The 144,179-nt window shown below is 42.1% G+C and overlaps 2 protein-coding genes across 4 annotated transcripts; one reads left to right on the top strand and one right to left on the bottom strand.

The window, feature by feature from the left end:
• Positions 1-48,082: 48,082 nt before the first annotated feature.
• On the bottom strand, positions 48,083-52,139 carry OXSM (3-oxoacyl-ACP synthase, mitochondrial). The gene is made up of 3 exons (XM_036851567.1): positions 52,082-52,139; positions 50,450-51,564; positions 48,083-48,520 (listed from the first exon to the last, which is right to left on the bottom strand). Exons 2-3 carry the CDS (start codon positions 51,427-51,429, stop codon positions 48,118-48,120), a joined length of 1,383 nt encoding a protein of 460 aa, XP_036707462.1. The 5' UTR covers positions 51,430-51,564; positions 52,082-52,139; the 3' UTR covers positions 48,083-48,117.
• An 8,966-nt stretch (positions 52,140-61,105) lies between these two features.
• On the top strand, positions 61,106-118,311 carry NGLY1 (N-glycanase 1). 3 transcript variants are annotated; one of them, XM_036850573.1, is made up of 12 exons: positions 61,107-61,288; positions 67,914-68,028; positions 72,579-72,824; positions 87,793-87,958; positions 98,210-98,432; positions 100,674-100,795; positions 101,900-102,045; positions 103,689-103,799; positions 105,050-105,214; positions 110,096-110,281; positions 117,021-117,198; positions 117,604-118,311. In XM_036850573.1, exons 1-12 carry the CDS (start codon positions 61,158-61,160, stop codon positions 117,777-117,779), a joined length of 1,965 nt encoding a protein of 654 aa, XP_036706468.1. In that variant the 5' UTR covers positions 61,107-61,157; the 3' UTR covers positions 117,780-118,311. The 3 variants fall into 3 exon arrangements, with proteins under 3 accessions (XP_036706470.1, XP_036706469.1, XP_036706468.1); XM_036850575.1 differs by lacking the exon at positions 117,021-117,198 and having other exon boundaries at positions 61,106-61,288; XM_036850574.1 differs by lacking the exon at positions 110,096-110,281 and having other exon boundaries at positions 61,106-61,288.
• The last annotated feature ends 25,868 nt before the right edge of the window (positions 118,312-144,179 follow it).

Here is a 144,179-nt window from a genome sequence, read left to right on the forward strand (position 1 = left end):
CAGTTTGCTTGCCCTCAGTGTGCATCAGGCACAGGGACTTGTGTTCAGCAACATAAGGGGAAGGTAATAAACTCAGACAAAGTAAATCCAAAGTATCTAAATCCATTGATTCTAAGAAATCAAAGGAACATAATCTTGGATGCACTGAACAGAGTTTCCACTAGATAAAGACCCGAGATGTTCCTATGACCTAAAAAATTATGGGAACTATTATTTATTGAATAATTTCTAAGTCTCAAGTATTATTTACTCATTTACTAATGCAACAGAAATAGAGAGAGAGAGGAGGAGGGGGAAATGTGAGAGGGAAGGAGGGGAGGAAGAGAAGCAACGGAAAGAGAAGGAAGGTAGGAAAGGAAGAAGGAAAAACACACTTGATCCATCACGAGTACCTCAGGAGGCAAATGTTATCAACATCAGGGAGCATTAAAACAGCTTAATGAAAAAACAGGGGGTAATAAATTTTTTTAATACTACATAAAAGGGACTTCCCTGGTGGTCCAGTAGTTAAAACTCAGTGCTCCCAATGCAGGGGGCCCAGGTTCGATCCCTGGTCAGGGAACTAGATCCTGCATGCTGCAACTAAGAGTCCGCATGCTGCAATGAAGATCCTGCACGTGGCAACAAAGATCCCCTGTGCCACAACTAAGATAAGAAAGAGAAAAGAAAGAAAGAAAGAAGGAAGGAAGGAAAGAAAGAAAGAATTTTTTAAAAAGTACTACTTAAAAGAATGAAGATGAAAAAATAACCCATTTGGAACCAGAGTATGATACCAAAAAAAGGTAAACAAGTTTCTCTACCCACCTACATTTGTACCCAAAAAATGCTGCCCTATTTACTGGCTAGGGCCTAAAATTTTCAACAAGAAAATTTTGGTCTCAGGTAAAATGAAAATCTTCAAACCCCAAAACAAAGAAGAAATTGTTGAAGAAAAAAATTGATACATAATATTACAGAAAAATTAAAAGTGACTTGTAGGTAAATAATACCAAAAATAAGGTTAAACTGGAAATCGTACTTGTAAAATATATGACAATTACTAATTTTTTTTTTTTTTTGGCCACACTGTGCAGCATGTGGGATCTTAGTTCCCCAACCAGGGATCAAACCCGTGCCCCCTGCATTGGAAGCATGGAGTCTTAACCACTGGACCACAAGGTAAGTCCCAACAGCTACTATTCTTAGTACCTCATACAATAAGAAGAGTAAAAGCCTCAACAGGAAAAGGGCACAACCAAAATGCCTCTGGACAGAGAATGGATAAAGAAGATGTGGTACATATATATGAAACATAGCAGGACCCTATGGTTCTTCCCCTCTATGTCCTCAGCCTTTCTTTTGTCTGTGGAAAAACTTTAGCCAAGGAATAACTTTAATCAAAGAAGTGAGAAAATGCAGAAACAAAGGAAAACAGTCAGAGGAGACCAAATAATAATAGTTTAGTCATTAAGCAAAGTCAAGGACCTTTAGTTCCTCCTCAAGGGCTAGAGATAATATTCTGAGCCCTCTCCTGTGAGCTGTCTTGTAGATACTAAAACCTCCATCAGGTAGAAGAAGTTAACTACATGATGACCAGACTGTAGCCATGACATAAGCTGTCACAATTCCGAGAGCTGGCCTCAAGGAAATGGGAACAAACTGACCATGGAACTGAAGACTAACTGTACTTAAAACAATCAAGATGACACTGATCACACCACCGATGACCAATTTCAAGGTGACTGTCAGAGCTGCCTGTGCTGTTTCTGCATGTAGCCCCCTCCCTCCGTCTATAAAAGCTCTTGCCCCCTGACTGTCAGTGGGGGGAGTTGGCCTTTGGACAGGAGTCAGCCCTCCTCCCCAGTTGCTGGCCTGCAGAATGAAGCAAACTTTCCTTTCCACCAACCTTGGCTCTTCATTGGCTTTTGAGTGGTGAGCTGCTGGACCTCACTTTTGGTAACATATACAATGGAATACTACTCAGCCATCAAAAAGAATGAAATAATGCCATTTGCAGCAACATGGATGGACCTAGAGATTATCATACTAAGTGAAGTAAGTCAGACAGAGAAAGACAAATACCATATGATAGCACTTATATGTGGAATCTAAAATATGATACAAATGAACTTATTTACAAAACAGAAAGAGACTCACAGACATAGAAAACAAACTTATGGTTACAAAGGGGAAAAGTTGGGGGAGGGATAAATTAGGAGGTTGAGATTTTATATATAGTAGATACAAACTACTATATATAAAACAGATAAACAACAAAGTCCTACTGTTTAGCATGGGGAACTATATTCAGTATCTTATAATAAACCATAATGAAAAAAAGAAAAAGGGCAAATGAGAGCAGAAGTGCATTGGACAAATAAACTTATGAAAAAATGTCAGTCTTTACTAGTAGCCCTGCTATTTGTCTATCCAATTGCAGCTTTTCTCTTTCTCTCTTTTTAATGGCAATATCCAGGGTTGTGTATGTTATTGTGAAGTGTGCTTTCTTAAATATTGCAAATGAGTGTTTAGAATGTTACACATTTTCTATAACACAATTAGTCAATCGTATCAAAAATTCAAACATCTGACTACCTTTGACCCAACACTTGCACTTCTAGGAATGTATTCTAAGACAAAAACTAGACCTCAAAGATTAAATGGCAATATGTTTATACAAAAGTATCTATAAAAACTGAAAATGACTAAATTTCCAATGATAGCAACTGCTTAAAGAATGTTGATGCATCCACAGGTTAAAATTCTTTGCAACCACTAAAATGTGTGCTAGAACAGAATAGTAATGTTCTGAATAATTAAGTGAAAAAGGCAAATTATGAGGTTGTCTATACTTATCTATACAATATTAGATACAGAAATATTACATATATAACATATATTATCTATAAATTATAGATATATAGATAATTTTTAAATATTCATCAGATATACACCAAAATATTAACAGTGGCTCTTTCTGGGTAGTAGGGTTACAGGAGATTTTTACTTTGTATATGTATGTTGTTCTCTATTTTTCACAGTTTCCATAATAAAGTTGCATTATTTTTATAGTCAGAAAACAATCATTTTTCAATCAAAGTGGAAATTCTTCAAAGAGGGAGGCACCAGTTCTGTCCATCTCATCTGTGTGAAGGATGGATTCAAACAGTTTTCAATCCTGTCCGAGGAGGTCACAAAAGTGGCAGCACATCTTGGATGGCTGCAAGTAAACTCTGTCTTCTCTACAAATTTGCAGAGGCTTTAAATATTCCTTCACAAAGCAAAACACAACAGTACATTTCTAATAAGAGTAATTTGCTTTTGATGATGACTTCCTACCAAAATAATCAAGACGTTATTCAGAATCTTCAAAAGCAGTAATACAGACAATAACAACAGCATAAAACATACAATAAAAAGCATAAAACACAAAATCAAAACAAGGTCATCTCATTAAGAACAGAGGATTCCTCTTACAAATGTCTAGGCTCTGGTGGTCCAGTGGTTAAGACTCCATGCTTCCACTGCAGGGGGCAGGGGTTGATCCCTGGTCGGGGAACTAAGATTCCATAAGCCACGTGGCACGGCCAAGAAAAAAAAATGTCTAGGCTCTCATTGGAAGGAACTTTCTTTAATAATAGTTTTGATTTGGGAATGCTGACACCAAAATGACCTTATTTTCCTCCCTTCCTGGTGCCTCCATGGTCATGTTTGGGCCCCTCTGACAGTGCTCAAGGTCTGTCTGCTAAGAAGAGTGTGATTGGTGGGTGAGGAAATGTCCTATCTTCACTGTTCAAAAGCAAAACAAAACAGACTATATGCTTATAACGTTTTAACGTATTTTTTTATTTTCTATAAACATAGCATAAATTGAGTTTAAGCAAGGCTGGCCCCTCACTCTCTACTTCTCTCTCCTTCCCAAATATTTCTCTCACTTCATGCCAAAATGGCCAAAGTACACCACTATCAAGTCATCCCGAGTCCTGAAAGCATTTGCCTTACCAAGGATCTTTCATTATTTACAAGCAAATACCCCCTAAACCAAATTCAGCTAGCCCTTGATTCGGTGCGGTCACCTGAGGGTAAGAAACTGACCAGAAAGAATGAACCAAGTAGGGGATTGTGTACAAGGACATACATGCAGGAAGGAATATGGGAAGCAAAAGGCAAAGTGAAAGGATCATAAATGCAAGCACTGCTAGTTATCCGTACATAGATGACAGATAAAATCATTAAATCCCAGGGGAAAAAAATGATGTACTTTTTAAACCAAGGCAGTGTCCACTTTCTTCCATCCTTCAAGGAATAGAAAGCAAACCTCTCAGTCCCGAAATGAGCTACTTCCTCTTCTCACCACAAGATAGCGCTCTCTTTGGGATCCCTAAACTCAGTTTCCAAACTCAGAGCTGAAACAGTGGGGACCTTGCATTAGAAATCCCATCTATAAACCATGCTCTTCCAGTTCAATTCAGCTTTAAATAGAACTTGCAGCTAATGAAACATTAGACTTCTGTCCATTGAGAATCCTTCATTACTGATGCTGCACGTATCTGGGCAAAGTCACCTCTGAATGTCAGCATCCATTTGCAGCAATATGGATGCACCTGGAGATTATCATACCAAGTGATGTACATCAGAGAAAGACAAATACCATGTGATATCACTTACATGTGGAATCTAAAATACGACACAAAGGAACCTATCTATGAAACAGAACCAGAATCATGGACATAGAGAACAGACTGGTGGTTGTCAAGGCGGAGGGAGTTGGGGGAGGGATGGAGTGGGAGTTTGGGGTTAGCAGATGCAAACTAGTATATATAGAATGGATACACAACAAGGTCCTACAGAGAACTATATTCAACATCCTGTGATAAACCATAATGGAAAAGAATATTTTTAAACAAGAATGTATATATAGGTGTAAATGAATCACTTTGCTGTACGCAGAAATTAACACAACATTGTAAATCAACTCTACTTGAATTTTAAGAGCTATTGATAAATTTCAGCATCAACAGCCATCACTTTCTTTCCTCAAGCCAAGCTTTCTGCTGTCGGTATCCCTTTCCCCCTTTCTTCTTGTTTCTTGGATCTTGTTTTCTTTTTACGTTATGACGAGAAAAGTGAGATGTCGTGCTGTAGCAGATATGGAACTAGGGCACCAGAGCCATTCTTCAAGAAAGGGCTGGATGCCAGCTGTGGAGAATGCACTCCCCCGGTCAGGTGCAGCTGGCAGCCCCTCCACAGTCTTGGCTACAGAGAGCACCCCACTCAAGTCCATGCCTTCCCACAGCCCTGCATCAGGTGACTGTGGGGGGTGCGGGAAGGGGTGGGATATGGAGACCGAGCCATTTCAACCCAGTGTAAGACAACAGGCAAGGCTTGTTCTACAGCCTCGCTGACCTCCACTGCCTGGCAGCTCTTTCCTCTGGTTAACTCTGTTTCCTACCCCTTGCCTTAAACATGTACTGATCCCGATTAAGTGTCTTGTTGCGTAAACGACATCTCTGTGTCTACTGCCAGAGAACGCAACCGGCAGCAATGCAAAAATAAATTGCTCAGATCATCTGACAATGGCTGGCCATTAAATCATTTGGAATACTTAGCTTTTGCTTCTGTACCCATCTGTACTTCAGATGCTTTCACTGAATTGCCATGTACTCACTTATTCAATAAATATCTGAATGGCTTCCACGAGCTGGGCACTGTGCTTGGCAGAGGATACGTGAAAAAACGTCTGGGGGCTTCCCTGGTGGCGCAGTGGTTGAGAATCCGCCTGCTAATGCAGGGGACACGGGTTCGAGCCCTGGTCTGGGAATATCCCACATGCCGCGGAGCGACTAAGCCCATGAGCCACATCTACTGAGCCTGCGCGTCTGGAGCCTGTGCTCCGCAACAAGAGAGGCCGCGATAGTGAGAGGCCCGCGCACCGCGATGAAGAGTGGCCCCCGCTTGCCGCAACTAGAGAAAGCCCTCGCGCAGAAACGAAGACCCAACACAGCCAAAAATTAATTAATTAATTAATTTAAAAAAATTTTTAAATGTCTGGAATGTAGACCCAGTACTGGAGGTGAAACAGCCCTCTTGGCAACCATGAAAATGAAAGCGACAGTCAAAGGGGGGCAGAAGAGAGAGCCAGAAATAGCCTCGAAGGAGCAGCAACTACTGCCTGGGATTGCCTATCACTGGCCTTCTCGCTGTGTGAGAAAAGTAACCTCTGCTTGGGTTTTCTATTATCCCCTCAGTTGGCACTTGCTGGTGCCTGATGAAAATACCACGTCTCGGCCATTGTTTGCTAATTTATTGATTGACTAAACCAGCAAATGAATGGTAGGTTTTTTTTCTCTATTTTTTTATTGAAGTATAGTTGATTTACAATGTTGTGCTAATTTCTGCTGTATAGCAAAGTGGTTCAGTCATACACATATATAGTCTTTTTTTATACTTTTCCTTTATGGTTTATCACAGGATAATGAATACATACAGTTCCCTGTGCTATACAGTAGGACCTTGTTTATCCGTTCTATATATAATAGTTTGCATCTGCTAATCCTAAACTCCCAATCCATCCCTTTTTCTCCCCCCTCCCACTTGGCAACCACAAGTCTGTTCTCTATGTCTGTGAGTCTTGTTTCTGTTTCACAGATAGGTTCATGAGTGCCATATTTTAGATTCCACATGTAAGTGACATCATGTGGTATTTGTCTTTCTCTTTCTGTCTTACTTCACTTAGTATGAGCATCTCTAGTTGCATCCATGTGGCTGCAAATGGCATTATTTCATTTTTGTACGGCTGAGTAATATTCCATTGTATATATGTACCACATCTTCTTTATCTGAATGGTAGTTCTTCCTATTATTCTACCCCACATTCCCTGGCCAGACCCAGAGAGCTAACCAGCAGTAAGGAGTAAAGCCATAAGAGGAGCCTGGCCCCTGCCTGCCCACCCCTTGACTCAAATCTGCTCACCTTATTCTTCCCTTTTTCATTTCAAAAGCATACTCATGTCATTCCTTTCTTGGTATTACAACATGAAAATGAACAACAAACAAAGCATTTCTCCAGTAAGATCATTTTTGACACTTTTTCATTCTATATCTTATATCCGAAGGAGAGGAAAACTTGACACATAGGATGTGGGGCTGTATAAACATATAGCATATTTTTTAAATGCTTCGGTTTCAGAGGATCTGAGACAATGGCATGTCTATCATTATCCCTCCACCATCAGTAAGCTTCAAATTACGATCTGTTCTCAAAGGTAGAGAAAAATTTTAAGTATTTTTTATGAAATTTCAGAAGTTGCCTGTTCAGTAATTTGCTATTTCATGGAGTCATATACACAGAATGTGTCTTGAGATTCTGTTTAACTGAAGGGAGGTTTTCAATCAACCTATTTGATTGGGATATAAGAAGACCAACAAGAAAAGCCTGACCACCAAGCAAATGGAATGTCTTAGAGGTCCACAAACACGTTCCACCAAAATCACAAACCACTGATGGTAGGACACTCAATTCAGCTTATTTCCTATCAATTTCCTTCTTCCCAAAAATATATCCTCTTAGTTCATATATATATGTGTGTGTGTGTGTGTGTGTGTGTGTGTTCGACAGATAGTCATTGAACATCAATTATGTACAAGCATCTTGCCAGGTACTAGAAAGAAATACAGTTAAGTCCCCTACATGAGAACCTTCAAGTTGCGAGCTTTCAAAGATGCGAACGTGGGTTCGCATGTCCAACCACGTAAGTTAGTTCACTGTCTGGCGTACATTGTCATGTGAGTGCATACCCTACAAGTGTTTGTGCTTTTGTGTGCTTTACTGTACAGCACTGTATAGAGTTCAGTAGTACAGTATCTTATTTCAAGCCCAGAATGTCCGGAAGCAAGCGCAAAAGCAGTGGTGATGTAGCTGGTACAGTACTACCCAGACATCACCGGATCCTTTTTTCAAGAGGGTAGATAGAATTGAATCCAGCAAGGAACCAGAACCTGTGCCATCAGCGTCAGGCGTGGGTGAGATTGCAGCTTGCCCTCCCTCTCCTGCTGCTGATGATCCTTCAGTTCTGCCATGTCCCACCTCCTCTCCCTCCTCCAGTCGGTAACTCTTCCTGCTGTTCCCTCGGTGCCAGCCCCTGTGTGCCAGCTGTTGTACTGCACTACTGTACTTTTCAAGGTACTGTACTGTAAGATTAAAAATGTTTTCTTTATTTTTTGTGTTTGTTTTTTATGTATTATTTGTGTGAAAAGTATTATAAACCTATTACAGTACAGTACTATTAATATATAGCCGATTGTGTTATTTGGGTACCTAGGCTAACTTTGTTGGACTTACAAATTGGACTTACAAACGCACTCTTGGAACAGAACTCGTTCATGTGTAGGGGACTTACTCTAAGGCATGGTCTTGGAGCTCGAAAAAAGGATTCACAGACAGACAGACATAGACACATAATAAAGCATATTAATAAACTCTCAAGTGTCTAAAAGAGGTAAACATGGCTGCATGGGGAAATCACAGAAGAAGGAAACCTGACCTAGCGTGGAAGAACAGCTCAAGAAATATTTCTCAGAGAAAATGGCCTCTGAATCATCTCACACAATGAGCAGAAGTTGTCTCTACTGTAAAGATATTCAAATCCAACTGAAACCACTAGGTGGCGTCTCAGAGGGCTCTGAGGAGCTCCAGTTCTTTATGTCTTAGCACAGAAAGAATTCGGTGAGAGGCAAAGTGATAGATAAGAAGTGATTTATTAGGATAGGACGCTTGTGAGGCTCACAAGCATGTGGGCAAGAGGGTGCTGCCCCGAGACCTTAGTGGGCTACACTTTTATAATCAAAGGAAAAGTGGGGACGGGGAGGAGACCACCTGCTTCCTCATTCTTTTTTTTTTTTTGTAATTTATCTATTATTTATTTTTGGCTGCGTTGGGTCTTCGTTGCTGCGTGCGGGCTTTCTCTAGTTGCGGCGAGCGGTGGCTACTCTTTGTCGTGGTGCGTGGGCTTCTCATTGCGGTGGCTTCTCTTGTTGTGGAGCACGGGCTCTAGGCGCGCAGGCTTCAGTAGTTGTGGCACGTGGGCTTCAGTAGTTGTGGCTCGCGGGCTCTAGAGCGCAGGCTCAGTAGTTGTGGTGCACAGGCTTAGTTGCTCTGCGGCATGTGGGATCTTCCCGGACCAGGGCTCGAACCCATGTCCCTTGCATTGGCAGGCGGATTCTTAACCACTGAGCCACCAAGGAAGTCCCTGCTTCCTCATTCTTGAGTAGATGTCAGGCTTCCATCATGAGCTCCTCTTCCACATCAGGTGGAAGTTTTTTTGTCCCTACACGATCAAGCTGGGACTGTCATGGCACAATGGAAATGAGCAAAATGCAGTAACACATGCTAAAAATGGTAAATCATCTCAGGTTTCAGTATAAAGTCACCTTTTCCTTATATTTGTGTTTTTAGTGTGTGCAGAGGAGCATGTCCTAGGAATCATTAAATTACTGAGCTCACTGGGCAAGATGTGGGTCTCATGACACCATTGTTTTATTGTTTGGGGGCATGTCTTGTGCTTCTGTTGCATGGTTTTGCTGCTAAGCAAGCCTGTTGGTTTTGTGGTTAAGCAAACCTGCTTTCTTGAGAGATCATTAACTTACAGGGTCTCCCATACTTTTTCCTTTACTTACGATCCCCTAGCGGGATTAACTATTTAATCACCTACTTTGTCCCTTTACTCTGTTCCTATCACAACTTCTTCTCTGCACACCCACTTCTACCAGCCCAGGCCATCATTCATGTACCTGGATCATGGCAATAGCCTCCCAACAGTCTCCCTGCTGCAAACGCCTGCTCTGATAGCAACCAGAGTGAGCCTCTTAAAAGGTAAATCAAAAGATTTCACCCGGGACTTCCCTGGTGGCACAGTGTTTAAGAATTCGCCTGCCAATGCAGGGGACACGGGTTTAATCTCTGGTCCAGGAAGATCGCACTTGCCACGGAGCAACTAAGCCCGTGCGCCACAACTACTGAGCCTGCGCTCTAGAGCCCGTGAGCCACAACTACTGAGCCCTCGCACCACAACTACTGAAGCCCACGCACCTAGAGCCCGTGCTGTGCAACAAGACAAGCCACCGCAACAAGAAGCCTGCGCACCGCAACGAAGAGTAGCCCCCGTTCACCGCAACTAGAGAAAGCCCATGTGCAGCAACGAAGACCCAACACAGACAATAATTAATTAATTAATTAATTAATTTTTAAAAATGGATAAATACAAAGAGATGTCACCCCTCTCATGGCTGTCCTACATTTTTAAAATAAGAGTCTTCATTACGTCTGTAAGAACCCATATGATCTGGTATCTGGGTCCTGCTGGATTTCATTTCTTCTTCTACTCTTCCCCTGGCTGACTGCTCTGCGTCTAGACTTGCACCCTTGACATTCCTCAAACACAACAAGAAATCTACCGCAGGGCCTTTGTACTTGCTGTTCTCTCTGCCTAGAAGTGCTCTATCGGCTACTCACTTCATTAGGGTCTCTGCTCAAATGTCACCTCTTCCGAGAGGCTCTCCACAACAATACCATTGAAAATAGTACTTATTTGGCTTCGTTTTCTTCCCCTAGCACTTGTCACTATCTGACATTACATGTATTTATCCATTTTCTAGCTCCCACCCTAGAACCTAAGTCCTATGAGAGTGAAATTTTATTTAAGTCACTGCTGTGTCTCCAGCACCTGCAGCAATTCCTACAAATAACAGGCACTCAATAGACATCTGTTCCATAAATAAATCCATCCCATGTCCCCTTGACCCAGAAGAAAGAAGAAATAAAAGCTTAGTGTGTGCAGAAGTTGTTTACATGGCAGGTCCTGGCTCTTCACTCCCCTTCTTATCGAGCTAAATAGGCTGTTCCAGTAACATCATAAAACCAAACAAAGAAAAGATCAGTTTCAAAGGGAGTACAAAGGGTGGGCAGGATTCCTTGTCTGAAAACCTTTGGAAATAGTATTGTTGAGAATCAGAGCCATGATACTAAAAGCCTTTTTATTCTTTTTATTTTTTTATTTTTTTTTAGTTTTTTTTTTTTTCATGGACTGGAAGATTTAATATTGTTAAGTTAGTAATACTCCCCAAATTCATCTATAGATTCAGTGTAATTGCTATCAAAGTCCGAGGTAGTTATTTTGCAGAAAATAACAAGTTGATCATAAAATTCGTATGGAAATACAAGAGACCAAGAATAGCAAAAGAAAAAAAAAATCTTGGAAAAGAAAAACAAAGTTGGAGCACTCACAATTCTTGACTTCAAAACAAACTACAAAGCTAATCAAGACAGTATGGTACTGGTATTAGGATAAACATATAGATAAATACAATGGAATTGAGAGTCTAGAAATAAACCCTTACATTTATGGCCAAATGATTATTGACAAGGGTGCTGTTAAAAGATAAACTGAGTCATATTAAACATTTTAGGAGTTATTCGAGCAAAAATCAACTAGAAATGGGCAGCATCAAACCACAAGTGGTTAGCAGCGCTCCACCAACAGGAACTGGGGGAAAGACTTTTATAGAGAAAAGGCGAAAGCAAAACAAGGAAATTATGTGATTGGCTATAGCTTAAACCACTGCCTTATTTGGGAAACCCTAGTTGGCTGTTTGTGATTGGTTTTCCTTAAGTTTCAATTTCTTTTTTTTTTTTTTTAATGTATTACTTTCTTTTATTGTAGGTTTATTTTGATATTCTGCTATTCTGCTAGTTTGGGCATTGAAAGTGATTTTTTTTTTTTTTCACACACACACACTGTATTTTACTTTTACAAGAGATAAATAGACTGACACCAAGCATTGTACATGGATGACCACAACAAAAGCAACAATGATTGCAATTACCAAACATGAAACACACTCATACTATGTCATAATATTGACATTCAGTCCAGTAATCCTCCACTGTAACAGCTCCTTTACTTTGCAGTGAAAATTGATTTGTATATTCTTTGCCTCTGAGTCCTTGTGGGATTTTTTTTTTTAATTCAGACAGAAAGTCACAAAAATTATACTCATCCTCATCAGTTCACTCAGTCCCATGTAATTAATTTTTTTTTTCATCTTGATCTTTTGTTAGCACTTTTATGAGCTCATCAGTTTTTCATAAAAGCCTTTTTAAATCCTTCAAGTTCTAAGTGACCGTGAGGCCCAAGTCCACTTGGAGACACACGTTCAGCCACGTCGGCGTGATGCCACACTCTAAAGAAAGGATTTTTCCAATAGACAGATGTTCCTGGAGAAACTGCTCTACATCCTCGCAGGGAGAAGACCTGGCAGCTCTTAAAATGACAACCCAGAGGCCCATCCTGTATTTAGGGGTTGGGGGCGGGGATGGGTTACATTTTATTTTTACATTTTTTAATTAGTTTCCTGCATTCAAACATTAGAATCCATACTTTCTATGATCTGTTGAAAGTGTGAAAGATCTAGCAATACCTAACAGTCGGTGTGAGGCTAGTGACAGCTGCTCCCTCCAGATCGGGAAGCACTCAGACTGCCGCCCCGCTTCACATGACCCATGTATGAACTCAGGTGGGTTCTCTCATTTAGTTGACCTGTCTGGGCCACGTAGGCATTTAAGGTCTGATTCCTGGCCTTAAACCTGATGGGTTACTTTCCCCAGAGTCAGGAAGACCATAAAAGGAACAGAAACACTGATAATGCCATGAAGAACCACCAGCTTTTTAAATGAGGCGTCACTGTAGAAATGTAGAGCTGGAACGGGCCTCAGGAATCAGACTGTGGCTTCCTTATTATAGGTGAGGTGCAGGTGGTCACACTTTGAACAGATCAAAGATTGCATCTCCCAATACCCAATATGGGTCTTATATGCCATCTACAGAGTGGCCATCAGAACATGTGTTCGCAGATTAACAAACACTGCCATTGGTCAATGTCATGGCCATTCAGTGGTCCCCATCTCTAATTTTTGAAAACATTTTTTTAATCTAAATATTAAGAAAAGGCAGCCTTTCTAACCATTTAAGAGCAATTGAGGAAAATCTATTAAATAATATTCTCATGAGGCCAGGACAAGATTCGGAGAACTGAGTTGGCCTAAATCAAAGGTGAGGAAATTCTTTTGGTAAAAGACCAGAGAGTAAATATTTTAAGCTTTGCGAGCCATCAGGTCTCTACAGCAGCAACTCACCTCTGCTATTGTCTCAGGAAAGCAGCCCTAGGGGATATGTAAATAAATAGGCATTACTCTGTGCCAGTAATACAGGCATTACTATGGACACTGAAAGTCGAATTTCATATCATTTTCATGTGTCATGAAATAATAACTTTCTTTGATTTTTCTTTTTTTTTGGAACCACTTAAAATTGTAAAATGCATTCTTAGCACACAGGCCATAAAAATGACAGGCAGACACAACATCGTAAATCAACTCTGCGCCAATAAAATCTTTTTTAATTTTAATGTTTAATTAATTGATTATTTAATTAAAATGATAGGTAGGATTTGGCCCTTGGGCCATGGTTTGCAGATCTCTGGCCTTGATGGTGAGGGGGGATAAAAAAAGCAGCCAACCTGCTTGTCCTGGTATCCCAAGGTTGCTTCCAGTTTGAATACAAGATCTCTGTCCCTAACTAGACCAGCCTGACTTCTTTGTTTTTAATTTCTCTTTTATTTTATATTGGAGTATAGCTGATTTACAATGTTGTGTTTCAGGTGTACAGCAAAGTGATTCAGTTATACATATACATAGATCCATTTTTTTTTTAGATTCTTTCCCCATATAGGTTATCACAGAATATTGAGTAAGAGTTCCCTGTGCTATACAGTAGGTCCCTGTTGATTATCTATTTTATATATAGTAGTGTGTATATGTTAATCCCAAACTCCTAATTTATCCCTCCCTCCCCCCACCTTTCCCCTTTGGTAACCATAAGCTTGTTTTCAAAGTCTGTGAGTCTGTTTCTGTTTTGTAAATAAGTTCATTTGCATCATTTTTTTATATTCCACATATAAATGATATTAGATGGTATCTGTCTTTCTCTGTCTGACTTACTTCACTTAGTATGATAATTTCTAGGTCCATCCATGTTGCTGCAAGTGTTATTATTTCATTCTCTTTTATGGCTGAGTACTATTCCATTGTATATATGTATCACATCTTCTTTATCCCTTCCTCTGTTGATGGACATTTAGGTTGCCTCCATGTCTTGGCTATTGTAAATAGTGCTGCTATGAACATAGGGGTGCATGTATCTTTTTGAATTAGTTTTGCCTGGATATATGCCCAGGAGTGGGATTGTTGGATCATATGGTAGTTCTGTTTTTAGTTTTTTAAGGAACCTCCATACTGTTCTCCATAGTAGCTGCATCAATTTACATTCCCACCAACAGTGTAGGAGGGTTCCCTTTTCTCCACATTTATTATTTGTAGACTTTTTGATGATGGCCATTCTGACCAGTGTGAGGTGCTACCTCATTGTAGTTTTGATTTGCATTTCTCTAATAAGCTGTAATGTTGAGCATCTTATCATGTGCTTTTTCCAGCCCAATGTTTTTCTTTAATTTTTTTTTTTTTTTTTTTTTTTTTTTGCCACACTGCACGGCTTGTGGGATCTTAGTTCCCTGATCAGGGATTGAACCCAGGCCCCAGCAATGAACAGAGTCCTGACCACTGGACAACCAGGGAATTCCCCAGCCTGACTTTTTAATGGCAGTATTTGAATTGTCCTACAGTTTATCTAGTTTACTCATATTCTCTTGTTTGATCTTTACCATGTTCTATGAGTTACACAGGGCAGGTATATACATATATATACGGCATTTCAAATTTGTTCATTTTCATACAGATTATAATCACAATAACAGACGAAAAATTCACCCAAAAAATCACAAACTCAGGAAAAAATATTTGATGTTTTTCTTTATATTGCTCTACTCTTTTTTCACATGCAAAATTTTACTGAATTGGCACCATAACGTTGATAAAATGGTAAATGCCAGTTTTTCACATAATGAGTCTATGCATTATACTGCATTACTAAATAGGCCTCATGGTGAATGTTTAAGATTCTTTTGTACTTTATCATTATTTACTTAATCTTTTCTCATTTGTTGGACATTTAGGAAGTTTCCAATGATTTACTGTGGTAAATCATGCTGTAATGAATGTCTTTCTCCACTTTACTTTTATAAGAGTATTTTCTTATGATATCCCCAGAAGTGAGATTACCAGATAAAAGGATAGTAACACTCTTTAATTATTCATAAGCTTTGGAAATTTCTTTCAAAAAACTTTTACCGCAGCAGAATTTTTGTTAGCATAGGGTTAAAACAATGGGCCATGGAGAAGCCCAGTTCTGTCACTGACTCCTGTGTGACCTTGGGAAAGTCTCTTATACTTTAAGCTTCAATTTCCCCATCTGTCAAAAGAGGGAAATAATCTATGCTCTCAGTGAGGATTAAAAGAGATAATCTATGTAAAGGTGACTCATAATAAGTAACTTCCCCATACTAGTGAAGATGGTGTAATGATGGTGACGGTGATGATAATGGTGATAATGAAGGTGATGATGATGGTGATGGTGATGATGGTGATGGTGATGTTGGTGGTGGTGCTGATGATGGTGATGATGATGGTGATGGTGATAATGAAGGTGATGATGATGATGATGGTGATGATGATGATGATGATAATTCTGATGATAATGGTGATGATGGTGATGGTGATGATGATGATGGTGATGGTGATGATGGTGATGGTGATGGTGATAATGAAGGTGCTGATGATGCTGATGAGCTTCAGTTTATTTATGAAGAACTGAAGTTCAGCCTTAAGTGTCTCATCCAATGCCACACAATTAGGGAATAGCACTTCAGACTCTAGCTCATGCCTTTTGCTGTTTCTTTTGGACGGCACCCAAGGATCTCCCGCGATTTTGAATATATAAGTAGTTTTGATTTCTTGTTCGCTCTCAGGGGCGTTTCATTTGCAGACTGACTTCTAAGTCCCAGGTATCAGCCAATCTGTTCCTTCTGGAACTGAGGACCCTACTGGTCCATCTCTAATCTGCTACACAAATCCAGAGGTGAGGCTTTTTTTCCCTTATATTTTTTAAATTAAACAAGTAACAAATGAGCATTATGTGGCATAACGTTTGTGCCTTTACATCAGTCTAGTCATCAAACTTGCTGCCACAGTCCCTTCTGACAGTATTTATTTGCTATTTAAAGTAGATGTCAACAAGTCCTAACTGTGAGTTCATTTATATTCCTAACGCTTTATCGACACGCTGATATTTCAAGGTTAATGACATTTTTGCTCTTGAAACTGAGAATTAATATCCAAGAAGAGTTCATATAGGAAAAAAATTTATTACTTCCCCCTCTTTATTTCTTCTTTTACAAAAATATCCCTAAGAAACTTCAAAATTGTAGAGTTAATAACAACATGAGAATGGTGACAAAAACTGTAATCTCTGTCTATATAATATTCTGAACGAGATGCAAAGATGGAGTCTAGGAACTTCCTTGGCCGCTTCTGTCAGTGCTTAATCACTCCTCCCAAGATGTTTTCTGTAAGTTTACTCATTGACGCAGTTGTGTTTCTCACTGTTGGTTGCACGTGGTAACAACTTTGATTTAAAGTATTTGAGGGGGACTTCCCTGGTGGCGCAGTGGTTAAGAATCCGCCTGCCAATGCAGGGGACACGGGTTTGAGCCCTGGTCCAGGAAGACCCCACATGCCGCAGGGCAACTAAGCCCGTGCACCACAACTACTGAGCCTCTGCTCTAGAGCCCGCGAGCCACAACTACTGAAGCCCGCGTGCCTAGAGCCTTTGCTCTGCAACAAGAGAAGCCACCGGAATGGGAAGCCCACATACTGCAACAAAGAGTAGCCCCCACTCACTGCAACTAGAGAAAGCCCACACGCAGCAACAAAGACCCAACACAACCAAAAATAAATAAATAAATAAATAATAAAGTATTTGAGGGACTTCCCTCGTGGCACAGTGGTTAAGGCTCTGTGCTCCCAATCCAGAGGGCCTGGGTTCGATCCCTGGTCAGGGAACTAGATCCCACATGCATGCCGCAACTAAGAGTTCACATGCCGCAACTAAGAGTTCACATGCCACAACTAAGGAGCCCGCATGCTGCAACTAAGGAGCCTTCAAGTCGCAACTAAGGAGCCCTTGAGCCACAACTAAGGAGCGTGCCTGCCGCAACTAAGACCCAGCACCACCAAATAAAAAAATAAATAAATATTTTTTTTAAAAATAAAGTATTTGAGGCAAATCTGGTTCTAGGAATTAATGACACTTGTAGTTATAGGTTGGGGGAAATTGGGAGTTTAGAACAGATGTCAGCAAACGTTTTCTTTAAATAATCAGATGGGAAAGATTTTAGGTTTTATAGGTCTCTGTCATAACTAGTCAACTCTGCTGTGATAGCACACAAGCAGCTATAGACAGTGTGTAAATGAATAGGTGTGGTTATGTTCTAACAAAACTTTATTTACCAAACCAGGTAGCAGGTCTGCAGGCCATACTTCTCTGACTTCTGGTCTAGAAGTTAAGAGAACTTGCACTTCTAGATATCAGTGACACTAGTAGTATCTTGGCACTTTGTGGCACTTTTTCACACTTTAATGGCACATACTATTCTAGGTTTTGGTGTTTTCTGGCACTTTGTGGGGCCGGCACTTGCTGAAGGCCTCTTGGGACTTGGTGGAACTTATGATTCTAGATCTTGATAGCACTTGAGGTTTCATGCTTGGTGATTCTTGTGGCTGTGAATATTGCTGACATTTACATTTCTAGAAGGTGGTTATTTAATGGCATCAATGGTCATTTGCCAATCCTAAACTCATAGCCCTGAGAGTAAACTCTCAGAGAATGTTCAGTGAATACATGACTCCTTCCTGGGTCCCCAAGGTGTGCTAAAAATTATATCTCTATTATCATGCTAAGTGAAGTAAGTCAGACAGAGAAAGACAAATACCATATGATATCATTTACATGTGGAATCTAAAAAAATAATACAAATGAACTTATTTACAAAACAGAATAGACTCACAGACATAGAAAACAAACTTGTGGTTACCAAAGGGGAAAGGTGGGGGGGCGGATAAATTAGGAGTTTGGGGTTAAGATATACACACTATATAGAATAGATAATCAACAAAGGACAGGGAACTCTACTCAATATTCTGTAATAACCTATATTGGAAAAGAATCTGAAAAAAAATGGATGCATGTATATGTATAACTGAATCACTTTGCCGTTCACCTGAAACTAACACAACATTGTAAATCAACTATACTCCAATATAAAATAAAAATTAAATTTAAAAAAATGTTAAGAACCATAATAGCAAAATAAAATAAAAATAATGTCCCTAATATTTACAAATTTCTACACTCCATGCTTTTTATTCAATAAAAACTGGCTATTAAATTTGGAAAAAGTGACAGACTTTGGCCAACAGGTGGTTCTGGTTTTCATTAATTCATATTTGCAGTCGTTGTGTCAGCAAATATTAATTTAGAATCTACCAGGTATAGGGCACAGAACCTCCTCTAACTAATCATTTCGAATGTTGCATTGAGGTATCTGGGTTCATCAGCTTTATAAATACCTTTTACTGAAGCTTAGTATATCTCTCAAAGTACTATGGAGAAATTTCTGCATTCCCTAAGAAATGGGAATATTATTAGGATACACATCCTACTGGTCTCATTCTTAAATTTAAAAAATATATAATTGTTTCCCTCTTCAGCACAACTCTGAGAATGTGCTCCTCTGGGTTAGAAAACTCCAGTTTTACAAATAAAACATCATGAGAACTAAGTCAGGTCTACCTGTTGACTTAAGAAACTGATTAGAAATAAAACATTACTTTGAAGCTACAAAAATATCATTTATGTTCCATGACTTTGTTTGCTTTTTAAAATAAAATAACTGAAGCCAAGGTGGTCACGTTTCTATACAAGAAGGAACTTGCAAGCTGGTCTGAAAAGCCATATTAACTACCAATGCTTTGGCACCATCATGTGGCCGTTTAGATTTATCCACTAAAAACTAAAGTAAGTGCTGCCATAACCAATATGGCAACTCCACACAGATCATAACCGATATCTGGAAATAGAGGAGAAACTCTTCAAAGCAGTGTTTCAGTTCAACCTGTTCTCTGGTTCTCTGACGGGACAAAAGATTATTATAATCAAATTATTATCTGACGTATCATGGTAGCTTGCCTATTTTGAATCCAGTTGTTGTCAAGCCTTGTGGAATTTACTGGCTACATATCCCCTGCATCTTCTCTCTCCTGTCTTTTCCCACTGCCACCACCCGAGTCCAGGCCCTTCCATCTGTCCTCAGCAGATCTGTCTCCTAGGCTCCTAAAGCAATTTCCCACTCGAGTCCCTTCCTCCGTTCTCCACTCTGCTGCCACAGTGACTTCTGTGAAAACAAGACCGATCCTGTCACTCCTAAACTCTACCTAAAACTCTTCAATAATGTCCCACTTCTCCCGAGAAAAATGTCCCAATTCTAACTCAGCCTTGCAGGCCACCCAGCTCTGTCCAACAGAGGAGCCTCCAGCCACTTGAAAGGTGGCTTGTGCAGATGCAATGTGCTGTGAGTGTAAAATACACCCCAGAATTTGAAGACTTCAAAGATTAAAAAGTATGTAAATTATCTCATTAATAATTTTAGAGTAAAATGATAATACTTTGGATATAATGGGTTAAATGCAGTATTTTTAAATTTTTTTATTATTTTATATAATTTTTTTAAATTTATTTATTTATTTTTGGCTGTGTTGGGTCTTCGTTGCTGCGTGCAGGCTTCCTCTAGTTGCAGCGAGCGGGGGCTACTCCTCACTGCAGTGCATGGGCTTCTCATTGCAGTGGCTTCTCTTGTTGCAGAGCACAGGCTCTAGGTGCACGGGCTTCAGTAGTTGTGGCGCACCAGCTCAATACTTGTGGCTCGCGGGCTCTAGAGTGCAGGCTCAGTAGTTGTGGCGCACGGGCTTAGTTGCTCTGCGGCATGTGGGATCTTCCCGGACCAGGGATCAAACCCGTGTCCCCTGCATTGGCAGGCGGATTCCTAACCACTGCACCACCAGGGAAGTCCCTAATTTATACAATTTTTAAAGGTTACTTTCCCTTTACAGTTACGACAAAATACTGGCTATGTTCCCCGTGTTGTATAATACATCCTTGAGCTTATCTTACACCCAACAGTTTGTACCTCCCCCGCTCCCACTGGTAACCACTAGTTTGTTCTCTATATCTGTGAGTCTTCTTATGTTATAATACAGTATATTATTAAACTTACTTTCACCTGTTTTTTTTTTTACTTTTATAACGTGGATCTAGAACCTGGGGATATAGTGAAGCAAGCAAGAAAAGTGCCTTTCCCTGTGGCGTTTCTCCCAATCTCATAGGAGAAGTGGGAGGTAGACAACACAGAATATGAGACAGAACAGGTAAGGGGGTGACACGTGCTGAGGAGGAGGGGGGATAGGAAGAGCCAGGACAGGTGGGTGAATTGGAGATAAGCAATTCTAGGCAAGGCCTCATTGAGTAGGTGATTTTTGAGTCCTAAAGAAAGTGAGGGAAGCCACCCAGAAAAACCGTTTGAGGCAGAGGAAATAGCAAGGGTGAAGGCTGTAAGGCGGGAGCAGCTCTCACTTATTTAAGAAGTCTCCAGAGGTCAGAGTGGCTTAGCCTCAGTGAGCAAGAAGAGACAGGGGAAGTGAAGGTCAGGGAAATAACAAGACATCACTGAGAGTCTTACAGGAGGTAGGAAGGACTTCAGCTGAGGAAGACAGGAAATTACCAGAGATCTTAAATAACAGACCAGCCCCAATGCTTTCCCTGACTCAAACCTATGCATCCAACCACTGCACACCTTCCCTTCATTGTCTAAAAGCTCTTTCAGAAGTGACTGATTCCTGACATGTCGCCCCCAAGACCAGCTCCTCACCCAGGAGTCCTCATCTTACTAAATTACACCTACATACACCTATGTAGCACCTAAATAAAAGGAATTTACAGCAAAAGTCTTCTGGTGTTAGCCCCAATATGTAAAAAGATTGGAAGGCATCACTCCCTTCTTACAAAAAGAAAAAGCTGAACAAACTGAAAATCAGCAACTTTTCTTGGACCTGTCAGAGAACTGAGGTGGCAGGACAAATAGCACCCTGAGATCTGGAGAGACAGGTGCAACCAGAGGGTCACAGCCAAGGTCAGCAGAAGCCACTGGAGTCATAAATTGGCAGCCACAGGTTCCACATGGTGGCTACAATTAGATTGAGAATTTGACTCCTAGGCACCTGGCAGGTGTCAATGGCTTTTCTGAGTAAGAAATGGAAACCAAAAGTAAAACATTTACACAAGCCATGAAACCTAAAAACAGGTTTTGATTATGCACATAAAAATGAAGAACTTCTGTACAATGAAAGGGAAGAAAAGTTTAAAAATAACTAGGAAACTGGAGGGAGTTACTTGCAGCATAGGTAACAAAAGGTCAATGTCCATAATATATAAACAGCACCTACAAATCATTTTTTAAGTATGAGGAAGTTCTTGAAACATTGTTTCCAATACAGAAAAACTGGACTACATTCACTATAGGCAGGGTATAGCCATTCCATAAGGTTCTATGCAACTGATAAAAAAGGACTGTTGTAACTCCTCTTCTGTCTTAGAAAAAGCTCCATGATTTGTATTTAAATGACAAAAGCATGATAAATATTGAAAGTCTCATCTCAAGACAAAGTATGTAATTTATCTCTTCAAGACTTCTTTATGCCCAGAGAAAAACAAATTCAAAAAGACACATGGACCCCAATGTTCATAGCAGCTCTACTTACAATAGCTAGGACATGGAAGCTACCGAAATGTCCATCAACAGAGGAATGGATAAAGAAGATGTGGTACATATATACAATGGAATAGTACTCAGCCATAAAAAAGAATGAAATTGCGTCACTTGTAGAGATGTGGATGGACCTAGAGAGTGTCATACAGAGTGAAGTAAGTCAGAAAGAGAAAAACAAATATCGTATATTAACACATATATGTGGAATCTATAAAAATGGTATAGATGATTTTATTTGCAAAGCAGAAATAGAGACACAGACGTAGAGAACAAATGTATGGATACCAAGGGGGAAAGGGGGGGTGGTGGGAGGAACTGGGAGATTGGAATTGACATATATACACTATTGATACTATGCATAAAATAGATAACTAATGAGAACATACAGTATAGCACAGGGAACTGTACTCAATGCACTGTGGTGACCTAAATGGGAAGGAAATCCAAAAGAGAGGGGATGTATGTATATGTATAGCTGATTCACTTTGCTGTACAGTAGAAACTAACACAACATTGTAAAGCAACTATACTCCAATAAAAATTAATTTAAAAAAGAAAACTTTAAAAGAGAGAGGAAAAAAAAAAAAAAAGATTTCCTTATGGCTCCACAATGGAGTTTTACAGTTTTCTTCCAAAAGATCCTTTACATTTTTCATTAGGTTTATTTCTGGATATTTTCTGTTTCATGATGCCAATATGAATGGAATATATTCTTCCATTATATTTCCTATATAAATTTCTATACAGCTCATATAAAACTTGTTCATGTTTTTACATAAGAAATCTGCTGACTTTCTGATATTAATTTATAATTGGACTCTGAATTATCTTATTGTTTCTAGTAGTTTAATAACTGTGCTTACCCATTCTATTCCTTATATTTCCTCCTCTATACCCCAAGAGGCGCTGTTAAACATGACTGCAGTTCAGGGGAACTTTACTGCTAAACAGCTGGGAAAAGAGAATAGGGAACCATAAAATTACTCATATTTGAAAACAAAACAGTTTTGCAAAATCACGTAAGTCAGTGTGTGGTCCCTGAACGACGGTTCCTAAGTCTTTCTCAGTCTGGGCAGTGGTGATCACACACTCTTTAGGCAAGCAGCTCTTTCTCCAAATGAAATCTTGAGCAGGAAAAAGCCCAGTACCTAAAACTGAGCTTGTGTGATTGACACTGCGGGGGGAGGGGGAGGGCAGAGGCGGGGAGGGACTGCAGCATCCTGGGTAAGAGAGGAAGCCTTCTCTGAACTCTGGCGACTTCCCAGAATAATACACTAAGCACTGAGAGCCCCTACTACTCTCACTTCCCCTTCATCCCTGACGACTGCGCTTAAAACTCTTTTCTTCACTTGTCCCCTTCTCTCAAATTTATATGCCTCTTCTGCCATAAAAAATTACTCTTTTTCAATGCATGGGGGCCCCAAGATAACTTCTGGACACAAATATAGGGCATTTTCTCACAGTGCCAATGAAATGTTCCATGATCGCCTGGAACATTCTGGGATTTGACTTGACTTCAAGGAACCAGAAAACAAAAAACTGTGTATGATGACTCTTTGCTTTAAAACTCATTTAACCGATTCTTGAGAATTCCCGCCTGTTGACCTTAAAAACATAGCAGGTGAGTGATTAAAATTCCAGTGTTTCTGCTGATTTTCTGTCCTTATGACGGTTATCAATTTAACAAAGTTCTGCATGCCCACAGCTGCTTGAGAGAACTTCTCCACAAATCAGGAAAATCAAATCAAAACAAAACTGGAAAGGAAGCAAAAAACTTTTAAAACATTCTAGACCCAGGATAGGGCTTTAAACAGCAGGGCTTTCGCCCAACACTGTGCCTGATGCAAATCATGCTTCACGTTCCATTTACCTGATGGGCAAACTGAAAGGTCTGCTGTCTGGCAAGTACTCACAAGCACCCACTGGGGGATTTGGTTCTTGCAGTCCCCTGTTCCACAGAGCTGGCAGCTGTGCTTTGAAGCTCCTCTCGCCCTCCCGGAACGCATCTGTGTGTGCTTGCATAAAATTCCATCTGGTGCTATAAGCGTGATTTTAATTACAAGACTGAATTTGGCGAGTAGCTGAAGGAATGCACCAAAAGTTCTCCACGTGATGAAACTGCACCTCCTGGCATTTTACTTTTTGATGAACCGATGAGGCTAAACTACATTGTTTTTGAGCAAAAGCCTTTCCACTGAAATCATGTCTTATGGTAGGAGGAGCTATCGGGAGCTGAGCCATTACACTGACCAGAAGGGTCTCCCCAAAGAAAACGCTGTTGTCTGCTAGAGGCTCTATAGAAAGTACAGTGTGGCACAGGGATTAAATGAATAGCTTTGATAACTACTCTGCATAGGTGATATCAAGAGAATAAATACACAGTTGAGGAAAATCACAGGTGTCCAGATTCATAGTATTTAATTAGCTTAGCCAAGACTGAATTCACTATTTCCACTTCCCTTTCTTACAAGTTTACTGTGCTCCCATCTCCAGGCTTAGGTTGAATGCTTAGTTTTTCTGTCTCAGTTAAAGTCTAGACGTATAAGCTTCAGGAGGGGGTACCTCTCCTAATAGCCAAATGGTGCATGTAAGTTCTATTGGTGTCCATTTCTTTCTGTCCACAGAGCTTTCCCACTGATTCTGAACCTACCGCGCATTGGTTTTATGCATCAAGTACTGCTGATGAAAAGTCTGATATCATTCTGATTTTCTTTCCTCTGTAGGTAATTTGGTTTTTATCCTTCAGGATTTTCTTTTTATCTTGAGTGTTTCAAAGTTTCACTCCAAGGTGTTAATTTTTGTGACAGGTGTAAAGTCTGTGTCTAGGTTCATTCTTTTTTTTAATTTTAAAAGAAAAAGATTTTAATTGAATAAATTTGACATGTAACATTGTATAAATTTAAGGTGTACAGGGTATTACTTTGATACATTTAAATATTGTCATATGACTATTGTAGCGATGTTTATCAGTATTATATAGTTATAGTACAATATTATTGTCTACTTTCATTATATTGTATATTAGACCTTTATGGCTTATTTACTACTCGTTCCAAGTTCATACCCTTAAACACCATCAGTCTTATCCCCCCAGCCCTCATCTCCTGATAACCACCATCTTACACTCTGTTTTTTTACTAGTTTGACTTTTTTAGACTCCACATATAAGTGATATTGTACAATAGATTCATTTTTTGCTTCTGGCCTTCCAATTGCTCTAGCACCATTTGTTGAAAAGATTATCCTTTCTCTATTGAATTGCCTTTGATCCTTTGTCAAAAACCTGTGAGGGTCTATTTCTGAGCTCCTTAATCTGTGTCACTGATCTAAATCAACCTACATATCTGTCACCAGTACCATGCTATCAGCATGTCCTGCAAGAAAGGTTTCCCAATATGCACTCCCAATAACACTGTTTTACCTTTTCTCCATATCCTCATCAATAATGAATGTTATGTCTTTACAATTGTTTTCCAATCTACCAGACTCTTCTCCCCATCCCAAATCTTTACTTTTTCAAAATGCCTAATATATTGTGTCATTTGTTTTATTTTTTAAATTTATTTTATTTTACTTATTTTTGGCTGTGTCGGGTCTTAGCTGCAGCACGTGGGATCTTCACTGAGGCATGCAGGATATTTCATTGCAGCGTGCAGGATCTTCGTTGCGGCACGCGCGCTTCTCTCTAGTTGTGGTGTGCAGGTTTTCTCTCTCTAGTTGTGGTGCACAGGCTCCAAGGCATGTGGGCTCTGTAATTTGCAGCACATGGGCTCTCTAGTTGAGGCACACGAGCTCAGTAGTTGTGGCACATGGGCTTAGTTGTCCCACAGCATGTGGGATCTTAGTTCCCTGACCAGGGATTGAACACACGTCCCCTGCATTGGAAGGCAGATTCTTTACCACTGGACCACCAGGGAAGTCCCTGTCATTTGTTTTAATGATTTGTCAATACTGTTTACATATTACAGATATTGACCTTTTGTTACCAATATTGGAAATAGTTCCCTTCAATTTCCTAGTTATCTTTTAACTTTGTTTCCCTTTTATTACATGAAAGTTCTTCATTTCTATGTAGTCAAACCAGTCTTTTAAGTTTCATGGCTTATGTGAATGTTTTACTTCTGGGTTTCATTTCTTACTTAGAAAAGCATTTGACACCTGCCAGGTCCCTAGGAGTCAAATTCTCAGTCTAATTGTAGCAACCGTGTGCAACCTGTGGTTCACATATTTTCATTTGAAATTTTTGCTTTCTCATATCATCATTCTAAACTTCTTAATGTTATCTAATATCCAACTGAGCTAATATATCAAACACCCCCTCAAAAAAGTTTGCGTCTTACATGAAATATAAATAAAGTGGATAAAAATAAATGTACATTTCACTCAGGTATATACCCAGAAGGATTGAACCCAGGTCTTCAAATAGAAACTTGTATACAAATGTTCATACAGCCCTATTCACAAGAGCCAAAAGGAGGAAACAAGTCAAATGTTCATCAAATGATGAATGTGTACTAGAGATGATCATACTAAGCGAAGTAAGCCAGACAGAGAAAGACAAATATCATATGATATCACATAGATGTGGAATCTAAAAAAATGATACAAATGAACTTATTTACAAAACAGAAAGAGACTAACAAACATAGAAAAAAACTTATGGCTACCAAAGGGGAAAGGTGGGAGGTGGGGAGGGATAAATTAGGAATTGGGGATTAACATACACACACCACTATATATAAAATAGGTAATCAACTGTATAGCACAGGGAACTCTACTCAATATTCTGTAATAACCTAAATGGGAAAAGAAGCTAGAAAAGAATGGATCGATGTATATATATAACTGAACCACTTTGCTGTACACCGGAAACACACACAACATTGTAAATCAACTATACTCCAATATAAAATAAAAAATTAAATTTTAAAAAATGACAAACTGTGGCGTACCATACATTGGAATAGTACTAGGAGTGAAATAGTGATACATAATGAACGTGGAAAATATTATACTATGTAAAAAGAAGCCAAACACAGAAGTTCTCATATCGTGCGACTCCGTTTATATGAAATATCGAGAATAAGTAAATCCATAGAGACAGAAGCAAATTCGTGGTTGCCAGGGACAGTGGGGAGGGGGTGATAGAAATCAACTGTGTAATGAGTATGGGGTTTCCTCATGGGATGATGAAAATCTTTTGGAACTAGATAGAAGCAATGGCTGTACAACATTTGTGAATATACTAAATGAGCCAATGAGAAGCAATGGCTGTACAACATTTGTGAATATACTTAAATGGTTACGCTTACATTATGTAAATTTTACCTCAGTGTTTTTTAGAAAGTACAAATATATCAATAAACGTTTCTGTCTCAGGTGGGGATTTTCATCTCTACCCACTGCAAATGATTGTTATAATGCTGAGATGACACACTGTAAGTTAAAACATCGTATAACTACGTCAAGACCAAGTATATCACAATCACGATTATTTTCCTTTCTGGGACAGATTTTGCCTTCCTTTCAAAGCCTCTCAGCTGTGGCTCATCGTTTGTAAATCTGTTAGGATGACGAATTACTTGGTTTTGACACTGCTCTGCTTGAATTTTAATATTAGGAAGGTCAAGGTTGAAATTGTAGCCCATCTCTACCCCTGCTCCAGTGAGAAGCAGGCATTTGATTTTCCTACCGACTGGATTACAAACTGTAGGGGCCGCAGATGCACAGGAAGGGAGAGCTGTGAGCCCTTCCCAAAGGGCAGAGTTCGCTTCAGAGTTCCCACTGGAGAGTGTTGCTGTTTTATTTTCTTATTCAAAAAGTAAACACTTCCTGGACTTTCCTCATGGCACAGTGGTTAAGAATCCACCTGCCAATGCAGGGGACACGGGTTCGAGCCCTGGTCCGGGAAGATCCCACATGCCACAGAGCAACTAAGTCCGTGTGCCATAACTACCAAGCCTGCGCTCTAGAGCCCATGAGCCACAACTACTGAGCCCACGTGCCACAACTACTGAAGCCCGCATGCCTAGAGCCCATGCTCTGCAACAAGAGAAGCCACAGCAATGAGAAGCCCACACACCGCAACGAAGAGTAGCCCCCGCTCGCCACAACTAGAGAAAGCCCGCGCGCAGCAACGAAGACCCAACACAGCCAAAATAAATAAATAAAATAAACACATTTATTTAAAAAGTTAAACATTTTCTGAGCACCTATTACGTGCCAGTCACTGTTTTAGGTACTTGGAATACAGTCACCAACAAACCAGTCAAAGGTACCAGCCCTTGTGGAGCTTGCCTTCTGTAGAGGGAGAGAGAAAAATAAATGATAAACTTAACCAGGAAGGAAGTCTTTTACAGTGTGTCAGAAGGTGATGAAGTGCTATGGGGAAAAGGAAAGGAAACGAGCATTAGGAGTGTAAGAGGGTGACATTTCTAACAGGTGATCAGGCTAAGCCTCTCTGGGAGAGTGACTTGTGAACAAAGATGTCAAGGAAGAGTAGACCTGTAGGCATCTAACACTCATCGTGGAAGAGTGCTTCCAGCAGAGCCCAAGTAAATGTCCTCAGACAAGAGCACATTAAAACCTCAGCTAGGACCCTTCCCTGAGTTCCAAAGAGCAGGTGCAAACAGTTGCTGATCAGGGAAGGGAGGGGATGCAGAGACAAGGGTAGAACAGCCAAGAAACAACAGTGCAGCCTTGGGGCAGGGTCCTGGTTCCCCCTCAAGGGGTACACATAACAATATCTTTGAGCTGTTTTGCAGATACTGAAATCCCCACCAAATGGAAGATGTTCCAGAGAGAAGGTTCAATAACCTCAAGAACCACAGATCACAAGACCACCTGACACCAGAAAATCTCTGGATTGAAGGAATCAATTGAAGGAATGTGGGCCCTGCACACACCCTGATCCTTTTCAGCAACCCCACCCCTTGACTGTAAAACTCCTCACAAACTGCCCCTTCCCCAGGTAGGGACACACAGTTTTGAGGGCTTTAGCCCACTGTGGCCCCCTTTGCCGGGCAAAGCAATAAAGCTCTTCTTTTCTACTTCATCACCCCCCCTCAAAAAAAACCCTCAGCTAGGAGACCAGTGTGGTGGGAAAGGAGTGAGTGATGGGAGAGAAGACGTAAGTGAGATCAGAGAGGTAAAGGGGACACAGATCACATCAGGTCCCTGTGGGCAGTGGTGAAGACCTTGGTTCTTACACATGAGTGTGACAGGGGCCGTGGCGAGGCTCTGAGCAGGGGTCCTGACTGTGCCCAGCCTGATTTCTCACTGTCTCAGGTGGGTTTCCCTCAGTGACCCTGGCTCAGCATGTCACCTGAATCAGATGCTTCTGGTGCACATTGCAGAAGCTTCTTAACCCCACGTCTTCCTTTAGCCATTGCTGCAGTTACTAGTTCTATGCAGGCTTTGACCTCCTTTGTCCCTGGGAGACTGGGTTGTACCTTGCCTTTAGCTGCACTGAGAACCTCTTGCTTTGTGCCCAGGGATTCCTTTGAGGCGAACCCAAGATGTCTTCCAAATCACCCGGAATTCATGCATTCTCGATCCAGATTACAGGGAAGCTAACGTCAGTGAGACCACCCTTGACCATGGGGGACAGATGTTGATTAGTAGATGCTCCCGCCTTGCATTCTCCACCCCCTGCCCAAGAAAACAATTCCTGGATGCATTTCCTAAGGCTCCTCATGAAGTCTCACTGGATCCAACACAAGATGTCTCTAGCACTGGTCCAGCTCAACAATGCATCCTTGTACTGCCTTCCCTCCTTTCCTGCTTCATTCCTGTGTCCTGCACCCTTGCTCCCCGGGATCATATTTTTTAATAAACTGACTCTGCACCAACTGATATCTCAAGTTCCACTTTAGGAGAAATCCAGCCTAAGACACCTCCCTCCACTTTCAAATCCTACTCCTCCAGTGTGGAGCCCCCTAGAACGTGGAGCCTGCCTGGGATCTCACAACTTGTCACACTCGCCTGGTCTTGACTGACGGCCAGTTCTGCCCTGGCTGCCCCTCAGGCCCTTTTAGCTCCCAGTCACCTTCCCTCCCTCTTCATCTCCTCTGCTCCCCAGAGCTAGAGGCAGAAAATGAACCTGGAAATAGGTGGCCAACAGATTGTGAAAGTCCTTGGATGCCATGCCAGAAGTTATAGGCAGAAGAGATCCACTGGGTGTTTTTAATCAGGGGAACAATGTGATCATATTTGAGAAAAACAACGAAGGGCAGAGTATAGACGGTAGATGAGAAGAAAAAAGTCTAGAGCCATGGCGATTAGGAACAAAGAAAGTGGAAGAATACCCACTCTGATTATGGCCATTTTCTCCCCAAAACTGGTCGTATGCCAACAATGCTGGGCATAGCAGTGGAGCCAGGGCCCACGGGGAATGGTGGATGTGCTTCCTTGTGGTGCTCAGGGCTGGGTTGCTCTGAGTGGGGTTGGTATGGTAGGTGCAGTGGGAACATAAACAGATGGGGGCCCTGGTGATGTGAGAGTTGTGGTGGAAGGGGTGCATCATGGGACTCATACTGGATGGGAAGGTAAAGAAGTCAAGAGGCAGGATCCACAGTCTGAAAGAATCAAGACAGCCAAAAAGGGACTTCCCTGGTGGCGCAGTGGTTAAGAATCCACGTGCCAATGCAGGGGACATGTGTTCGAGCCCTGGTCCAGGAAGATCCCACATGCCACGGAGCAACTAAGTCCGTGCGCCACAACTACTGAGCCTGCGTATCTAGAGCCTGTGCTCCGCAACAAGAGAGGCCGCGATAGTGAGAGGCCCGCGCACCGCGATGAAGAGTGAACCCCGCTTGCCGCAACTAGAGAAAGCCCTCGCACAGAAACGAAGACCCAACACAGCCAAAAATAAATAAATAAATAAATAATTTTTTTTAAAAAAAGAGCAGGATTTAAAAAAAAAAAACAAACAGATTAGGAACACATGCACCCCAATGTTCATAGCAGCACTATTCACAATAGCCAAGACATGGAAACAACCTAAAAGTCCATTGACAGATGAATGGATAAAGAAGATGTGGTACATATACACAATGGAATACTACTCAGCCATAAAAAAGAATGAAATAATGCCATTTGCAGCAACATGGATGGACTGAGAGATGATCATACTAAGTGAAATAAGTCAGACTGAGAAAGACAAATATCATATGATATCACTCATATGTGGAATCCAATGTTTTAAAAAATGAAACAAATGAAATTATTTCCAAAACAGAAACAGACTTACAGATATTGAAAACAAACTTATGGTTATCAAAAGGGAAAGTGAGAGGGATAAATCAGGACCTTGGGATGAACATACACACACTACTGTATATAAGATAGATAACCAACAATGACCCACTGTATAGCACAGGGAACTCTACTCAGTATTCTGTGATAACCTATACGAGAAAAGAAACTGAAAAAGAATGAATATATGTATATGTATAACTGATTCACTTTGCTATACACCTGAAACTAACACAACATTGTAAATCAACTATACTCCAATAAAATTAAAATTTAGAAATTAAAAAAAAAACAGATTAGGAAGAGAAAAGAGATTTTTATTCATGCACATACACAAGAGTTCACAGAAAAACATGACTCAAAAAGGTGTCTTATCTTTATAATTTGGGAACTACAAATTATCTTAATAGGGGAAGTGGAGGGGAAGAAAGGACACTTATGGAAAAACAAATGCCTTTTAGGAAAGATAAATGGGCCCTCAGGAAAAGAGATGACAGGTACAGTTTTGTGACAATGTTTGGTTAGATGTGGTTCCAACTTCTCATATCTGTGATAAGAGTCAATCTTCCCTGGTTGAGCATTCCTGGGGAGTTTCATCACAACTGAGTTCTTCTAGGAGGATCTGCTCTTAGGCAGATAAAAGAGTTCAGAAAAAAAAGCATATCCTCAAATGACTTCAGTTCAAAATAATTTTTATGCATCAATGGCATATTGTGGACCCCTTCACTGTGTTCCAATAAAACTTTATTCATAAAACAGAGTTTGGGCCATAATTTGCTACCTTTATTTTAGAGATACATACTGGAAGATTTAAAAATGAAGTATAGTATGGATGAGATCTTTTTCAAAATAATCAAGTAAAAGTAGGGGAAGTGAAGGGGCATTTAGGTAAAACAAGATTGCCCATAAATGGATAACTGCTAACGAATACATGGGGGTTATTATACCTCTCTCTATTTTTAAAAATTAAAAATTTTTCCATCATAAAAAGTAAAGAAGTGAAAACAAAAAGGAAACAAAATAAAACACAATAATACTTAAGATTTTGAATTAATTGCTATTATTGAACACATTGTATTCCAGGCACCATGCTAACCACTTTACATTTATTAACTCATTTAATCTTCCCAGCAACCCTAAGAAGTAGGTAACTATTATTATCTCCATTTTACAGATGAGAACCATGAGGCACAAGTAGGTTAAATGCATTGCTATGATCACAGAGCCCATAAAAGCTCAGAACCAGTATCCAAACCCCCATAGGCTGGCTCCAGAGCCCATTCTCCCACAGTACTACACAAGTTACTTATTAGACACGTGGTGCTTTACAGATCTGGGAACTCTCTGTTCTCTGCTACAAAGACTCTTTCCTAGTTAATATGCTGCTCCAGTGATAGCTTTCTGGGGGAGTCACCTCCTGGGTCTTTGCATTCTACATTATTATTCATTCCTCTTTCTCACCCACAATATAAAAACTAAGCTTAGTTATTAAAATAATCTAAATCCTTCTGTATTTAAATGCATTTTTTTATCAACCTTCTCCCTCTTGCTTTAGTCCAAAATACAATAACAAGAAATCTTTTTGAGGAGAAAAAAAAGACCCAATGGCTTATATAAGACATGAGCATTTGAATCCCGTTAATCTCAAGTATACGATTTTAACCAGGCAGGCATAGATTCAGGTCAGGAGCCAGTATTTTTAACCATCACTGTGTACAAAGGATTTTACATTAGCAGTATTAGCATAATCTTTAAACAGACATCAAAAAACAAAACCACCAGCAACAAGGAACCTTGAGAGGTCATCTGATCCCCCACTGCTGCTGCTAGGAAGGGGTGGGCCTGAGCCAGCCTAGAGCAGCAGCTTTCTCATCTTTCATCTCTTCAGAAGGAATGTCATAAGCTCCTTTGTTAATGTTTCTATGCTTCACACTGCTTATTTTAGGGAAAATTCCTAAAGCCTGGATATGGTGCTTTTTACCTTGACAAAGCTTTTCTCCTATGTAATAATAGGTCACATGGATGATGCTATAATAATAATAAACCTACATAGATATAGAAATATGAAAATAATAATAAAATCCAAACCAACTGAATTTTCTGGACTTAGCAACGAAGGTCCTAGAGAATCCATACATATGGAAAAGCCCACACTCAGCTCTTAACAAAGTAGCCGCTCTCTGTACAGAGGATACACTTAGTATTCTCTGTACAGTATTGATAACCTCATTTGAGGCTCAAAACCATTGTTGCGTGGATAACATTATTGACTCTGAAACCGAGCAGTACCTTGTGGGGTCCACCCGAGGACAAAAGCCCCTCTGTATCCCCATTTCTCGTTTGCAGAAAAAGGCTTTATTCTCCTAGGCCTTCCCTGAGTTCCATAGAGAAGGCACATGCCCTTACTAATTAGGGAAGAGAGGGAATGCAGATACAAAGGAAACGCAGTTGAACAAGAAAAGTAATGACAAGAGTACAGTGATAAAACAGTCCTAGTTCCTCCTCAAGGAATACACATAACAACCTGACGCACAGGTTGTTGAGTTGTTCTGCAGAAACTAAGACCCTCCTGCCACCCAGGTGGAGGATGGTAACTATAGGCTGAGCACAAGCACTAGACCCCAGGCTGGTTGGAATCAGAGGCTGATGACTGAGATTCCTGAAACGCCACCCTATTTATTACCTCACCTCCAACCAATCAGAAGAAAGCCATGCACCCTGCAGCCTCCCCTGCAAATGTTGCCTTTGAAAACTCTTCCCTGAAGACCATCGGGGAGCGTGGGTCTTCTGAGCACAGGAGTCACCCGTTCTCCTTGCTGGGTGCCCTGCAATAAATGTTGTACTTTCCTTCACCACAACCTGGTGTCAGTCAATTGGCTTTGCTGCAAGGTGGGCAAGTGGACCCAGGTTTGGTCCAGTAACAACTCCATTTACAGATGAGAAAGAGGAGGCGCAGTGATAGTGATTTAAACCTAGGTCTACTGAGTCTAAAGCTCCCACTCTTCCTCCAACATCACTCTGGAAAGCAAGGAAATCTCAGGTGCTTATTCACCACCAGCCCATCTTTAACAGAGCTTGGCAAGGGTGGAATTAAGCAGTGAAAGTGAAACCAAGTCCTCCTAAAGCTGAGTGCCCCTGCTGAGTTTATGATTAACCTCTCTTTCCAAAACTTTATTCCCTTTCTTGTCCCACCCTGGTCCCCTCAAGATTGAGGGAGATCAAAGAAAAGAGAGGATTGAAACTGAGGCCCCTGCAGGGCCCTCCCAGACACAGAAGCCTTCCCATACCCCCCATTTCTCATTTGTAGGAAAAAGGCTTCCGTCTCCTGGGCCTTCCCTGAGTTCCAAAGAGCAGACTCAAGCAGTTAATAATCAGGACATGGGGGCTTCCCTGGTGGCACAGTGGTTGAGAATCTGCCTGCCAATGCAGGGGACATGGGTTCGAGCCCTGGTCTGGGAAGATCCCACATACCGCAGAGCAACTAGGCCCGTGAGCCACAACTACTGAGCCTGCGTGTCTGGAGCCTGTGCTCCGCAACAAGAGAGGCCGCGATAGTGAGAAGCCCGCGCACCGCGATGAAGAGTGGCCCCCACTTGCTGCAACTGGAGAAAGCCCTCGCACAGAAACGAAGACCCAACACAGCCATAAATAAAATAAATAAATAAAATTTTTTTAAAAATCAGGACAGTAGAGTCACAGGACTCCTAGTTCCTCCTGAAGGGACATAGATAACAATCTGGTGCATATCTGTGAGTTGTTCTGCAGAACTATGACCCCCCCTCAGCCGCCCAAGGGGAGGATGGTGACTACAGGCTGACCACAAGCACACAGACCGCAGACTGGTTGGAACCAGAAGGTTGAGATTCCAGAAATTTCACCTGTTACCTCACCACCAACCAATCAGAAGAAGGTTCACGAGCTGATCGTGCAACCTAGGACCCTCTCCCCTCACACTGTCTTTAAAAACCTTTGCCTGAAAGCCATCAGGGAGTTCGGGGTCTTTTGAGCATTAGCTGCCCGGTCTCCCTGCGTGGTGCCTGCAAATAAACCATTACTTTACTGCAAACACCTGCTGTCAGAGTTTGGCTTTCTGCACCAGGGCATAAGAGCCCTTGCTTGGTAACAAAAGGATAAAGGAAATCCTCATGTGCTGTTTGCTAAAGTTAGGCCAGATCAAAATGGCAATACATGTGTCAGTTACTTTGAGGTTATAAAATGTTATTAGCCAGTGGTGAGGGGGTGTGGCAATGGGCTGACATATATTCTTCTTCTCTGCTTTCATTTTTTTTAAATGAGCATATATCACATACCATCTGATGGTATATGAAAAATACACCATCGGTGCTTTTAACCAATAAATTAATAGGTCCTTCCCTTAAGATACTATGATGAATTTTTTTAATTATAAAGATACACTAATATTAAACCTGGAAAGAGTAGAATATATATACTTAGGGAAGGATCATTTTGATTTTCAAGTTGGGGTTTGGTTATCCATCTTTATATATTCTAATTTAATGTGTCAGTACCTGCAAAAACAAAGCAGGTCCCATTTTTCCAAAGAAACAAAAGGAGATGTTCAGGAAGCTGCATTATTCCTCCTCCCAATTCAGAACAAGGTCCAAAAGAGCTGGTTCTGCCCCCGCCTATAAGATTTCCCTTGGTAGAGCCTCAGTCCTTGCTCTTTGGGCAGGTGGTATATTCATGAGGGTAAAAGTCTGTTCTTTAGAGTCAGAAGACACTCTTGAGTCCCCGCTGTGCCATTGTTTGACTGTGTGACTTCAGACCAGCTTTTTTTTTTTTTTTTTTTAAATATGGCTATTAGCCTTATAGCATATTCTTTTTTTTTTTTATTTTTTTTATTTTTATGGCTGTGTTGGGTCTTCGTTTCTGTGCGAGGGCTTTCTCTAGTTGTGGCAAGCGGGGGCCACTCTTCATCGCGGTGCGCGGGCCTCTCACTATCGTGGCCTCTCTTGTTGCGGAGCACAGGCTCCAGACGCGCAGGCTCAGTAATTGTGGCTCACGGGCCCAGCTGCTCCGCGGCATGTGGGATCTTCCCAGACCAGGGCTCGAACCCGTGTCCCCTGCATTGGCAGGCAGATTCTCAACCACTGCGCCACCAGGGAAGCCCCGGACCAGCTTTTTAACTTCACTAAATTTCAAATTCCTTATCCATAAAATGGGGACAATGACGTTACCTAAATTACATAGTTGTTACTGAGCAGGATCCAATGCGGCCTTCCCGGGATAGACCCCTCCCCCATATCCTCTGCTTCAGCCCCTCTCTGAAGTACCTGGATAACAGTATGTGATGCACACTTCCTGAGTTGTTTCACAGATGTCAAAATCCCCCACCAAATGGAAGATGTTACCTACTTGATGACCTTGAGCCCACAGCCCCCAGGCCTACTGGAACCTAAGGACTGATAATATTAACCCCTGTGATCCTGCCCTGTGACCTCACCATAAGCCAATCAGAGAACTGTGCACGAGCTGATCACATACCCTGCAACCTGCACCCCCCTCACCTGGTCTTTAAAAATACTTTGCTGAAACCCATGGGGGAGTTCAGGTGTTTTGAGCACTAGCTGCCCTGGACTCCTTGCTTGGTGCCCTGCAAAAAACGCTGCACTTTCTTTCACCACAACCCGGTGTCAGTAGATTGGCTTTACTGTGCACGGGCTAGTGGACCCAAGTTTGGTTCAGTAACATCATGAGGATTAAATGCAAAAACGTTAAGAAAGGTAGTTGAAATATTGCCTGACATACTACATAAGCATTAGCTATTGCTATGATAATTATTGTTATTATTCCAGGACGGAAATCCAGCTTTCTAATTTTACGCTGCAAAATTTCTAGACACCCCACAGGCACAGAAAGGCTAGCTGGCTAAACACTTCAGAGAATGAACTTCCTTGAAGACTTAAAGCAGGAGTCGCGAAACTACAGCCCATTGGCCAAATCTGTCTCCCACCTCCAGCGCCCCCTCCAGGTGGAATCCTGCGCACTTGTCACTTGTCTAAGTATTGCTCATGGCTGCCTTGCACCACTAGCTGCACGACTGAGAAGCAGCAACTGTGGCCCGTAAAGCCAAAAATATTAACTCTCCAGCCCTTTACAGAAAAAAAACTGGCTGAACCCTGAGCTAAAGGCATTTTTGTTCAAAACAACATAAGTAGGCTTTTATAATTCAAGGTACACTGCTTTTAAGCAATTCTAAAGAAACTACCAAGATAACCATGACCCTTCCTCCTTGGTTTCAAAGACCAAAGCTGAGCCTCTAGTAACTAGACAGAGAAAAGCACTGCAGCCCTCACTCATCACAGCCGTGAGGGCCATCCCTGAACTTCCTCGAGACGGTAATGACAACCCTCTCGGTTTTCTAAGACCATGAATGAACTGGTCTTCCTCACCGTCTTCCTGAAACAGAGATATTTTCAGTCACTGCTAGGACTAACATTCTTCTCTTTGTGTTGGGGTGTGTGTGCACACGTGTGCGTGCCACACGCTTTGCTGGATTCTGGGAATACGATTTTTGTTCCCAAGATCAGTAAGATTTCTCTTCTCATAAAGTGTACATTGTAACAGAGGAATAAAAAGCCCGGAAAAAAGTATTTTTAAAATGGCATCATTGGGTCTTCCCTGGTGGTCCAGTGGTTAAGACTCTGCACTCCCAATGCAGGGGGCGCGGGGTTCGATCCCTGGTCGGGGAGCTAAGACCCCACATACCGCAACTAGAGAAGCCCACGCGCCGCAACGAAGAACCTGAGCGCCACAGTGAAGACCCAGCGCAGACAACATAAATTAATTAATTAATTAATTATTTTAAAAAGGACATCATTTCTGATAGTGATAGACGTAAAGAAACAAAACAGGGCTCTGGGATGGAGAGAGATCAGGAAGGAGAGAGGGGGCTCCTTTAGATTGGAGGCTCCCTCAAGAAGAGGCAGTTGTGCTGAGACCTGAATAACAGGAGCAAGCCAATTTGCACATAAATGAAAAAGGACAAGAGAAGAGCAAAGACAGAGGCAGAAAGGAGCTTGGTGTATCTGAGGAAGAAAAAGAGCACAGTATGGCTTGAATGCAAGCAGTATGAGGTGGGATTGGAGGGGGGTCAGGGCCAGATCACATGCCGTGGTAAGGAGTTTGCCTTTCATCTGCTGTGAAACGGGCAGCCATTGGAAGCTTTCCAGCAGAGAAGGGGCACGATCTCATTTACATCATAAAAAGATCAACTTGACAGCTATGACTAAAACTGTTGCAGGAAGGGGGACCCCTTCCAGGGCTCGAGAGCGGGCTCTTGTCTAACCCTCAGAAATGAATTGTCCGAGGAGACACACGTGCTGACAAAGCAAGAGACTTTATTGGGAAGCGGCACCTGGGCGGAGAGCAGCAGGGAAAAGGAACCCAAGAGAACTGCTCTGCCACGTGGCTCGCAGTCTAGGATTTTATGGTGATGGGTTAGTTTCCGGGTTGCCTCTGGCCAGTCATCTTGCTTGGCCCATATTTGGTATCACTCAGGGTCCTCCCGGGTGGTGCACGCATCTCTCAGCCAAGATGGATTCCAACGTAAGGGTTTCTGGGAGGTTGGCCGGACACATTATGGGCTGACATCTCCTCCCTCCTGCTTTCAGCCCCTCCTGAATTCTCCCAGTTAGTTTTCAGTGGCAGCGCCACGTTCCTTATCGGGACCTCCTGTTGTGACACAACTCATGCAAGTGGTCATCATCATGCCCGGCCCAGGCGGGTGGTTCCAGTCAGCGGTTCCCTAACAAAATGAATGGCGCTCAGGAGGCAATGGAAAGTGGGTGCAGGAAGAGCAAAATGTTGGCTCTTGCGGGAACTCGGGGAGATCGACAGCAGCAGTGGAGGTGAAGGGCAGCACTGTGCAGGGGATATTTTGGGGATACAATCAGGTGGAGTTTTGGAAGAAGGAGATGGGGGAAAGTGGGGAGGGCAGGAATCAAGTTGCCTCCCACCAGCCTTGTGGTCGGTGAAGCAATTTTCTGAGATTCGCTCATTTGTTCATCCAACAAATGTTTATTGGGGACACACTTTGTGCAGGTACTGTTCTAGGTGCCAGGAACTATAGCAGAGAAATAAGCCGCAGAAATCTCTACTCTGGGGACTTTCTGGTGGTCCAGTGGTTAGGACTCAGTGCTTTCAAAGCCGGGGCCTGGGTTCAACACCTGGCTGGGGAACTAAGATCCCACAAGCCATGCCACATGGCCAAAAAAAAAAAAAAAAAAAAAAAATCCCTACTCTGGTGGAATTTATATTCTAGCAGGGGATAGAAAATACAGAGGATTATGAGAGAAGCAAAGAATTTGGGAAGGAAGACAAGGGGAATCATTTACCAAATCCTCTGATTCTGTCTCCTAAATATCCCTTGCAGTAGTTCAAGTTGAAAACAGGTGGCAGCTGCATTAAAGTCATATTTAGGGTGTTAAATTAATCAAACAGGAGGTTGTTAGACTGAGGTGGCCCCCATGTCCTGGCAGCCTAAGTCAGCAAACCAGCATCTAAGCCCGAAATGCCTCAAGGTTATTAAATTGAAACTAAGGACAACCAATCACAAACGGCCAACTAGGCTTTAAGCTGTAGCCAATCAATATGTCCTTGCTTTGCTTTGCTTCCTTTTCTCTACAAGTCGGTCCCTGAGCTCCTGCTGGTGAAGCCACCTAAACGCTCACGGTTTGGCCCATTCGAATCAAAAAACGCTCAGATAAACTCGTAAAATGTTTACTATGCCTCAGTTTGTCTTTCAACAAGGAGTTCACTTGAAAGACACTGGTGAGGGGAAATCTTCCCAATGGGCAGAGCTGCAAGCAATGTATCTGGTCATCCACTTTGTACAGGAGAAACTGCCCAAGAAGTGAGAATGCATCAGTAATTCTGGACAGTGGCCAAAGGCCTGGCCTTTAGTCAGGGGTCTGGGAAGAAAACAACTGGAAGACCAGAGATGAGACGGTCTGGAGTAGAGGCACGCAGACGAACACCAGACACTCCATGGAGAGTACAGATTTTCGTATCACACATTCACACCCACCAGAAAACACTCACATGGCAGAGGCACTGAACGACCAAGCAGACAAAACAACTCTGTCAGCTGACACTATCAGCCTTTGTCATTGGCCACCCAGAACTTACACAGAAGGCTTGTGAAGGAAGTCACGGTGGCAGAGATGAAGGCCACATGTGGGCCCGACACTGCGGACCCCTACTTACCAAGATGGATCCAGCTACCGCTGCCTCTGCTTACTGAATACAATCCAGGTACTGCTGCCTCTGCACGTCCAACCACGCTCCAAAAGGAGGACCTGTGGTTCATCCTCCAATTTCAGGTGCGGGTTTGCCCTTGCTGCCATCAAGCCTCAGCCGGCACCACAGTCTGCAGGTCCACAGGCATGGATTCCCTTCAACACAACTTCTGAGTGTTGGCTCAAAAATACAGGAGCTTCCCGGGAGAAATCTGAACCTGGCCCCCACAAACGGAGGACAAGGAGGGACCAAAGAAAGAGGCAGGTAGGTGGCAGGTGTCATAAGCAAGGGAACTTACACAGGAGGCTTGTCTTGGGCGCCAGAAGACGAGGAGGCCTCTCCACCCACCAAATCTTAAAGTTTATACAGAGAACTTCACTGGGTTCAGTCATGTGTTCAGTCCAGATGGTCTCAACACCACACTGCTCTCTCAAGGCTGCGTCCTTGCAAACAGCTCGCACGGCGGGAATGGCGGGCGGAAGGTACATTTCAAGGACAGGCGAGGGGTTGTGGAGCCTCCAATTGCCCGGGGCCAGCTCCAGGGTCAACCAGCGGTCGCGTCCTCTCGATGACCTCCCTGGACACTCCAGCCCTCCCGGTCCCTCGGCTCCTACAGTCTCTCACACCACCCCCAGCCCCTCCACAATGGCTCTGAGAGGTCCCCAAGCGGTTTCACTAGCATCGAGATGGCTTGTTTGGCAGCTGTCTGGTTACACTGTAGCAACATAGGCACAGGCAAGAGAAAACACAGATCAACACAATGACTCCGAAAACAAGTAACAACTTTTCCCACCAAGAGCCCCATGATCCAAACCACTGATTCTCTAAATGTCCCAGGCTGGGGACACTGGATCACTCAGGGTGTTCGCTTGAGTCCCCATGTGCTCTAGTAAAGAAGACACGTTAACAGACCACCAGGTGTGAACACACAGCATTCTGTCTGGATAACACACAGGGCCCTCCTTGCGAGGCAGTGGTAATGTCCGAGGCCGTTTTATTTCGGAGGACGGCTTTTCTCACTAGAGACAGTTCAGGGTCCGGTAGGGGCAGGCTTTGCCAGCTATCATTGAAGGCTTGCTGGGTGAATGTGGTGAGGGCTTGTGTGTGAGCTAGAATAACCTCCAGGCCAATGGAGGAACGAAGATGGCAGCCACATGATGGTACCAGTGGAAAAGAGAACGGGCCCGCCTGGCCTCCAGGAGAGGGAGGTGGGCAGCTTTAGGACCTTGACCCAGTCGTGCTGGCCATACAGGTTGGCCGGGAAGGCAGCAGTGTCGGGAGTGAGGGATGGACCGGAGGTGGGCTATGTCAAAGCAGGACCCCCCCCCCCCCGCCGCTCCCCTCTCTCAATGGTGCACGCTCCAATGCGGGCACAGCTGGCAGCAGGACAACGGGGTCCCGGTGGAGACCCCCTCCCGCAGGGGCAGGGAGCAACTCTCCTCTCCTGGTGGGACGTCCCACTGCAAATTCCAGCACACGACGCCCGTCCCGGGCTTGAGGGGGCCGGGTGTTCTCAGCAGCACAGCACGGTGATCCGTGGTGTCAGGGCACTGCTACCCCGCGACACTTCCGTACTTTATGGTGTTGAGGGTCTCGGCAGGGGGCCCCGGTCTGGCACATGGGGCCACAGTCCCTACTGGTTGGTCACTCAAATGTATAAAGTCTGGGACAGTGGCTTAGTCCAGCCAGCCAAGGTGGTTTGACCTGTTAGCAACTTAATCTGCTGCTCGCAGGTTACAGGGGAGATGAACCCTCTATTCAATGTCACGTTCCTCCGCCTAGTCTTGCACAGCACGGCCCTTGAAATGGGATCTCCGATCACTGTTTGCCGAGGGTATCAGTACAGGGCACTCAGCTCCTCTAATCACCTAAGGGTGGCAGCCTGGTTCGTGCAGCCACAGGGGAGAGCTTGGGTTAGGCCAGATGCAGTGTCCACAGGAACCAAGGCATATTTAGAACCCTCACTCGGAGGGAAGGGGCCAATACGATCAATTTGCCAACCCCTTGCTGGCAGGGAACTCCAGGGGGTGGCCCCAGACTCCTCTGGTAGCTGCCCTGGGCACCGTTTAGAACACACAGGACACGCTGTTGCTGCATGAACCAACTCACTGTATTTCAAGGGCAGTCCAGGGTCTGGGCAGTACGCCATCCCACCCTGGTGCTACGGCGGCTGCCCTTCCTATGCACCCCGTCTACTGATGAATCTACTGAAGGGTCAGTTACCAGGGCTGGCACCCGAGCTAGGGCATCAGCCTCCTGATTGCCAGGGGGCGTCAGCGCCTCCTGAGCCAGGACGCGGAAGCCAGTGAGGACGGCCTCAGCCTCTTGCAGGTGAGCCCAAACGTCTCTCCACACGTCCCGCCCCAGCGAGGGTTTATTCATGAACAACCACCTCCCGACTCCCCGCTGTTCAAACCACAGGGTTAATCCCTTTAGGTCAGCCCAACTGTCATGGCCAAGGGTTAACGGCCGGGGCTCATGAGTGGTCACCAGCCAAATGCTGAGTTCAAACCCCTGGTTGCTGCAATTCATTCCTGCTACAAGATGAACAGATTCTTGTTGAACTTATGCAAATAACTATGTTGCCATGAAAATAAGAATGCTCATTCTAAGACTTTCTGAATTCTGGAGGGGTCAGGGAGGGAGGAAAAGATGAACGTTTCCTCTTTGTTCACAATGGTATATGTTAGCAAATTGCTGATAGCTTAAGAGAAAAGAAAATTGTTTTTCTTAAACCTGGAAAAACAAAACCTAAAAGGATCAACAATGTTTCCAGTTTAAAAAATCATAAAAATTATAGTCATCCTCATCAGTTTTTCCTTTAGAGTTCTGCAAATTCTTATTCAGTTTAGTGGCATGATCTTAGTTATCAGAAAGCTATACTCTTCCACAAATCTTGAAGATGAAGCACTCTTACAGGAACACTTTTGCAAAAGCATCAGAGCATGACAAAAGTCTGTAAATGACAGAAGACTTTAATATGGCCAAGGTTAAAGATCTGATGAGAGCTCATTATAATGCAATTGGCAAGGAAATTCGGTTATTGCTGTGATATACATCCTCCTGATGACCTCCTCTGACACTGAGCAGGGGACCTACTTCACAGCAAAGACGGGCCGTGGGCATAGGCCAGTGACACGGGATCCCTGGGTTGTATGACACATCATACCATGCAGAAGCAGCCGGCCTCCTAGAAGGATGAACTGCCTTCCAAAGGCACCCCTGAATGACCAGCTGAGAGGCAACCTCCTGAATGGGTGTGGTGCCATCCTCGGAACGCAGCATATGCTTAAATCAAAGACTTCTGTACGGGGCTAAGTCCCCAGTAAGAACAGCACACGGGTCCAGAAACAAAGCGGGGTGGGGAACAGGAGTGGCCCCACTTACCATCACTCCCAGTGATCCAATCACAGTGAGGAATTTCACGCTTTCCATCCTTGCCACTCTGAGCTCTGCAGCGTTAAAAGTTCTGGTCTCCAGAGGGTTTGCAGACTCTTGCCAGGGGCCACAGCAAGTGTCTCATTACAGCCAGGACACTTTGGCCTCCCTGTGCCCAGGGACCAGAAAGTCAGCATGCTGGCTGTGGAATTGGACCCTGACCAGCCAGGGAAGGCGGCATGTGTATGGAATCCCGGTGGTCTGCTTGGGTGCCTCCTAGTATCCACTGGCTTCCTGATCCAAGTGCCTAGGACACAGCTCCAGCTGCTGTCCGAAAAGAGTGTGGTATGATTGCCAAGGGCTCAGCCTTTCAGGACTAAAGGTTTTGAGCCACACCACCAGGGAAGCCGCCAAAGCCTGCCAAGATAATCACTGAGGGTGAGGGGAATTTGGAAAGAACTGTGGCTTAGGGAGAGGATGGGTACCAACCGGTATGCACCTGAAACCAATGCAGGATCAGGGGCTACCGCTTGCCCCACTAACTTCCCTCTTCTAAATTCTCCCTCAGAAAGAGAGGCCCACAGAACTCACGGAGGACCTGCCCCCTAAACTTGCTTGCAGAAGTAGATCACTGTGGTACAAGGGGTGTAGCATACTGGCCACGAAAAACGCACAGCTCAGGTCTCCGGCTGTGCCCTGGTAGCACTGCCGCCGACCACAGTGGGGGCACTAATGCAGGTCCACTCCTGAGGGTCCTGGAACTCCTTCAACATGAGATTCTTGGTCGATTTGGCCCGTCGGCCTGGCCAAAATTCTCTTAGAATGGGACTTCCATCTGAAACCTTTCTACCCCACCCCCTTTCATCCCTGCCCCCCCTCCTGATGGGTGTCAGACGCTCATCACGGTCGGAGGGGCTCCCTGCCTTCTCTTGCTCCCTCTCCCCTCATCCTTCACAGGCCTTTCCCCCAGAAGACTTCCTGCACAGGAAATCCTCTCCTGGTGTCTGCTTCTCAGGGGACCTGAATTAAAATTAAAGCTCACTGTTATTACTTTTATTACCCTAAGTTGTCTACTTTTTTCCTTAAACATAAAGACCCAGGGGGAGAGGAGGGTCTTTGGGTCCAAAAATAGTCATATCCCGGGCTTCCCTGGTGGCACAGTGGTTGAGAATCTGCCTGCCAATGCAGGGGACACGGGTTCGAGCCATGGTCTGGGAAGATCCCACATGCCGCAGAGCAACTGGGCCCGTGAGCCACAATTGCTGAGCCTGCACGTCTGGAGCCTGTGCTCTGCAACAAGAGAGGCCGCGATAGCGAGAGGCCCGCGCACCGCGATGAGGAGTGGCCCCCGCTTGCCACAACTAGAGAAAGCCCTCGCACAGAAACGAAGACCCAACACAGCCATAAATAAATAAAAATAAATAAATTAAATTTCTGATTGCTGACAACGCCTTTGTTTTTAAAAAAAAAAAAGTCATATCCTCTTGGCACTAGACCACAGAAATGTCAAATTCCTACCAGTTCAATATTCTCAGTAATGTGTGTATATATAGATGTACACACGTCTATCTATATACACCACATACACATATATACACAGTTGAGCCTAGAACAACGTGGGTATGGGGGGTGCTGACCCCCCTTCCCTAGCGTGCAGCCAAAAATCTGTGTATAACTTTACAGTTGGCCCTCCGTATCGCTGGTTCTGCATCTGTGGATTCCACCAACCTGTGGATCGTGTAGTACTGTAGTATTTACTACTGAAAAACATCCTTGCATAAGTGTACCCGTAATCCAGGTATCAGTTCAAACCCATGTTGTTCAAGGGTCAACTGTATATCCTTTATACAACTGTATCCTTGTATATTTGTGATTTTCAAAGGAAGGATTCTTCACTTCAGAAGCTATCAGTTTTAGAAAAAATTTTAAATCCTTGTCTTCCGTGCAAAAGGCAATACATGTCCATCTAAAAAGTAACAGTGAGATTAAGTAAAATGTTATAAAATAAGCTGAGTAGGGATTAGGGAAAGATTAAAAGCCAAAAGTATATCTATTAAAGAATTTTTAAAAATCAGTAATAAAAGAGGAAAGAATTACTGATACACTCAATAATGTGGATAAATCTCAAAAAAATTGAGAGAAAGAAGCCAGGAACCAAGAAGTATTCTGTATGACTCCACTTATATAAAACTCTAGAAAAGGCAAATCTTATCTATAGTGACAGAAAGTTCTTCTGGAGCTGGGGAGATTGACTGCAAAGGGGCACAAGGAAATTTCTGCTTGGATGGAAATGCTCTATATTCTGATTGAGGTAGTAGTTCCTCGAGTGTGTGTAACACCTTTATTAAAACTCATTTAACCATACACTTGAAATAGGTGCAATTTACTGCATGTAAATTATGCCTTAGTAAAACTGACTAAAAAAAACAAACGTGATTTTCAACTTTAAAATAACCTTGGGTCAAAATATCCTGCTTCATCCAGGCCACCATCTTTTCTTACCTGGATTTTGCTCTCCCCTTCTGATTGGATTCCCTTATAGGAATCCAGCTTCCCTCCAATCTGTTCTTTGCTCTGCAGCTGGAGTCATGTTTCTAAAAGGAAATGTGATTATGTTACTCCCAACGACTCCCATTCTTCTTCACATGTATCAGTCAGGGTTCAATCAGAGAAAGAGAACCGCTAAGAGAGATACAGATGTAGATACTTATTACAGGGATCTGACCTACACAGTTCCAAGAACCGTCTAAACAGTCTCTGTAGGGCTGTTAGGTCCACCTATTCTCTTCCGCTGCTGGAGACTCAAGTCCGCCGGGCAGGCGACTGGGAAGGGAAGATGGATGTAAAGTTCCAACAACCAGCTGGAACGCACAGCCACAAGAATGAACCTCAGCCTGTCAGTTCTTGCTTCCTCTGACCTTGGCGTCACGGGGTGGAAGCTGGGCCATTCGTGAAGCTAAACCCATCTGGCCCAGGAGTCAGGGAAACTGAGGGAGGATCCAGGGGCGGGTGGAGCAGGTATAGGCTCAGCCACTGCCTCACCTCAAAAAGTCAGCCAGGGGGCTTCCCTGGTGGCGCAGCGGTTGAGAGTCTGCCTGCCAATGCAGGGGACACGGGTTCGAGCCCTGGTCTGGGAAGATCCCACATGCCGTGGAGCAACTAGGCCCGTGAGCCACAACTGCTGAGCCTGCGCGTCTGGAGCTTGTGCTCCGCAACAAGGGAGGCCGCGATAGTGAGAGGCCGTGATAGTGAGAGGCCCGCGCACCGCGATGAAGAGTGGACCCCGCTCGCCGCAGCTAGGGAAAGCCCTCGCACAGAAACGAAGACCCAACACAGCCATAAATAAATAAATACATTTATTTAAAAAAAAAGTCAGCCAGCAAAGCCGCAACACACACGACGTATAAAACGGCTGCTGCTTCACGTCACCCTGCGTACCTCCTACAAGACTCTCTCGTGGCCAGCCCTAACCAAAAAACATACGGCAGAGCGAATTCTGGGAAATGCGGCTCAGCCTAGCCAACCTGACACGTTACAAAACCGGCGTTAACACACCAAACCTTAGATGGCTTCCATTACCCTCACTGCCTTAACAGAACTTATGAGGTTCTTTGTGACCTGATTTCCACCAGGTCTTCTGGCTTTATCTCCTACTCCCATCTCAGGCTATAAGTATTGAAATATTTACATTTGGTCCTGAGGTTTTCTCTAAATTTCCTAGCCGTTCCACACTATGCCTCCTGGCTGGAGTACTCTTCCTTCCTTCCCCTGTAACCTGGCTGAGACCTTTTCACCCTTAGGAAGCCTTTCCTGACATATCACTTTATTGCTGGTGGCCAGTACAAAACCAGGTCCACAGCTGGCACCCAATAAATTTCAAATGAACAAACCATACGCCAATGAGAATTAAGACTGATTACCACTGAATGAACATGACTGGAGACTTAGGCATAGAGGGGATAAAGTGCTGCAGCAAAGGTAATACGAGCCGCCCATTAACACATGCAGAAGGCTGTTGTTCCCTTCTCACTTTTGTCCCCCCTCCCCAGGAAACAGGGGGAAATGTCTAGAGACGTTTTTAGCTGTCACCACTGGGGAAGGAGGTGCTACCAGAATCTAGGGGGTGGAGACTAGGACGCTGTAAAGCATCCCACGATGCATAGGACAGCTCCCCTCTCCCCAACGAAGAATTGCCTTGCGCAAAACGTCAGCAGTGCCAAGGCTGAGAAACCCTGACAAACATAAAGCGTATCCGGATATTGATATATAAAAATATGCATTTACATAAATATATTATTTCACAATTAACGCAGTTTATAACAGGTAAAAAAATCAATATTTAATGACAAATGATTTGTCCTACATGCCAGCAATACAAAGTGTTGCATTTGTACCACCAAAACCAAAGGAATTGGTGAGTCCAATACATCTTTTCTCAGTTTTCCATTCCTGCGCCTTGAGTGGAACATAATTGAGATCAAATTCTGGTTCTGTACAGTCCAGGTTTAAAGTAGGTGGCAGTTTTCGATGATAACAAGCCAGGGAGGTAAAAGCTGCCTCGGCGGCCCCGGCGGCCCCCAGCAGGTGTCCCGTGGCCCCCTTGGTGGAGGAGACGGCAAGGGCGTGGGCGTGCTCTTTGAAAAGATGTTTGATGGCTTTGTTTTCAGCAGCGTCTCCCAACGGTGTGGAAGTAGCATGTGCGTTGATATAGGATATCTCTTCAGGCTGTACACCTGCATCTTTTATAGCAGCAGCCATACATCTAATAAAATGAGAAAAGCAACTGAACTTATCGGAACGACATCTAATTTTAGCAAGGTATTCATTGTCTGTATGGCTTACGAAAAAGAAATATCCAAGTACACTGGATGAAAAGAACCCTTTATGCTCTAATGACAGAACAGCATCTTGGATTACCATGTGAGTTGGAATGCTGTCTGCATGGGAATAACAAGGCACCCCCAGTACCCTGGACTGATTCATCACCATGACACAAACATACAAGCCTATGGATTTTGCAATCTCTAATAAAATGTATTTCCATTTTATTTGAATTGTCCTTTCTTCCTTGAGGAAAAAGCCACATAGACTCAGGCCTAGAATAATTTCTCTTCTAGAAATTTCTTATCAGTGGGGTGTGTTGTAGAGTTAAAATGTGGAGAAAAAATTTATAACTATGCTTTAATGTTTTCTTTCACATTTAAATGTAAAACTTGGAATATGTCCCAATAATCTAAAAAATGTCTGTACTATTACTTTAAGGCTCAAACACCCTTTCAAAAATTGTCTTATTCAGGCTATGAGAATTCTAAATAAATGAAGAAATACAAAGCCAAACCCCTAGAGAAACAAATCCAAAAATAAAACACTTCTCCGGGAAAACCTCTGAAAATCTCATGGATGTTAACACCCTTTTTTTTAGTTGTTGATCTCTGGGCTGCATACATTTCCTTAAGAGGCAGCTCACAGTATAATCTGAAGCGTGCTGGAAGGTTTCACCTAAACATAACTATTTCCTCATCTAGCTGACTACCAGGCTTGACATTTCCAGCACCAGCAACTACTTACTAAAACTCAGAAGTATAATTCAGGGGTCGGTGAACTATGACCCTGGCCAGATGCTGTTTTTGTAAACATAGTTGGCCCCTGAACAAACTGGGGGTTAGGGGTGCTGACCCATCACACAGTGGAAAATGCCCCTATAACTTTACCGTTGGCCATCCATACCCCCAATTCCACATCCGCAGATTCAACCGACCGCGGATGTACTTAGCGAAAAAGATCCATGTGTAAGTGGAACCGTGTAGTTCAAACCCGTGTTGTTCAAGGGTCAACTGTAGTTTCATCGGAACACACCCATTCATTTTCGTACTGTCCATGGCTACTCTCAGTTACAAAGCAGAGTCTGAGTAGCTGTGATAGAGACCCTCATAGCTGGGATAATATTTTTGGCCCACAAAGCCAAAAATATTATTTGTTCCTTGACAGAAAAGGCCTGCCAACCCCTGGCTAATTGAACTGGTTAAGACATAATATGATCTAAGCAGGCTAACCTATGAACAAACATACTGACACATAATGTTAGTGTCAGAGGGGTTTTTGGTTTTGCGGGTTTTTTAACTTAACTCACTACCTCTTCCACGATAAAGGCAACTTGCTTTTCCAAGTGCGGTCCTCAGACCAGCAGCGCCAGCACCACCTAGGAGCTGGTTAGAAACGCAGCATCTCGAGCACCACCCTAGACCTACGGAGTCAGAATCTGCATTTTCGTAAGATCCCTGGGTGATGAGAAGTCGCAGCAGAACCCTACTGAAACGGAGCAGAGACCAGGTACGCGTAGGACAAAGCGCTAACTGTACTGTCCAGGTCTGATGGAGGGCTGCAGAAGGGAGCCTCCTGTCCCTGACGGCTGTGAAGCACAACTGAAGGGAAGAAAATGTGGCAAGGTCACACACGGCCTTCTTCACAACGTTACTGGCCTTCGCTAAAAATCCAGATTTTGTAAGGATACTCACACGTTTTCAAGTATTTCAAACGTGGTAAAGCAAAGAATTCAAAAACACTAGTCAGTCTAAAATGGGAACACAACAGAGATACAGTACACCAAGGCCAGATACTACAGTTTCCCCTAAGTTGAGACTCCAATAAAGAGTCTTATCTGAAGAAATGTGAACAAACAACCAGTCTTTACCTTAAGGCACCTTCTCCTCCAGGATCAGGGGCGGTTATGTGACTGGCATCACCTGAGAGTCCGTAGCCCAAAATCTCTGCATAGATCCGAGCCCCTCTTTGAACAGCATGCTCGTGTTCTTCCAGCACCAGCACGGCTGCACCTTCTCCCATCACAAAACCATCTCTCTTGGGATGGAATGGCCGACATGCCGACTTCGGATCAGAGTTTGTGCTCAGAGCCCGGGCTCTGGAAAACGCAGCAAGCGACAAAGGGCTGATGCAAGAGTCGGCACCTCCAGTCACCATCACATCAGCATCGCCGTGGGCTATGAACCTCAGAGAGTCTCCCACAGCATGAGCTCCCGTGGTACAGGCTGTGGACACTGCATGATTGGGGCCCTTGAGTTTATAGCGAATGCTGACCTGGCCTGCGGCCATACTGACCAGAATCTTAGGGACAAAGAATGGGCTGACTTTACTGTAACCTTTCGTCTGAAACATCAAAGCGGTTTCAGAAATCACTTCAAGGGGAACCATTCCCATGCCAATTGCAACACCAGTAGCCGCTTGGTCAGCTTCTGACTGAGGATGCCAGCCGGAATCTTTCAAGGCTAACTCAGCAGCCCCAATGGCCATAACGGTGGGAGAAGACATGGACTTGATATCTGATTTGGGCACAAAGTTTTGTGCGTTGAATTGACCTTCATCACAACCTCTTGGCACATAAGCAGCAACACTGCAAGGGACACTCTTATACTCTTCACCGACCAGTGAAACGATTCCACTCTCTCCCTGGATAAGACGATCCCACACCAGCTGAGTGCCAACACCCAGAGGAGTCACTAAGCCAATGCCTGTAACGACAACCCGCCTACGCAATCTGGGTGTTGGCACAGTTCCGAAAAACCTCCTTTCACTTATCAATCGCTGGCACAACCTTGTGTGTATTCGATGAGGGCTTGTAACTTTTAGGAAACTTTGCCAGCCGTTGGACAGCATGGTTGAGACTCAGAGGGTCAGAGACGTGCCCGCAGCAGGCCACGACACGCCCAGCAGGGATTGACTGTTGTTGAAATACCTTAAAGGCCTAAGAAACAACATCCAAGGTGATTTTTCTCGGGTGCTTGGTATGAGCTGTTAAGGAGCGCAGGGAAAATAAAGTTACATCACTTTTACTTATCAAACCACCTGTCTGGACTCAACCCTTTTTAGACTCTCAGTACCCTCCGACATTCCAAGATAAAGAGCTGAAAAGACGACTCATTCGATTCACAACAGAACTTCACGATGAAAAATATACAGGCACTCCTGGCCGGATATAGGCTGCGGAAAGCATCCTTTTTCAGGATTACCGAGGCCTTATTACAAGAGACAGTTCACGTGTCGGTGGCACAAAACACACTTCAGGGCCTATTCTTTGGGGTGGCGGTGAGAGAACTTTTTCGATCAGGATTTCGGGGACCGCGAAGGTCAAGGGCGGGGGGGGGGGGAGGGGGTGTGGCCAACTCCCCGCACCGCCCCAGACACCCGAGGAAAGCGTGGCGAGAGAAAAAGACACCTGACCCGGGTCCTCCACACCCCTCTCCCCACGCAGCGCCGACCCGACTCGGAGCTGGAGGGCGGAAAGAGAAGAGGAGCGAGCAGACGCTACCTGCACCCGACCTCCGGCGGCTAGCGCAGCCGCAGTCCCAAGCGCGACGCGGGCGTGCGCACGCGCACAGCACGTCCTCACACGTCCGCGCACACGCACGTCCGCATGGCGCGCGCGCGCACGCGCAGACCGCGCACGCACACGCCCAGCGTGCGCGCCCTCTGGGCCAGGCGCCCTTCCCCCGCGTCACCTTGGCGGAGGTCAGACGGTGAGGCGAGGGTTCGGGTGCCACCTCACCGACTCCAGCATAACTTGGGAACGAGCACGTAACGAGGGGAGATAGCATTTTTGCGTATCAAAAAGGGATCTCTTTTTTTTTTTTCTTTTGCTAATAATCCCAAATATTCCCCTGTTGTGGGAAGAGGGACTCCGTCATATTCGCCCAGAATGCTAGGGAAGAATTAAAGAAGTTACCGTATCCTTACAGTGATCTCTGTATCGCCCAGAGCTGTTTATAATAGAAAAGTAGGACCCACCGAAATGCGCAACAGCAGGAAATCAGTTGTCTATTTTGTGGTACATCTAAGTAATGTGCAGCCATTTTAAATAATTTTATAAGTGAATATTTATTAATGTGGAAAGATGTTAATTTCTTAGAAGATCCAAGTTGTAACTTGTATTTTTCCTTTTTTTTTAAAAGGGTTTTCTTGGGGGTGGGGTCTGGTCTGCAAGCAAGTATAATGATTGCGGTGTTTTTCCCTTATTTTATTTTTTAATTTTTTAAATTTTTTGGCCACTCCTTGTGGCGTGCAGGATCTTAGTTCCCCGACAAGGGATGGAAGCCAGGCCCCATGCAGTGGAAGCCTGGAGTCCTAAACACTGGACCGCCAGGGGATTCCCTTTCCCCCTTATTTTTGCTTAGCTTTATTTATCATTTTCTCTATAGTATACAAACAATGCTTGTGTAATAATAAAGTTACTTTTACTTTTTAAAACTTATTTTCAGCTCTTGGGCGGTGCTCAAAATATCACAGCCAGTGTCTAAGAATGGAGACAAGAATAGAATAGAGAAGAATGTAGACATTTATTTCTAAGTGTTCGAAAAATTCAATAACTTCTATTTGCTCAGAGCTCACTGTGAATCTATCAAGGGAAAAATAACATGAAAATATAAAAAAGCAAGAAATCAGCAAGGTAGTATTTGTTTAGATGACCATCTGTTGCTCACATGCTGACCCAGGTGTGTTTTGTGTCCTTCTTTCTTCTGTAGATAAAGGATTGACCATATAACCTGCATCTGAAGCTCTCAGCATATTTGTTTCTTTCTGGACAGTGTGCCTCTTGATGGCTTCCAAGTAGAGTGCTTTGCCTTCTTTCCCAGCTCTGGAGAAGAATTTGGGAGAAGCTTAGCTTTTCCTGGTTAGTACTGGATTTAAATGTGTCTGGAAATAGACTTTTTCTAAAGTAGTTCCCTAGTATGACCTTGAGTCATCCTTGATCCAAGGCCTATTCAGTCACTTCTTAGGATGACCTTCTTTCAATGACGGTAGAGTTACTTTAAGAGGAATTAAAACAAACGTGGTTATAAAATACAACTAAAAGTTAAGGAGTGAGAAGTACCCAAACTTGCTCTCTCCTCTCTTCATGGCTATATAATGTTTTAAAATCATAGTGTGAAAAGTCCTAAAATATTTTTTGAAGCCAAACTCATATGAAACACAGTTTTAACATGCTGTTCTTTTTTCTTTTGTAACATCACAAAATTACCTTGGATAAGAAGTGACAAGTCAATTAAAATATTGTAGAGGGAATTCTCTGGCGGACCAGTGGTTAGGACTCCCCGCTTCCACTGGTTGGGGAACTAAGATCCTGCAAGCTGTGCAGTGCGGCCAAAAAAAAGAAAAAAAAAATTGTAGGAAAGTAAAGCCACCGAAAGTCTTTTCATTTTTATTTCTACCTCTGATCTTTCCTTTGGTCTGGAAAGGGGTGAGAGATTTTATGATATTCTAATAGCTATACTGTATGATTTAGTACCATATTCCTTGTTAAAATACCATGGTGTTTTAGCTAAAGTACCAAAATCTTCAAAAAGGCTCCACTTACCATAGCCTCTTGTTCAGACATATGTTTACTTAAATTTTTTGTAATGTGATTCAAAACTATCTTTCCAGATATAGTTCCCATTCTCTATTAAAATAGATTTCCACCCAAGATGGCTGTTCTCTTGCTCTCTGTACATCCCCTGCCTGACCAGTGCCTGCTTCACCTACACCCTACTCACGTGACTGACCTTCCTACAGACTTGCCCCCAGCCCCAGCTGGTGACTGTTCTAATCTTTAGATCAGAACCTCTGTAACGTGAGAGTTTATCAAAGGAGTAGTGAGGGGCGTGCCTCACTGCTGGTAACCGGTGAGCCAACCTGACATCAATTCCCCTATAACTGGTAACCTCCCCTTCCCCCTGGAGCAAAGACTGCCGCCATGTCCTGCCCACCGTCTGCTGCAGACGGTGGGGTGTCACTCCACGACCTTGCTTCAGACATGTAAGATCCCCCATCCATTAAACCACTGATGTCTCTGTCACTGACTCTGGGATCTTTCTTTTGTCTTGAAGCTGGGTAAGCCCAGGGCTTGCAGGCCTGCAGGGTGCAGCCCAGCACCCAGCAAAACTGATCTTATCATCTCTAGATTGACTTCAGCTTTTCTTTTTTCATCTCTGTATCTTTGCTTGTACTTTCTTTTCTTCAACATTCATTTTCTTCCTAAGCTGTGCTAGAAGCTGGCATATGAAAATGAATAGGGTATGGTTCTTGCTTTCAGGAAGTTCATAGTCTAAGGAAACAGACATGGAGACAAATATGTGCAAACCACTGAAACAGGTGCTGTAATAGAAGAATATGACAGAGTTATAATAATACAAAGGAGACAACTGGGTCAATACTACCTTCCAAAGTCAGGAAAGCCTTCAAAAAAGTTGACCTTTGAACTGCATCTTGAAAATGAGTACATGTTTGTCTAGTAAATTTGGTGGGAAAGGTCATCCTGACAGGCAGAGTAGAACAAAGGCCTGGAGACCTGATATCTTCCACAAACTGCTAGTAGTAGTTCAGTGTGGCTAATGCTGGATGTGAGGTGTGGGACAAAGCAACAGTGAAAGCTTGAGGGTGAAGCAGGGGCTGATCTGAAAACGTCTTGGATGTTGTGCAGAAGACTTTGGATTCGATCCTGTAGGTCAGCAATGATATGCAGGCAGCCCTGGTCTAACTTGGACTGCAACATTCTTTTATTGAATCTAAATTCCTCTAGGAAGGAAATGGTAAACTCTCTCATTCCCTTCACCGGACTCTCTGCTACTTCTTTTGTCTTGAACAAAGCCACTTGGTACATTCAGGTTTCTTGCCCGACTCCTGACATCATTTGATGGTAGAGTGTGTGTTGCTGAAATCTGGCCTCTACACTGGTGCCAGATTAAATCTCGGAGACAGAGTTTTGGGTGAAGTAGAAAGAAATGGCTTAATTGCTTTGCCAGGCAAAGGAGAACACAGCGGGCTCAGGCCCTCAAGACAGTGTGCCCCGCCCTGGAGGGGGTAGTGAGGAGTCTTACGGTGTTCAAGGAGCAGGGCGTGGTCAGCTCGTGGACATTCTCCTGATTGGTTGGTGGTGAGGTAATGGGGAGTCGGCATCGTCAACCTTCTGGTTCCAACCGGTCTGCGGTCTACATGCCTGTGGGCAGCAGACAGTTAACTTTCTCCACCTGGTGGGGTTTTCAGTATCTGCAAAACAGCTCAAAGGATGTGGCTCAGAATATTCTCTATAGTCCTGGAAGAGGAACTAAAGGTCCTTGACTCTGTTTAATGGCTAAAGTATTATTTTGTCTTGCTTGATTGTCTTCCTTTCTGTCTGCATTTTCTCACTTGTCTGATTATTCTTCAACTAAAGTTTTTCTACAGACAAAAGGCAGGTGTAGGACGTGGGCGGAGGTCTATTCTGGGAAGGCCTCCTAGGGTCCTGCTCAGTTGCATGTGGGCAAGGGGTAGCCGTAGAAAACGTTTCAGCAGAAGAATAACATGATCAGATGGGTGGTTTAGAAAGATCATCGTTGCAGCATGTGCAGGGGGATTGGGGAATGTGGGAGTGGACATGGGGAAGAGAGTTAAGACTGGTGAGGCTCTGCCGGGGGGATGAACTGGGGGCTTGGGACTGACATATGTACACTACTGTGTATAAAATAGATAATAATAAGAACCTACTGTATGGCACAGGGGACTCAATGCTCTGTGGTGACCTAAACGGGAAGGAAATCCAAAAAAGAGGGGATATATGTATACATATGGCTGATTCACTTTGCTGTACAGCAGAAACTAACACAACATTGTAAAGCAACTATGCTCCAATAAATATTAAAAAAAAAAAAAAAAAAGACTGGTGAAGCCCTGAGCTAAGGCAGTGGCACGGCGGAGAGAGTGCTAGGATGCTGTCCTTAACTAAGTGTGTGTTGGGGGCATTTCCTCCCACAGCTGGGAAGTCCTCCCCTTCCTCATCTCATTAACCTCCCAACTTAAGGGTTCTCTTCAAATTCTTCTTCCACGAAACTGCAACCACAGTGGAATTTTCCTTCTTCTAAGCTAATAGTTCTCCAAATTCGCCGTGCACCAAAATCACCTGCAGGGCTTACCGCACACATTGCTGGGCCTCATCTTCAATGGTGGGGCCTGAGAATATCCTGCAATTCCCTGGGGGTGCTGACCCTGCGGGTCTCACCGGTGCTCCAACTCGGTGACTCTTACGAAGGCGGGGCCTGTGCTCATCCCCTCCCCTGCTGCACAGTGTGTGGCGCACGGCCCTTGGCTTCATAACTATTTGGTGAATGAATGAATTACAGAATGAATTAATAAACACATACCCTTATGCATATACCACTTTGTGCATTTCTTACCAAATGATTTTTTCACAGTAACTCTGTTTCATCAACTCAACAGCTATCTGTATATAAGGTATTATTATTCATTTTGTCCTTCCCACTAGATTAAAAGTTTCTTATGTCATCCATCTCAGACTGCTTTGCATACAGCATGTGCTCAATAAATAGTAGTTGCTTAATTACTTAATACCGTCACACAGTAGTGAGCTACCACATCAATTCCTGGGAGGCTTCAACCCCTCTCCTTGACAATAACCTTTATTGAGGTCAACATTTTCTTTTTTTAAAAAATATATTTATTTATTTATTTATTTTTGGCTGTGTTGGGTCTTTGTTGCTGCGCGTGGGCTTTCTCTAGTTGCGGCGAGCGGGGGCTACTCTTCGTTGAGGTGTGCAGGCTTCTCATTGCGGTGGCTTCTCTTGTTGCGGAGCACGGGCTCTAGGCGTGCGGGCTTCAGTAGTTGTGGCACGTGGGCTCAGTAGTTGTGGCTCGCGGGCTCTAGAGTACAGGCTCAGTTGTCATGGCACACGGGCTTAGTTGCTCCGCGGCATGTGGGATCTTCTCGGACCAGAGCTTGAACCCGCGTCCCCTGCATTGGCAGGCGGATTCTTAACCACTGCACCACCAGGGAAGTCCCAACATTTTCTTTTTTATGACAAAACCTATCCTGGGGAAATTTCAGTGAGTTATATCTTTATTCTAGTTCATTTAAGAATAGTGCCACTATATGTCAACTCTAAAGATGATGTTCTTAACAAAGCTGGAATCCTAAAAAGAAATTCATTATTTCGAAGCAAAAAAAAAAAAAAATCAAGTGAATGAACAGGAAGTTCAAAGCTGATTTAATACTAGAACATCCTTTTATGTGTTTGAAGCAATGGTGGGTATAAAGAGATTGACTAGCTTAAAACCTTTAATTTTTCTAAAGGAAATTGAAGAATCAGAATATTTTCAACTTGACTTAAGTGGAAGAAGCAGACAGGGAAAAGAATGAGTCAAGTCCCTTGTTATAATAAATTCCCTTAATAGCTTCATAGATGGTGGTATCCAAGAGAGAGAGTAGTTACTCAAAGTAACTCAAAGTAAAGAGTAAGTGGGGGGCTTCCCTGGTGGTGCAGTGCTTAAGAATCCACCTGCCGATGCAGGGGACACGGGTTCGATCCCTGGCCCGGGAAGATCCCAGATGCCGCGGAGCAACTGAGCCCGTGCGCCACAGCTACTGAGCCTGCGCTCTAGAGCCCGTGAGCCACGACTACTGAGCCCGTGCGCCACAACTACTGAAGCCCGCGCACCTAGAGCCTGTGCTCTGCAACAAGAGAAGCCACTGCAATGAGAAGCCCGTGCACCGCAACGAAGAGTAGCCCCCGCTCGCTGCAACTAAAAAGAAAGCCCGTGCGCAGCAATGAAGACCCAACGCAGCCAAAATAAATAAATTTAAAAAAAAGTAATTGGGAAGGATTTAAATTTCAGGTGAATTAAAATAAACAGTAATTTAGTGAATTACCCTTGAAATGAGGATTTCTATGATTTTATGGACTGTACATTATTGTAACAGCATTAATTTTACGGCCTTGGTTTTCACACTGTGGTTGCATGTCCCTCACAAAAGTACCTTAAAGCCATTATCTCCTCAAGGGTAAAGCTAAGTTGATAACATTCTATTCCTCCCCCACCACACAAACACTCCTGCTTCAGTTCTAGAGTGCCTCCACTTTGGTGTTTTGTATATACTGGGTTTCCTCCTAAGGGTTTATTTGAAAAAAAAAGAAAAAAAAGTGTTCTGTAGCCTTTAAAAAAGTCATAAATACTAGATAGTATATGATAACCTTATACAATTATTATAAGAATAAATGAGTGTGCTGATGGAAAGAAGAAACTCAAGGGGAATACTGTTTGTGATAGAGACAGCTAGTTACAACCCAGGCCTCCCATCTCCCATCCCACAATTCCCAGAGTTGTGGGTGGTGCCTGTCCAGCTAAGGACTACATTTCCCAGCCTCCTCCACTTTTCATCTAGATGGGGCTTCATTTTCACTAATGATACAGTAGAGAAAACGCTGTCATTTCTGGGCCCATGTGGTTAAGAAGCAGGTATGTCGTCTTTTTGCCCAACCACTAACTAAATGCAGAAGTCTCTGTGGCCATATAGCAGTAGTTAGCAAACCACACACTAAATCCAGAAGGCTGCTTGTTTTTGTAAATAGTTTCAGTGGACATACCCATACACATTCATTTTAAAGTACAGTTGACCCTTGAACAACACGGGTTTGAACTGCATGGGTCCACTTATATGCGGATTCTTTTTCAACAGTAAATGCTACAGTGCTACACGGTCCACTGTGAGTTGCAACCTCAGATTCAGAACCACAGATACAGTGGAACCTCAGATATACAGTGGAAGTTATACACAGAATTTGAATGCCCGGAGGGTTGGTACCCACATTGTTCAAGGGCAAACTGTATTGCCTATGGAACTACAACTGCAAAGGCAGAGTTAAATAGTTGAACCAGAGACCCTATGGCCACAAACTCTTAAACATTTAATATTTGGCCCTTTATAGAAAATGTTTGTTGACCTCCTCTGAAAGGAGCCTGGGGCCCTCAATCATTATCTGGAGGAAAGCTGCTCACTGACAAATGATACCTCTTGTATGAACAAGAAAGAAATTTCTCATGTTAAGTCACTGAAAATTTCAGTTACAGCAGCTAGCAACACACTATCAGTTAAACACACTATTCTTGGAAGCTGGTCCAAAAACCTACATATTTATCAAAAACTTCTCACATATATCTGGCAAGTGAATGGTAACTGAAGTGAGTGGTTATTGCTCAGGGTCTTGCTCAGAGATATTGGAGGAAAATTTCAAATTTAAAAAGCGAACTGAAGATAAAGCATCAAGAACATTCAAAGAATGTTTACTTAGGCAAACAACTTTTAAAAATATATAGTGTCAAGAAAAACATTTGTTGAGGTTTGGAAAAGAAAGAAGGCATTGGTAAAGTACACTTTCAAGGTCATGGAGAGGTAGATGATGGATTAAAGAGGTTAGGATTCTTCTTTTAAGAGGAATAAAGGACACTGACCACGGGATCTACCTGCAAAACAAAGTCACAAATTAATACGTACACTTACTATATGGGATGCATAATTTTGCTGTCTTTCCTTTCCCCTCCATTCCATTCTACTTTGTCGTTATTGGATATGTGTTTTACTTTGGTCAGTAGAGTCCACAACCCACTATGTTGCAATCTGCAGTTTTGAAAAAAACTTCTTTACAGAGGCATCATATTCTCTGAGCTGGGACTTATGCAAGAGAGTTTCAATCATTTATCTAATTCCAAAAACAATCCATATAGGAGGAACCCAGCAGAGTTTATGTGTTTGGTTTTGAACGTGGTTTTCTGCTTCCCTCTGGGGTCTTTCATCCACATTTACTTAGGAAGGTCTGACCATCTGCGAGGAGGAAGCTGTAGAACAGTTTCATCTGGGGGCAAAGGGGTGGTTGGAATATAGGGGGTTTCCCCACCGTCTGGCTGGATCTATTGAGGCCGGCCCCGGGGCGCCGAGGAACCTGGGTTCCTGCGATGCACCAGCCAGCACCCCCTACCCCTGCGCGAACCCCCCGCCCCTCCACCCCCCCCCGCGGCCCCGACCACCAGACACACCTGGGCAAAGCCCCTCGGTCCGGACGACCAAGACCCACACCCCCGCCTGGTCGAAGCCCCCAGGCCCTGACAACCAGGCCCCTGTCGGCCCAAGCCCCCAACGGCCCCAAACAGCCCCCAGCTCCTCCCAGACGAACCCCACCGGTCCCGAATACTAGTCCCCGCCCCCTGCAGACCAGCCCCCGCCCTCCCTCCCCCCACGCCGAGTCCCCAGCCCAGGATACCAGACGCCGCCCCCACCGGGAAAGCCCCCCCGTCCCCTGGAGACCACCCACCCCCCCAACGCGCCCTGCCCCCCCCCCCCCGCCCTGGAGACCAGCCCCCACCCCTGGAGACCAGCCCGCTCCCTCTCGGCCGGGCCCCGCCCCTGGAGACCAGCCCCTTCCCTCTCGGCCGGGCCCCGCCCCTGGAGACCAGCCCCTTCCCTCTCGGCCGGGCCCCGCCCCTGGAGACCAGCCCCCGCCCCCCGGCCAGCCGCAGAGCGCGGCGAGCTGAGGCGCCTGCTCAGAGCGCACGCGGTGCGGGGAGGCACGGCCGCGCGCTCGAGCATGGCGGCGGCGGCGCTGGGCAGTTCCTGTGGGTCCGCGTCCCCGGCGGTGGCCGAGCTCTGTCAGAACACCCCGGAGACCTTCCTGGAGGCCTCCAAGCTGCTGCTCACCTACGCGGACAACATCCTCAGGTGCGGGGCCGCGGGCGGGACGCGTGCCAGCGGGCGGGGCTCGGCGCCCGCTCGGCGGGGTTTGGGGGCGCCCGGCCGGCCCCTGGGGCGCGGAGGCCGGGAGGGCCCCGGGCCTGGTTCCCGCTCGGGGGGGGGCGGGGGGTGTGAGCTGGGGCCTCCCGCCAGGGGCCTGGAGACCCGTCCGGCCCAGCCCCGCCGGAGCGGAGGGAGTCTCTGCACCTGTGACCTGACACCTGCTGTCGCGGAGCCCGGGGCGAGCCGGGTCCCGGGACGCGCGGGGCGGAGGAGGGGAAGGCGCGCCCCGGGCTCTGGCCTCGGCCCGGCGGTTGAACCGTCTTACGTGTCAGGACAGGAGCGGCGACAGCGTTTCATCCCCACTGCGTGCGTTTCACCCACCCGGTGCCTTCAGTTGCCATAGGGCTTCTCAGAAGTTAGCCACGGGCAAGATGTTTTCTTCCCAGCATTTTGTGAATAGCCTAATACTAGAGCCTAACACTACCGTGGTGTTCGTGAGGATAACCTTGGCTAAGAGTAGTTTGTTTCCTTTTCCTCTGAGCACACTTCTAGACCTCTAAGGAGCCTTACAGATTTGGGGAATTGGGAAGTAAGTTTGGGTATTCATTTTGAAGCATTACGTCCCTCCACTCTTAGATCAAATGAGGTGGTGTCCTGAGGGACGGGATGTGGGGGGGAGGGAAAAGGAGCCCCACGTGCCGCCGCCTTAGTGCTGTTAGCTCGTTCATCAGGGCGCCGTGATTATACAGGCTCTGGCCCCGCCCCCCAGCCCCTGGTGCGCTTGCTTTTCTAAGGGGTGGATGTATTGGCCTGAAGTCTGAAAGGAGATCCTTCTCAGTGTCAAGGTTATAGATTTCACGTGACCCAGTTTTGGAGACATTAGTTACAAGTGCAGTGTCTTAACCCATGGCAGTTTTAATATGGCTCATATAGGCAACATTCATGATTTAAAAAGTGAGTTGAAGGAAGAACATATTGAGCCCTTGTTGTGTGCCAGATGCAGCGAGAGGTGCAGCGCACAGCTGCACACTTGAGGCCTATATGGGGGCCTCCTTCCTCCTCTGTGACACTCTCAACTCACCTTCTCAGCCCTGGGAGGTCTGACAGCTCTTTACAGCGCAAGGATGCCAGAGGCTTCTGCACAGTGAACTCCGAGGCAGAGTTCTCCAGAGCCCGTCAGCTAGCACCTCCCGTCTGGAAAGCCACCAAACTATTTAAACGCCATTCTTCAGAAAAGGGAGTTGCCCTTGTAATGAGGATTCACTTCTGCTTTCAATCCAGGGAAACCACAAATGCTGAGATCAAGGTGTTTTGAGGAAGAAAATCTTTTGCATCATAATCATCATTATGAATGTTTACCAGACTCATAGAAGAAACTTGGCATGCTGTCAGTGTATGTTGTAGTCTCTACTATGGCTTATGTTTCTTATCTTAAAAAGTTTTTTTTTTATCCAAAAAGGGACTTAGGAGTCTGGAACTCATGTAAGTGGAGATGGTATGAAAAACTACCCTTTTTAGTTCATCTTAATTAATAGTATTAGTTCCTGCCCTCATTCTTACAGTTCAAACTCGTTTGGTCTTCAGAGGGGGAAAAAAACCCCACCTTTTCTTCCTCTTCCAAGTCCAGTGATTTGCTTGCCTCTTACAGAAAAGCCCCAGACCTCTTCTTGATCCCTTAGCTACACTGCATTACAGACAAGCTAATCTAACTTATTTGAGAATAGAGGAAACCATGGTTTCTTTTGCTGTTTTAGGAACTCCTTTAGCATGAGAGATAAGGGATGTTGTCTTGATATCCTTTGCTCCTACCTCAGGGTCTGACATAGTATTTTATAGGGTGAGTGCTGAAATGAGAATTTCATTTGCAGTTTTTTTTATTGTTGTTGTTAACAGCGATATTTGTCACTGTACACTGGTGAAAATAATACTTTGGGTTAAGTTTGAAATTTCTGCTTCAGATGATGTTTATCTTATTCCGCAACTAAGGCTCGTAAAGCTAATGAAATTATAGAATGAAGTATATACTAATTTGCATGTACAGTATACCATGGGTTTGAACCGTTTTTTCAGTTCACTGACTTCTAGATAAAAATCAGCTGTCCTCAGTATCTACCTTTCAAAAATCTGCAGTAGTTTTCCTGGCATTCCATGTGGGTTCCCTAGAAAACTTGCTTCATTCATTCTTTAAAAAACAATATTTGATTTCCCACTAATTTCCTTTGCAAACTGCACACAGTTACTGGTTATGAACTGCACTGGGTGTGACTGGGAAGGGCCAAGAATGGAAAGTGGTTTCTTCCTTCAAAGAAAATAAGAAAGACACAGGTATGGAAAATAGCCACAGCATAAAATCTAGAGAACAATTAATTCCAAGACGATGTTTAAGCACTTACATGTTTATGTGAGGAGATAGCTGTATGACCTAGTGTGGAACAGTTCTGAGAACAAAGGTTTGGTAAGAGCACATATATTTGGCATGATAAGCAACAAAGTGATTGTAGTTTCTAGACTCAAAAGAGAAGCATAATGAGAGATTCACGTGGAATAATGATGTGAGAAGACACAAGGCGTGGGTTTCATTTCTGAAGCTACTGCAGGGCATAAGCATAACTGTGGATGGAACAGAGAGAAGAACTGTAGTCAGGGACTAGCAGTCCTTGATGACTGAGTGCCAGGGGTAGAGCTGGTAACGGGAGGAGACAAAATACTGTACCTCAAATAACGTGAGATTTCTCATCTGGGTTACTCCTGACACCTGGAGAAACTGAGCAAGGTTGTCAACCGAGGATGGGTGAGTTTGTTGGCACCTTGTATGGTGGAGGGTATTTGTAATCGAACCAGCGGGTCTAAGTCCCAGTCAGCCATTTCCTAAGAATGTATGTAAACTGTCTGGGCTTCAGTTTCCTCTTTTTTAAAAGGAACGAACAATACCTACATTATAAGATTGTTGCAAAAGATAGAAAGAAATAAAGAACATGGCACATGTGTTGTTTGTTAGTCTCATTCAGTTTTTCATGTTAAGCTAGGTTACGTGCACATGTTTCCCTTGTTGTCAGCTGCAGAGAGCGGTGGAATTAGAGCCAGAGATGCTTCCCAGGTGTTCTAAAGGCAGAGAGATGTTTTTGAAAATTTTACATGTAAGTCACAATAACAAATTTTCAGAAGGGCTAGAAATAGTTTTTCAGGTGACCTACAAACCAACTTTTGTGATCAGTAATAAAAATGCAAGATTATAGGATGCACTTATGTACTAAATTTCCACTTGTGAGAACTCTTTCTGGGATTATGCATCCTAAAGAGGAAGAGAGCTAGTGAATGCTCAGATATATTTAATTCCCAGCATTTCTGAAATAGAAACATTTAAGCTTTCCTTTTCTGAGAAAAGGAATGCTGTGACTCCGTGGGAGGCTTATTATTAACATGTTGTAAAATCTTAGAAATATGGTAGATTATGACTTTTGAGGTGCAAAGCGGGACTTTTTCCTACTATTCAGTTGTAAATACACAGGCTAATTTTCTGTAAATGAAACACTTTGTCTACCTGTGGGTAAGACAGCTAGAAAGACACCAAAATGTGTTCAAAGTGTTGGTTGAGTGAGGTTTAGGAAGTTTTGCTGCCCTTTCAAACCTCATTCATTCAACGTCATCATCCAACAACCAGAAAAAGAAATCTCAAGCTAAGGTGCAAGATAATTGCTAACAAGCAAGATAAATAATAAATAAAGTCGTAGAAATAGTTAATGGTCACCAGAGATAGGGGGAAAAATATCAAAGGGTTATAGCAAACAATATTTGAGAAAAGTCTGCAGAGAAAATTACATTAGTGGAAGAAGAAGATCAAAACTAAAGGTCCGTAGGGGTACTTCAGAGGCCGCAGGATCCTGAGAGTAGCAATGGGCTCGAGGAGAGTGGCCACACCAGGCTTATGCTGTGAAGCGAGAGGTTCAGGAATGTTTGTGTGGCACTTCTCCAAGGGCAGGAAATGGGAACTGACGGACCTGAGGGCTGCTGGCCCTGGGGCCAAGTTCTGTAAGCCTTTGAGGGCTTCAGGGGCTGACTTTCACATCAGTCTGTGCTCAAGACTATGGCTGGTCTGCTCAACACATTCATTCATTCATTCATTCATTTATTTATTTTTGGCTGCGTTGGGTCTCGGTTGCTGCGCGCGGGCTTTCTCTAGCTGCGGCGAGCGGGGGCTGCTCTTCATTGCGGTGCGCGGGCTTCTCATTGCGGCGGCTTCTCTTGTTGCGGAGCACGGGCTCTAGGTGTGCGGGCTTCAGTAGTTGTGGCTCGCGGGCTCTGGAGCGCAGGCTCAGTAGTTGTGGCGCACGGGCTTAGTTGCTCTGCGGCATGTGGGATCTTCCCGGACCAGGGCTTGAACCCGTGTCCCTGCATTGGCAGGCGGATTCTTAACCACTGCGCCACCAGGGAAGTCCTCAGCACATTTAAAAAGAGGAAGCTAGGATTTGGGTACCTGGATGTTATTGCCATTTTTCAAATTTTTATTTGCAATAAACGTTGAGTGAGAAGAACACATAAATGATATGTGAGGTCCATAGATGTTGTACAAAGATAGAACATTGTTCGTTAGAAACTAGAGAGGAAAATCTAAGCTATACAAAGCCTGTAGCAGAGAAGCTGCTTCAACACTTTTTGAAACATGTCTCAAAATAATAAGCTATATCGGAACAGCTCATGTAAGTTTTATCAGAATTTTTTAGTGTGAAAAAGGGAAGAAAAATTAGAAAATTAAGCCCAGTGAAAGACTTTGATTATGTAGAAATCTGGAAACTCTTGGGAAAAATAGACTAAGATAGCTCAAGCAGTTCTGCACCAAGTGGGATACACCCTCCTGGTGGCACTGATGTGTTTATCACCCTGTGGGGTGTGTTGAGTGTCGTGAAAAGATGCCTCGTCTACCTGTAACTAGCTTCGGTAAAGGCAGGATTATTCACTGTCTAATGTTTAAGTGGTAAGACAGAGCGGCTCGCTTATGATGTAGTGTGGCACAGAAGCCAGGGCTGTAAACATTTCACTGTGCCCAGGGCAGCCCTCACAGCAAAGGCCAAAGGTCAGTATTGCCAAGGTTTAGAAACCCTGATCTGATAACACACAATAAAAGAGCAAGGCATCTGTTTCTCTTTGTGCTTCTCAGTTATCTGTGATTTTCAAATGACCTGCAGTAAAGAACAGTATTTTTAATTTCCAATCCTTTGTGGACCCATAACTTTTGTAAAATGCAATGAAAATTTCATGGCAGCGTCAAATTGCTGTAATAATTACTGAATACTTTCAATTTCTGTACGCCTCATGGATGAAAAGCAAAGAGTTTACAGATCAGCACCAATCTGGACATTTTAAGTAACACTATTTTGGAGCTTTTGTCCCTGAATATTCTGTAATAAACTTGTGTAATTTTTGAAATTAAAGAAAAGAGGTTTAAAAAAGTTTTGTGTAGTATTTATGACAGTTTGGCAACAGGAACTGCTTGATGGAAAACAAATGTGAAATTTGTTGAAACTTCCACAGTTAACAATCCCTGTTTTGGTTTTTATATCACGATATCTAGAGAACATGTGTAAGTTTAGGACAAAGGTGTTTTGTCATTTGCCAGCACTTGGCCACCCCGTCATCCCAGACCCCAGGCTGGTAGCCTCAGCACTGCTTCTGTGGACCCCTGAGACAGCCTCAGTCTTTCTTAATGCCATACTGATGGAAGCCACTACCATTTTAAGGGCATCAGTATCAGATATGAAACCTACTTATCATCCTGAATTAAGTTCAGAAGGCCTTTTGAGTATAATACCTTGATTGTCTTTAACCTTTTATTTTCTTTCTGATTTTTTTTTTTTACAGCCTTTCTGATTTATCAACGTTATTACAAATCTCAAATCAAAGATTTTTCATGTGCTGGTCTCATCTCATGTGTACTATTCAAAATCTTAATCATGGTAAAAGAAATTCATATCTTCATTGTATTTTATTACCGTAGTTGCTGTGACAAAAATATATCTTGAGCTGAAACAGAAATTATAGTAAAAACAACCATTGGTCTAGGGAAGAAAGAAAAATCAAGTGACCGTAAAGGTATACCTAGGTTCATGTTTGTCAGAAGTAAAGTCTTTGAGGAGCTGTGATTCATTTGTATATAGCTTCTTAGTTTCTTTTATTCATTGGTTTCACAAATATTTATTAACCACCATCTACACGTCCATCAGGCGCTATTCTTGATGACTGAGATCCATCAGAAGAAAACAGGCAAAACCTTCTACCCCTGTCTGGAGCTTGCATGGAATTTTTTCTTAGCAACGTAAAAACTCATAAAGGTCTCTAGTTTTAACAGCACAGAAATAGAATGTCACGTGGGTTTCCCTTAGGGCAGCATTGATATTATCAGCTGTGAAGTTAAACAATAAGGTTGCAGTAAGTGTGTACGAGGTAAGAATCACAAAATCAGTCTGTCTTTCCAGACTGTGCATCCTCTTCCTTTAAAGCTGGGATCTCTACCACCTCGTAGGCATATAGCCAGCATAAAATGTGAAAAAGAATGCAAAAACATGGTGAAAAATGTAAATTGTTATATATAATCAGACTTTTTTCTTTTAATCAGAAACCCTAATGATGAAAAATATAGATCTATCCGGATTGGAAACACAACTTTTTCTACTCGACTCTTGCCTGTCAGAGGAGCTGTTGAATGTTTATTTGAAATGGGCTTTGAAGAGGTCAGTGTGTTCACGGTTTCTTCTCTGCAGTTCGTGTACAGAGCATTCAGTATAGTGTTGATAGATAATTTCTAAATAAGAATATTTTTATTGATTGATTCATTTTGGAAAACTATGGGACCAGTTATTTCTTCACTTACTCTACATTGAAAAGTCACAGTCAATATGCTTTAAAATCACAGTAAAATATAACAACTCTCCCACAGGGAGAATTCTTACAATCTCAGTCCTTTAGAATAGGGAGGTCAGACATGCAACCCGAGGACTAAATTGTGGTTCTCTTTAGACCTTTAGCAAAAATCTGCCATGTGAGCAAACATGAATTGCTGATGGGGGTCCAACCACAATTGCTGATGGGGGTCCAACCACCTGTCTCCAGTAAGAAATGACAAGAGTAAAAACAGAAAAGTTGAGTTTAGTTGCCACACATAAAGGTTCCCTTCTGTGACAGAAGAAAAGAATCTCAGTGGGTTTTTTTGTTTTCAGGTCAAAAGAAAAGCTTGGTGTTTCTATGTTGTGGAATCTTGTGGCATAGTTTAATTTTATGACACAATGAAAGTAGCTTTCAAGATGATGAGTTTTCTTTATGTGTATATGCTTAACCATTTCTAGTTTATGGAATACTGAGAGAAGTCCAGCCAGGTTCTAGGGGCCGAGCAGCCAATAGCAGTCAACTGGCAAGACCGTAGCAGCTGTTAAGGAGATATGCTGAGTTGCTCTGGGATGTGCTTTCCTCCCCGCCTCTCTGCTTGCCTCCCCTGGTTCTGTTTCAGGCCTTAGGAATGTAGTGGTGAACTAGTTAGATAACAGATCCCATCTCACATGGAGCTTGCATTCCTGTAGGTTAGACAGGCAGTAGGTGTGAAAACAAAGATGAGCACAAAGAAGAAAATGAGGCATGGAAAGAACATCATAAGCAACTGCAGTGATGGGCAGCTATGTGAGGACAAGCGCTCAGGGGAGGCCCCTGAGATCGTGTTTGAGCCTGAGTGATGAGAAGCAATTCAAATACCTGACGCTCTCAGGTGAGGGTTTTTCAGGCACAGAGATCCACACGTGTGGAGGATTTCTAGCAGGAGTAGCCTTGGCACAGAAAGTGGCCACGGAGGCAGGCCTGGGGTTTTGGGAACTGTGGTAAAGATTGCACTTTATGACGAGTGGGATGGGAAGCCATTGAAAGGTTTTAAGCAGGGAAGAGTATTTTTGAAGATGGCTCTAGCGGTTGTAAAGAGAATATTCTGGATGTTCTGGATGGGGGCAAGGGGTAAAGCAGGGAGGCCAGTTATAAAGCTGATCCCGTTAGTCTCGGTGAGAAAGGGTAGTGGTTTGTCTAGATTCCGTGAGGACAGGCTCTGTGTCTGTGTTGCTCCCTGTGGGCCGGCTGCTGGGAAAGGAGCAGAGCAGGTGGGCACCCAGTAAATATTTGTGGAATTAAAGACCGACAGCAGTGGGGATGGGGCAGTAGTGGGATCCAGGATTTCTTTTTGAAGCAGTCTGTGGGACTTGCCGATGAACTAGATGTGGAATGTAAGGGAAAGGAAGGAGTCAGGGTGACGTCTGGGTTTTGGTTTGAGCAGCTGAGTGGATGGGAGTACCATTCATTGAGGTTGAAAAATCTTGGAGAGTAGCAGGTATCAGGGGAGAAAAACGAACTGTCTTTTGGTTAATTGTAACTGATATACTGTTAAATATTCAAGTAGAGGTGTCAAGTAGAGAGTTGGATATATGAGTCTTTGATGATTCAAAAGGAGAGGCCAGGGTGGAGGTATAAATTATGGTGTCACCTGCTTGTAGTTGCTCACAGACATCTGAACATAAAGAATTTAAAACTATAGATGGGGAAGATTGAGAACGTTGATGAATTTGTTCAAGGAAATGCAGATTTTTGAGAGTCAAATGACAGGAAAATTAAGTAAATGACAACTGGAGACTGTTGAAGTGTTTCAGTTTCTCATTGTTTCTCATTGTTGGGGAGTGTCACAGATTCAGTGGAATCATATTTATCTTTCATTCAGCAAATACTTGAGTGCCAGGAGGGATGACCAACCGCTCTAGTTTGCCGGGGACTGTCCTGGTTTTAGCAGTGAAAGTCCAGCCCCGCAGAAAACCCCTCAGTCCCAGGCAAACTTGTAGGTTGGTCACGCCAGTGCCAGGTAACAAGCCAGATTGAGACTTGCAGTAGTATTTGATGCAAGTAGAATCACAATTTCAGCAAAGATGATCATGCTTTAAGACTAATTTATACTTAGAGTTTCTGGCTGGCTTTGCACTTCACACTGTAGGAAGTAAATGTTTTATCAGGGTTAGCCAACGGAGCTGAAACTGAACTCTACCACCAGAAAGAAACTTGGTGGGCTTTGAGATGAAGTAGCAATCCAAGACCCATCCTGAAATTTTCGGTTGCACATTAAAATCCTGGACACCTTTGTGCCCACTTGTCCCTGAGGCTGCATTCTTGTTTATGAAAATTCTGAGGAGGAGGTTGAGAAAGAGTAGGATTCAAATGGTCGTGTGACCCATCAGGCTGGCTTAGTGGAGTACTTCTTGCTGGGAGCTGCACCCACCCTCGGGGAGGATGGGGAATCAAGGGCCGTAGTTTTGGTTGCCTTGGTGACTGGAAGATGTCACCAGCATTTAGCGAGCAGGGACGGGGTTGACTCACATCTGGCAGTGAGAATTGCCTCACCAAGAATGCGTTGAGAAACAGAGATTTTGTTAAACACTAGAATCCTCGTTGGTTTCTTAAAATGTTACTGGGTCTAGTGCATTAAGCCTGTAGTTTTGTCCTTTTATGAAAGTACAGTGCTGTCGATTAAACTTTTTCGTACAGACACTTCAGTCATAATCATACATTCTTTTAGGACTGGTCCTGAAAAGATGGAAAGGAAGGGAGCAGCGTCTGTCTCACCGGGGCCCTCTCTGAGGTGTGGACCAGCCAGGTCCACGTGGCTGTCGGGCTCTCCCGTCTCTGGCCGTGGTGTCGTGTACCTTCCTCGGTGCTGCTCCACTCACAGTGTGAGATCAGGGGCCTCCATGCTTGGTTTTAAACCAGGAGTCTGGTTTCTCTTCCCAGAGCTCATCATAGATAGGAAGGAGGTGGTTCCTTTCTCCTGTTGGAAAATTCACTGTGTTCCAATTTGTGCCAACCATCGTGTATGTAATCATCACAACTGTAGAAATGCTTTTTGCTCAACCCTTCCAGCTATTTGCACAGCCTTGTGGGTTTTGATCTCTGTTCAGGCTCAGGTGGAGTCAGTTATAGCATAACGATTAAGGTCATGCGGTTTGAATCCTTGCTCTGACGGTTGGTAGCGTCAGGCAGGTTATTTGACGTCTCTGAGCCTTCGTATTTCCATATGAAAAGTGGGGATAAACCCAATACCTACCTTTCAAGGTGGTTGTAAGAATGCTTCAGATAATGTGGGTGAAGTGCTTTTTAGCACAGTACCTAGAAACACATAAATGCAGTAAATGGTAGTAGTCTTTTTTACAGCTGTTTTGGGTAATACGTGGAGATGGCTGGCCTCTCCCAGCTTTTTCAGATGGATTCACGTGGAATTGATTTTCATGTCGTTGTGGAGTAATGTCTTGGTCAGTTGATTCCTGTAGATCTGCCACCACCAGGGAAATAAGGTCATTCTCAGTTGTGGGGTTGAATTTAAATGCTCACAATCTACAGGTTGGTCCACTGCATATTGTAACGACTGTGTTATCTCATTTGCAGTTGGTGGAATTACTGTTTTAACACTGTTGCTTCTCAACACCTTAAACCTTGATGGAATATACTTTCATTTCACTTTTCTGTTTGTTTTGTAATTTACTATTATACATTGTGAGCTTTGTTGTAATGTTTATTGTACCTCAGAGAACTCTGATTATATTATGTGAATTCATTAAATGAATCACTTCTTAAAGAATCAGATTTTTATTGTTTGATGGTTTGTTTTTGTTTGGACCACCTTTGTATTACTAAATAGCAATCCATAGTTTTGAATTGACCCTCAGGATGTAATTTTTGTTATCTTGGAAGAATTAGTGAACTCCATACACAGACTTCTAATCATGTAGCTATTCTTAAAGACTTGAGTTTAGAAGATTCAAAGGTTGTTATATAACTTCTTACTGGTTTTATGTGACCAATGATCATTTTGAATGGCTGTATCTATAGTGTCATTATTTCATAGGGAATTTCATGGAGAATAGTTGTATCATATACTATTGCAGAGAAGATAGGAATGTGCATTTTTGCATCTCTTAGGAGGACTTCTGGCTCATTACAGTATTTCTAAAAGATAAAGTATTTTTCTAAAGGTCTTTTGAACCAATAAAACAGGCTAAACATTTTATGCTAACAAGGAGACATATTTTCTTAATTTTCTGGTATACCTTTGCCTGTATTTTTTTTTAAAGTGCCAAAATGGTAAGAAAAGAGAAAGATTGTTAAAATATGATGTGTTCTGTAGTATTGGCTCCATTTTACATATACTGTGTGAGAATGACTGTCAGTATAAAGCAAAGGTTAACATTTTCCCTAATTTTATAAATTCCAGGGAGAAACCCATCTTATCTTTCCTAAAAAAGCTTCAGTGGAGCAGCTGCAAAAAATTCGTGACCTGATTGCCATAGAGAGAAGTAGCAGATTGGATGGATCAGATAAGAGCCACAAAGCAGAATTATCTCAGCAACTTGCAGCCAGCACCCAGCTTCCTACAGCGCAGGCTTCCGGTCCTAATGGGTTAACCCAGCATCCAGGGAACAGTGAAGGGCGGTCATCAAACCCACCGTCCACTCCAATGGTAATGTTAGAATTAAACCTTCCTTGACTGCTCCTTTCAAAGTGTTGATATAGCAAAAGCTTTAAAATAGGACTTATTCCAGAATTTATGTCTCAGTCATTCTTGGTTCTTACAGTTCTAATACGTTCAAATTTCCTGAGCTCTTTTAAAAAATTGTCAGATCTGTAACAAGAGCGGGGAAATGGCTGTCTTTTATTTGGACTTTTAAATCTTAACTTGTGGCTTATTGTTTCTGAGGCAGCCAGGGCTTTATTTAATTTATCGTCTGTAAATGTACCTGTTGCCGTGGCACTTAAATCAGTTGCACAGATGAGCACGTGTCTTTAACCTAGAAAAAGTAAAGGACTTGCTAGACAGGTGTGTGACCATCAAATAAGGTTTCCCCTATTGCTTTGACGCTTCTGATGTAATACCTGCTGCTGCCTACCACGCAATTATCAATTCCAGCAACCCGCCGTTATCAGCACCTCAATTCAGTAAAAAATCGGCTTCTTTAGGCTTAAGGTAAATATTATCAGCACCTCAATTCAGTAAAAAATCGGCTTCTTTAGGCTTAAGGTAAATAATCATTAGTTTACTGAGAGTGGTGCTAGCATACACATATATACTTCTGAAGAACTGAGGTCAAATTACTGATGTCTTACAGGCATTCTCGGTGTACTTAAATGACCTTATTTAATGGGAAATGATCCTGTTTACAAAAGAATCCCTTTTAATAAAGGTCCTTAAGCCTTCTACTCCTAAATTTTCACTGTCAGAAAAATTTTCATGGTTTTTCTATAGTAGTTTTATCAGTAGGCAGCTTAAACTCATGTCCTCTTTCAATTTTGGTGAAACACCTGATTGCTCTCCTCCATACACTGGAACTCTACATCTGGAGTCAGTTGTTAAATCTACCCTTAATTTTCTCCAGCTGGATAATTGGAGAGCCTTTAACCTAACCTCCCTGGTAGTCCAGATGATGGGCAGTCATTCCGTAGTGTAGGCTGGGAATACCCTAAGCTTGTCTTTAAAAAATAAAGAATTGAAGGTGGTAGGGGCTGGCAGGGGAAGAGAGAGTACTGTCCTTTTGAATAATAATTCTTCTTCTTCTTTTTCTTTTTTTTTTAAAATTAATTAATTAATTAATTTATTTGCTGCGTTGGGTCTTCATTGCTGCACGCGGGCTTTCTCTAGTCGTGGCGAACGGGGGCTACTCTTCCTTGCGGTGCGCAGGCTTCTCATTGTGGTGGCTTCTCTTGTTGCGGAGCGTGGGCTCTAGGCGCACAGGCTTCAGTAGTTGTGGCACTCGGGCTTCAGTAGTTGTGGCACGCGGGCTTCAGTAGTTGTGGCTCGTGGGCTCTAGAGCGCAAGCTCAGTACTTGTGGCGCACAGGCTTAGTTGCTCCGCGGCATGTGGGATCTTCCCAGACCAGGGCTCAAACCCGTGTCCCCTGCATTGGCAGGTGGATTCTTAACCACTGCGCCACCAGGGAAGCCCCTCAGTTACAGTTTAAGGTCTTTAATTACTTACCAGAAAGGGCCTGGATACTACACTAAAAACAAATTGTCATTCTATTGTCAAAACGAATTTAGAGTTTAGAAGAAAATAAACTTTCACAAACACATATGCTCCTAGAAGGCTACTGTATATTAACTCTTACTTCTCTAGTCCCCGGGACAAAGTATCTTTTTCTGTACTCCTTAAGGGAGTTGGGAGGAATTAGAAGGAATCTTGTTTTTTATAGCCAACTCCTGGTTCCATGGATCACTGAAGTACACATTTTTACAAAGTATTTTGTTATTTAAGCTTTTATCACCATTAATTGCTGTATTACGGAGTTTGACAATTATGTTCTCCTCCCTTTCTCATTTTGAGTGGGGATACTAACTGAGAATTAAAATGGCCCAAGTAAAGCAGCAGGAGAGAGATTAACAAAGCATTTAACTGCATGTAAACTAGACAAATCCTGAGCACTGTTGAGTGTCACAACTAATATATTTCTTTGGTTGAAACTGTATCAAGTAAAATTTGGAAATATAAGACAAGGTGATAGTCATTGATGTTGAAGTTGCCAATAAGTTTTTCCCTTAAGATATAAAGTACTGGAGTATACCGGTGCTCAATAAACGGTGATGTAGTTAGAAATTTATTTTGCTGCTTTTTCTGGATATTTTATGTAAATGAAAGCTACACTACGTAGTCTTTTGCTTCTGGCTTCTTTTACTTTGTATGTTTTTGAGGTTTATCCATATTGCAGGATGTATTAGTATTTTTTTCCTTTTTATTGCTGAATAGCATTCCATGGTGGGCATTTGGGTTTGCCATGTTTGCCTCTTACGGACAATGCTGCTATGAATGTCCACATACCAGGCTTTGTGTGGGCAGATGTTTTCATTTCTCTTGGGTAGATTCCTAGAAGTGGAACCACTGGGTTGTACGACAAGTTTATGTTTATTGCTTTAAGAAATTGCAAGCTGTTTTCCAGAGCTGTTGCGCCTTTTTACATTCTAACCAGCAGAGTGTGAAGGTTCCGATTTCTCAGTATTCTCATTGATAATGGTTAATGTCTTTTTTATTATAGCAATTTTAGTCGATGTTAAGTAGTGTCTCATTGTGGCTTTAATTTGTACTTTCCTAATGACCAAACTGATTTCTTAAATTTGCTGGTTATACATGCTGAGTATTTAGTGTTCTTATATGAAATAACTTCCTGATAACCCTTTATATATTTTTATGCCCTTTGCCTTCCAAAAGCAGGTTCAAAACAGCAAAGACAGTTTTTCAAAGACTGAGCCTCAGGATGTTAGAAGCATTGTTTCCAACTTTGCAACTTTATCTGGGTTGAAAGCATGTGACTCTGAAGTATGATTTGCTTAAAATAAGTCTTTGGCAGTTATTGCACAGATAGTCTAAATGTATGCTTTTATTTGATATGTGACTGCTTTTAGAATGTGTATGAAGTTGTTGAGGACTTCGCATCAACACTTTTATCACCCTAGAAATTATTGCCCATTGTGTATATGAGTATATATGTATCTATTTAAAAGAATTATCATTTGAGATTGTTTCATTGAAATTATAAAAATAATATTAGATAATGATAAATAACAAAATTAGTTGATTTTTTTTTTAAACGAAGATTTTTTTTTTAAATTTAACTTTTATTTTATATTGGAGTATATAGTTGATTTACAGTGTTGTGTTAGTTTCAGGTGTGTAGCAAAGTGGTTCAGTTATACGTATACATGTATCAATTCTTTTTTAGGTTCTTTTCTCATATAGGTTATTACAGAACCTTGAGTAGAGTTCCCTCTGCTATACAGTAGGTCCTTGTTGGTTACCTGTTTTATATATAGTAGTGTGTATATGTTAATCCCAAACTCCTAATTTATCCCTCTCCTAGACCTTTCCCCTTTGGTAACCATGTTTGTTTTTGAAGTCTGTGAGTCTGTTTCTGTTTTGTAAATAAGTTCATTTGTATCATCTTTTTAGATTCCACATAGAAGTGATATCATATGATATTTGTCTTTCTCTGTCTGACTTATTGATCATCTCTAGGTCCATCCATGTTGCTGCAAATGGCATTATTTCATTCTTTATTGTGGCTGAGTGGTATTCCATTGTGTGTGTGTGTATATACATCACATCTTTATTCATTCATCTGTCGATGGATATATTGGTTGTTTCCATGTCCTGGGAATTGTAAACAGTGCTGCAATGAACATTGGGGTGCATGTATCTTTTCGAGTTATGGTTCTCTCTGGATATATGCCCAGGATGTGGGATTGCTGGGTCATATGGTAATTCTATTTTTAGTTTTTTAAGGAACCTCCATACTGTTCTCCGTAGTAGTTGTACCAATTTACATTCCCACCAACAGTGTAGGAGGGTTCTCTTTTCTCCACACTCTCTCCAGCATTTGTAGACTTTTTGATGATGCCATTCTGACCAGTGTGAGGTGATACCTCTTTGTAGTTTTGATTTGCATTCCTCTAATAATTAGCGATGTTGGGCATCTTTCCAAGTGCTTTTTGGCCATCTTTATGTCTTCTTTAGAAAACTGTCTATTTAGGGCTTCTGCACATTTTTTGATTGTGGTGGGGTTTTTTTGTTTTTTTCTTTTTGATATTGAGGTGCATGAGCTATTTGTATATTTTGGAGACTAATCCCTTGTCAGCTGCTTCATTTGCAAATATTTTCTCCCATTCTGTGGGTTGTCTTTTAATTTTGTTTATGGTTTCCTTTGCTGTGCAAAAGCTTTTAAGTTTAATTAGGTTCCGTTTATTTATTTTCTTTTTATTTTCGTTAACTCTAGGAGACAGAGACAGATCCAAAAAGATATTTCTGCAATTTATATTAGACAACGTTCTGCCTATGTTTTCCTCTACGAGTTTTATAGTATCCGGTCTTACATTTAGGCCTTCAATCCATTTTAACATTACTTTTGTGTATGATGTTAAAGAATGTTGTAATTTCATTCTTTTACATGTAGCTGTCCAGTTTTCCCAGCACAACTTGTTGAAGAGGCTGTCTTTTCTCCATTGTATATTCTTGCCTCCATTGTCATAGATGAATTGACCATAGGTGCATGGGTTTATTTCTGGGCTTTCTATCCTGTTCCATTGATCTATATTTCTGTTTTTGTGCCCGTACTATACTGTTTTGATGACTGGAGCTTTGTAGTATAGTCTGAAGTTAGGGAGCCTGATTCCTCCAGCTCTGTTTTTCTTTCTCATGATTGCTTTGGCTATTCGGGGTCTTTGTGTCTCCATACAAATTTTAAGATTTTTTTTGTTCTAGTTCTATGAAAAATGCCATTGATAGTTTGATAGGGATTACATTGAATCTATAGATTGCCTTGGTTAGTATAGTCACTTTGACAGTATTGACTTTTCCAATCCAAGAACATAGTATATCTTTCCATCTGTTTGTGTCTTCAACTTCTTTCATCAGTATCTTATAGTTTTCTGAGTACAGGTCTTTTGCCTCCTTAGGTAAGTTTATTCCTAGGTATTTTATTCTTTTTGATGTGATGGTAAATGGGATTGTCTGTTTAATTGCTCTTTCTGATCTTTCACTGTTAGTGTATAGAAACAACAGATTTCTGTGTATTAGTTTTGTATCGTGCAACTTTACTGAATTAATTGATGAGCTCTAGTAGTTTTCTGGTGGCATCTTTAGGATTTTCTATGTATACTATCTGGTCATCTTCAAACAGTGACAGTTTTACTTCTTTTCCAATTTGGATTCCTTTTATTTCTTTTCTTTCTCTGATTGCTGTGGCTAGGGCTTCCAAAACTATGTTAAATAACAGTGGCAAGAGTGGACATTCTTGTCTCGTTCCTGATCTTAGAGTAAATGCTTTCAGCCTTTTACCATTGAGTATGATGTTAGCTGTAGGTTTGTCATATATGGCCTTTATTATGTTGAGGTAGGTTCCCTCTGTGCCCACTTTCTGGAGAGTTTTTATCATAAATGGGTGTTGAATTTTGTCAGAAGCTTTTTCTGCATCTATTGAGATGACCATATGGATTTTATTCTTCAATTTGTTAATATGGCATATCACACTGATTGGTTTGCAGATATTGAAGAATCCTTGCATTCCTGGGATAAATAGCACTTGATCACGGTGTATGCTTCTTTTAATGTATTGTTGGATTTGGTTTGCTAGTATTTTGTTGAGAATTTTTGCATCTATGTTCATCAGAGATGCTGGCCTGTAATTTAATTTTTCTGGTGGTGTCTTTGTCTGGTTTGGGTATCAGGGTGATGGCGGCCTCATAGAATGAGTTTGGGAGTGTTCCTTCCTCTGCAATTTTTGGAATAGTTTCAGAAGGACAGGTGTTAACTCTTCTCTAAATGTTTGATAGAATTCACCTGTGAAGCCATCTGGTACTGGACTTTTGTTTGTTGGAAGTTTTTTAATCACAGTTTCAATTTCAGTGCTTGTGATTGGTCTGTTCATATTTTCTATTCCTGGCTCAGTCTTGGAAGATTGTTCCTTTCTAAGAATTTGTCCATTTCTTCTAGGTTGTCCATTTTATTGGCATAAAGTTGCTTGTAGTAGTCTCATGATCCTTTGTATTTCTGTGGTGTCAGTTGTAACTTCTTTTTCATTTCTAATTTTGTTGATTTGAGCCCTTTCCCTTTTTTTCCTTCATGAGTCTGGCTAAAGGTTTATCGATTCTGTTTATCTTTTCAAAGAACCAGCTGTTACTTTCATTGACATTTTATGTTGTTTTCTTCATCTCTATTTCATTAATTTCTTCTCTGAACTTTATGATTACTTTTCTTCTACTAACTTTGGGTTTTGTTTGTTCTTCTTTCTCTAGTTGCTTTAGGTGTAAGGTTAGGTTGTTTCTTTGAGATTTTTCTTGTTTCCTGAGGTAAGATTGTATTGCTGTAAACTTCCCTCTTAGAACTGCTTTTGCCAGGTCCCGTAGGTTTTGGATCGTCATGTTTCATTTTCATTTGTCTCTAGTTATTTTTTGATTTCCTCTTTGATTTCTTCACTGATCCATTGGTTGTTTAGTAACATATTGTTTAGCTTCCACATATATGTGTTTTTTTTAGTTTTTTTCTTGTAGTTGATTTCTAATCTCATGGTGTTGTGGTCGGAAAAGATGCTTGATATGATTTCAGTTTTCTTAAATTTGCCGAGGTATGCTTTGTGACCCAGCATGTGATCTGTCCTGGAGAATGTTCCATGTGCATTTGAGAAGAATGTGTATTCTGCTGCTTTTGAATGGAATGCTCTATAAGTATCAATTAAGTCCTTTGGTCTAATGTGTCATTTAAGGCCTGTGTTTCCTTATTTTCTGTCTGGATGATCTGTCCATTGATGTAAGAGGGGTGTTAAAGTCCCCCACTATTATTGTGTTACTGTTGATTTCTCCTTTTGTGGCTGTTAGGATTTGCCTTACATATTGAGGTGCTCCTGTGTTGGGTGCGTTTATATTTACGATTGTTATATCTTCTTTTTAGATTGATCCCTTGATCATTATGTAGTGTCCTTCCTTATCTCTCGTAACAGTCTTTATCTTAAAGTCTATTTTGTCTGATATGAGTAATGCTACTCCAGCTTTCTTTTGATTTCCATTTGCATGGAATATCTTTTTCCATCCCCTCACTTTCAGTCTGTATGTGTCCCTAGATCTGAAGTTGGGTCTCTTGTAGACAGCATATATATGGGTCTTGTTTTTGTATCCATTCAGCCAGTCTGTATTTTGGTTGGAGCATTTAATCCATTTACATTTAAGGTAATTATCAATATGTATGTTCTTATTGCCATCTTGTTAATTGTTTTGGATTTGTTTTTGTAGGTTGTTTTTCTTCCCTTCCTCTTTTATTCACTTCTCTTGTGATTTGATGACTGTCATTAGTGTTGTTTGGATTGCTTTTTCTTTTTTGTGTGTGTATCTATTGTAGATTTTTAGTTTGCTGTTACCATGAGGTTTTGATATAGCAGTCTATATACAAACAAGATTGTTTTAAGTCGCTGGTCTTTTAATTTCCAGTGCATTTCCAATATCCTGCATGTGTACTCTCCTCTTCTCGCAATTGCTGGTTTTGATATCATATTTGTGTGTGGATGATTTCCTACCTTTACTCTATGTTTGCCTTTAATGGTGAGCTTTCCCATTCGTAATTTTCTTGATTCTAGTTGTGGCCTTTTCTTTTCTGCCTAGAGTAGTTTTTTAAAGATTTTTTTTGTAAAGCTCTTTTGGTGGTGCTGAATTCTCTTAGCTTTTGCTCGTCTGTAAAGCTTTTGCTTTCTTCATCGAATCTAAATGAGAGGCTTGATGGGTAGAGTATTCTTGGTTGTAGGTTTTTCCCTTTCCTCACTTTAAATATATCATGCCATTTCCTTCTGGCCTTCAGAGTTTCTGCTGAAAAAAATCAGCTGATAACTTTATGGGGATTCCCTTGTATGTTATTTGTTGCTTTTTCCTTGTTACTTGTAATATTTTTTCTTTGTCTTTAATTTTTGTAAGTTTGATTAATATGTGTTTCGGTGTGTTCCTCCTTGAGTTTATCCTGTATGGGACTCTCTGCGCTTCCCGGACTTGAGTGAGTGTTTCCTTTCTCGTGTTAGGGAAGTTTTCGGCTATAATCTCTTCAGATATTTTCTCAGGCTCTTTCTCTCTCTCTTCTCCTTCTGGGACCCCTATAATGCGAATGTTGCTGTGTTTAATGTTGTCCCAGAGGTCTCCAAAACTGTCTTCATTTCTTTTCCTTCTTTTTTCTTTATTCTGTTCCACAGCAGTGATTTCCACCAATTTGTCTTCCATCTAACTTATTCGTTCTTTTGCCTCATTTATTCTGCTATTGATTCCTTCTAGTGTATTTTTCACTTCAGTTATTGTATTATTCATCTCTGTTCTTTAACTCTTCTAGCTCTTTTTTAAGTATTTCTTGTATCGTCTCAGTCTGTGCCTCCATTCTTTTTCCAAGACCTTGGGTCATCTTTACCATTACTCTGAATTCTTTTTCAGGCAGATTGCATATTTCCACCTCACTTAGTTGTTCTTCTGGTGTTTTATCTTGTTCCTCTCAGTCTGTGCCTCCATTCTTTTTCCAAGACCTTGGGTCATCTTTACCATTACTCTGAATTCTTTTTCAGGCAGATTGCATATTTCCACCTCACTTAGTTGTTCTTCTGGTGTTTTATCTTGTTCCTTCATCTGAAACATATTTCTCTGCAGTTTCATTTTGTCTAACTTTCTGTGTTTGTGGTCTCTGTTTCTCAGGCTGCAGGACTATAATTCTTCTTGGTTGTGGTGTCTGCCCCCTGGTGGGTAAGATTGGTCCAGGGGCTTGTGCAGGCTTCCTGGTGGAAGGGACTGGTGCCTGGCCACTGGTGGGTGGAGCTGGGCCTTGTCCCTCTGATGGGCAGAGCCGTGTCAAGGGGTGTGTTTAGAGGTGTCTGTGTGCTCAGGATGTCTTTAGGCAGCCTGTCTGCTCATGGGTGGGGCTGTGTTCCCACCCTGTTGGTTGCTTGGACTGAGGTGTCCCAGCACTGGAGCCTACATGAGACACAGCTGACCCCCGCCTCCCCAGGAGACCCTCCTAGACCCACAGGTAGGTCTGGCCCAGGCTGATATGAAGTCACTGCTTTGCCCTGGGTCCCAGTGCATGTGAAACCTTGTGTGTACCCTCCAAGAGCAGATTCTCTGTTTCCCCCAGTCCTGTGGAGCTCCTGCGCTCAAGCCCTGCCGGCCTTCAAAGCCAAATGCTCTGGGGGCTCCTCCTCCTGATGTGAGCCCCCCAGGCTGGAGAGCCTGACATGGGGCTCAGAAGTCTCACTCCTGTGGGAGAACCTCTGCGAAATAATTATTTTCCAGTTTGTGGGTTGCCCACCCGGTGGGTGTGCGATTCGATTACACAGCAAAAACGCCCCTCCTACCGTCTCACTGTGGCTTCTTCTTTGTCTTTGGATGTAGAATATCTTTTTTGGTAGGTTCCAGTCTTTTTCGTCCATGGTTGTTCAGCAGTTAGTCGTAATTTTGGTGTTCTCCTGAGAGGAGATGAGCTTAGGTCCTTCTCCACCATCTTGTCTCCTCTCTCTTCTGTTTATAATTTTAAATTCTGCTTATTATATGCAAAGCCCTTCTCTAGTCTCCACATCAAAGTCAAATTTGTTCTGTCTTGAAGATGTTAAAGAGTTAAGTCAGAATTGCAAAATCTTCAAATGCAGACTTAAAACGGTAGGAGCCCACCATGAAGAGCACTCAGGTTCAGCCTCCTGGCCGTCCTGGCATCTTCTTCCCCTGGCTGTGCACCTCTGAGTTAGTCGATTTTTAAACTATTTAAATCTCATAAGACAACTTCTTAGTCTGGTTCTATATGCAAACTTTGTAAGAGAAGAAATCTCCTCCTTGTCTCCTTTGGACACAGATTTAAATGTTCAATTTCTTGTTCGTGAACCATTCTTAAAAGTAACATATATTTACATACTTTCAACAGGCAATTATGACATATTTAAATTGGCATTCTTAATATCTGTTAGAAATGATGATGTGGTATATTTTGACATGAAGACAATTATTATGTGGTGAAAAAAAGGTAAACTAAGAATTCGAAAATTAAACAACGTATGTTGTATGTGTGTATTTCCATTTTTCTTATTAAAAACACACATACATAAATATGTTCATTTTTAAAAGGTCTGGAAAGCTGAACACAGATATCTTAGCTATAATTTTCTCTGAGTGGTGAAATTATATAGTGATTTCATATTATTTATACCATTCAGTATTTCCTGAAAACCTTCTGCAACGTTTATTACTGTTACAAATAGAATAAAATGGTTTTTGTAAGAAATGTTTATTGGAGTCACAAGTTGATTAAAACTATCATTAAAAATTTATTAAACATAACTTTTATGTTAAGAAAACAGGTTCTAAATTTAAAAACCACTGAAGCAAAGGGTTGTAAAAAGGTAGAAAGAGGGCTGGTGGGCTTGAGAAGCCTTGTCCTTTACTAAAGTAAATTTGCTGATCCAAATTCCACTGCTTCTATCACTGCTTCTATTTTGTGTGATTTGACAAAAATACACATTGTACTTGTTTTCTTATAAAGTGTCTTAAATCTCACATTAGAAACCAAACAATTGGAATCCAGGTATGATTAGTGAAGAAAAAAGTCTTTTTTGCTCTAAAACAGATTTCACATTTTAAACTCCCATTTGTATTCCAAATAACTTTTAACTCTTAAGCAATTAACTGTTGCCTCATCTACATGGTTACCCAGCTGCTATAATGGCCGTGCAATCAGCAAACTTCTATTTTTATGAATTAGTTTTTTTGGCATTGTGCCAATGAGTATTTAAAGAAATAAGGCAAAGAAAATAAACTTTATTCTTCAAGATTGTTTGAGTGCCATTAAAAACCACAGTGAAGGAGGTAATTTCCAGAGTGAAAAATGAAAATAAAAATTCTTTGCATGAGTTCTTACCCTCTCAGTAAATGAAAATCTGTGTGTAAAAATAAATAAATAAATAAAAAACAACTGTAAGGGTCTCCTCTTTATAGGAATTCTTTCAAATAAAAATGGAGACATCCTGTTTGCTTGTTTGTTTGTTTGTTTCTGTATCAGTTCTGGTAAAAAGCACACTCCTTCCTGCTGTGGGTGCCCTGGGTTTCCCACCTTCAGGTCTGCCCCATCTCTTCCATCATCTGTTAATAGAGTAAATGTGTCTGCACCTGCTAAAGGCCAGCCCTGGCCCCTTTCTTCCCTCAGGATGGCTTCTGAGGCCTGGGAGGGAGCCATCATTGATCCAGATATTAAATATTATAATAACTTAATTGCTTTACTTTTTGGACAAAAAAATAATATAAATAGAAGTTGTAATATTTTCTGTCCCTATCCCAGTGGACCACTTTGTACGGCTCCTTGGGGGCACCTGGCCCACTTCGGGACACCACTTATACCACTGAGTCTCTTAAAACTTGTTTTCCTTATTAACACTGTTACAAAACTTATTACTAAGATAAGATCATCAGTGATCTCCATGCTGCTAAATTTAATGGACTTTTTTCAGTTCATTTTTACTTGACCATTCATAGTTTTTAGCTCAGTTGACCATTTCCTGGTTTTCCTTCTATTATAAGTGGTTCAACCATTGACCCAGTTGCTCATATGTGGATCATTCCCACATATTTTTCTACTTTCCTAACTGCCCCCTGACCCCACGGTTCAGTCACTAGGATTTGTTGATTCTACTTCCTACATGTTTTTCGTATCCATTCACTATTCTACCACCTCTGTCCCCACCCTGGTTTAAGCCTCCGCTCCCTCAGAGTTCGGCAGTGGTCCCCCAGTGAGTTTTCTGAGGACCACTTTCTCCCCCCTACAGCTGGTGTCAGACTCAGAGAACACAAATCTGATCATTGTACTCCCTTGCTTAGGTCTCTTTAATAGCTTCCCATTACAGTGGAAAGAGACAGGGAAGATCTCGATGCTTCCCCAGCCCAACTTCTTGCTCAGCTGTCTCGCTCCATCATTTCCCCTGGGTTCTCCAGACACACTGACTTTCTCTCTGATCCTTCACACCATGTTAAGTGTATCCCCCTGTGCAGACTCCTCAGCTACCTACACGTTGCTCCCTGTGACAGGAATGGGCTTCTCCCTTCCCTGGTTACCAGCGGCTTCTCATCCTTCATATTTTACTGCAGATATCATTTCTCCAGGGAATTCTAGTTGTACAGTTACACTGTACAACTTTATATTTGCTTTATAACTCTTACTGTACATATGAATCGACTGTCTAACCGTTATATCCCCCGTACCTAACAGGTAATAAAGGCTCCTTAAATATTTGAGTAAATTAGCGTCATTGTAGCAATATTTGTTTCTGTGTCCACAGACTCCTTACTCTGTGAGGATAAAGTCCTTGTCTGGTTTGGTCTCCATTATTTTTCCATCATCTAACACACATATGCACACACACATTTACACACAAACATTTGTCAACTTCATGTGAAGATTCTGTCGTTTCTTGTTTTAATGCCTTCCCCTTCAGACTGTAAAGTGATTATGTCTGTTTTGTGCACCCATGCCCAGGGCTTAATACAGTGCCTGACTTTGCAGTAAGTATTTGGTAATGGTTTTTATTTTTTAAATTAATCTATCTCTGCCTTTTAATAAACAGGTTAATCCATTCCTATTTTCTGTAATTCTAATATGTTTGAACTTACTTCTGACATCTTGTGTTGTCTGTGTCCTTGTTTTTTTTTTTCTTTTTCTATTTTTGTTTAGATTGATGAAGTTTTCTTCCATTATTTTCCCTCTAAAAATTAGGAAGTTAAGTATCCTCCTTTTAGTCTTCTAATTATTCACTTTAAATTTCTAATGCAGGTATTTATATTTTTCTACCAACATCTTACAACAAGACAGGAACCTCAGAAAGGATTTACTCTTCTCCCTTCCCTGCCACCTTTCTTAGGAGATTTTGCTTTTCAATTATTATTATTTATTTATAACAATCGGAACTTAAGTTTTACTAGTTTGTTTGGTTTTTATTTAACTCATTCCTGCTCTTTTATCCCAGGTTCTACTCCTTGGTGTTCTGTTTATTTACTTTGGCTGTATTATATTTGGGGGGAACAATAACTTTTCTAATAATTTTTTAAAATAGGATTTGGGAGTGATATATTTTCTGCATTGTTAAATATCAGAAAATGTGTTTATTTTGCCCTTCTATGTAATTAGTTTGCCTGAGTATGCGTCGTATGTTCTCATTTTCCCTCAGTATTTCAGAGATTTTGCTCCGTTGTTTCCAGAGAGATGTTTGATATCATTGAAGGCTTTTAGTATTTTGTTTTTAATCCTTACTGTCATGAAATGTCACTATTACATACCTGGTATAGTTTTTGTTTTTGTTTTCGTTTTCCCATTCACACTGGCTCTTTCTTCAGCTCTCAGAAATTTTCCATTATTTCTTTGAGAAGTTTTTTCTTTCATTTTTTTCTACTCTACTTTCTAGACTTCCTGTTAGCTGGATTTGGGAAGTTTGGGGTTTATCCTCAGTGTCTATTTGTTCTTTTGTACTGCATCCTCAGAAAATGTCTCAGTCTTCTAACTGATCGATCACTTAGCTGTGTTTGTTCTGCTGTTTGACACACCATCTGTGCTTCTTTATTTCAGTGTTTACATTTTTCATTTCCAAGATCCATAGTTTTCTTTCTCTGACTGCAGTGTACTCTTGCATTTCTAAAGGTAGACTTTTTTTTTAGTCTTTTCCTGTATTTGCTGCCGTTGCCACAGGGTTCCTTCTTCTGCTGTTGATTTCTAGTGCATCTTCTCAACAGTACGGGTTGTTGTGGATTCACAGGGGTCCGAGAGTCCCTGCTCGCCTAACTGTGAATACCGCATGTGGTTTCAGCCACTGTGGGGAGGGGCAGGACATGCCGCCAGGTGGGCTCTGCCCGAGCAGCGCCTCTTCTGAGCCGGGGCACTCCTCTTTCCTCTTAGAAGTCTGAGCGTCCGCCCTCACTGCTCAGAGGCACACTTTTCTGTTGACACTGGTGACCAAAATGTCTAGCTGTTCCTGCCGTGGAGTCCAGGAGCCTTCCTCACGCTCAGTCCAAGGCCCCTTCCTGCTCTGCGGGTCCTCAGGCTCCTCTCTCCTTGGGATTATTTTGAGAACTTTTTCTTAGTTTTGTTTTGTTTTAATAAATTTATTTATTTATTTATTTATTTATTTATTCCTGGCTGTGTTGGGTCTTCGTTTCTGTACGAGGGCTTCCTCTAGTTGCGGCGAGCGGGGGCCACTCTTCATCGCGGTGCACGGGCCTCTCACCATCGCGGCCTCTCCCGTTGCGGGGCACAGGCTCCAGACGCGCAGGCTCAGCAGTTGTGGCTCACGGGCCCAGCTGCTCCGCGGCATGTGGGATCCTCCCAGACCAGGGCTCGAACCCGTGTCCCCTGCATTGGCAGGCAGACTCTCAACCACTGCGCCACCAGGGAAGCCCTCTTAGTTTTTATAACCACTTCCCCTAGAGGGCATATTGCCATTGTTTCTTCCTTTAGTCCATTTGCATCTGCCTTTCCTCTCAGGAATTTCTCAAAATTCCTGATCCCTTGAGAGTAGTCCTCGTTAGCTAATGCGGTAGAAAGTTTTTTTAAAAAATTGTCATTTACAGGGATTTGAAGTGGAAACAGCTGTAGGATGCATTGCTTAGAGTGCTGTCTTGTTCCAGGTGTGTGGTCAAGAGTTCAACATATCCCTGCCTAAATATTTATATCCTCAATAACATACTTTCAGATGAAAATATAGACATGTCTTAGACTGTGATACAGATATGGCTGTCTCCTAATACTAATTTTGTAAAGGTTTTGAGTATAATTATATTTCAGTGAATCCATACATTCTTTATCTATGAAATCATAGAACCAGTGTTTTTTTATTATGTTTAACATAGAACCAGTATTATTTTTTATAGCATATGGAGAAAAGCTAATTTCATTATTTTCTTTCTGTTAGGTTACTGGTGATTCAATCATTCTAAAAGCTCTTCAGTCCAACATTCAGCATGTACTGGTCTATGAGAATCTTGCTGTCCAGGAGAAAGTGCTGGCTTGTATTCCAGTCCAAGAACTAAAAAGGAGATCACAAGAAAAGTTATCTAGAGCTAGAAAATTGGATAAAGGTAGTGGCTTTACATAACCATTCATTGCTAAATATGCATCATTGCTAAATAAATGGGAACACTGAAATGGTGCCTTTTGCTGTGTACATTGTAAATACGTAACCCAGTTCTATTTGGATTTTTAAGAAGTACAACAATAGTATAATTTTTTATTGCATGCACCTCATGCACACTGGAATGTGTATTTGCAGTTTAATCATTGGTATGTGACTTTTTTTTCAGATATAGTAGAACTTTAGTCCATGGACTATATGATGGCATTATTAGAAGATTTTTTTTTTTTTTTTTTTTTTTTTTTTTTTTTAGAGCAGGATGTGACAAGTGCTAAAATAGGTAGAGACAGAAGAAAGCTTTAAATTTCAAGTGTAATGACCTGGAGTTTTTCACGGTAGAGGTAGAATTTGAGGCCTTCTCGATTATCTGCCCTTGTGGGACAGGTAGCACTTTATTATTTATCTGTTTGTTTGTTTGTATTCCAGGTGCCTAGCACAGTCCCTGGTACTTAATATATGTAACTTAAGATGAGTTAGGAAAAAATTTTAATTGAGGTAAAATATACATAACATAAAACTGACCATTTTAACCATTTTTAAATGTACGGTTATGTGGCATTAAGTACATTTGCATTGTTGCCAAAAAACTGTCACCACTATCCATCTCCAAAACGTTTTTCATCTTACAAAACTGAAACTGTACCCATTAAATGACAACTCCCAATTTTCCCCTCCCATAGTTCCTGACAACCATCATTCTGCTTTCAGTCTCTGTGAATTTGATTCCTCTGGGTACCTCAGATAAGTGTAATCCTACAATATTTGTCCTTTTGTGACTGGCTGATTTCACTTAGCATAATGTCTTCAAGGTTCACCCATGTTATAGCATGTGTCAGAATTTCCTTCCTTTTATAAGGCTACATAATATTCCATTGCACGTATATACCACATTTTGTTTATTCATCTGTTGATGGCCATTTGTGCTGTTTCCACCTTTTGGCTATTGTGCATGTGCAGCTATAAACATGGATGTACAAATATCTGTTTGAGAGAGTTAGAAATTTCGATAGGTCAAGTGGGGACAGAGGGTGGGCATCTCAAGCTTAGGAAATAGCATGAACAAAAGCAAAGACAGGTGACAATGTATTGGGTTTGCTTGGCGTGGCTTATGCATAGGTTTGTGGGGTGTACTGGCTGAAGATAGAAAGGCCAGTTTGTTCCACTGCTTGAAAGGCACGAAATACCAGACCAGTGAGATAAATTTTTTCTAAAGTTCTGAGGAACTATTTAGGGATTTGGAGCAGGGGAGTAATATTACTAACTCTGGACTCGAGGAGAATGATTGTAATGGCAAGGATGTAGTTAGAAACATAGGGTAATAAGCCTGGCAGGAGACCAGGCTGGGCAGTGGCAGAGGAAATAGTAAAAGGCAGGGAGGGATTAGAGGAGAGAGATTATAGAGGAACAATCAGTAGGATCTGGTGACCAACTGGATACGGGTGGCAGCAAGAGGAAGTTGTAGTTAAATCAGTGACTGAGGGCACTCAGTGACTGAGACATTATAAACTGAGATGGAGAATGCAGAAGAAAGAAGCCATTCATTAAGCTCATGTGTTAGGCACCTTACATGCATTATCTCCTTTAATCTTGATAATGGCCAGTACAGCAGATATTATTGGGCATGGGAGGAAACTCAGTTTAGGTAGATTAAGTTACTAATACCTAGTTAAGTAGTGGAAATGGGACCCCAACACAGGTTTAACCCCAAAGCTTTTTTTTGTTTTAAACCACCACATTATTCCGTTGTCTTCAAACACATAGAATATCCACGTGGATTTATATAGCTCAAGAAAGTGGAAATGTAAGTCTGAAGCTCTGTAGAATGCTCATGAACAAAAATACGGTCCAGGAGTTCTTTACACAAAGATGAGTTCAAATGATGCTGAGGGAGTACATGAGTTCCCTCAGGATAGAGTATAAAAACAGAAGGGAAGACCAGAACTTAACTCCAGAAGGACTCATATTTATCAGGTGGGAGGAGAAAGAGGGACTAGGTCCAAGGGACAAGAGAACAGCCAGAAAAGCGAATTGACAAAGAGGTTACGTGAGAAGAGAGTTTCAAAGAAGGGATTAGTCAACACTTGTCAAGTGCTTCTAGGAAGCACTTATATAGGAATTGGACTGTGGCCACTAGATTTGACATTTAGGAAGTCATTGGAGACTTTAAAAGAAGAAAGCATATTCAGTAACGTCCGTGGATTAAAGAATGAATCAGATGTATGGAAATTAAGAAAGTTGAGTGCAAACTACTTGTTCAAGAAGTTTGGCAGCAAAGGAAAGGAGAGATTATGAGACAGAATTTGAAGGGATGTAGAAGTGACAAAAGGTTTTCTTTTTTAAGACTGGGAAGATATGAGCATATTTGGGGGCTGTAAGAAAACCAGTGGAGAATAGCAAACTGTAAATATCGGGAGAATAATGAAAATTTATGGAGGAATAGAGAGAGGGTGTGATCAAGAGCACATTTAGAGAGACGGCCTGGGGAAGAAGTAGGGATATTTTTCCCTGGAGATGGGAGAGGAAAAGAGAGAGATTTAGAAGTTGAAGGGAAGAGCTGAAGGAGCTTACATTGGGATAGAAGAAACCTGGAGTGGAATCTGGCCTTGAGGTTTGTACACAGCTGGTTGGGCTGTAGAAGAGGAAGTCAACTTATTAGAAGATTTTAATGTGAATCGGAGAAAAACCTTACTCAAAATTAATTCATGTGACTAGACCACTGACTCCCTTTAATAGACAGTTACTGATAAAGAGTGCGGATATAGAAGCCAGCTACCTGGGTATAAATTCAGCTCTGACTCTCACTGTGCATCACTGAGCAAGTAATTTAATATCCATGCCTCAGTTTCTTCATTTGAAAATAAGAATGCTAATTTTAAGAGATAACTGAGATAGTACATGTAAATGGCTCAGAACAGTGCCTGCCACATTCATCAAGCAATAATTATTTGTTGTTTTCATTAATGGTCTTAGGATTTTAGTTGTTAAATTTTTCCAACTTGAGCATTTTTACTTTGGGTTTTTATGTAATTGGTTTTTATCTGTTAAGTCATTTCTTAATACTGTCTTTTCTAGGGGGTTCTGTAGTATTTTTTTGGTGGTTGCCCTAGTTTACAATAAACATTTTTTTTCCAATTTAAAAAAAAATTTTATCTTATACTGGAGTATAGTTGATTGATAATGTTGTGTTAGTTTCAGGTGTACAGCAAATTGATTTAGTTATACAGATACATACATCTATTCTTTTTCAGATTCTTTTCCCATGCAGCTTATTGTAGAGTATTGAGTAGAGTTCCCTGTGCTATACAGTAGGTCCTTGTTGTTTATCTATTTTATATATAGTAGTATGTATATGTTAATCCCAAACTCCTAATTTATCCCTCCCCCCTCCTTCAAAAGCATTATACTGCTTTGTGTGTAGTGCAGATACATTTTAACAGAATGTCTCAATTCTTCCTTCCCATTCCTTGAGACTCTGCTGTCATTCATTTCACTTACCCAGAGGCTTTAATCACTCAGTACATTGCTATTGTTATTATTCAAGCCATTACTTTTTAGACTAAGTAAGAATGAGAAAAATAACAGATTTTATGTTACCTTCATTCATTCTTCCCCTGAGGCTCTTCCTGTATGCAGGCCGGAGTTTATGACCATCACTTTTCTTCTTCCTGAAGAACTTCTTTTACTGTTTCTTTCAGGGCAGGTATACTAGAGGTAAAGTCCCTCAATTTTTCTCTGCCTCAGAAAGTCTTTATTTCTCCTTCACTGTTGAAGGATAATATCACTGGGATGTAGAATTCTAGGTTGGTGGGGGTTTTTTTTTCTGTCAATGACACTTTAAATTTCTATTCACTCTGTTGCCTGCTTGTTTATGATGAGAAGTCTACCGTAATTTCTATCTTTATTCTTCTTTAGGTTTCTCCCACCTATGCCCCTCACCTCCCCCTCCATCCCCAGCTTCACTCAGGATTTTCTCTGTTTTTAGTTTTCTTCAGTTTGAATATGACGTGCATATGTGTAGTTTTTTGGTACTTATCCTGGTTGGTGTTTTCTGAGCGTCCCAGATCTGTGGTTTGGTGCCTCATTAATTTTGGAACATTCTCGGCCATTATTACTTCAGATATCTCTTCTGCTCCTTTCTCTCTTTCTTTTCCTTCTGATATTCCAAAATAGGGTATCCTATTCTACCTTTATTTATCAACTGTTTCCCACCATTGTTAGATGTTCTGGTCCATTTTTTAAATTCTCCCACCATAATTGGATGTTCTAGGTGTTTTGTTCCTTTGTTCCTTTGTTTTTATTCTCTTTTTTCCTCTTTGATTTTCAGTTTGGGATGTTTCTCTTGACCTGTCTTCAGGCTCAGTGGTTGTTTCCTTGGCTGTGTCCAGTCTACTGATGAGTGCATGAAAGGCATTCTTTATCTCTGTTAGAGCACTTTTGGTTTCTAGCATTTGTTTAGTTTCCATCCTTCTGCTTACATTATTCTTACATGTTGTCTACCTTTCTCATTAGCCCCCCAAACATATTAATCATAGTAATTTTAACTTCCCTAATTCCAAAATTTGTGCCATATATGAGTGGTTCTGATGCTTGCTTTTTCTCTTCAGACTTTTTTCTTGCCTTCAGGTTTTTCCTTGCCTTTTAGCATGCCTCGTAATTTTTTGTTAAATGTCGGATACGATGTATTGGGTAATAGGAACTGAGGTGAACAGGCCTTTTGTGAAAGGTGTAAATGTCCGTTTAACTAGGAATTGGGCATCGTTAATGACATTGTGTTTAATGTTTGCTGTAAGTGTCAGGGGCTTCGGGTTCCCCTGGTGTTCTTGGGGTTCCTCTGTTGTCTGTGGGCTTCCCTAAGGACCCCTCCTTAGCTCCAGTCTGCATCCTGCAGATGGTTTAGTTGTAATCGTCCCCTATCGTTGTACCGGAGTCCTGTTGGTGTGGTGGTGAGGTGTGGGGGAGGGGCATTCTGTAATCTTAGGGTTAAATCTCAGTGTTTTAGGGGGCCTTATGCTCGGGCCTGTGACCCACCCCCCGTAGGTGAGACAGGAAGGCCAGAGGGGCCTAGAGTCAGGGAAGCGTCCTTTCCCCAAACTTACTTAAGCTACAGGTTTGTTGTGAGACCTGGAGACAGCTCTTCCTCTTCTTGAATTAACAGGGTTTTTTGGTTTTTTTCTATTTATGAAACAAGGATGCTTATCAGTATGCGGTCACAGAGGCTGTGTCCATTTCCGAGTACTGTGGTCCTGTGCGTGATGCCTGACATACACGCCTGCTTAGCAGGTGCTTCCTGGCATGTTCTGTGTGTGCTGAGCCCTGCAGAGGAGACGTAGTTAGCAGTGTCCCTGCTGACGTTTGCCCTGGCGTTTTTTCCCTCTAATTATAAAAGTAATACCTGTTTTATGTAGAAAATTCAGAAAGTAGGGGGAAGATAAGCCATCCGTAATTTCATCACATCAGAATGCAACTTCTGAGATTGTGTATACAGTTGACCCTTGAACAACACAGTTTAAACTGTGCGGGCCCGCTTACACGCGGTTTTTTTTTTTCTCTAAATACATACTACGGTACTACATGGTCCAGGGTTGGTTGAATCCGTGGATGTGGAACCGCAGAGGGCTGACTGTAAAGTTATACATGGATTTTCCACCGCGTGGGGGGGATCAGCACCCCTAACCCCTGCATTGGTCAAGGGTCAACTATATATCCTTTCACACTTAAAAATATAAGGGCAGTATAATGGCGTTTTAATGTAAGTAGGGAAGAAGGAACACACCAGGTTGTGTGCACGGTATTGTGAAAATCAGCGAAAGATTGGGCTTTTTTTTTTAAAGTTCATGAAAGATATGTTGGATTTATAACCTGAGATGCCAGAGGACACACGAAGGCAGGTGTCGGGGATTTTCTTGCAGGTGTGGCGACCACTGCATGGAAGCAGAAGGGCACAGGCCGTCTCCGGGGAGCAGTGCCCGACACGGTCTGGTTCGTGTAGGGTCGGGAGGGGGACATCACGAGGGCCGAGACCATATCTTCGTTGACATTGAATTTCAGGCAGAGCAAAGCATACTGAGTTTATTTATATATTTTTTAACCTTTTGAAAAAGAATTAGCAGCAAAATGAAGCAGAGGATACTTCTAATGAGGTTTTGAAGTAGAAAATAGGACCAAAGAAATTTGCAGGATGAACATATCTTAGTCAGGAGGCTGATGCTGTAGTGTTAGTATGATTGAACATATAGCAAAAGTATTATATAGCCTGCTCATTAGGTAGGAAGAAATGAAATGATTTCTCAGGGAACTCAAGTGTTCTTGATGACTTAATTCAGCAGGGTTAAGCATTGAAGCTTTAAGCAAGTGAAAGGTAGAGGTGCACTTCAGGAAGATCAATCCAGCAATAACTTGTAAAATGAACAGAATCAAGAGAGTACAAGGAGAGAAGAGGTCAAACACAGTAGTAATAGAATTCACCTAAGTGGAATAAGAAGGCAAACAGGTATCGTGACTGCAACGGAGGAGGTGGATGTGAGAGTTGAGGTGACAGAATATATGGTATTTGCATTGATGGTATACAGTCGGCAGGGCATGGAGTCAGGTGTGCATAAGGAGAATGTCAAAGAGGACCTCCTCGTTTTGCATTGGCGTCAGTAGGCACAGGCTTTGAAGGGAAATGAAGAGTCTCCTTTCAGACACCTGCCGGACATCATCTGGACTGCCAGGTGAAAACGGAGGCCTGGAGCTTTGTTTGGAGGTCAAGCCTTGACATACACTTCAGGGTGGTAGGTAAAGCCATGCAAGTAAGTGAGATTGCCCAGACTGAAGACGGCGGGGTGGCGGAAGGATTGCAAAGGTTCTAGAAAGCAGGGCAGCACTAGCCACATGTGGGTACTTACAGTAAGTAATGAGTCTAAGTTAACATTATGAGGCCTGTTTGTTTGCTCAGTTCTTCTATCATTTATTCTGCTATTTACTGAGCACCTGCTGTGTAGCAAGCACAGCTCTAGGTCTTGGAGATACAGCAGCGAACAAAACAAAGTCCCTGCTATCATGGGTGAGACAGCCAAAAACAAATCCTCAGATCTGGCAGGTAGTGATGCATGCTGGGAAGACAAGTCAGGATGACGAGATAGAGAGTGATGAGGGAGGGTGCTGTTTGGTGGAGGGTTGTCAGGAAAGGCTTCTCTTGAAGCAGTGATTTTCTTTTCTGGTAGAGGCATTGGCAACTGCAGAGGTTCCGTGGGTGGGAGTGAGCTTGGCATGTTTAAGGGATGGAAGGAGGGCGCATGGCTTTAGCAGAAGGAGCAAGACAGAAAGCTGAGAGAGGCAAAGGGGGTACATTAGTTTCCTGTGCTGCTGTAGCAGATTACCACCAACTTGGCTCCTTGAAACAGCAGGAGTGTGCTGTCTCACAGCTCCGGAAGCCAGAAGTCCATAGTCAGTATCCCTGGGCCAAAATCACGGTGTGGGCAGGGCTGAAGGGGAGAGTCTCTCCCTGCCTCTGTCCGCTTCTGGGGGCCGCCTGCGGTCTGGCTTGTGGCTGCACCACTGCAGTCCTGAGGACCAGCATCTCCACATCCTGCCCCTCCGCCGCTGCATCACCTTCTCCTCTGTAAAGTCTCCCGCTGCTTCCCTCTTGGAAGGACACATGTGATTGCGTTTAGGGCCCCCATGTAGTACGTAGGATAATCTCCCTGTCTCAGAACCCTTAACTGCATCATGTCTGCAGAGGCTTTTTTTTTTTTTTTTTTTTTCCTTCTTTGGTAGGATTCATGGGCTCCAGGGGTTAGAATGTGGATACCTTTCGGGGAGCCATTTTTCGGCCTACCACAGGGGCCAGCTGAAAGAACGAGAGTGGCGACTTTGGGTTGTATTCTGAATGAGATGGAGACCCATTGGAGGGTCTCAGTCGACTCAAGCTACCTTGCATTCTTAAAAAGCTCACTCTGCTGTAGGGACTTGGTGGAGAAAGCAGGATGAGAGTGCTGTTTTTCTTAAAGTTCATTTTTAGTCCAGCATTCATGAATATCTCCTTGTTGAGAAACTTTCATGTCGTGCAGGAAAAGCTGAACTCTCCCTGCCAGTCAGTTCTCCACCTCCTCTTCTGCAGGTAACAGCTATTATCACATGACGTGTTCCTTTTCATATCTTTTCCTGTGTATTTACACCCATAAATAGTTATCTATAAAAATAAATAAAGTTGCATGGGTTGAATAAAGTGTATCATCTCTCATATATTCAGCTCCTTGGTGATTTTCATTTACTGACATGTCTTGCAAGTCATTTTCCCTCCCCCCTAGTGCTCTGTAGTGTGCATGCACTGTTATTTGTACAGTTCCCCACTGATGGACACCGAGATTTCCCTGTTCTGAAGGCTGCTGCAGTGAAGATCCTTGTAAAGCATGCCTGCCTACATGAAGGAATGTTTCACTGGGTTAGATATAAAAGTATCAAGGGTGTGTGATACTTTCATCCTACAGTGGATCCCTGCCAAACAAATTGCCTTCCAATTTATACCAGAAGTGTCTGGGAGTATTTGTTTCAACTTAATGAAATTATTGAACTTCTTTTATGGACTTTACTAATTTTTCTAATGGGTTTTGTTAATATTCTTACTGATTGATAGACGTTCTTAATATATTCTGGATACTTTTCTTTGTTAGACTCATTACATTTTTCTCTCAGGATTCTTTAATTTCATTCAGTGTATCTTGAAATTGAAAAGTTATAAATTTTAATATGAGAAAATTATTTTTTCCATTTTTGTTTTTACAGTTGTGTTTTGTTTTCTACACCAAAGTCATAAACGTAAACTTCTACTGTTACTTTTATAATATTCCCTCTCTGTGTGTAGTGTTTATATATATGTATTAGAATGAATGTAGTAGGGATCTGATATTTGGTAGCTACTCATCCCAATACCATTTGTGGAACGATACATCCTCTTAGAACTACTTTAAAGGCTAACTTTATTAAATACCGTGTATCACTTAGAAATCTGTCTTTCAGGACTCTTTGTTTTGTTTCATTCATCTCTTTGTCTATTCTTTATCAGTATCACAATATTTTTATTATTAGAGTTTTGTAATGTGTTTTGATGTGCTGTAGACAAATTTATCTCATTCTTAGTCAAAGTTGTGTTGACTATTTTGTGCCTTTCCTCTTTCACATGAATTTTGCAGTTAGCTTGTCAAAGTTTATGAAAAATTATTTTGTAATTTCAGGTGAGATTGCCTTAAAGTACAGGTTAATTTGCGGAGAGTTAACAACTCCGAGTTTTCCCGTTCAAGAACATAATATATTTTGGCCTTTTAATATTCTCTGTAGTTTTTTTTTCTTCTATAGTTTTTTATTTTGAAACGTATCAAACATAAATACAAGAATAGCGTATAACAGATCAAACACCTGTGCCCAGCATCAGACTTTATTAGATCTTAACATTATGCCATATAGCGCCTTCATATATGTTTTATTATTTTTAATAATAAAATATTAAAGATAGGAATGAGAATCCCCATATATGTCCCCGAGATTGTTTCCCCCTCTCCTTCTTCCCAGAGATACCACTGTCTTGAATATGGTCGAGAGAGAGATCTTTTTATTTGATAAAGTGGATATAATAGTATATGTCATGCTTACTTGCTAGGGTTGTTCTAGATAGATAGATAGTACACATGGTTCTGCTTTTATGTGTTTTGTGAATTATATTGAATGATGGTGAATTATATTGTACAGTTGAAGCACTAATAGAAAAGCTAATAGGATTTTTAAGGTGTCCAGAATTCTGTGATTTCTGCCTGTAATACTGTGATTGTTTCATATTTACTTGTGAATATATCTGATAACAAATATAATGCAGTCATTTAAAAATGTTTTTCAGAATCAGACTTACTTTGTTACCTTCCAGGTGCTTCAGGATCAATTCCAAACTGTCAGTAGTTCCCTGAGGGGTGGTTGTATTCAGCATGGTGTCGGTCAGAGGATGCAGTAAAGTCCCACTGCTTTGAATGTGCAGTGGATTACGTCATTATATTTCAGCCTGCTTCACAATACACTGACAATTCTGTCTGCATCCTATTTGTGAAGACCTTTTAGATCATCTTCTGTTTTCATATATTTCAGCTTCATATTTGAGGATAAAATACACGTGGATGTTTTTAGTTTTTTCTGCTTTAAATCTTAACTTGGTTCTGTTCTAACTTCTCAGGTACTAATGTAAGCGAAGAGGACTTTCTTTTGCTGGAGCTTTTACACTGGTTTAAGGAAGAATTTTTCCACTGGGTGGATGACGTTTTGTGCAGCAAATGTGGCGGCCAGACTAAGTCTAGAGGCGAATCATTGTTCCCCAGCGATGATGAGCGGAAGTGGGGTGCAAACAGGGTGGAAGATCATTACTGTGACGCCTGCCACTTCAGCAATCGATTTCCGAGGTGAGCACCCCCTGGACAGTAAAGTCAGAAGAATCTCTTATTGGGATGGTTAGGAGAGAATTTTATTAAATCAACTTTTAATCTTCATTTTAGTTATTAGAAGTATATTCCTCTAGGACAGGGGTCAGCAAGCTATGGCTGACAGGCTCAATCCAGCCCACATCCTATTTTTGTAAATAAAGTTTTATTGGGACACACCCATGCTGCTTCAATAGCTTATGGTCTGTAACTGTTTTCACATTGCAATGTCAAGAGTTGAATACTGGCAACAGAGACCATATGGTCTGCACAGTCTAAAACATCTACTGTCTACTGTCTTTATATAGGAAAAGTTTGTTGACTCTTGAATATAAATTGAGTGTAGTCCTAGCAACTTAATGCTGTAAATCTTGTATTTTTATTCTTTTAATACATAAATTTTAACTTTCTGATAACTTTAATAATAATACTGATAACACATAAAATAATGCTAAAACATTAGAATAATACTGATCCTTGTGATAGTAAATACAATGCTGTACTCAAAATCATCAGGTGGAAATGTGGAAGGTGAAAGTATAGTATAGGACCATCTTTTTTTTTTTTTTTGGCTGTTCTGTGTGGCACACAGGTTCTTAGTTCCCCGACCAGGGATCGAACCCACGCCCCCTGCAGTGGAAGCGCCGAGTCCTAACCACTGGACCACCAGGGAAGTCCCCTCATCATATCTTATCTTGAATGACAGAAGTTTAATTAGGGGCCTCTGCTACCAACCTAACCTACCCTCATATCTCTAAATTTAAACTAAGGGAACTGGAACTTTTCTGTTCACTTTTTCCATCCTTTATAAGTCTCTTATCAGATGTTCTTAATTGACAGTACTTGTAAAGTTTGGTTGTATCATCAGGCAAGAAAAGATACCAAGTTTTTGAAATACCTGATTTTGGGGGCTTAGGGACTCAGTTCTGTCCTAATGAAGAATCAGTCCTGTGATATTCAGAGTCTAAGATAAACAGAATCCACTGTCCAATAATTATCTAAAATAAGCGCAGGTTATTTTTTCATTCAGCATATGTGTGCACAGGTACTTTGCAAAGATTTGAAGATAAAAGATGTCTGTGATTAAATCCTGTCCTCATAAAGTCTAAGCAGTTGGGTGTAGACTGATAGTGCGTGCACAGGGAGCCAGAGGCTAACAAAGGTGTCTGTACCGAGCGGTGTCCTTTTCCCTCCTAACCGTGTGCTTGTCTTACTGTTAGCTGTTCTCTGGGTAGGGCTGGGAGGATGAACACTGTTAATTAGAGACCAAGCAGCCTTTCAAGTTGGCACAAGTGGTGTTTAGAAGATGGAGGCGTAGGAAGCTCTAATCCTGCTGCTGTTACTTCTTCATGTTAACACGCAACTTTTTCCAGTAACTACATTACCTAAACCACAAATTCATTTCACTTAGCTCAAGCAAGAGCATCTGCTTGATTGAAGACAGACAGCTTGTCATTGCAGATACGGTTCATTCACAGCTGACATCGCTGCTCAGCTGGGCACTTTTCCTGAGTAGCTTTATTAGCTCAAAATCCTTCTCAACACAATATGCAAATTTTGATGTTCTTCAGCTTTATGATAATTTTATAACTGGAGTAACTTTTTAAAAGAATGTTGCCAACACATTTCAAAAAACAACTTGCAAATTAGCAAGCACCTTTAAGTAGTTCAGCAGAATAAAATTTCAATCCAAATGATTGTTAGAAAGAAGAATAGTATTTTAAGTAAAATTGAGTTCAACTAAGCTTTAAAATCTTTCTTGAGTAGTTTGTTAAAGTTGTTTACCTTTGAAGTACAATGAGCTAATTATACCACTGGTTAGAGTAACACTAATGCTTAATGCAGATTTCCTAGAGAATCTGCCTGTCCAGATCCTGCGTGTCCTTCAAGGCCCAGTTCAGGATCAAGCCCTCCTCCCCGACCCCTCCCCCATGACACTAATTCTGACCTGTTCTAGGGTTGGTATCACATTCTGCCGTGTATTTAAATGATTTGTGTTCTCTCCTTCCCTCTCTCAGGACTGTAAGCTCCTTGAAGGCTGTACCACTGTTTAATCATTTTCCACCCAGGATTCTAGCACAATGCCTCACATATTCTAGGCTCTTTAATTGTTATTTAAGAATATGAAGTTAAGAAATATTACTGTTTAGCACAGAGGTAATGTAAATTCTTTAGAATGCTTGATTTCTATATTGAATCGAAGCTTTTGTTATTTTAAACCAGGTATAATAATCCCGAGAAACTTCTGGAAACAAGATGTGGACGGTGCGGGGAGTGGGCCAATTGTTTCACACTGTGCTGCAGAGCCCTGGGCTTTGAAGCCCGCTACGTCTGGGATTACACAGGTGCGGACGCCGTGTGGGCAAAGGCCAGGGGGGTCTTGCTGACTTCAGGATGGGGGGTGTACAGTCCCGCCTTGTCAGTCTTTGTTTCCATTTGCCTTCTGTAAATAGCAGTAATCCCAGCCTCGTGGGGGGTTTTTTGGGTTTTTTTTTAATGGGGATCACAGGATTTTTTTTAGTACCCCTAGCATTTTGCCTGGTACTTTTACACTATAAACATTTTTTATTAACAATTTATCATGACATTTTTAGTAGTGCTGTTTCTCTATGGATAAGAACATGTGTAATAATGTTCTGTAGAAATCTTCATTTTTGTAGAGATTACTGTAAAAGATTTAGTAATCTTAATATACAATAAAATATAATAAAAGCCATGTGAGATTTATATTGTCCTTATTTCGTTATAACTTGTGTCACATGTTAAAAAGTTTTTCTTCACTTGTGTTTCTGTTATTTTCTTGGGATAAAATGAAACCTTCACTTAATAGTTATTGTTCTCTTACAGTCAAATAGAGACCATCAGTAACCAGACATCCTCTGTTAGACCTCTGCTGGAATTAACTCCTTCACATTAGCAAACTGTGTGCATTAGTCCTATGGTTTACGTGCTGTTGTTCAACGTGTTTGCCCTTTTCAGAGTTATAGCTCACATTATTTTTAATTAAGCCTAAAACTGACTGTATTAAAGGAAATTTTCCAAAACAATTGCAAGGATTTCAGAGAGAGAGAGAGGGACTTTCTTGGTGGTCCAGTGGTTAAGACTCCATGCTTCCACTGCAGGGGGCACGGGTTCGGTCCCTGGTTGGGGAACTAGGATCTCACATGCCGCACGGCGCGGCCAGAAAATAAAAATAAAAAGTTAAAAAAAAAAAAAGTCATCAAGAATTGCCCCTATTAAAAAAAGAGAGAGAGAAAGAGAAATTAAAGCAGGTGTTCTAGAGTCTTGTGTGCCACAAAATGCTCACTTGTTAATTAAAATTTAGAATCTTGCATATTGTCACGTGGTTCTCATCTTAGGCGTTCGTATATAGTTACTGGAAGTCTTGGTTTTATAAACTTAGCTTTTGTTTTCTCCTTCTGGCGCGTCCTCGTCTGTCACTTGCGTAGACCACGTCTGGACAGAAGTGTACTCCCCTTCTCAGCAGCGGTGGCTGCACTGTGACGCGTGTGAAGACGTCTGTGACAAGCCCCTCCTCTATGAGATCGGCTGGGGCAAGAAGCTGTCCTACATCATCGCCTTTTCTAAAGATGAGGTAGGACGGAAGAGAAAAAAATGCGTTCTAAGAATAAAATTTTTTTTTTCTTTGTTGACAGCCTTTGAAGGTATAAGTGACATAAAATAAGCAGCACATGTTTAAAGTGTACAATTGAATAAGTGTTGTCATTTGTATATGCCCGAGAGATGACCTTTGCAGTCAAGGTGGTGAACACATCCATTATCCCGGGAGTTTCCTTGTGTTCGTTCTCGCTCCTTCTTGCCCCTCTCCAGGCAACCACAGATCTACTCTCTGAGACTGTACACTAACGTGCATTTCTAGAGTTGTATGTAAACGGAATCATATATACTCTTTTTGATGGGGGGGGTTATTTTACTCATCGTAATTATTTTGAGGTTCCTCCATGTGTTTGCAAGTATCAATCATTTATTCTTTTTATTGCTGAGCAGTATTCCATCGTATGAATGTACCATGGTTCGTTTATCCATTTGCCTGTTGATGGACATTTGGGTACTTTGCAGTTTTTTACTATTTCACATACAGCTGCACAAGTCTTTATATGGGCATATGCTTTCTTTTCTCTTTGGTAAATGCCTGCTAGTGGAATGACCGAATCGTATGGTAGGTGATTGTTTAACTTTTTAAAGAACTGGCTCAACTGTTTTCCAAAGCAATGATGCTGTTTTGCATTCTCATCAGCAATATGTGCGAATTCCCAGTTTCTCCATATTCTTGCTAACAGTATGGTCTGACTTTTTCATTTTAGCCCTTTTTAGTAGATGTGCGGTGGTGTCGCATTGTGGTTTCATTTGCATTTCCCTGAGGACCAACACTGAGCATCTTTCTCATGGGCTTGTTTGTCATCCATTTCTCTTCTTTGCCCTTCCTTTTTTTAATTGGGTTGTTCATTTTCTTATTCTTGAGTTTTGAGAGTTCTTCATATATTCTGAATACAAGTCCTGTTTCAGGTATGTGCTTTGCAAGGATTTTCTCCCTATCTGGCTTGTCTTTTTATTCTCTCAGTGACTTTTGAAGAGAAGAAATTGATGAAGTCGAGTTTATCAATTTGTTCTTTTGTGGATCTTGCTTTTTGATGTTATGTCTAAGAGATGTTTGCCTAGCCCGAGCCACAAGGATTTTTCTCCTACATTTTCTTTTAGAAGTTTTATACTTTCAGTTTTACACTTGTGTCTGTGATCCATTTTGGGCTAATTTTTGTAGATAGTCCAAGGTGTGAATTGAAATTCATTATTTTGCATGTGGTTAATGAATTGTTCTAGCACCGTTTGTTGAAAAAGTTATCCTTTTCCACTGAATTGGCCTTGTACCTTTGTCAAAAATCAGTTCTATAATATATTTATATATAATTTATATATTCAGTGCAATAAAAATGGAGTGTTTATTTGTTGAATTTTGTGAAATTGGCTTTGTAGATAAGTTATAAACAGCTAAATGTTCTGAAAATTTTATCTCCTAATCACAGTCTTTCTTGGAAGTGTACCGGTTAGAAAATGAATAAAAAGCATATTCTCTTCGATTTTTTTCCCACAGGTTTTAAAATGTTAAACAAAGGACAGCATTTTAAAAATTCTGTTTAAGAATTACATGCATTCTAGGTATCTAGCAAATTAATGTTGATGGTTGTAATCTTGTTAAATATTCGTGTCCCGTAATTCGAGGTGGTGGATGTCACTTGGCGATATTCTTGTAAACATGAGGAGGTCATCTCCAGAAGGACTGAAATTAAAGAAGAGTTACTTCGAGAAACTATTAATACACTTAATAAGCAGGTATGTGATGGGCACTTGTCATTTTTCAGAGGACATTTGAAATATTACATAATCAAGAATAGCCAATTTTTAACCCAGTGAAGTTCTTCAAGTAGTAGCATTATTTTACAATTAAAAATATTTAAATATTTAAATTAAAATTTTTGAGGACTTGTTTTAAGTATCGTGAGGTGGGGTTTTTTTGCCTTAAATTGTCACATCTCAAAGTTCAGTGAAGCAGAATTTCCATATATATACTAGTTGACATAAAAAATATGTTGCCTTATTTTTCAAAGTAATTGTGTCTTGAATATAATTGCCCACACGCTTGTCCACATAGGGAAATTTCTGGAACAAGGCACGGGAAGTTGTTAACAATGAGTATTTCTGGGAAGAGGACTGGGGGGTCCAAGAGGGAAGTTTCAGCTTTGATTTTATACCCCTTTGGTAGTACTGAAAGTTTTTTTACTATATATATATGCATATTATTTTTGATGATTTAAGAAACAACTAATTTTGCTGCTGGCCGGCAATTAGAATAGGGCAGATCACCTTACAGTGGTTGAGAGTCAGTGTTTCAGCATGTTCACCTGTTTTGAGCTCGGCTCCTTGGGCCACTTGATGATTGGCAAATGCCTGGAAGGGAGAAGAGGTGCAGTTCAGTTCACCTCAGTTTGTTTCTTCCCTTGGGATCTTAGCTTCTTCAGGTCGGGCTACCTTGGTAGCTTTGTGTTGCATTCAGACAGCTGTTGGGGTGTGTGTGTGTGTGTGTGTGTGTGTGTGTTGCATTCAGACAGCTGTTGGGGTGTGTGTGTGTGTGTGTGTGTGTGTGTTGCATTCAGACAGCTGTTGGGGTGTGTGTGTGTGTGTGTGTGTGTGTGTGTGTGTGTGTTGCATTCAGACAGCTGTTGGGGTGTGTGTGTGTGGTTCCCTGCTGTCCTCGCCTTTCTCGGCAGGACAGTTGGTCTGACTCAGGCTAGTCTGTCACAGCCAGAAACAGAAGCTGCTGCCTCTGTTTGAAACTTAAGCCGGTAAAGGGCATGGCAAGTTGGATTATGGGTGTTCAGTGATTTCTTAACATAAAATTTGTAAAAGTATTTTGTTTCCACAGTGTCCTTTCTATTTTCCAAAATTACATGTATGAAAACAAAGTTGGTTACTTCTTTCTAAGACCCTGTTAAAATACAAATGTCTTAATTATATTCATACTTAGAGATGGACCCCTGCATTCCCCTAATCGTTAATGATGTTTTTTTAAACGTGCATTACAGAGGCAGATATCTTTGTCAGAAAACAGAAGAAAAGAACTTCTCCAGAGGATCATTGTGGAGCTTGTTGAATTTATATCTCCCAAAAGCCCTAAGCCTGGAGAACTTGGAGGAAGGATATCTGGGTCCTTGGCGTGGAGAGTAGCCCGAGGTGAAACGGGTCCAGAGGTATTTACTTCATAACAGCCTGATAACCTTCTCACTTTACCACTTCCTGTCCTGTGCCCTTTACGTACAGAAAAACACGTTGGCCATGACCTTTCAATGAACTTTGCAGGGTAATTATTAAAAAATGCAAACATTTGAAGAGAACCAATAATTGATTGACATAGTAAAATTACATACAAGAGTTAGCAAAGCAATTAAAATGGGATTTTTCTGTTGTTACCTTACGTAAATTTCTAGGGCAGTTATAACTAAAGTACATAAAAACGCATTAATTGTAAGTGTAAAGCTTAACAGATTTTCACAAATTGTGGTTCCCCATGTAACCACTAACCAGAATAAGAAGTTAGACAAGCAGATGTCTGAACGACCTGAGTTCCCTTCCAGCCACTGCCTTTCACCCCTAAGAGTGACCTTTCTCCTGGTTTCTAATATCATGGACTAGTTTTGCCTGTTATTGTGCTTCATGTAAATGGAATCATACAGGATGTACTCTTTTGCGGACGATTTCTGTCTCTTAACATTATTTAGTGAGATTCATACTTGTTGCTGCGTGTTTATAGTACATTTATTTTCTCATTGTGGTATAATATTCCACCATGTGAATATAGTATAATTTATCCACATCACTATTGGGTATTTGGGTTGTTTCTCGATTTTGGTTTAAAATTGTGCTGCTGTGCTATTTACAATAGCCAAGACATGGAAACAACCTAAATGTCCATCAACAGATGAATGGATAAAGAAGATGTGGTATATATATACAATGGAATATTACTCAGCCATAAGAAAGAATGAAGTAATGCCATTTGCAGCAACATGGATGGACCTAGAGATTATCATACTAAGTGAAGTAAGTCAGACCAAGACAAATATTATATGATATCACTTGTATGTGGAATCTAAAACATAATACAAATGAATCTATTTACAAAACAGAAACAGACTCCACAGACATAGAAAACTAACTTATGGTTGCCCAAAGGGGAGAGGGGTGGGGTGTAAATTAGGAGTATGGGATTAAGAGATGCACACCACCATGTATAAAAGAGATGAACAACAAGGGTTCACTGTAGAGCACAGAAAACTATATCCAGCATCTTGTAATAACCTATAATGGGAAATAACCTGAAAAAATATATATAGAAATAGCTGAACCACTTTGCTGTACAGTTGAAATTAACGCAATATTGTACATCAACTGTACTTCAGGTTTTTAAAACTTACGCTGCTGTGAACATACACAGACATGTTTTCAGTGAATGTGTATGCGTTTCAGATGGGTGCCTGCCCGGGAGCAGAATAGCTGGATCGCAGCGGTAGCGTGAGGATGTTCGGCTTTAGCGGATACCACCGAGCGGTTTCCCAGAGCGGTTGTGCCGGTTTACACCACCCCCCCCACCCCGCCCAGCAGTAAATGAGACTTTTCTATGGCTCTGCCTATAGTTGCCTGTCTTTTTCATGTTAGCATTTCTGGTGGTATATAGTAGTGATAGTATTATATTGTGATTTTATTATTTTTTTAATAAGAAATTACATTTTTTTCCTGGAAAACATAGTTTTTTTAAAAAATTTATTTATTTTTTATTGAAGTATAATTGATTTACAATGTTGTGTTTCAGGTGTACAGCAAAGTGATTCAGTTATATGTACATATATATCTTTTTTTTTTTCCGATTTTAAATTTGCACTTTGGTGCTGAATGAAGTTGAATGTCTGTTGTTTAAACGTCCGTTTATTTATTTATTTATTTTCATTTCTGGCTGCGTCAGGTCTTCGGTTGCGGCAGGATCTTTCTGTTGCGGCGCATGGCCTCTTCGTTGCAGCGCGTGGGCTTCTCTAGTTGTGGCGTGTGGGTTTTCTCTCTCTAGTTGCGGCGCGCGGGCTCCAGAGCACGTGGGCTCTGTAGTTTGCGGCACGCAAGCTCTCGTTGAAGTGCGCGAGCTCAGTAGTTGCGGCGCATGGGCTTAGTTGCCCCACGGCATGTGGGATCTTAGTTCCCCGACCAGGGACCAAACCCACATCCCCTGCATTGGAAGGTGGATTCTTAACCACTGGACCACCAGGGAAGTCCCACTCTTTAAACTTTTGGATATCCTCTTTTGTGAAGTCCCGTTCAGTGCTATGAAAACTTTATAAAGTGGGAAAAATAATAGAATCTGGGTAATTCAGCAGATGAAGGTGTTTATTTCTTATTACATACTTGCCTGCATCTGGTTTTGGCTAGAAATTGTTGTTGCTCTGAGTACTATTATATAGTCAAACTTATTTGAAGATATTATCACTTGATTAATCTCCCAAAATTAAATAATGAACAATGGAAATGTAATTTCTAGAGTTAGGGGCTAGCATTAAAGCAGTGTGCTCTGTAATGGACGTTAAGTACAATAGACTGTCCTTTGCTCTTAGGGAGCTTAAAGTTGACTCACTAGAAAGTATTTAAACGTCTAAGAAGATAAGCAATGAAAAATGCTTGAAAGGAAAATAATCCATCACAGTAGCAGTATCAAAGAGTTCCACACAAAGTTTTAGATCTACTTTTTCTAAATTTGCCATTGTTACACCTCATTTCTCTAATAAAGGAATATGTCCCGAAGGGGAGAATTCTCTCTAGTAAACTTTGTTTACTTTTAAATTTATCCCATCATCTTTAGCTGGCAGTTAGAAGTGTTGGCTCAGCCATAGAATTACAAGATCTAATTTCAACAGATAATTCAGATCACTGCTGATGCAGTGCAAGTTACAAGTCTAAATCTAAATGAAGCCAATTGAAAAGAGCTAATGTAATTCACAGCTGTGTTCAGTTTAAAATGGGGGTATTTAGGTCTTCACTTCTTTTTCTTTTTGTGGATGAGTGCGCTTCCTCTTGCATGGCATATACATTGATGAAACTTTAAAAATATGAATTGGGTCCTATGCCCGGATTGTTTTCCCTGATGAACATTTTTTAAATTTCTCAATTATTGGAGACCATATTAGGGCCGTGGATTTAAAAAATCATTTTCCTAAAAAAAAAAAAATCATTTTCCTTTTACAAATAGATATTTGTTTTAAAAGTCAGTCCTAAAAGATTAGGGAACTATATCTTGAAATCGGTTGGAAAAAGAAGGAAACATTGGTGATACTTTTCGTAAAGAAGTTTTGTCTTAATCTTATATTTTAAAGAAATTATGAAATATTAATGATATATTCAGTAACATTTTTCTTTTCCCTTTGATAATTAGTTATCCTTGGTAAAATAGTAGACAATGCTACTTTAATATTTTAATTCCATCTGGTTTATGTCAGCACTCTGAAATATCTTTGATAGAGAAGAATTGAGAAGTATTGTTACATGCTTGTTTTAAAGTGTAGTATACAAATTCATAGTTAGAAAATCACCTTCTAAAAATAATAAACTGCCTTTTTTTTTTTTTTTTACCTTATCCAGGTTCTGCTAGGGAATTATCTTCTTGTTTATACATTTATAAATATTTTTCTCTTTCCATCTCTAAGATGTTTTACATTCTATTGACTCTTGTACATTTGAAGTTTTTACATTGTGTACTACCTAGTTCCCAATGTTTAGCAGGAAAGCATCACCTACTATCTTGATTGATTAGTAAATTGATTAGTTAGAAGCAAGACGTTGATACAGACTAGAGCAGTGGTTCTCAACGGTGGATGACTGCCTTCCAGGAGACACTTGTAATGTCCGGGGACATTTTGGGGGTTCCAGCTGCGAGGGGCAGTACCACTGGCATCTGGTGGGTGAGGCCAGGGGTGCAGCCCTGCCCCGCACACCACCCGCTGCTGTGCTCACGTCTGAGGGGGGGGGGGGACGTTGTGTCGGTGCCACAGACAGGCGTGGGACAAATACGTCATCTTCCTCAAACCTGAGATTCAACCAGTGATTTCAGGCGACTGTTTTACATTAAAATAAACATTTATTTTGAAATAGATTGCAAAATTTGCCTGGAATTTTAAGGTGAAACAAGAGTTTTTGTAGCACTTTCACTTGTGCGGAAGATTGTTTCCAGCTCTACCTCCCAGGCACTGTCCTTGCTTCGGGCATCAGGAAAGGACCCTGGTGAAACAGCTTTAGGCTGAGTCCTGAAGGGTGAGAAAGAATCACGTAGCTGGAGAGTAGAAGGAACAGCATTCCAGACGGAGGGAACAGCATGTGTCACGGCCCCGTGGCAGGAAGCAGCTGGGCCTTTGTGAGGAACTAAAGAAGAAGTAACACGGTGGGGGTGAAGAGACCGCAGAGAAGGGTGCCGTGGGATCTGGTTGGAGAAGGAGCAGAGGACAAGCCACGTGGGCCCTGGTAGCCTTGGTAGAGGTGTGGTGTTTCTGTGCAGTGAGAGGTCAGTGGAGCCAGTTAAACAGGAAGGTGAGGGACTTCCCTGGGGGTCCAGTGGTTGAGACTCTGCGCTTCCACTGCAGGGGCCATGGGTTCGATCCCTGGTCGGGGAACTAAGGTCCCCCATGCCACGTGGTGCAGCCAAAAAAAAAAAGTGATGTGTCCCAATTTACATTTTTAACAATCACGTTGATGACTGTGTGAAGAGGTTAAGAGTTGAAAGCTGGGAAATCAGCTGTAGGAGAGGATTGCAGCATCCAGTTAAGACATGGCGGTGGTGGAAATGAAGTCATGTTGACACAAAATCCCAAAAGTGTAAGTCAGCTACAGTTTATATTTCTTGTTTTCTGTCTAGTAATGTTCAGTGCTACGTCAGCATCATACTGTTCATATTTAATCTGTAAAATATTTTCCAGATTTTCCAATGGCACCAGTTTTTCATTTTCAAGTTGAAGGAATCTCTTAACCACTATCCATAGCAGTACCTCTCTATGGATCTGTTTTCTATTATGTTGAAAAACTAATTCTGCTTTCTTTTTAAGAGTAAAGAAACCCTGTTCATCCCCTCTGAAAACGAGAAGATTTCTAAACAGCTCCACCTTTGCTATAATATAGTAAAAAATCATTATGTCCGCATTTCAAGTAATAACCAAACCATTTCTGGATGGGAGAATGGTGTGTGGAGAATGGAATCCATATTCAGAAAAGTTGAAACAGACTGGAACATGGTAATGTAATGCATGAAGCTGTTTAAAACTTCAGTCGTTGTTTAAACAAATATGGATGGGCTTAATTTTTCAGCTGTGTATAATGTGAAAACGGATATCAAAATTACTTTTAGTAATCCTTAAACTTGTAAAAGAAGATCCTGCTCTCCGCGTTTAATGAAATGTCCATTCGAAATCTGTGTGTTTATATCAAGAAAGTATCCATTTTCATCCAAGAGGCCCAATTTAATTCTTTCATGGGGAAAAATAATCAAGTGTATGACCAACTCATGTGACTCGTTTTTGCATGAATATGTAGAGTATATTGTTATCCACTTCCTTCATAGATGTGTATTGATTGCCAGCCACGGGCAAGCTGTTAGGGACTGTAATCCGTGTAGTCCAAAGTCCCAAGAGCTAACCATCTAACACGCTTCTGTTTCATAAGAATGTGGATGACTGAGCAGCGATATTGGTTATTTCTCCTCTGTTTCCTAAAAATAAAGGGAGAAATGGATGGTGGGACTGTAGTAGTTCATTGTACCAACTTGTACATTGTTGTTACTTGTTGTCTGGAATAAGAGGCTTTGCTTTTAGACTGCCCTCCCCCTTAGACACACACCAAAAATAAGCTCAGAGCAACTCACATGACCTCAGTAGGTCTGACCGTATTATGGATAGGTTTCACTGGAGTGAATGAGCTTATAGGCAGCTTTAACTTGCCACCTGAAGAGTGAGAAGCTGTTCACTTGTAAGACCTAGTGAATAGATTTAGCAGGTGAGTCACAGATGAACAGCTGCTCGTGTTTATGAGTATCTACTACATGCTTATCACTGTACCAGCCATTAATCAGAGTACAGAGGACATACAAAGATAAGGTCCCTGCTTTCTTCCACCCCCGCCCCACCCCCCCATAGGTTTTTGTTCTAAACTTACCTTGGTGCTTATTTTGACCATCTTTTTGTACTAAGCCAAGAATGATTTGTAGGCTCATTGAGATTGTAGATGCAGGAATTCTCTTCTTTAGTTAAGGAAGGGCATAAAATATAATACAAGATAAAATTTAGAACTTGAAGATATGTGTATCTGTAATTGACTCTTCTCGCTGATGAGAGAGGAGGAGCTTCTTCTGGAAAACCATCCTTACCTGAAGAATTGCTCTGAACAGCAAGCAGGAGAGGACAGACGTGGCGTTTACCCGAGGCCTAGCGTGTGCTGAACTGGAGACAAGGCCTGCCCCCCGCCCTGGCCGCCGGCCTGGTGGAGAAGACAGCGCTGTGCCGAGGAGCAGGGCTGGTGTGTGGCACGCTCCCGGCCTGCTCCCGCGTCTGCTCGTCGGCACACGCGCCCCGAGCGCCTGCTGCGCCCGGCGCGGCCCTCACCGCGAGGACGCGCGGGTGTAGGTGCCACCGGTGTCGGCCCTCGCAGTCCAGCAGGGGAAGGAGAAGCGTGAGCAGCCACGACGCAGGGCGCTGTAACGAGGACGCCAGCGCGTTGCCATGGGGACTGCGGGAGGCTGGCGGAGCGCCGCAGCGCGGGGGGGGGGGCGCTGGGGCCGCGCGCGGAAGGCGGAGTAGGTGCTCGCGAGGCAGGGCCCGAGCGTGCAGGGCAGGGCTCGCTTCCAGACCTCTGAGTAGACGGTCGTGGCCGGAGCCGGGGTGTTGTGTGAGAAGGCTTCACGTCAGGCAAGTGAGGTGTGAGGGCCATTAAGTACGAAACAAGAGCCCACTGAAGTACAGTTTGTGCCTTCGTGTGCTTTTACCAGGGGCGCCGTTTTTCAAAAAGCTGAACGAATCCATTTCCGGTTAAAATACTTATTACTAAATGAAGAAGAATGCTGGAATTGTAACTGCGCTTGTAGAGACTAATCACTCCGAAGTCATATGTCGCCCTTAAAACATGAATTTTTCGCCTAAATCAACCTCTGTCGTTCTGTTCGAGGGCGCCCGCAGCTAGGGCTTCTCTAACTCGGCTAAAAGTGGAGGCTCGTTGCGCTCAGTAATCGCCACGCTGGAGTCACGGCAGGTCCCGCGCAGCCCGTCTGGGGGTGCTTAGAACGGAACCTTACGCGCTCACGGTGACAGCCTCCCGGCAGCAGAGACTCTCTGAAGTTTACTCTTTAGCAAAGATACTGTTCAGTGCTGTCTGGATTTGAAGGGAACATAAAAAGCTCAATCAAGAGTCTGCTTTTTAGGAGGCAAGTAATAACACCCTGATAAAAGTGATGTTAGTGGCTTCCTGACTAGTCTCCCTGCATTGCCCTGGTCCCTTCAAAGATGTTTCTCTGGCTACAGCATGGAGAACGTTTTCAGAACCCCGTGCGTTACTGAGTGCTCTCAGGGTGAGAAGCAGCTCCGGTCTCTTCTGAGTCTGGCCCTCGCCTTGCACCACCAGGCTGCCCCCTGGCTCTCTGCACGCGCTGCCCTGCCCTGCCCCCCTCCCCGCGGAACCTCGTTTCTTTCCTTTCTGTGAGACTAACTTATTCTTACCCTTAGAACCTGCGTAAGCCTCATTCCGTCCAGTCTCGGCCAGCTGGTGCCTTTTACCCTGTATTGACTCGTGGCCCCTCCGCTTCCTAAAGTTTATTCTAGGCACGTGTGTGAGACGCACGTGTGTGAGAACAGATTGTCTCTCTCGTACCGGACTGTAAACATTGCCCGGGCAGGGACCTTGTCTTTTCCTACTCACTTCTGTGCTCTCAGTATTCACATGTCTAACATAGTGCCTGATGCGTAACAAATGTTTAATAATAAAAACGGGTGGACGTGAGAACGAGCGCGTGAGTGTTTACGGCATAAATTCTGCGGCACCCGAGGGCCACGTCGAGCACCGCAGGAGCTCTGTTCATTCAGACTGTGCCCCTTGGATGTTCCTCAGTACTTTGCAGTTTTGAGCAGTTTTGTCATTCTCAATGCCACTAGAGTCCCGTTAGCCCTTTCGGGCGCACGGCGTGATGTCAGGAATTGACCCCCTCAGCCGTTCGGCAGACGTGCGCCCTGTCGCACTCTGTGCTCGGCACTTAGGGCCTAGTGGTGAGTTATGAGGCGCACCCAAGGTGAGCTAGGCCTGTGTAGGAGGAAGACACGTGGACCAGCCGTTTCGGTTAGCAAGGTGGGCGCTGGAAGGACGTGGGCCCGTGTGTGACACACGAGCAAGAGCAGCTTATTAGCATTCGATTAGGGTCTCTTGAAATACAGCTGCTCTGCTGGAGATCTGTAGGAATGACTGACTGCACCGTGAGCTCAGAGTTCATCTCAGCGGCCTCAACAGAATGATAATTTTAAGTGTGTGCTAAAGAGCAGCTGCAAACAGTGCAGTGCAAACTGAACCTCCAGGAAACCATAACAGCCGGCTAACCAGCCTGGCATGTTTCTCATGTAATGAGAAAATCTTTAAGTGCAGATCTTCCCAAGAATGGGAAATACAGAAAGAAGCTGATGTGCAGATTGTTCTCAGTCTTGAGAGTAGTGGTCGCAGCCACAACACACAGGACCAGTTTCAGCAGGGTGCATGGCGAGCCGTATAACTTAGATCTGAAGCCACAGATGCACTGGTCTCGTTCCTCCCCACAGGTTGTGTGTGATGTGCTTTCATTGTCTACAGATGCCAGAGAGGGGCCAGGGTGGATCACGTACAGATTTAAAAAGCCAACAGGCAAAACATTTGTTGAAGGTAAATCAAGTTAGGAACGATCAACAGTTACAGAAATGCTTTTTTCCCCCTTTAGAGCAAACAGTTGCCTGCTTGAGAGGTTATGAAGTATTTTTTTCTCCTAAATAAATTATAATTACCGGTTCTATTGGTTTTACACCTAGACAGGACCACAGTTGGAGGTCTATGTAAATCCTGTTGCTTTGGTACATTTCAAAGTGCCAAACTGAGCATACCTAGTATACTATGGAACTGGGTATACACAGTGTACTCAGTACCATAGTAGCATCCTACAGTCTCTAAAAATGCTGAGTTAACTAAGTTGGTTAAAGCGCTACAGACAGAATATGTTGCGTCCAAAAGATGACATGAATTTTCAATATAAATAGGGTCTGTTTTATCTTCATATGCTGTTTCTTTAGCCTAAGAGAACTTTTATTTGCTCACAGTGTGTTTAAAGGTTTATTTAAGCATTTAAGAATTCAATGATGAATTCCACCTTATCCTTTAACGTTTTAGAGTTGTAAAAACTGATGCCTTTAGGACTGAAAAGTGTAAGTCTTAGAAAAAGCAATTTTCAGACATGTTCAACAGCCATTATAAGCCTTCTGTGACAGTTAAAAACAGTTCTAATTAGCTTGTCTTCACTTTCAACTGTGATCAGGTATTACTTTTCCAAGTGTACCTGTAAGACTTTTTTGTCATGTCTCAAAATTAGAGGCTTTAAGAAAGAAGAAGAAAAAAAAATTTTTGGCCCAGACTCACGTGATATAATTAAGGCAGTTCTTGGGGGTAAACTAGAACTTTGAAGTTAGCTTGACTTCAGCCTATCGTATTTTATATGCCCACACTTTTAGGGGAACATTTGAAGCCACTGAGCTCTGAAAACACACAAGACACAGAAGACATGTATTGAGACATAAATATATTTGCCCCCTGTCTTTCAGTTTCTTCCCACCACCTTTCTTCCAGTGACCCCTCTGTTTGGCTCTTCTTTTCCAGGTAGCCCCCTTTACTAGCCTCTCCTTTGGAGGAGTAATTACATTATGGATAATCCCTGGGTGCCCAGGAGTTTAGCGTTGGTGAGACTAACAGCTCCCTGGCAGCTCTGCTGCAGCCCTGAGCCCAGGCTCTCCACGCACACAGCTCTCGGGGGAGCAAGCAGTAAGCGCACACGCACCCGAGGTGCTAGAGTGAGGTAGCCGGGACCCGAGTGGGGCAGGCGGCAGTGCAGACAGCTGGGATGGTTGTGCAGAACAGCAGCAGGCCGTTATGTGTTTCTGGTCTAAGGAGTTCTAAGTCATCTTCCTTGGAGAGTGATTGTTTAACGGTTTCATTGTCTCCAGCTCACTGATTCTAAAAACTCAAATTAGCCGGCATATTTCACCTGGAAGAAAACTAGCTAGAGGTTGCCGAGTAGAACAGCATATCAACAGCGTGCTAGCAGTGACTGACGTTTTACTTGATGGCTGAGGACTAGCGTAGTGAGGAACTGGACATTTCCACGGCAGGTGTGCTTCATGTGGTACTGCCAGCTGTTTGCCCCTGAGAAGGAGCTTAGCTGTTTCCGAAAGAATGTGTGTGCGCGCGCAAGTTTCTAGTACTTAAGTACTGTTCATTAAACCCCATAAATCCAGAGCCTGTGCCCCCAGAGCGTTTATGATTTGGTTAAGTTAGATAATACAAGTACACCTGAAATAAAACAGTTATATTTGGGTCACGGAGTATTGGCAGTTCCAGGCGGGATGCACTTGTGGAGGACCATGAAAACTGCGAGTTTGGATGTCATGCAAGAGGCAGGTACTTGCTGTATGTTCTAGACCAGCACACAATAGGAGGCAGTGGGATGTTAAAAACATTAATTAGGCAGTTGAAGAAAGATGAATGTAACGTCATGACCGAAGTGATAAGTGCAGTATCCGTGAGGAAAGGGTTTTTTTTTTTTTTTTTTTTTCAAGACTTATTTCAAAGAAATGCATGGATTATTGTGGGAGTTTGGACATTAGGGATAAATGAGTAAAGAGTCAGGTTCTCAGGGCTTTAAACCTGGGTGAGTGGGCCAGGGCTGTGGGCGTTCAGTTTTCACGTCGGCACATTTGAAGAGTGTGGACGAAACTGTGAAGGGAGCTGGGCCGGAGGCAGCGGTCGGTCTGGACGTCTTAGAGAGGACATTGCTGGTGGTCACAGCGTTGACGGTGAAGGCCTGGGGAGCATGGACTTTTAGCCTTGTAAACCATTCCCGTTGCTTAGCAGTGACTGAGGTATTTGCTTGACTTAGAGGATATGGCCCATCCCATTCTAGGAAAGCTTATCTGAAAATCCAGGCTTAGAAAAGAAGATACATTAAGGAGTAATTGCATTTAAAAGGACTCTTTCGTTTTCAGCAGGATGCATCACAAAGTTCATTTTAAATAGCTGGACTGGGGACTTCCCTGGTGGTGAAGTGGTTAAGAATCTGCCTGCCAATGCAGGGGACACGGGTTCGAGCCCTGGTCTGGGAAGATCCCACATGCCGCGGAGCAGCTAAGCCTGTGCGCCACAACGACTGAGCCTGTGCTTTAGAGCCTGCGAGCCACAACTACTGAGCCCGCGTGCTGCAACTACTGAAGCCCGCGCGCCTAGAGCCCGTGTTCCGCAACGAGAGGCCACCACAGTGAGAAGCCCGTGCACCACAACAAAGAGTAGCCGCCACTGGACGCAGCCACAGAAAACCCACGTGCAGCAACAAAGATCCAACGCAGCTAAAAATAAATAAACAAATAAATAAATTTAAAAAATAATAATAAATAAAAAAAATAAATAGCTGGAGTTAGTAATTTAAAAGAGAACATGATTTACCAAAATTTGGTTAGCATGCAGCCTTAGGGCTGTACTTATTGAGGCACCTGTATTCAAATAATACCTTTCATCCATAGCAAAAGATGCTATCGCAAAGATTGCTAATCAAATGAAAAATTGTTAGCAGTAAAAATCTTTTCAGTGGGGAAACGTTATGTTTTAAATAACCATTTGTGCATAGTTCCTGTGGCAATAAGACTTCGACTGTATGTGTTTTTCTACACTGTTTGATTATCTCTGACAGTTCCTTTTCTCCCTCCTACTTTATAGGTGTATTTAACCCGAAAGGAAGGATCGTCTTGTGCTTACATTTCCTGGAAGTTTGAATGTGGGTCAGTTGGCCTCAACGTAGATAGCATTTCCATTAGGACAAGTAGCCAGACCTTTGAGACAGGAACAGTACAGTGGAAATTGAGATCTGATACAGCACAAGTAGAGCTGGCGGGCGGTAAGCATTGGACTGGAGAAGTAATCGTGAAGTGTGCGTTCAGCACTCTGAAGAGTGATTGTGCTTATCTGAGACGTTGTTGAGAGTTTTCCTTAGCCTAGAGTTATTCATACTGTTGCAGTAAAAAAAAAAAAATTAAAAAATATATATTTAAGTTAAAACCTGTAGTTTAACCTCATTATTAATAGTAGGGCTGATGTTTTTTTATTGTGAAACACAAATGGAAGGAGAAAACATCATTTCTTTTTTCAGAGGACACATTTCCTCCATAAAGAATAATTTGTATTTATTTTTTAAGGGTAGATTTTTACCTATAAGGCAGGTATTTCAAATGCATTCCGAAACTACCTCTTTATGTTCTTACCAAAAAGCAAAGTGTTAATTTTTTTTTTTTTCCTCCAACAGATAAAATTCTTCGCTCCTATCATGATTTTTCTGGTGCCACTGAAGTTATTTTGGAAGCAGAATTAAGCAGAGGAGATGGTGTTGTTGCTTGGCAACACACCCAGCTGTTTAGACAAAGCTTAAATGACCCTGAAGAAAATTGTTTGGAGATAATTGTAAAATTCAGTGACCTTTGAGAACCTGAACATTATAGAAAAGCTGGCAATAATCAAGGACGTAGCATGTTCTAAAGTAGTCTCTTGGCTCCCTGCATGCTTAGACGGCAGTGTTCTGCCCCCTGCTAGCATATTTCCTTGTTGGCTATCCATCGTGTTAACCCTCATGAAAACGTATCTTTTTACTGTGGACCCTAATGAAACCTTGCATTAAAAGCTTCCTTCCATATGTGACTCTGATTTGGAGTGAAGTCTTACTGCCCCACTGTGAGATTTTAACCTAAAAATTGTAAGTATGGTTTTACAAGTAAAATGAAGGTATTCATGATTAAGTGCTATTCATGATTATGATGAAATCTTAAGCTAATAATAGTAATTTGACAGTTTCTGATCAGGCATTAATTTCTCCGTAAGTAATTGAAACAGGTTTCCTAAGGTTTTTTAATTTTTAATAAACGTGAAAGTGTAGTATTTCATAAGTTATAGAGCATGAAAATTTTTATGATTGTAAATACGTAGGCATTTAAGAAATAAAATGAATTATTTTGCGTTATATCTTTTTAGTGATTACTTTGGCTAAATAAAAATCATAAGTATGCTAAACATTGAAAACCACTTGAATAGACAAGAATTATGAAAACGGTTAACACTGCATAAATTCAAAGATACATTATAAATCCGTAATATGTGGACACTTCTGAAAATGCTTTACTTTTGAGTTTACTTTTGAGTATTTTTATCTACCTCATTGAATAAAATGTTTATTCTTGACTTTGAAACTATGTAACTGGGATGATTCAGTGTGTATATACTGTATCAAGAGTTTTCGTGTGTGTGTGTGTGTGTGTGCGCGTGCGCGCGTGTTCCATGTAACCTCTCCAGTTAAACTTAGTGAACATTTATGAAGTGTTTGTGTGCACCACGAGGGATGCGGTGACGAAGACGACCACGGCCCCGCTCCCTAAATGCCTTTGTCATGTTCTGCAGAGCGAGTTCTCAGCTCTCCCGGCCAGAAAAGTACGTTCTCAGACATTCTCACCCTGTGCAACTCATTAGCATGTTTACATGCGTTGTGAAATATGTACTGGAATTCTGAAACAAAGGTCTTAATGTTTTCTTTTTAATCGTAGTCCAACTCTGCTGAGGATCACCTTCTTGCTAAAAAGTTACACTTAAAGGTAGCTTGTGCGTCTAAATTTATTAATACGTCTCGAATATTAGAAAATTTTCTGGAATTCTGAAACTCTTAAGTTAATCATAGCATCGTAGAGTGGCCAAATACGTGAAATTGGGCAGCCTTGTCTCCTTCGTGTCTTGAAGTGTCTGGTTTTGGCACGGTGAGTATTTGGGTGATAAGTGGAACAACACTCTTCATGAGAAAAACTGGAGCTTGACAAGCAGTCTTGTTAAAGATGGCAACAGAGATAAACTGAATGTACTTTATCTGTGAAAAGGCAACATTCTAATTTTTACTGTGGCTTTAAGCAGAAAGTTCAAATGTCCTGTATTTTTACAGAGTTGAACTACTGAAGAGAAAAGCAGTTGCACACTTTTCTCAAACGTGTTCCTTGAGAGTTTCAACCTCAGGGTGCCTGACACACGTTAATAGATATTTTATGATACAGACAAGTTTGGCAGTAGTACGGAAGGTATGAGACAAAGCAATTCTCAGTAATGTGTACGGCGTAGTGAGTAAACCAGTCAGGCAAAAGTAACTGAGGCAGAGACGGGCTGGTAGTACAAACCCCCTGAATAAACTGGCCCTCATATTAGCTAGCTGCCCTTTATAAAGCAGTCATCGGAGATCTTTTTTTTTTTCTTTCCAGCTGAAAAATTGTAATTAATTGGCAGGTTTTTTTAATTTATCTCGATCAAAACAAATTTCAGAATCCAAATATATGATACCAAAACTAGACCATTTATATTTTGTAAAAATTAATAATAAGCCTCTCTCTCTTAAAACCTTTACAAGATACACATCTAAACTACAAATGCTTAGGGCAGTGGTTTCAAAAGTGTTTGTTATCTCTGAACCAGTGGCATCAGTATCACCTAGAGACTGTGAGAAATTTAAATTCTCAGTCCCCACCTCAGACCTACTGGATCAGAAACAAACCTCCAAGTGATCCTGGGATCTTATTGTAAAAGCCCTCAGTCTGCGGTGACTCCAGGGTGAACGCAAAGCGCTCAGGGGATACCTGCACCAGACTGCAGAACCACGGGCTGGTTGGTGAGCCTCTGCCTCCCTTGCTCACTGTCTGAAAGGCTTTATACCTTGGCGTCCTGACGAACTTTACAGACCGTCTGCTTTCTGTTGCAGGGTTGTTTTTTTTTAAAGTAGGTCCTTTGCTGGAAATCACATTCTCAAGATGAACAAGAAGTTACATCTGATGTTTTGATCACTTTAGAAGGCAAAAAGAAGTGCCTCGGATTAAGGGAGGGCTAGAGAACACGGTGTCATGAATTTGGGGGTAGGGGGGTTGTTAGAGATCCTTTAATCCAGACCCCTCACTTTTCCCTGAGGAAGCTCAAGCCCGGAGAAGGGCCTGTCTGAACAATGCAGTGGATTAGTAACACAGGCAAGATTGACTTGTACACTCAGTGTTCCCTTCTAACGAGTTGCAGGGTTGTAACACAGGCAAGATTGACTTGTACACTCAGTGTTCCCTTCTACCGAGTTGCAGGATTGTAACACAGGGTTGTAATTCTATAGAATTCTAGTCCTGTGTGTGGGCTGCTGTTGTATTACATGTTTCCTGAGTACAGATACTTTGGTAGGAATGTTCAAGTTGAGGAGATACTAAAACTGATGTTAGAGCCAGTTATTTTTCTAACTATAGTTAAGCTTTCCTGGGGAGTAAATGTATTATAATTTGATAATAGATTACTATAGATACATATGCTTTGGTATTTTTTTCTCTACAACACAATAAATTGTGTTTTGATTTTATAGTTCAAGCAAATACGCTTTTTAAATTTATTTTTATTGAAGTATAGTTGAGTTGCAATGTTGTGTTAATTACTGCTGTACAACAGTGACTCAGTTTTATATATTTATTTTTATATATATATGTGTGTGTGTATATATATATATGCACACACACACACCTTTTTCATATTCTTTTCCATTATGGTTTGTCACAGGATATTGAATATAGTTCCCTGTGCTGTACAGTAGGACCTTGTTGTTTATCCGTACTATATAGAATAGTTTGCATCTGCTAAACCCAAACTCCTAATCCATCCCTCTCCCACCCCCCCTCCCCCTTGGCAACCACCAGTCTGTTCTCTATGTCTGTGAGTCTGTATTTGTTTCATAGATAGGTTCATTTGTGTCATATTTTAGATTCCACATATAAGTGATATCATATGGTAAAGTAAATACCCTTTTTTTTTTAACATCTTTATTGGAGTATAATTGCGTTACAATGGTGTGTTAGTTTCTGCTGTATAACAAAGTGAATCAGCTATACGTATACATATATCCCCATATCTCCTCCCTCTTGCATCTCCCTCCCACCCTCCCTATCCCACCCCTCTAGGTGGTCACAAAGCACCGAGCTGATCTCCCTGTGCTATGCGGCTGCTTCCCACTAGCTATCTATTTTACATTTGGGAGTGTATATACGGTCTGTCATACAGAGTGAAGTAAGCAAATACACTTTTATAAGCTGCGATCAAGGTGGTATTCCTTCCTAAAGTACTCATGGGAAGGATAAGGGTAAACCACACAAGTCATGATTGGTTTTATTCCCCTTAGGATGTATTCAGTTACATCCTTTATATTGACCAAACCAGTGCTTTATTTCTGATCAGAGATTTAGAATGGACCTACACTGATAGTGGCCACCTTTTGAGTGTCTGCTAGGTACCAGTGACTTTGGTATCTCGTTGGATCGTAGTGGCACTGTATAGTAGGTGGTATATCTTGTCCCCATTTTATAGCTGATGAAACTGAGAGGCTGAGAGTCAGGTACTTTAATACCGGACTGTCTAACAGCCGTTTCCCATTCATTACACCCCGACAAGTGAAAGCAGACTCAGAAGTTGAGACCTTGCTCTATTTCCTTCATTTTCTAAAGACTTGATCTGAGATCAACAAAATTGTAGCAGCAACTAGAAATCCATAAGTGAGCCATAAAGTGTCTCCGAAGAACTAAAATAAAGTCTAGCCACAAAAGCCCAAATTCTTTACCGTAAGAGGGCACTTTGGGTTGTCACTCAAAGTCTGTTATTTTCCGGTTTTAAATGTTTAGATTATTTAAGTCATTTTTGTTAAAAATTCAAACAAGACAGTATTATGAATTAAAAGTGCTGCCTTCACGCCCCACTCCTCTTGTACCGTTTTCAGAAGTAACCACCAAAACTTTTACATGTGTCTTTCCAGAGCTTTTCTGTAGATTTTGACATTCAAAGATATATATGCACACACACAAAATCAGTATTCATGTATTGATATTTGGTTTTCTTCTTTTTACGTAAATGGGAGAGTATTTTCTTCTTGTATTCTTAACAGTGTGCCGTAGAAATCTTTCCATGGTCAGTCATAGATCTGCCACATTCTTTTTAACTGCTCCATAGTATTCCTTAATTTATGCATTCCCTAATTTACAGATATGTAGGTTTTCCCCCTTTTTCTTGTTATTGCAAATATTGCACTGAACTTCTTTGCACGTATGTCCTTCACATAGAATACACGCAAAGATATGTTGCATTTTAATATTCATTTATTTATTTATTTATGGCTGTGTTGGGTCTTCGTTTCTGTGCGAGGGCTTTCTCCAGTTGCGGCAAGCGGGGGCCACTCTTCATCGCGGTGCGCGGGCCTCTCACCATCGCGGCCTCTCTTGTTGCGGAGCACAGGCTCCAGACGCGCAGGCTCAGTAATTGTGGCTCACGGGCCCAGTTGCTCCACGGCATGTGGGATCCTCCCAGACCAGGGCTCGAACCCGCGTCCCCTGCATTGGCAGGCAGTTTCTCAATCACTGCGCCACCAGGGAAGCCCTGATATGTTGCATTTTAAATCTTACCGCCCACCCACTGTCAAACTGCCCTCTAAATGAGGTACACCAATTACACACCCCACAGTGGTCTATCGGGGTGCCCGTTTCCAGTTACACACCCAGCAGTGGTCTATCGGGGCTCCCGTTCCAGTTACACACCCCGCAGTGGTCTATCGGGGCGCCCGTTTCCAGTTACACACCCCGCAGTGGTCTATCGGGACGCCCCTTCACTCCCATTCTCCCCCAAACTGAATGTGGCAGTTGTGGTAGCCAGCCTCCAATTATCCTCATCTCCTGGCTTCCACGTCTCCGTGTTGTCCCTTCCACACTAAATTAGAGCTGGTTTGTGCCCGGTAGAATATAAGTGACCGTGTGTGTGCTATGTCATGAAAAGCCTTGCTCTCCTGGACCGCTTGTTCCGGAGGAGGCCCATGGCCGCGCCAGGAGGCCTCGAGCAGGTCTGGAGAGGAACCGACGGCAATCGAAGCCGCTCCTCCAGCCCCATCAAGCCTTCAATGACTGCAGCCTCGTGAGAAGGAGTCACGCACGTTGGACCTGCCCAGCCAAACCACTACTGAATTCCTAGTGCACAGGAACCAGGAGAGCTAGTGAGTGGTCTGTTGATACAGCATGAGATTACTGTCTGGGACTGAATGTTGGTGTACCCTCCCCACACCCCAATTCATATGCTGAAATCCTAACCCTCTCCCCACACCCCCTGCAGTGTGATCTGTGTGAGGGTGTGAGGAGGTGGGGCCTTTGGGAGATAATTAGATTATGAGGGTGGAGCCTTCATGAATGGGATTTGTGCCTTTGGGAGGAGAGAAGAGAGCTTGCTTCCTCTCTGTTCTCCAGCTGTGAGAACCCAGGAAGAGGCCATCCTTAAACCAGGAAGAGGGGAGGGCCTTCGCGGGGAGCCCAGCCTGATCTCGGGCTTAGAGCTTCCACAGCTGTGAAAAATAAATGTTTGTGGTTTAAGCCCCCTAGTCTATGTAATTTGTTACTGCAGCCCAAACTAGTACAGTTAATTAAAACAGCGTTGCTCTTTTTGCCAATCCGATGGATGAAAAATACCTAGTTTTAACTTCCATTTCCTTGATTACTATGAGATTAAAATTTATCATGTTCATTAGCCAGTTTTGTTTCTTATCTAAATGTTCTATATTTACAGTCATCCCTCGGTATCCACAGGGATTTGGTTCCAGGACCCTCCACAGGTACCAAAATCCAAGGATGCTCAAGTCCCTTTTATAAAATGCCATGGTATTTGCACATAACCTGTGCACATCCTGTGTACTTTAAATCATCTCTAGACTGTTTATAATGCCTAATACAATGTAAAAATGCTATGTAAACAGTTGCCAGTGTGAGGCAAATTCCAGCTTTGTTTTTTGGGACTTCCTGGAATTTTTTTTTCTGAATATTTTTTTTTGAAGAAATGATTTTTATTTTTTTAATTTACTGCTTTTATTGAATGAAGGAGTCTTTAAATTCTATAGTACTTTACAATTCTCAAAAGTCTCACACATGATTTCATATAATCCCATAATAACCCTTTTTTTTACCCCCTACCCCTTTATTGCCCCTCCCCACTGGTAACCAGTAGTTTGTTCTCTGTATCTCTGTGAGCCTGCTTCTTTTTTTTGTTTTATACACTAGTTTGCTGTATTTTTTTAGTTTCCACATATAAGTGATATCACACAGTATTTGTCTTTCTCTGTCTATTTCACTTAACATAATACCCTCCAAGTCCATCCATGTTGCTGCAAATGGCATTATTTCATTCTTTTTTATGGCCGAGTAATATTCCGTTGCATATATGTGCCACATCTTCTTTATCCATTCATCTGTCGATGGACACTTCGGTTGCTTCCATGTCTTGGCTATTGTAAATAGAGCTGCAATGAACACTGGGGTGCACGTTTCTTTTCAAGTTAGTGCTGTTGTTTTCCTCGGATACATACCCCGGAGTGGGATTGCTGGCTCATAGGGCACCTCTGTTTTTAGTTTTCTGAGGACCCTCCCTCCACACTTCTCCACAGTGGCTGTACCCGTTTACATTCCCACCGACAGTGAGGAGGGTTTTTCTGAATATTTTTGGCTCACAGTTGATTCAGTCCACAGCTGCGGAACCAGAGGGTACGAAGGGTGACTGTGTTTGCCTGTTGGGTGGGCTCTTTGTTTGATCATCACCTTTAATCCCTGACTCTTCCTGATCTCTTTCCTCCATATCTGTTTGTGCTTGTTTAATGCCTGGGACATTCTCTCTATCAGGATTCCTAATTATAACTTTCCCAGAGGTCTGTTCTGTTAAAGAATTATCTCTACTTTCTTCTGGATCATATCACATTGTTCATCTTGTTTTCTGTTCCATGTGGTTGGTTTTTCGTAAATGTTTGGTGGACTGTATTTATGACTAAGGACTAAGCAGATAACTACCAGGTGGCAGGCCTAGGTTTCCTCACTCAGGGAGGCTGTTGATTGGCAGGTCTCTCCCTTGGTTGGGAGACTGACTGCACAGCTGACCGTGTAAGTGGTGGGCATGGCCAGTCCCCAGCGAGCCTCACCCCATCCCTCCCTGCTCAGTATTCATTTGTTTCAGGGATTTTCTTTTCCCTTTATGATCTCATGGTTTATTCTATTTTTTTCTTTTTGAAAATATAAGCAGGAAAAACATTTCCCCCCCCTTTCCATCACTTCAGACACTGTACTATGCTACAGATTCTGTTTTGCACCTCACCTTTTTCACTTGCCATATTGTGGCACTCACTGTGTATTTTTTTTATATTGGAGTATAGTTGATTTACAACGTTGTGTTAGTTGCAGGTGTACAGCAAAGTGATCTAGTTAGACATAGACATACATCTATTTTTCAGATTCTTTTCCCATATAGGTTATCACAGAATATTGAGTTCCCTGTGCTACACGGTAGGTCCTTGTTGATTACCTGTTTTGTATATTGTAGCGTGTGTATGTTAATCCCATCTATGTGAGTATTTTAAAAGCTTCCTTATCCTTTCTACAAGTGCATAATATTTCTTTCAGTGCACGTTTTGGGCTGTCCCCAGTCTTATTCAACCAACAATTTGAAATTATGTTATATTTACCATAAAATCTGGATTTCAGCTTACATCGGAAAGTTAGGTGCTGTGACAACACTGCACGCACACTGGCAGCAGCTGCGCTTTCTTTAAGGCAGGACCTGTATCCCCATGATAAGGGCCATAGGGACCATAAGCCCGCACCCCTGCCCAGCTCTGATGCTGAAGCCTAGGGTCAGTCAGTCACCTTTTGCTGTAATACTTGCACTACTTTTTTCTTAGAGAAATAATCCTCTGTTCCCGTCTACCAAGATTGCAAAATCAAAGATAGACCACATGGATTGCGTATGGTTTTATTTATTCATTAATTCACTTTTACCTACAGTCAGTTTACTCATAGAGGTTATCTGCCAGTGTGCGTGTTGTAGTTCATGCGGGTTCTAAAGGAATGTACTATTTTATTTGTGCATATTTTACTCAAGTTTAAGGTAATTGCTTAATAGTACAAGTTGCTTAAAGCAAAGTAACTTGATACGTTGAATAGCTTTAGGAGAGGTTGTTGTCTTTGAGTTTTCAGGAACTTAGGATCCATCAGGAAGTCAGCTAAGATGGTAGGAGTCATTTCTGATGTCAGATACAAAATGTAGGCGACTTAATTTTTATATTTTTTAAAATAAATTTGTTTAATTTTGGCTGTGTTGGGTCTTCATTGCTGTGTGTGGGCTTTCTCTAGTTGCAGTGAGCGAGGCTACTCTTTGTTGCTGTGCACGGGCTTCTCATTGGGGCGGCTTCTCTTGTTGCGGAGCACGGGCTCCAGGCACACAGGCTTCAGTAGTTGTGGCGCGCGGGCTCAGTAGCTGTGGCTCGCGGGCTCTAGAGCGCAGGCGCAGTAGTTGTGGCGCACGGGCTTAGTTGCTCCGCGGCATGTGGGATCTTCCTGGACCTGGGCTCGAACCCATGTCCCCTGCATTGGCAGGTGGATTCTTAACCACTGCGCTACCAGGGAAGCCCAATTTTTATATCTTTATTTCTATAATCCCCGACTTCAGTCAGTGTTCTGTGAGACAAAGCTCAGTTCTCACGACTGTCTTTGACAAGGACCCTTATACTGAATAATTTTCAGAATGCTTTATAAGTATCATCACTGCATTTGGAGGAACTAGCGCCGCAGAGTGGCTGGCCCCACTGTAGCACCCTCACCGTTTAAAAGGATCATCGTGAGCATCCAGAGATTTTTTTCCAGGTTTCCCACACTGTTACTTGTTAATACGTCAGTTTAAAAATATTTTTAAATACAGGGAAGTAGAAAGAATGATATAACAAAACCCAGTGTCCTCTCCACTCAAAAGTGAAATACATTAGCGTTTGGTTTTTCTTTTTTTTTCTTTTTTAACATCTTTATTGGAGTATAATTGCTTCACAATGGTGTGCTAGTTTCTGCTGTATAACAAAGTGAATCAGCTATACGTATACATATATCTCCATATCCCCTCCCTCTTGTGTCTCCCTCCCTCCCACCCTCCCTATCCCACCCCTCTAGGTGGTCACAAAGCACCGAGCTGATCTCCCTGTGCTATTAGCATTTGGTTTTATTTGCTTCATCTTCTAATGAACATCTGAACAGCCCTTAATCAGTTGAAGGCCTTGTGGGTCCCCTCTACTCCCTCTCTCCCTTCCCCACAGGCAACTGGAATCAGGAATTTAGAGTTTATTTATTGCATGATTTTTAAACTTTTACTATATGCATATATTTAATAATATATAATATTAATTGTAGAGTCTTAAATCTACATAAATAGTATTATAAATAGTACATAATGTTCACTAATTCGCTTTTTCAGTCATTTTCCATATGCATGTTGAAACATATAGATCTTAACTATCTTAACTGCTGAATCCATTCCATCGTTTAACGGTATCACAATTTATTTCTCCCTTACCAACCTGATGGGTGTTGGTCTTGTTCTCGGTGTTTATTACAAGCAGTACGTATAACCAGTGCTACCTGTTTCTCCTTGTGGGTAAGTGCAGTTTCTCTAGGATATATTCCTAGATATAGAGTTGCTGACTCACAGTCTATGTATATTTTCACATTTATTGCCAGTTTTTCTCCAAGATGTTTATGCCAACTTACAGTACTATTGGCAGTTTATCCCAGTTCCTGCTTGTCTACATCCTGGCCTACACACAACATTGTTAAACTTTATAACAATATTCTTTTTTCTGAAGTATAGTTGATATACAATGTTGTGATAGTTTCAGGTGTACAGCAAAGTGATTCAGATATGTGTGTGTGTGTATACATTTATATATTCTTTTTCAGATTCTTTTCCATTATAGGTTATTACAAGATACAGAATATAGTTCCTTGTGCTACACAGTAGGTTGTTGTTGTTTGTTTTATATTATATATAGTCGTGTGTATCTGTTAATCCCAAACTCCTAATTTATCCCTCCCCGCTTTTCCCCTTTAGTAACCATGAGTTTGTTTTCTCTGTCTGTGAGTCTGTTTCTATTTTATAAATAAGTTCATTTGTATCATTTTTTTAGATTCCACATGTAAGTAATATATCGTGTTTGTCTTTCTCTATCTGACTTAACTTCACTAGTATGATAATCTCTAGGTCCATCCATGTTGCTGCAAATGGCATTATTTCATTCTTTTTTATGGCTGAGTAATATTCCATTGTGTATATGTACCACATCTTCTTTATCCATTTCATCTGCTGATGGACATTTAGGTTGCTTCCATGTCTTCGCTATTGTAAATAGTGCTGCTATGAACACTGGGGTGCATGTATCTTTTCGAATTAGAGTTTTTGTCTTTTTCAGATATATGCCCAGGAGTGGGATTGCTGGATAATATGGTAGCTCCATTTTTAGTTTTTTAAGGAACCTCCATATTGTTCTCCATAGTGACTTACATTCCCATCAGCTAAACTTTATAACTTTTGCCATTATGATCTGTGTGAAATAGTATTTTGTTGCTTTACTTTGTATTTTTCTGATTAGTGGTGAGTTGGAGTATCCTTTTACATTTATTGATCATTTGAGTTCCCTGCTCTGCGATTGCCTGTTTGGATATTTTGCCTTCTTTTCTATTGGATTCTTTTGTCCTTTTCATACTGATTTTTAGTTCTTTATATACTGGGACAGTAATCTTTTGCCTGTTTTATATTTTACTCCATATGTGTTCCATCTTTTAAGTATGTCAATGATCCTTTGCCAGACGGAAACAGCACAACAAAGAGCCATCTTCTCTAAGATCTGTTTAGGAAGATAACAACCTTTGACTTATACCATTTTATAAGCCCTAAAGCCAGTCTTACTAGAAAAGAGCTTTGTGGGAAGAACAGGGACAAAGCTGTATCTGGTGGCAATTAAGAATGGTGTGTTAGATCCCTGGTGTTCTTGAAACATAACACTGAATGAAATTCCATGTGTGATGGCAGCATGCTTATAATTTGGAGAACGTTTAGGCTTAGAGAAAAATAAATGCTTGAAAATGAAGGCATTCTCATGCTAAATTCTTTGGTGGAAAGAAAACCTGTCATCTGAAATGTTATGTTATCCCTTGCAGATGTAAAAGACGAAAAAAAGCAAAGAAGGCCTTTGATCTTCACTTAATAAATATGGAGCCATCAAAGCTCTTGTACTTCTTGTAAACTTAAATTTGAAACAGATTAAATGCTAAGGCAGAATGATGGCAGGAAAACTTTGTAAAGTGAATCATGAAGTAGTTGAGTTTCAAAAAAAATTCATGGCTGAAGAAATGAGTGCTGTAATTTCAGTTGGATTCAAATCATCTCACAGGATAAGGAGTGTCGGTACCGAATGGTCGTGCAATCAAGTCATGTACCTTTGCCACTAGGGAAAATTAAGGTATTTTTATTAATCAAATACTATACCCTGAAAATGCCAGGTGGCAGAGGAGCTGTCCAAAAGGCACAGTGCAAACCTAAGTACCACTTTTTCCCGTCCACATGAATGGGAACGGGCGTCTACACTGAGGCGTTGCCAGGTTGCAGTGCTGCCCGACTTGCCGGCGAGGGGCAGGTGCTGTCCCTCCTGCCCTCCTCCCACTGCTGTGTAGGGCACTAATATCCGGTCCCACATCACCAGGAGCTGCAGGGATGCCTTGCTAACAAGTAGGCCTGCATATTAAACAATCACTACTTTTAAAATATGTTTTCAGTAGGAGAATGGAAACAGTCTGCATTTGATTTCTCAGACTCTCCACAGCATAATTCATAAATCATGGTATTTTGGGGAAACTTTTCATTTTGATTTGTGAATACAAGTTGATTATTTTTCTCAGTTTGAATGCAGTGTTGTGTTTAAGCCTCATTTTCTGAAAAAAAAGTATAATTTTGATTTCACTGAAGAAGGAATGGCATGCAGATTAAATTATACTGTTTATGAAATAATTCCTACTTTAAACTATTTGTGATGTATTACAATGGGAATATATAAATGGAAACAGGAAGAAAAGAAATGGCAATTTGCGTGTTTAATGTTTCTGCTATTTCCCTTTTGTAAGGGGGATGCCTTGCACAGAACATAGAATCTTTCAGGCAGTGTCACCAGGGTGAGGGTTGTATCACACATCTGGGGGCGGTGTGTGTGTGTGTGTGGGGGGGGGGTGTCACTTAAATACAGATTCCTGGGCCTCATGCAGGCGATATTAAGTCAAAATCCTGGGATTGAGGCTAGAGAATTTGGTTTATTCACAAGTCCCTGACTCTTAAATGGACAAACATTTGAGATCTGCTGTTCTAACATAATGCTCTCATTTTTATGATGAGGAAATTGAAGGTCAGGGAGCTTAAGACATTGGTCCAAGGCCACACAGCAAGTTAGGAATTCTTTGCCCACTGCCTAGTATTCGGAAGCCTCTAACTGTTGCTAACCTGTCTCATTCTCATTTTTACCAAGATTTTACTAACGTGGAGTTATTTCATTTTGTTCTTTCCCTTGCGTCATTATGTGCTAGCTGCTTTTTTTTTTTTTTTTTTTTTTAATTTAATAGAAAAGGAATTTTTTTCTTCTGGTTCTCTTCTCTCAATTCTTAGAGCAGACCAAGGTTACCTCCAAAGGCAGAGGGGTGGGAGAAAAGAGAAAGAAAAAAAAAAAAAAAAAATGGTGCTCTAGATTAACTGAGCCTACTTCCTTGCGTCCCCTTTCACTTTGAACCCACTGCAGTTTGTCTTTTACCCCTCACCTTTGCTGAAAACACATGACGGCAAGCCCCTTAATTCCGGGAACCATGTGCCATTTTATTTTGTTACCCTTACTATACGTAGCACAGCACCCAGAAGGGGTATATTGTAAGAGGCAGCAAAGGATAAGCAGATAAACTCCAGAGTAAAAGAACCCTGAGTGGACTCCCTGCCTCTTCAGGGAGCTGCTACTCTGCGGATATAGTTATATATATAAATATATAAGTTTATAAATATATAAATGTGTCCTGGTGGTTTTGCCCCAGGACACACTGTCAACATTTTGCACCCCTTGGGCTGTGGATTCATGGAAGATCTGCTTCTCGGCTTTTCTTTATCTTTCCCTGTGGGTAGTGGTCTCCATACATTCTCCCTTAGTCACCAGGACTGGCTCTCTCTCAAGCCACATTCTCTTTCCTTTTCTGATTGGATCTATCAGCATAATCCTAATTGGCTTCCTGTTACCCTAATCAGTCCAACAAGTGCTCATCTATCCCAATGGGTATTATTATTATTATTTAAATTAAAATCTGTGGTTGAAATAATCACTGGGACAGTCTGACAGCTAGTGGCACATACCACATCCTACAAATTTTTTTTTTTTTTGTCGTGGTCAATTCTTACCCATCTTTCAGTTCTCTTTTACCAAAGAGATCCTTTATCCAAGCTCCATTCTGAGTCTTCTTTCTAATTTCGCTATTTCTCTTATAGAATTGAGCAGATCTCATAGTTTCCCTGACCAACCGAGACATAGCTGACTCCCAGAGCTGGACCTCATGCTCACACCTCAGAGATGTCCGAGTTCCTTTCCATGCAGCCATCCCACTGCCATCCTCAAACACAGCCGTCTCTACAGTGGGAACCTTCTTAGCCGCTGGGTCTGAGCCATGTTGATGTTCGTGACATAGTTGATTCAGGCCTCCCATAAATATTACTGACAGCCTACTCTGTATTAGGAATTATTTTAGGTGTGGAGGCTACAGCAACAAATAACACAGACAAAACTCTGACTTCATGGCGTTTGTATTATAGAGAGGGAGATGATTTTTTTGTTTGTTTGTTTGTTTTTGGCTGCATTGGGTCTTCGTTGCTGTGTGTGGGCTTTCTCTAGTTGCGGCGAGCAGGGGCTACTCTTCGTTGCGGTGCGCGGGCTTCTCATTGCGGTGGCTTCCCTTGTTGCCGAGCACGGGCTCAAGGCGCGCGGGCTTCATTAGTTGTGGCACGCGGGCTCAGTAGTTGTGGCTCATGGGCTCTAGAGCGCAGGCTCAGTAGTTGTGGCGCACGGACTTAGTTACTCCGCGGCATGTGGGATCTTCCCGGACCAGGGCTCGAACCTGTGTCCCCTGCATTGGCAGGCGGATTCTTAACCACTGCGCCACCAGGGAAGCCCGGGAGATGATTTTTAAGCAAGATACACACACATATTTAGATAGCGATATGCAGAGAAATAGATATTTAAATAGTGATAAATTCCAAAGAGAAAGAATATTATTTTACCAGTACACAATATTAGGCTGGTGAACCAAGAGTGACTTGCTTACAATGAACCTAACTGACTGCCCAGCCTCCGAGCAGAATGACTGGCAATTTGGCGTGGCTTTACTGACTATCCGCATCTCTATCTGACCGATGGCGGTTACGAGGAGGACACACTACCATCTCTCGCTGTAAGGGTTGAATAACTTAAGATTTTGCACAATTCCTTGAGCTGGCTGCAAACATCCCCCCACATCTGTGTGTCCTCGGGATAAGCCTGATGCACCTCTTCTCTGTACAGTAGACCTCACTCTCCCATCTGCTGTGTGGGTGATGTTAACTGCAGCCCCACACGTTGAAGGACCAGCCGTTGGCTGACTGGTACAGGACCGAACATTGATTAGGAGAAACAGGGCAGCAACACAGTGCGTATCAGCGCCTCTCCATCTCTCCCTGGACCAAATTTGCTCCTGTGCTTTGGCCTCACCAAGATCTTGTCAGCTCTAGCGCACCCACTTTATCACGTAGTCGTGTAGCTTTAACTAAGTTCCTCCTGAGTCTGTGTTATTGTGTGATACATAGAGAGAATTCCAACATTTCAAGAACGTGAGAATTGGAGATGTTTCCTATAAAGCGTTGGCATTGACACTTGGATATAATAGGACTTGATGCATGCTAGCGGTCATTGTAATTGACCTCCCCTCTCCCTACAGGGCCAGGCCTGGCCAAACTGTGTCTTCTTCCAGAATTTTGGCCTTGGCCACTCCTGTTTAGATAGCTTTCTCCTCATTCATGATTTTGTTTCATGTTTATCACCTTTTGTAAACTTGCAGTTATTTTCAAAAATGTAGCAAGAAAATCAGAGATGTTGAAGAAATTTAATAGAATGCAGTAATATTTAATTAACTAGAAAGCAATTACAATTTGGGATTTTTTTCCCTATAACTTTTTCTTATTATACGTTCAAATGGAAAAAATTAAAATACAGATAAGCAAAAATCGAAATTCTCCTGTAACCCCATTGCTCAGAGATAACCACTTTTTAGATTTTGGTATTTGTCTTTATATAAATAAGGATACATATTTTAAAGTTCATGTATCTGTTTTTTTTCAAAAACAGAATTTCACTATACATCATGTTTTATATATTAAATGTTTGTGAATCATAATGTGCTTTTCTTTTTTATAATTGCATAGTAATCAACTGTACAAATGCTTTGTCATTTGAAGCACATCAATCTCTTGTTGGATCTTTAATGGTGTGATTAGTTTGTTGTTTGGTTTTGATTCTTGTCAGCTTTTTTAAGAGGAAGAGGTACATGAAAAGAAAAGGCAGCTCGTAGCAAAGATTTCCCCCCAAAATCAAAATACCTATAACGTGTCCTGAGATGATACAGATCAATCTAGTTTCCCAGACATTTAGTAACATCTTAGTGATGTAACCAATTCATGGTGACCATTACAAGGCACTGAATCCCTCCCTTCCACCCTACATACCGAGTGCTAGAGTGGGACCTGAGGTGCCAGCACAGCCTTCAGGAAGCTGCTTAGCTCCTCAGCACAGGACTAATAGTTTTGGGGACACAATATTTTTTTTTTTTTTTTTTTGGGACACAATATTTAAGCATGGGTTTTAAAAAGACATTTTTTTATTTAGTCTTGTATAAATTAAATCAGCCAGATTTTGTGACACATATGTCACTAGTACAGAGATGTTCTTTAAATTCGAATCTCAAATTTATTAACTATCTAAACATAGACCATCAAACATACCATTTCCTAGTCTTCTTGTTTCCCACTTACTTATCATGTACTTAAAAAAAAAGATGCAATTTTATTGCTGATTCTCATGTAACATAAAGATGAACTGAACATCATAAGAATTATAAAGGACTTCCGTGATCTGTGGCAGATATATTTGGCATTGCTGGATGACAGTCATTTTGAAGAGGAAGTGAGAGTAAAATAGAGACTGGGGAATTCCCTGGTGGTCCAGTGGTTAAGACTTGGCACATTTTCACTGCCGACCCAGGTTCAATCCCTGGTCGGGGAACTAAGATCCTTCAAGCCATGGATTAATTAATTTAAAACATTTTTTTAAAAGACCATAAAAAATAAAATAAAATAGAGGCTGATGGCAGAGTACAGGCCTGGTGGTCCTGGAGCTGTGGCCTGTCTACAACAAAGCATAGACGTGGATACTCCCGTTCTTAGAATTCTGAGGTCCACGTTGAGCTGAATACACTGGCCTCTGTGAGCTGTTTTAAAGAGAACAGCAGGCTACGATTAACTCAGGTGTGGCCCCCAATCTCCTGACAAGCTGCCCACATGGGCCAAGTTTGAACCTATTGACTGTAGATTGATAAGATGTAGACAAGTTCTTTGTAGAAGAAAGTAAGATTTCAAAGATACAGCTCTTGTTCTCTCTGACCAGTATTCATTAACAGAAGGTAAATGTGGAAAAATGTAACTCACAGATTACTTCTTTCAAAACTAATCACTGCATAAATTATGGTAGGCACCATTGGGAAGAAAGGACACATACTTCGGATTCTTATAGTTAATCAAATCCATGCAGCAGTCATTTAGATGAGCCACCATCATCTTAAACTGAAGGTATTCTGTCTCGACCCAAAATCCAACTCCTCATCTCCAGGTGATTCCCTTTCCCATCTTTCCTATTTCTGTCAGTAATGCCACTTTATCACAAAACTTTATCAAGTCCTTCTTGTTGATAATTTTTAAGATGTTTAAAATATTTAAAATATTTCTCTCTTCCACTCATTTGTTTCTAATCCCACACCAGGACTCAGGCCCTCATCCCTTCCTAATTGGTTTCTGTGCCTCTGGTCTGTGCCTTTTCTCTCCCTTTATCTTTCTAAAACATATGATCAGATCAATCCCCAGTTCAAAGTTGCCCTTGATTCCCCACAGATTTAATTCCTGACACATAGTAAGTTTTTAAGAAGTGTTGAAAGGGGACTTCCCTGGTGGTCCAGTGGTTACGAATCCACCTTCCAATGCAGGGGGCGCAGGTTCAATCCCTGGCTGGGCAACTAAGATCCCACATGCCATGGGGCAACTAAGCCCACGCGCCACAGCTACTGAGCCTGCATGCCACATGCCGCAACTGAGACCCCATGCAACCAAATAAATAAATAAATAAATAAAATTATATTAAAAAAGCTAATTAAATAAATAAAATTATATATATATAAAAAAAAGAACTGTTGAAGGAACTCAATGATTGGTTTCCAAAATGTGAGGTTTCAGTTTTGTTTTAGCTTAAACGTGTGATTCACTAAGCTTGAACTCATAACTACGGAACTATACTTCTTTCAGGTTATTTTCACTCACAAATGTTAAATGAGGCACTGTAAAACAATTGTTGACAGTGAAATAAACTAAGGCAATTAAAGCTTTACGGACACTTCTATCTTGTGAAATAATTTGGAGTCACGATCTAACTTGCATGTGACTAAAACTTGGATCCTTCACAATGTGTGTCTTAAGGTGATGATACTGATTTTCATAATCCTCACTTGCAAATCATCCTCATTATTTTCTCCATCGCTGTGTATGCTCAACCCTTCTTCCCATTCTTTCATTTTTAGACCCGGCCAAACTGCCAGTCATCTGTGAGCCACTCATAAGCAAGACCATCACTAAACAGGACTGCAGGGTTAGGGGTTTTGGCTTCTGCGTAAATGTCTGTAAATCAGCTGAATTCACTGAGCATGTGGAGTTGAATGATTTCACGTGGAAGAGAAGTTTTGCATGAAATGCTCAGTGTTTGCATTTGGAGTGGAAGTGCTTCCTTGTCTTCCCCATCCCCCCATCTAGGATTTGCAGAAGTTGTGACGATTTAACTTTAAGCAAGGTTTAATAAGAACTTCAGATGAATCGGAGAGCCCATCTCAAAATGATACATATAATCCAAGTTCACAGATTGAATAAAACCAATGAGTTGGTTGAAACAGTTCCTAGGGTGATTCTGGTGTATCATCTCCCCTCAGTTACCCCAGTTCTTTAGCAGAGCTGGGTTTTAGAGCCCAAAATATCAGCTGATAGGAGAGTGTGCTTTTTTCTCTCAGCTTAATTTTTATAAGTCCTCCTGAAAGATGCACAACTTGCTGATTAAGTGCAGGTTATCATTTTCAGTCACTGAAATGAAATGAAATGAAATGAAAATGAGTGACACAAGGTAGATTAGCTAGGTCTACTCTGGCTGATACTGGATGAATCTGAATAATTAACTCCGGAATGATTGACTGTAATATGCATATTTCTTTCGGTCATCGTGGGAAGGTCTTTTTGCTCCTCCGATTGCACACTGTACACCTTCTAATTGTAGGCTGAGTGTCAAGTTGCCCGTGTTCCAGGCAGACTGGGAAGAATGTGGGCAGTTCTCTCATGTTTCAGAGTTATTTAAAACCTGTATGACTCTTTTAAGCTGCGGTAGGCTATTCTTGCCAATAAGCTAAATTTAACTTTTCTCTCAATGTGCTGGAATGATGTTGCTGCTATAAATTGCTATTGTGTAGATTGGAACTTCAGAGAGTAATTATATGTGCAAAGGGCTTCAAGCCAACTTCTACTGCATGTTTCTTGACATCTTGCCTGCAGCCAGTGTGGTAATACTAGAAGTTACTTATTCTTCAGTACAAGACAACACCTGTAGCAGAACCTGCAAAGACCCAACAGCTACCACAAAACAAGTTAGTCCCTGCTGAAGTGGAAATCAGCAAGAATACATGACATAAAACGTGAAAAATGCAGGGACTTCCTTTGTATGCCTGCTGGTGGCCATTATTTTTTAAATCTTTTAAGGGTTATTTTAACATGGGGAGAATTGTTTCCTTCAGAGGGCTTTTTTTTTTTTAATTTATTTTATTTTTGGCTGTGTTGGGTCTTCGTTTCTGTGCGAGGGCTTTCTCTAGTTGCGGCGAGCGGGGGCCACTCTTCATCGCGGTGCGCGGGCCTCTCACTATCGCGGCCTCTCTTGTTGCGGAGCACAGGCTCCAGACGCGCAGGCTCAGTAGTTGTGGCTCACGGGCTTAGTTGCTCCGTGGCATGTGGGATCTTCCCAGACCAGGGCTCGAACCCGTGTCCCCTGCATTGGCAGGCAGATTCTCAACCACTGCGCCACCAGGGAAGCCCCAGAGGGCTTTTTTAACGTTCATTTTAGTATTATCAAGGCTGTTTTCTTATTTGAATTAGAAAATGTCAAAGAGTATATATTGTTGATTTGATTCAGTTTGTACCAAACAATGAAGAGCCTTAAGTGTGGTAATTTGAGGCATACTTTGAAGACATTTTTGGAAAAAATATATATTACAAGGGTTTTTTTTTCTTTTTTTAAAAAATGAATCAATGTTTCTGATATTCATAAATACAGATATTAGTTTACTGTTGACTTGTGTTCCATAAGTCTGTTTTGAACAGTTACTTGTCATAGTGGAAAGACCAAGGACTTTTTTTTTTTTTTTTTTTTTTTTTTTTTTTAACAGCTAACATTATTTATTTATTTATGGCTGTCTTGGGTCTTCGTTTCTGTGCGAGGGCTTTCTCTAGTTGTGGCAAGCGGGGGCCACTCTTCACTGCGGCGCGCGGGCCTCTCTTGCTGCAGAGCACAGGCTCCAGACGCGCAAGCTCAGCAATTGTGGCTCACGGGCCCAGCCGCTCCACGGCACGTGGGATCCTCCCAGACCAGGGCTCGAACCCAGACCAGGGCTCGAACCCGTGTGCCCTGCATTGGCAGGCAGATCCTCAACCACTGCGCCACCAGGGAAGCCCCCAAGGACTTTTAAATAAGCCAGACCTGGTTAAAACTTGGTTCTATTATTTCTTAGCTGGATAAAGTCCCTTAACCTTTCAGAGCCTCTTTTTATATGTGTGGTAAAGGGATAATATCTTCCCTACTGAGTTGTTACAAAGCTTAAAGGGAATATATATAAAATGCAAAGCATAGTACCTGAGACATAGTAAGTATTCAATTAATTACAGTAATAAACTAGCAGTAGTAGATGTATCTGCAGCTGTTGTCAGAACTTAGAATTAATAGCAGGAATGTAGGTTACTACTCACTTTAGGCATTAAAATGAGATTTTGTGGCACAGCCTAGAAATCCCATCTTATTTAAAAAGAAAGTGAAAAAGATTTTCTTCTTAAAATAAGGTTCAATTCCCAAACACAAAGACATTTCAGACCAACGTTTAAAAATCTTATAATGAAATCAGCCTTTGGGGGAAGAACACAGTTTTAACAAGCTAAAAAGCTTGTTGATTAGAAGAAAGCCACTGAAAATACTGGCAGTGTTTTCTGACCTGAAAATTTGATATCCGCCATTATTTGAGAAGAAGCAAAACAGAGACAACTCTTTTTTTTTTTTTTTTTTTTGGCCACACTGCAAGGCACGTGGGATCTTAGTTCCCGACCAGGGATGGAACCCGCGCCCCCTGCAGTGGAAGTGCGGAGTCTTAACCACTGGACCACCAGGGAAGTCCCAGAACAGAGACAACTCTTACTCTTCATCTTTTCACGTGCCAGGAGCTTCAGAGTTCATAGATGCGTTCATGGGGGTCACCTCAGAGGTCGGCCCCACTTGACAGATGAAGAAACTGAGGGTCAAGCACAATCACTTGCCTGAAGTCACACAACACGTTAACAGCAAAATGGGAACTAGAATTAGTTCATTCCATTTATGGAAACATTTGCGGAGTGTGTGCCAATAGTGGGCAGGTGGCAATACATGCACCTTCCCCTGCCCCCTCCTCCCAACATCCCCACACGATGTAAGCCTTCCTCTCCAGGCTTTCAACTGTTCTCTCTCTTTGGACCAAGTAAGGCTCCGTCCCTATCTTCGTCCATTTGCTGCTGTAACAAAACACCATAAACCGGGTGGTTTATAAACAACAGACAATTATTCCTCACCGTCCTGGAGGCTGGAAGTCAGTGCAGCTGGGCCAGGTGAGGCGCCCTCTGGGCTGCAGGCGTCTGGTGGTCCTCACGTGGGAGAGGGGCGAGCGAGCTCTCTGGAGCCTCTTGTATAAGTGCACTAAGCTCATCCGTGAGGGCTCCATCCTCGTGATTGAAGCACTTCCCAAAGGCCCCACCTACTAAAACCATCACATCAGACGTTAAGATTTCAACAAATTAATTGGGGAGGGGAGGGGGGCACAAACAGACCATAGCACTCCCTCTACCAGTGCTCACGTATCCTGGAAGGTCTTAGAACCAGAGAGATTTCTTGTTACAACAAGACAGAGAGGTGGTGTAAATTCCAGAGAGTCTGCCTCACTCAGATTTGGGTATTGGTGTTATTAACTACATAATAGTTGACAACTGACCAACTGTCGGTTGGGTACCTGTTGAAGCACCAGAAGTTAATGTGTCTTATCTTCTACAATTCGGTAACATTCTATGATTATTGTTCTCTTTAAAAAGGCTTTTTTTGGGGGACTTCCCTGGCAGTCCAGTGGTTAGGACTTCACCTTCCAGTGCAGGGGTTGTGGGTCCAATCCCTGGTCAGGGAGCTAGGATCCCCCATGCCTCATGGCCAAAAAACCCAAAACATAAAAAGCAGAAGCAATATTGTAACAAATTCAATCAAGATTTTAAAAATGGTCCACATCAAAAAAAAAAAAATCTTTAAAAAAATAAATAAAAAGGCTTCTTAAGTGTTTTTTTTTTTTTTTTTACTTTTTTACATTTTTTTTTTTGAAGTGTAGTTGATTTACGAGTGTTTCAAACTTAAAACAAAACAAAAAACACACACAGGAAAAACCCTCATCCCAGTTTTGGAGACCTACAGCACAAGGATGAAACAAACACAGACAAATATTAGGATAGATGTTTAGGTGTCAAGAGCAGAAGTATGGCTTTACTTTTTTCCCCCTTTTGCAGTGTTCCCAACATTTTAAGAATAGAATCCCTGATTAAATAAACTGAGGTATTGAGGTTTTCAAGATTCAGATCACGAGTGGGTTTTATTACTTTTCTCCAAAGCATAATATATTACTGGGTTTCTCTTCCAATATCTAAACAGCTGATAGCTTTGTTGACCAGTGTTCTCTTGCCCAAAAAAGGAAATTCTCATTAACTCAAGCACTTTGATTCAACCTCTACGCCATTTAAAGACTGGGGGTTGTGCTACAGTTAGTTTTATCGTAATGTCCTTTGTTAGCTTCATCCAACTTCTGTGGATATGAATCTTAATAGATTTCAGTCCTGTTCTATTTTCCCATTCCTGCCTGTCCTGAGGGAGTCGTATAGTTGCTTAGTGTTGGTCTGGCGTGCAGCTGGAAGAAGAATGTCAAGCTTATGGGAGTGTGGGAAGGGGCTCTCTGTTTGCTTCTGCTGCCAGAAACGTGTATCTTGCAACTCCTAGGTTTTGTGCAGGACATGATAGAAAAGGAACCACGCACCTTGGTGGATATACGGATCTGAAGTAGCAGCGGCTAGAGCCTTGGCACCGCTGCACAGGAAATGGGCAAGTTTTTTGGAAGGATGTCAAGTGACAGGATCGAGGCTCCACAGCTAGTAAGTCCTTTGGCTTCCTGTTCTCCAAGCCACTCACCCTGCTCATGGCTTTGCTTCCCTTCCCACCCAGCCTAGCCTCTGGGCCGACACATTTCAGCTTCTGTCTCACACACGCCACCAACCCTCATCCCTCGATGGTTCATTCCCCCAGCATCACCCACGTGCGATTTGTCAGGTGGACCGTCCTGCTCTACGGCCTCTTCCCACTTTGCACGCTCTTCCTGGGCCCATGCTCCGCGGCTCCACCTAGCCGCGTTTCGCAAACCTGTGCTGGCGTTTTGCGAACTTTTGTCTGCAGCCCAGATCTCCATCCCGAGTTCCAGGCCCATCTCCTCCCACTTAGTGGAGACATTCACTTAGATGTCCCAGGTGGAATTTACCTACTTCCCTCTCAAATCGGCATCTCCTTCGATGATTGTCAAGACCCTAGGATCCTTGGAGGGGGAAAAAGAAAGCGAAGGAACCAAAAGCCAGGAACCTGGAGTCCTTTGCTTCCACCTCTCATGCAAAGCTAACTAGAGCCTAGTGCATCGAAAGTCAGGCTGGCGTTGTCTCCTGCTCCTCAGTAGACTGATGATCTAAGGCGTGTTGCAGAAGGTCAAGGCTTCAGGATGGGACATGTTGATTTGTTTATGGCATCAGCAATGACGCCAGATATGGGCCTGGAATAAGAAGAGTTCTTTAGATAAATTATGACTGGGTGTGCTGTTGTCTTTATATGCACCGCGATATTGTAAGCATTTCTTGAATAACCAGTTTCCCTGGGATATGCGCGCTCCTTCTAAACGTCTATGCACTGCCCACCCATCCTTCCGTGGGAGGAACTTGCATTTAGAGCAGTATCTCAATGTATGCCTTTTGAAAGGGGCCACAATGAAGGCCGTGGATTTCCTCTGGGATTGATATATAACCAATGTCACATTGAATAGGAAAAAATCGTGTGCCTCGGCCAGGAAAGGACTATAGGATTAGGAGTGATTAAACCTTGCCTGCAGGGCTGAGATGTTTGGGAAGGTTTGAGTCGAGGGGCAGGTGCCAGGGGCCGTCTGGCCTCTCTCAAAAGAACATGATGCGTTGGTTTTTACTTCTTCAACCAAACAAAGATGGTCAAAAAATAAAGGTGTAGCTGTTGAGGTTTGGCTTTGCTGCAGGGATATGTTCAAGAAGAAAGAGCAAAGAGCCAGGAGAGAGATCGTGCTCCTCTGAACTGTGTCATCTGAACCAGGTCACTCTTTTCCAGGCTTCGGTTTCCTCTCCTGTTAAACAATGCTTTTTGTGCTTCATGTAAAGTCATCTTGGATCTCTAACAGAGCACTCAGGAAAGTCACGCTCTGTGATAAGTATGTTTCTACAACACAGGAAGACCGAATATCTTACTTTAAGCCCTCTGTTATTTTGATTCTAAGACAATTCCTGTATTTTCTTTTTTAAAAGCGATCCTTGGATTTGAAAGACTTTTATTACTTGTTGGATTTGAAAAGTTAATTTTATTTTTTAAATTTTTAAATTTTCATTTATTTTTTTTTTTTTAGAAAATGAGCGAAGACATATTATTGAAGATGATATACAGATGGCAAGCAAGCACCTGGATATTTGTTTGCCATTATTGAAAAGTTAATTTTAAAACTATGGTTACAGCGTTACAGACTGTGAGCTCTTAGTCACCAGGACCCTTGGTACAGAATAATGGTGTATTTGAAACTGGAGTGTTGTATTGGGGCGTGGGGGGGTCTTTGAACCTCAAGAAGAGAAGGGGTTTGTAAGAGTCGGGATAGGGGAAGGATAGGGGATTTATACCCGCTTCACTGGGTATAAATGTGGAGCCCTTCCCAGTGCCTACGGGGCCCTGCACCCTCTGACCCTGCTGCTTCTCTAGACTCACCTCCTCCCTCCCTCCCTCCCTCTCACCCTGGCCTCCACCTGCCCAGCTCTGGGACCCACCAGCGCACTTCAGCCTCCGGGCCTGTGCACTTGCTTCCCCTCGGCCTGGAATTGTTGCCCCTGCCCCGGCTCATGGCCTCACTTTCTTCAGGTTTCTACTCAACTGCCAGTTTATAAGAGGGACCTTTCCTGACCAAGACAAATTCAAGAACACACCTTGTCCCCCTCCCTTCTCTCCAGCCCCCTTTCTTTCCCTTACCTGCCTTTCTTTTTCTCATGCCCTTACCAATACCCGATGTCCGTTTGTTCGTTTATTGTCTGTCTGCCCTCCTCATGTGAACTTCGGATGCAGGGGAGAGGGTATGCTTAATTATTACGGTATCACCAGCACCTAGAATTGGCCCATGGTAGATGCTCAATGAACTGTTTTTTTTTGCATTTTATTTTATTTTATTTTTTAAATTAATTTTTATTGGCGTATAGTTGATTTACAATGTGTTAGTTTCAGGTGTACAGCAAAGTGAATCAGTTATCCATATACATCTATCCATTCTTTTTTAGATTCTATTCCCATATAGGTCATTACAGAGTATTGAGTAGAGGTCCCTGTGCTATACGGTAGGTTCCTTATTAGTTATCTATTCTATATATAGCAGTGTGGATACATCAATCCCAATCTCCCAGTTTATCCCTCCCCCCCTTTCCCCCAGTAAACCCTTACTGAAGGAACAAAAGAAACGCGTTTGAGACCTGCAGAGTTAGAGGCGTCTCAATTCCATCTACGTGGAGCCACACACGAGCAGTTGAATGCTGCAGGTTCAGCAGAGAGGCCTGGGTGACAGACTGGGAGTCATTGGCATCTGGCACAGCAGGTGGGGTCGCAATAAGGCAGTGAGGAGTGAGAAGACCGGAGAGCCGGGCCTGCATGCTGGGGACACCAGCCTTGAGGTGTGGCTGGCGGGGAACAGATCTACGAAGGAGACTTAGAAGGAGTAGTGAGAGGGTAGAAAACAACCAGGAGGGAGTATCCCGGGGGCAAAGTACAGGGGGGCCCCTGAGAGAAGGACATACTGTCAAATGCTGCGGAGTGAGCCCAGGTCCTTTAGGGCAGGGTCCCCGGCAGGGTGAAGGGAGAAGCCAGATGGCAAAGACCTGAGGGTTGAATCAAGAATGAGATGGTGGGCTTCCCTGGTGGCGCAGTGGTTGAGAATCCGCCTGCCAATGCAGGGGACACGGGTTCGAGCCCTGGTCTGGGAAGAT

Source organism: Balaenoptera musculus, chromosome 4 (genome assembly GCF_009873245.2).
Source record: "Balaenoptera musculus isolate JJ_BM4_2016_0621 chromosome 4, mBalMus1.pri.v3, whole genome shotgun sequence".
Taxonomy (NCBI): domain Eukaryota; kingdom Metazoa; phylum Chordata; class Mammalia; order Artiodactyla; family Balaenopteridae; genus Balaenoptera; species Balaenoptera musculus.

Bases quoted from the DNA above. Each gene is read 5' to 3' on its own strand.
- NGLY1 (XM_036850573.1), top strand. From the start codon at position 61,158: ATGGCGGCGGCGGCGCTGGGCAGTTCCTGTGGGTCCGCGTCCCCGGCG. The intron at 61,289-67,913 runs GTGCGGGGCCGC...TCTTTTAATCAG, and splicing joins TACGCGGACAACATCCTCAG to AAACCCTAATGATGAAAAAT. The intron at 102,046-103,688 runs GTAGGACGGAAG...CCGTAATTCGAG, and splicing joins TCGCCTTTTCTAAAGATGAG to GTGGTGGATGTCACTTGGCG.
- OXSM (XM_036851567.1), bottom strand. From the start codon at position 51,429: ATGCTGTCCAACGGCTGGCAAAGTTTCCTAAAAGTTACAAGCCCTCAT. The intron at 48,521-50,449 runs GTAAAGACTGGT...TCATTTTATTAG, and splicing joins GGAGGAGAAGGTGCCTTAAG to ATGTATGGCTGCTGCTATAA.